General features: G+C 25.0%; 2 protein-coding genes across 3 annotated transcripts; both read left to right on the forward strand.

Moving 5' to 3' along the window:
- Nucleotides 1-18366: 18366 nt before the first annotated feature.
- On the forward strand, nucleotides 18367-50497 carry LOC114131756 (uncharacterized). Of its 2 annotated transcripts, none has more exons than XM_050201317.1 (9): nucleotides 18367-18557; nucleotides 31916-32018; nucleotides 36979-37111; nucleotides 37238-37368; nucleotides 39423-39532; nucleotides 40636-40781; nucleotides 45435-45651; nucleotides 50094-50210; nucleotides 50293-50497. In XM_050201317.1, exons 2-9 carry the CDS (start codon nucleotides 31953-31955, stop codon nucleotides 50408-50410), a joined length of 1038 nt encoding a protein of 345 aa, XP_050057274.1. In that variant the 5' UTR covers nucleotides 18367-18557; nucleotides 31916-31952; the 3' UTR covers nucleotides 50411-50497. The 2 variants fall into 2 exon arrangements, with proteins under 2 accessions (XP_050057274.1, XP_027852856.2); XM_027997055.2 differs by lacking the exon at nucleotides 18367-18557 and adding an exon at nucleotides 31623-31777.
- A 28723-nt stretch (nucleotides 50498-79220) lies between these two features.
- LOC114131751 (uncharacterized) lies at nucleotides 79221-98605 on the forward strand. Its single transcript, XM_027997052.2, has 3 exons — nucleotides 79221-80067; nucleotides 87239-87688; nucleotides 97499-98605. Exons 1-3 carry the CDS (start codon nucleotides 79879-79881, stop codon nucleotides 98213-98215), a joined length of 1356 nt encoding a protein of 451 aa, XP_027852853.2. The 5' UTR covers nucleotides 79221-79878; the 3' UTR covers nucleotides 98216-98605.
- Nucleotides 98606-144179: the final 45574 nt, after the last annotated feature.

The raw sequence follows: 144179 nt of genomic DNA on the forward strand, positions 1-144179 counted from the left end.
ACATTACGCATAGGTAGTCAATAACAATAATATTATAGGCTATAATAATAGTCGGTACGTAAATTAGAATTATCCATTTCTTGTATAGTATTACATTTTTAGTGGAGCCGATGAAGAATGAAGTATTTTTTTATATTGATGTGTGTGTTTTTTATGTAAATATGTATACATCATAGGTTATAACAGGATAACATGTTTAAATGTTCAACTATAAGGGTGACTTTTGGATAGAAAATTGTATCTAGTAGAGTACTTTGAAGAAGTAAAAATAAAACATTTTCCAATATTTTTTTTATGATCCAGGGGGAGATTAAAAAAAAATAATTTTTAAGTAAATTCATTTTGTAATAAAATCGATTTTGTTTTTGTGATGTAACTCGATAAATTGTAGATACTTGAAATTTTCATCAAATACATTTTCTGTTAATAAAAATATTTTCAATTTTTTTAGATTTTGCTTTATAACTAATGTTAGTTAAAAATTATTTGTTGATAAATGCTTGAAAAATACAAAGCTCCTTGCAAGTCGTTAATTTCTTTAATTAAAAATATCGAAAATCTATAACCACAGTATTTTTTTTATAGGCGTTTAAAATTAAAATTTTGACAAGATTTATAAAAATTGCAAAAATTGGTGAATTATTCATCTTTAGTTAGAAATTCATAACATTTTTGTTTTCATATCTATAAGATTTAAAAATGTACAGTAAAAGATTCTTTATAAATTGTTCGAATGTTTGACCTATATAAAAAAAATTCGACTGGAAAATAAAATTAATTTTTATAAGTATTAAAATTTCTAAAATATTGGATAATCACCCATAAAATAAATAGTTCCCCTCAAACAAATTTTCATATTTTATTTTATTTCAAAAAAAAAAAAAAAAACAACAACAACAATAGTTTCTTAAAATTTTCACCAGTGTTTATATTATACTTTGATAAAATTGTCTATATTTTTAAACTTTTGAGTTATTTATAAGCATGAAAAGTTTTCATTTTTTTTCTTTAAATGTCGACAAAAATTCTTGAAAATTTGATAGAAAAGCCTATAAAAGTTGTTCTTATATCTTTAAAAAAAAATATTAAAAAAATATTCACACATTTTTTAAAATATACATTCAAAGTTAGAACTTGATAAAAATCTCAAAATTGCAAAAAATTACAAGCCATTTTATAGTTCAAAATTTATAAAACCTTTTTTTTAAGTAATTAAGTTTTGAAAATTTAATATAAGATTCCTCATAATTAGTTAGGTTAATACTTCATACTTAAACCATTAAATATAAATAATACATAAAGCCAATTATTTTTTATTAACATTTTATGTTAAAATTTTGACGAAATGACTAATACGAGTTTAAAGATAAAAAAACGATATTATATTATTATTTTTTTTATAATTTTTAAATATTTTTCATGGGAATTTAAAACTTTTACGTATCTAAATATTATATTATATTAAGTAATGGCATTTTTGATTTATTTTTATACATTATTATGAAATTATGAGTATACTTTTCTGGTTTACGATATTATTTACAGAAAGATGTTATTTAATTTTGAGTTGTATAAGTTGATAAAATATGGTACAGGTAACTACATACCTATTATTATTGTTATAATAATTAAATACTAATAATATATTAAACTATTTTCTGGAAAAACTATTAATAAATTATTTCAACCTACCGCAATACTAAAAGTAAAATAAATAACTTAAAATATAACTATAACAAAAAAAAAAAACATATTACAAATTTTTTAATATAGTAATATTTATATACATTACTAATGATTATGAGTAGGAATGAGAAGTTATAGGAGGAAAAAATTGGAAAAATATGGATGCAAATATGCACATAAAAAAACGAAAATATGGATAAAAAACAATGAAAATGCATACCTACAATTTTTTATTATGATACTCATACTCACTATACATATTTAAATAATTTAATATTTTTGTTTATAATAACATCATATAATATAAATCACGTCAAAATTTGATAAGTCAAATTGTCTTGATAATAAGTATTATATTTCAATTTGACGAACACATGAAATAACGATAACTATACCTATACGGCGGTGCATTAAATCAAAATACATTTTATTTATGACGGTTCTGAAGGGAAAAATAATCGCCTTATACTCAAATAAGAAAAAAATTATTAGTGTTTTGGTACTTAAGTATTATTCTATTCTATTATATTACAATTTAAGTATAATTTTCGATGATAAACTAATTATACGATACGTATTACAAAAATTGACTAACTATGCATTTTAATGCACAAAAAAACATTAAATACCTATGATATTCTTAAAAAATGTATCCAAATATATTAAAAAAAAAACAACAAAAATGAACTCGCTAGGTTATGAAATCGATGTATAGCTCACCTAGCTATAAATAGAAGGCGTAGACAAAAATATGCAACTCCTAGAACTTCTCATCCCTATATATTAGTATATTTAAAAATTGATATACTTGATGTTAAATGCAGAAAGACCGTCTCCGTTTAAAATCTTTTTACGTATATCATGATGTATGAGTATGATGTACTAGTATAATTAAATTCAAATTTAATATACTCATATAATAGTGACCCTCTTAATACCAAAAGTATAACAGCACGATACCATTGATACCCACTTACTTACTTTTTTTATTATTCATTACACATTTACACACTTTGTATTTTTTATACTATATTATCTATTTGTTCTATTATTACCCATAATGTTGAACTTAAAAGTATACATAAAATAGCCCTTCAAGTTACAATATTATTTTTATTTAGAATATGCTATATGCCACTTAGTGTCCTAGTATCTAAAATATAATTATTTCCGCTTTCCACGATTTTCTTGTTCGACGTCTCTGTCGCTAGATCCGAAATGTTGATATGTATAATATATTAATATATTATTTTTTATGTCGTGATGATTAATATTTAATATTATCGATAATATCCACGTAGGAGATTTTACGCAATAATTGGGGCACTCAGAACAACGCCATAATATGCGTTTTCCTAATTGCATGTAGAGTGTCTAAGTACCTATGTATAGGTACTTGCTTACTGTCATAGGCTCATAGCGCTATTTTAAACTTGATTGATGACTGTGCCTTTGTTTAATGTTAAACGATAACACTCTTGGTAATGCAACGATTGCTGTTTAATGTGGACGATGATCACATACCTAATAATAATATTTTTGGTCATTGTTGATGGCGATCAGTTGACCGACAGGTGTATTACGTAACTTAATCTAACTCGACCGTGGTTACAAAACACTTAATAAGTCATTAAATTACTCTACGGCCAACCACTAGTTTTAACAAGCTATTACTTCGTAATTAGAATAATAGGTACACACAATCCGATGGTCAGCTGTTCAGCCTGTACGAAAGCTTACTAAACGTTACAAATCGAAACGAGTTACCGACAAAATTATCAATTAGCGGTAGGTAAGACATGTAAGTGTTTACAAAAACTGTTGTGGAGGAACAGGAAAACCATGAACGTAATTCATCAATAATTTAGTTTCCTCACTCGTCATCGAGTCAGGAAAATAATTGTAAAATAACTCGACTGTTTTATTATTTGTCGAAACAATATTGTTTTTCTACCAGAAATGCATTGTTAAAGACAAAATGTTTACACAAATCATTATTGAAGTTTGATTCCGGGACGGTTGGTCGACCAGAACATTTTTATATTTAGGAACCACTACGGGACGTTACTGTGTACAGATTCAAGTCCGAGACGTTAAGTAACCGATAAAACTTACCTATCTATTTTCTATGTGGAAGCATACACATACGGGGCCATACGATCGTAGGAAAACGATGCGAATGCAATTGATGACAATATTGAGAATGGTTACGTAAAGTTCGTAAAAACCACGGGAAGTACTATTATACCTATTTCACTTTCGCAAAAGCGTATTTATTAATTTCGCTACTCTGACCTAGATGTGTGGATGGCGGATGTCAAATAGACGTATGCGCACTATTATATGGTTTACGTTGTGTTCTATATACCCATTTATAACGCACATTCGATTGTTAAAAACGTTTTGGTATTTATTATTGTAATAATATCGTCAGTCATCAGTATATATATATAGGTACCATTGTGCAGGTTAACGCCGAGCGTCGGTATAGGTTACACTATATCGATGTAAAGTTCAAGGTACCTACCTACAATTTATATAGGAGCATTATAGGATCTTTTATTCCAAATATTATACTATCCTTGTTGAAAACTGTGACCATTTCTATTCACAATTGTGTGAACGCTGTGAACTATGAATACAAAAGTTAAATAAACAATAACTCCAAAGTCCAATGTAGACGTCATAAGATCGTGACAATATCATAGTCATTCATTTTTTATTTTTAAACGACTACGTTCGTTATTTTTAAACATCAATGTAATGTTATGGTATACATAGGCGTACTAAGGGAGGGAGTTTTAGGGTTCAACCTAATAGACGAAATTTTGTTCTGTGTATGGCAACAATAACAACAATAATGCGTTCATATTTTTCTTATAAAACGCAAACTAATTTAATATTAATATAATTGATAATGTACTTAATAGTTAATATTAATTGTAAAGTGTGCAGATAACATATAATTATGTAGCAGATATATAATTATTTTTACAATTGCAGTTGTGTTAAATTTTATATTATATAAAATAATAGGTAGGTTTATTAATTATACTATCCGGTTTTGTTATTTTTAATAAAAATTAAATTACAATTCTATAATATAGTTTATGTAGTACTGTGAATTCAATCCTCTAGATATTTTTAAGCCCATATAATATGCACTTGTTCAATATGAATAAAAACTTATTTTGAATAATATGCATTTAATTGTAATGACAAATGACATTTTAATAACTAGGAAATTTGATCGAGTATAGGTATAAAAAAGTAAAAATATGCATTTTTTTTTAAATAAAATAAGGTAGGTAATTCAATACCTTAAAAATGTATTCAATGTTTAGTATAACAATCATTGGAATGCATTATCTTACAAATTAAAACTAATATCCAATCAAAGTTTCAATATATTACAATATACTCGTATAATAAATGTCTTATAAAAATATTATATACATTTTTTTTTTGTGAAAACATTATAAAATACGTTTTATATCAATTGCATATTAGGAAAACAATTTAATTGGCTTCATAGTTATTTACTAGGAAATATATAAATATTTATTTAATTATTAATTATTTTATATATTTATTGAATACAGCTTTTTCTAGAATAATTATTAAAATGTTGTGACTGTTGTGTTGTGTTGAATAATTGTAATTATTAACTGTAGAAGTTACAGTAATGTAATACTAACAACATCTGATATAGGTAATAATATATATCAGATAATATATAATATTATATTTAATAATAATAATAATATTATATACGTATACAGTATTATTATTTTAATTATTATAATATTATTTTTTATTCCTACATATTATTATATATTGTTTTTACAATATATTAAACGATACTTATTAATAGGTAACCATTAACGACCAAAATCATTAGTTATTTTCCAAATGATTACATTGAAGACTTAAGTGTATTTTTATTTTTGAATAGGTAGTTCCTACTTAGGTTTAATTTATTTGAGGTTAAATACGGGATGTTAAATGAGTCGATTCAGTATAACATGTACATCATATTGTACCAAGTCAACTAATTATTTTTTTGCTGTGTGAAATTAGTATGATAGTATGAAAATAAATTATCTATACCTAAGTATATTAATATGTACAGTAGGTAGTAAAAATTATTTTATCAGCATACTTTAATAATTTATTATTTTCTCATTATCAACAATATATCAATATATCATATAGGTACAATAGATACATGGAAATTAATACAATATAAGATCAAACTATTTATTTTTACGAGTAATGAAATATTAATTTAAAATTTATAAATTTTCTAAATGGAATTTTTATGAATTATGTTACTTCTGTTGTAAAAATGTACCTGGAGTTTATTTTGCTTCCAGACAAGTATTTTGTTCTTTGAAAACAGTATTCCAATAAACTCAATATTTACATCAACATAAAATTATCTAGGTGAAATTGTGAAAGTTTATTTTCCGCGATAAATTATATAAAATCAAAACAGAAGAATATTACTCTGTTGGATGAAGCTAATGCTGTTTACGTTACATTAAAAAAATTAAGACTAACATAATACAGAACTATTATTAAAAATTATAGGTCATTTTTGAAATCTACTCATCACTCTGAGAATAACTTGCATGTAACGCATCGGGTTCAGAACTTGATGCATTTGAATTTTTTTATTTTGTTCTAACGCGTTACTCGTTTCTACAGAGATATTTTATTTATGGAAATAAAATCTAACAGTATAATTTATATTAAGTATTTTTTGTATTTTTATAGAGAGTCTTATGCTTTATAGACATTTTGTAGTATTTTGATAGATTTTATTCGTTTTTAATTTTTTTTTACATATATCTGCATTTTTTCTTGTCAAAAGTTATACTTAATTGTTACGTGTTATTAAATAATTAGATTAAGTATTCAAAAAAAGTAATATGATATAATATCGTTTAGCGTTTAGCCTTAAATTATTTGTATAAATATATTTATTTATTTATTTACGACAATAGGAGAAATTTTACTAAACAGTAGTGTGTATTACTTTTTAAAGTTAAACAAAAAAATATAGTTGATAAGTGTGTCTATAAACCTAATTTTATATGAGTAATTTTTAGATTTGAATCATAAAACATCGTTTGTAATTAAAAATATGTTTTTTTAAACATTTTTTTCGTGTATTTTTTTTATATAATATATATTTTTAGATCATTAAGTTTCGGCCCTATACTGTATATATGTATTTAGTATTTACCAATATACTTATTACTGATGTAAACATTAAAAAAAAAATTGAATCACAAAATTTTGAAACGTGACCCCTGATCTAGACATTATCAATATTATATTAAAACCATATAAAATGTTTATCTAAATAAAATGATTAAATAATAGATACTTTTAAATACATATCATCATAAGCGGCTTATTAACACTTCTTTTTAAATTGATTATAAATATATAATATTATATAATATACATTCAGAAATAATTAAATATAATAATATTACAATATTGAAAGTCTTCCGTAAGTATTATCAGGCGCCATAGGATGCAACTTAACATATATTACTGTAAAATAGTTTTCAAGAATTTTTGTTTTTTTTTTTTATTTATATGTAGTTTTTCTTATTTGTACCTTTTTAAAATTAATACATGAATATTAAACGAAATTAAAAAATATAGTTCAACGTTGTTTATAAGTATGGTTTGTATACCTGTAATTATTGTCTAGCTAAAAAAAAAATAAATTTCACTATATAATATATGTATACATATATGTCGTAGGCATAATGTCAAATCAGGCATTTTATTAAATGCCTAGGCATATAGTCAAAGAATTTATTTTTTATGTAATTTTACTATCCACCTAAACATTTAACTAAATGCCTATTTTAAATCAGGTTAATAATAAAAAATTTAAAACATTTTGTATTATTTAAAAATGTAAGTATATTTTCTTTTAATTATTTATTGTTATTTAATATATATATATATATAAAAAATAACTATGTATTATTTATTAATATGTAAAACAAGTAGGTATATGATAAATATATTTAATGGATACGATCATCGGTACTTTTGTTTTAAAATTTAAAATATAGGTGATTACTAATTAGATGTGATAGTACGAGTATAAAAATGAATAAAAAGGTTATATTATTATTACAAAGTTTTGTTAATTTTTAGTTTTTATTCATTGTTACATGTTATTGTTTGGTGTCATTTGTTGGAAAATTTATTATTTTTTTTAAAACATTGCTTACAACTCAATATAGATAAGGTTCTTATACAATTAAGTACCTACATTAATTTTCCAAGGTAAAAACTAATGGAACTTTTATTTTTATTTAATAAGAATATATAGTACTCACTATAGATTATAAGGTATATTATATACTCGTACTATCGTCTACGTCTATCACATCTAATTACTAATTAGTATTTACCTATATATATTTATGATTTAAGTTTTAAAACAATTGTACCGATGAACACAAAATTAAACATATTTCATATACCTACGTGTTTTGATGAATAATACATAGTTTTTTTTTAAATATAAAATAGCAAAAAATAATTAATAGAAAATATATTTATATATATTATATATTATAATTTAATATACTTAAATTTTTAAAATAACACAACATGTTTCATTTTTATTATTCGCCTTAACTAATAGTGAAATTGTATAAACTTAAATTTTGTGACCATATGTCTAGGCATTTAGTAAAATGTTTGATTTGACTAATGCCTACAACATACATAGGTACATAACGAAAATGTAATATATAAAAATATAAAGTAGTACCTGAAGTTTGTTTTAAACTGCAAGCTTAGAATTAAATTTTAAAAATCAGATATAACTTCCTAATTTCCTAAGTCATCTAAGGGGTGATTTTATTTATCAATATAAAGTAAATAGTGAATAGTGACGTATTATTATTATTATTATTATTTTTACTAATAAGTTGTACTAGGAATGTTTTATCTATTCAATTTTAGGTTCTCTTAATTTTTATAAAATAATGTGAAGACTGATGGAATTTGATTTTTATATGCTCATAAATGATATATTGTTTAATTCAATATAGGTAAGGTTAGTTTTTATATTTTACGTTTTTAATGACTCATATAATTATATACCTAATTATAAAAAATTAAAACACTAAACTGAAATGGCTCTATCAGAATTAGCTATCTCTGTTCTAATTATTAAAAAACTCTCAATAGGATCAACAGAATACCACTCTCACTATTTTATCTGAATCTATTATTAAAAATGAGTATAATTTGAACTCATTTAAGCTGACATAATTTTTAACTTAATTTTTCGTTTGAAAACCCAGAAAAGGTCGAAAATAGCATTTAAAGATATTGTTGCTCAATATGTTTTGTCGAGCATCTCGCCAACTGTAACGTCTTATAAAAAGTTATAAAATTAATTCACAGAAAATAATATACGTATATATTTTTTTATAGTTCAAATAAAAAAACAATCTCATTAGGTTTCAGATGATCATATTCACCCAGGATAAAAAACATATTATGCACAAGTTGTGTCAATCAAAAATTTTTTATTTCAGAAATCATCTTATTATGTTATTTAAATTTAAATTCAATTAACTTAAATTAACTTAATAAATAAATTAGTATTATATCTTCTTAGTGTCTATAGTCTTTTCATGTTTAGTATTGTTATACTTGTACAGTCGTGTACCTATAATTATTTATATTATAAACTCTTATTATTTTTTCAATAGTTAAACTTTCATTGAAAAAGCAGTATATTAATAGCTATAATTGTATATAATTGTAATTGTTTACAATTATTTATTGTTTAATTTACTTTAATAATTATTGAGTTATAATAGTAATAACTAATAAGTATGAACTAATTGTAAAAAAAAATACTTCCTGTGTAGCACATGGTTCTAATCCTAAATGAAATGTACTTAAATATTTTTACGGCTTTACCTTCTAAGTTACAATATTTCTTTCTTTTAAATTTTTGATAGTTTTTAGATGTAAACAATATTTGTAATTAGTAATTACTAATTACATATTTTATTTAAATGTATATAGTTAGATAATATTAAATTATTAATAATTCATACGTCACGTTATGTCATTAATTAATAAAAATTTGGAATGACTTTAAACTACCATGTATAATTCATTAGATACTTCTTAAAAATAAAATAATTTAAATTGTACAAAATGTAGGTATAATATAGCATATTATATAATATATATTTTGTACTCAATTTTTATTTTTACATTTTAATTTTTAATAATAGGTAAATTGAAAAATGTATAATTTAAGACATAAAAAATTGTAATTAGAGAAAATATATTTTTTAATTGATTTAATATTTAGATTAATAGAGCCAATTGAGTGAAGTAACAGAAATCGGCATGCAATTATTTAATCACCATTGTCATTTAATTTCACTCATTAAAAATGATCAATGAATATAAGTAATTATTAGTAAACTGATTAAATACTAAAATTGATTTAAATATATTCTATTATAACGTAGTATTTTGCAATTCAGTATTAAGATTAATAACCAATAAATATCAAGGCTTCGAGGGTATATTAAAATAAAACATTGACTTCATTTAACTTATGAGTTTGGGTTTAATTAATTAATGAAGATATTTTTTTTAACTGTAAATTTCCTATATGCTAATACGTTTGCCTTAAATTATTTACTATATAGTCTACACAGCTGTAATATAATTATACACATGTTAATACGTTTTATATGCGTCTATTAGAAAAATTGATGGTTTAGAATTACCATAGTACGTAATATAATATTCTGGCATAATTATTTCAGATAGGGTATTCGGAAAAATTGTGAATGTAAAAACCCTGAACACAGCAAAAATAAAAATATGACGTTTTAATATAAGCTAAAAAACATAATGGTACTCGTAACATTGTTTAACTTATTTTATAACGAGGTTCATCTGTTGTAGTCCATCGTAATTCTTAAAACATTAAAAAAAAAAAAAATGTTCGCATAATAATATCACTATAAATTAAATGCAATATTTTTTCTAGATTAAATATAATTTCATTATTGGTTTATAATTACATTAAACGAACAAAAAAACATTTTTTTTATATAAAAATGTATATTAATTTAGTCATATCCAGTTTTTTAATTAAAATCATTACCTATTATTTATTGCTTGTCATACAAATATCAAACGATAAATTGAAGTTGAAAACACAATAGTATTTTGTATTGTATATTTTCGATTAAATCTGTAAATCAAATGCCTTCGGCTGGAAGTTCAATAGGTACTTAAACCAGTGGTCATAATTATTCGAAACAGTAATCAAGCAGTGGAATATTTCTGTATAAGAACACATTGAAAATCGAAATAGAAAGAGTTCAATTACGGCGTTGAATTATCATGTGTGTTAAACCTAGATGTCTTAATTAGTGTATTATCTATTCTTTTCTTTAGTACTATGGCCAAGGAGCTGGAGTTGGCTGAATTAATAAGGTTATCTGATTATCGAGTCAACTATTGAAATCATTCGTAACTAATTCGATTCTATTTTATCAAATATATAATATACAAACGTTTTCCTAACATTACATTTTTTTGTATTGTACGCTTTAAATTCTGAATTTTAATATTTAAATATTTAAAGATTATAACTTATCCAGTAATTTATTATCGAGTTCAAATAAACAAATCCATTACAGTGTTTTTCTTATTTACAATTATAAGTACACTTGTAACCAACTGCACAACAGATCGACTTACCTGGTTTTTTTATTATAACAAACTTATCTTGTCAGAGGTATGTTTAATGTTATACGAGTACATAGTCGAAATAACCCATACTTATATAAGTAGTATGTAAATTATTTGAATATATAATGATATTTATACTTCTCTATATGACCTTCAAAGATATTTCAATAAAGTAGATCTGTGGTTTAATATTAGCAAAATCGTTCAAATATAACTTTCAAAACATCCATTATTATCACGTGTGTTATTTTATACATATTCTGGTCTTATGCATACTATAGTTAAAGTTTATGTCTTCATGGTCACTTTGAATAGAATTATAAGGTATTATTTATATAAGTTATTAAGAACTTTTTATTTTTGTTATATTTTTGGAATTATTGTAAAATACTAGTTTCTTAAGTCAATTTACTTAATTTCTTAATTTTTTCCATTGACAAATATGATTTAGTTTGATGATTTGTTCACTTCTTAATTCAGTAAAATATTATGGTTAATATTTTATCTAAATTTATGTACAGATCCTCAATGGGAAATGTTTATAGAGTACAGAAATATCAAATATGTACATAGTTTTTATAAATAATTTTAAAAGGGTGTCATTATTTAAGTCAATATATGATCTTTCATATGAAAACAGCTTATATAACAGTTAAATATTTGACGGTAAGCTTTCTTTTATCTTGTATAATATTTATTACATCGAGACGATTTTGTTTTGTTTAATGATTCTAAGTGTTAAGTTGAAACTTTGTATCAGTTGGATACATCATTTCGGTACCATTTAATTTGTGTGAGTAGTGTGTATTTTTTTCTGGACCCATTTTAATTTCATTTTACTGCAGTATTATTACTTCCACAGCTTATTATTTTTAAGAAAGCTAATTAAATAAAGTACAGTGGAGGTAAATACTTTGTCTGAAACATTGAAAACTGAATTATTATGAAGTTAATATTTAAAATAACATTATATACATATAGGGTGATTCTTTTATCGAACACTTATTATCTTATTTTTTTCATATATTTTTAAATATATTTACTATAATTTTTTTTTTTACTTTTTGATTGAAAATAAAGATTTTTTTTTTCATATTTTGAAACAGCATATTTTTTTTTATATGTATTTCGATCCATAAAAAATGGAATTCAGACGAGTAGTTTATGAGTTCATAATATAAAATTAAAACTGTATTAAATATTTTCAAAAATATTAATAATTTACGAAATATTGAGTGTTGGATAAAGGAATCAATCAGTAAATAGCACTTATTATGGAAAATTGAGCTTTCTGATAAATGCATAATCACTGACTGTTAAATACTCAAGATCAGATATATCATAGGATATCTTATTATCTTATAACTTAAAAATGATAATTGGACCTTATCATGAACACAATCTTGGTTTAATATATTTTCTCAAAAAAATAATTTGTAATTAAATTTTAATTTAAGTGTTAAAAATTATATCTATTATTTGTTGTTGTTTCAAAAAAATTCTTACGAAATTACGTAGAGTATCAATTAATATAATAATACTTTTGTTACGTTATTACTTTATAAGATATTACCAGTTATCATTGTAGAATACAATATTTATATTTTTTTTTATATATTTCTCAAAAATATAATGTCCTGTCATAAACTGTTGCTTATAACTTATGTTATACATTTTTTGATCTTAATTTAAATTAATTAAAATTATTGTATAGCTTTTAATTAAATTTGTATAATAACTATTATATTATGTAGTACCTATATTATATTACTAGTTAAAATAAGTTAAGTTAACTAACGCATGTGTAGGTATGTAAGTATGTTTATTAACTAAGAACTAAATAAAAATCTCAATAATTAATTCAAATATTGTGTATATTATAAATAGGTATTTAGTTAATAATAATTACGTACTTGTCAAACTAATAACCAAATATTGTAATTTGAAATTGTTATTAACTTTCATAATTATCTATTAAAGAGTCTAATGTTTATGTTTATATTATTATTTTTTTTTATTATTTTTTTTTTTTATTTAAAATATATTACAATCTGTTTACACATAAAACAATAAGTAACAATGATGAGTGATTTAAGAAGACATGTAGCACATGAAGAGGAGACTGTCCAGTGACAGAACCTCAGAAAGTTTATATTATTATGATATTAACTGAACTAAAAATCAAAAATACAATATAATTATTTATTATTATAAATTTATAACAATTACAAATTAAAAATTGAATAATAGTTATAAAATATATTTCGTGTATGAATGGTATTATGAACGATTATTTTTTATAAATAATGTTTAGTTAAATCTTTTCAAATTCAAATTCGCTACAATAGCTTAATATCATGGAAATTAAACTAATTTATTGTTAAAAGTATGAAGTGAAAAATAATAAAGATAGGCATATTTTAGTTATTAATTTTATTATTTAAAAAATTAAATATACAATACACCTATTCAATTTTGTTTGTACAATAATATTGAGTATGGCTATTAGAATATTATAGCTTAAATAAATAAACGTTTATAATTGACAATGAATTATTTTAAAATTTTTTAAATTAAAAAAATATGTAAATTTTAATGATAAATGCTGTATTGTGTTAACGTAGATAAGGTATTTAATTTATTACATTGGTGAATTTTTTTAGGTTTAAACTAGTAAACAGTACTTTATATTATGACTGTTATAGTGTTATGTCTATACGACATAACTGTACATTATCTTTAAAACATTTTAATCAATTGTCTATTAACATATAGTAGGAATAACATGACGATTTACCGATTATTTGGTTTACAGCAAAAACAAATTGGTACTAAAAATAACTGATTACATAACTAAATAAAAATGATTTGTTTTACGGGAAAAATAATTTCAATGATAGCTATCAGGTAATATTTATTCATTTGAATAAACTCCATTAACATGCCACTATATAGGTAGTATTATATTTGTAAGTATTAAGTTTGTGTTAGAAATCATTATTACGCCACTCAAACATTATCATAAGGTTCACATTTTAAAATTTTTAGATGGTGCATTATTATCATATTCCGGTATTTTAACTTCAAGTTAATATTACGCTTATACAAAATGACTGGAAAATATTAAATACGTTATTAAAGTATTACTTAAATATTTTACATACCACATAGCTGGTACTTATCAACAGTATACAATGTATATAATTTATTAATATTACTTGCATGTAAAAATTATATTGCATTTTGATTTAAAATCCATTAGTTTCTTTGAGCCAAAGATGTCAAACTCAATATTAATCAGAAGTACTAAAAGTTGATCGATAGCTTAGCAAGAACTAAATATTTATAATAAAATGGATTTTATTTGTAAGAAAAAAACTAACCGTATAGGTTAGTGTACTTAGAGTTATTTATTTTAAATTAACACTCTCAATGGCCTTTAAATATTACAATACACAATTTTATGATTTATTTTAATATTAAATGTAATAATTTTAGTGTTTTTATTTTTTTCTAACTCCTTTATACCGTAATACTCTTATTTTTATTGTTTATTTATATAATATGCCAAACGGCAATTTTAAAGAATACAATAGGTAATTACAGACTGCTACAAATACAAAATAACAGTTATATTACCTTATTTTTTTTTCATTTTATAAATAATAGCTTATTTGAAAATTGAAATTATTATGTAACATTGAATATTTAATATTAGTACATTATCTAATGACATTGAATACAATAATATTCTATTAAGAAATATATGGAACTATCATGATTCACAATATTATTTGTTTGTGGTTAAAAGTAGCTTCATTCCTTAGAATTATTTAAAATAAAAAAAAAACCCATTTGTTGAACATTGAATATTGAAAATACCATATTGCATTAATGAAACTATTAAGTATTTTCCTATATGATTTATTGGCTTTTTTTTTTTGAAAGTACTATAGTTCAACTAATGGGACCACTCTTAGACACCATAGATATATAGATGAGTTCTGAGGTTGTTTTATCGCTTGTGTTAACATAGCAATAATCAATATAGTTAATTATAATTGTGTATCATAAAATATATATTTAAAAAGCTTTTCATGCTAAAAACTTGTATTTTTGTTTTAGATGTTGTACATGAATTATAAATTTGCAATATATACTTGTCGTAATTTTCCATTAACAAATCCATTAGCATCACCGTCTCAATTTATGTGCACATAATAATTTGGTATTAAAAGAAAAAATATATAACAAAGTTATAACACAAATTATTAGTACTGTTAAATATACCTTACTTATAATATTAATATGTATTATCGTCTATCAATACTAAATATTAATTCTAAGTTATAGTAATCGAATAAACTTTTTATTTTAATTAAGCTACATACAAAAATACAAAGCTTGCATAAATTAATACTCTAATAAAAAGTTTTAGAACACGAGCAAAGAGAAATAATATGTATTAATTGATGGGTTATATATTCTTATTCTTTTTTTGGGAAAAATGCAGAAAGAGTGTTACAATAATCGTTTTAAACAATTATAATGCTCCTTATAAAATGGTTGGTTAGGTTTTTTGATTGAAAGTAACTATTTTTTAATTTTCTTTGTACCTATACAATCGTATACCTAGTAAATAGTTTCTTTTGAAAAATGAATGTATTGAAATTAAAATTAATTGTTAAAAAATAATTAATGCATTTAATCAAACGTGGTTTTAACCAAATTGTATTTAAAAAACTGAGCTAAAAAAAATTATGACTATTTATTTTAGAAATTTTTTATTTTCAATAAAAAAAAATTATGAGGAACCTTGTATAAATTATCAAGTTTTTGTAACTCATAATCAAAAATTGTATAAAACAGAAATAAAGACAATCAACAATTTAAAATGTCTTCAATAACCACAAGGAGAGCTAAAATATTTTGAAAATTATAAGAAGTTTAGAAAATACTATTTTAAAAATTTGGTTAATAATTCATATACCTATATATACAGTTGTACATTATCGAATTACAACAAAAAAACAAAATCGATTTTTTCAAAAACTGGGTTTGTGTCAAAATGTGTAATTCACTAATTTTTTTTTTTGTTGGGGTTTTCCAATTAGTTAAAACAATATTTTCAGAAAATTATTTACTTTTGACCCTCTAGTATACCAATCAGGTCAGTTTAAAACCAAAAACTATTACAATGCATGTGATAATATTAATAAATAATATAATAACAATTTTTAAGTAATAAATTAAAACATTTTATTTTATTTCATATTTGTTTTAATTTTAAATGCATTTTTATAGATGCATTAAGTTTTCCATAAATATCTCTGGTCCTTTATTAATATTTGTTATTGATGTTTTTATTAATCTTTTAACGTGACCGTGTTTGTTATGTGCCGATGACTTGAAAGACTACTATTGTTTGCATAATTTCGTATGGATGATTTTAGCCTTTAGGTATGAAAATTATCCTTATTCGTAAATAGGTACGAGGTCAATGGTCTTTCTTTATGGTCCATCTTAAAATTCGTCTTTTAGTTGTGTACACTATATAAACTTTGATGTTGATCACGAAGACGGTGAATGATCCAAACGTGAGTCCGAAGAAGTTTCCATCATTAATATTTGTTTGACTATAATTATTAATTTAATAATATTTCATATTAAAATTACAGTGATTAACTTTTAATTTATTGCTTCAAATATATATTAATTCAGATCTCAAATTTAATCTCAAGAGATTTTAAAGTTAAAACTACGGTACTTACGTTTAATAAATTTTAATTAAAGATAAATATATATATATTATTCAACAAGGAAGACTTTTAAAACTTTGTAATTTAGTTTCAAATTAAATCACATACAATATACTTTTTAATTTTTAACTTTATAACAGTATATGACATGAGACTAAGTGGTTTATTTAATTACCATAAATTGTTTAAAATATCCTTAGAAGTAGAACTTTTTTTTACAAATGTTTGATACAATTCATAAACAAGTATACAAACGTTAAGTTCACATAAACATCATGATTAAAATTATAATATAATATAATGTAATTAAATATGATAATTTATTTTCGTTTTTCTTTTATAGTTATAAATAGATATACTTAAAATTTATGTATCAACTTACAATTAACTGTAATTGTAATACTTAAATAATTAACAAATAATAACATTTATAAAAAAAACCTGTACAAGAGTATTTTATAATTTTTATAATAAATATATGTTTTAATTTCTATGATGTTTAAATATGTTTATGAATTATTAGTATTTTTTTATAATAATTTAAATGTACGTATTTATAGATTGCTATGTTTTTATGTTTAATACAATGTTAATTAGATATTTTTAAAATAAATTATAACAATTTAAAATTGAAATATTTTACTTAAAATAAGATATTTTTGTGTTATTTGAGTTTTAAAGTTTTTAAATGTATAAATAAATTATAAACCTATAATGTATACGAGTATTCTCAATTTTGTAAAAAAATATGATAGTAATTTGATTTATTATAATGTAATCAGCAATTATTTTTATTTTTAAACTGTTTAAATAGTAAATATTAGGTAAGTAGTAAATAATATTTGTATTAATTCAGTCAAGATTCTAATAATATGAGTTTTTATTATGAATTTAAATTAATAATTATTACCGTTTAAAAAAGTTAAAAATCGACTAATTTATATTTACTCACGTCTATGTATAATAAACAATATAAATTATACACGCAAAAAAAAATGTATTTGCTAAATATTCATACATTTTACGAGTAGAAAATTTCTGAGACGCACGGGGGGTATCGGATATTTCTACCTATAGTAGAAGAGATGAATGTGACTAGTGAACCACAATATAAATACGTTGGAGACCTCAACGAGCTGGATCAGTATAGTGGGCACGTTAACTTTATGATGTTATTGTCACCTTCGGTATTCATTACGCATTGTTGTATCCTATAGTTCAACACCGGCAAAATTTATATTATTATTCTATTTTGTTTATCATTTGTTCCTGAATATTGTTGTAGCACAACATTACTGTTTTTGATTTTCATCACTCGTTGAAAAGGTAAGAAGAATGTTGAAATAGTACATTTATTTAGCTTAAAAAGTTTTTGAAAATATTTTTAGTATAGATTTATCAATGTATATTTCTTAATAAAATATGAGATTACTTTTTATAATTTATTTTTACTAAGTAAAAGTATTAATTCGTATTAATCAATATTATGGGTACATTAATATTAATATTATAATTTCATATTGAATTTGTTTGTTTATTATAAATTTTTCAAAAGTATTATTAAGTCGATGTATTTCACTAGAATTTGAAAAGGTTTTTGTAACTTAAGAATAAGTTTTACATTTATTTTTAATTTTTCAATAGGAGTAAATTTTTGTTTACACGAATTGTTAATTTCCTTTTATAAGATTAAAAATTAAACAAAAAGTAATGTTTCTCTACTTCTTTTTAAAGAATAATATAAGCTATTCAAAACCTTTTTTTCGTTTTCGCGATAAGTCAATGAAAATCGCTGAAATATTCGCTTTAAGTATAAAACGAGCAATTTCGTTAGGTTAGGTCAACAACCATATACCTAAGTAAAACTATGTTGTTAATTTATAGTGTGTATAAAAATCAACCAATATATAAGGCACCTTATAGATTGATTTTTATATATACCTTAGATATAATTTTTTCATCAGTTGTAATCTATGAGTTACACGCAGATAACCATTCATTATATTAGACCAAATCAAATGGTAAAATATAAATAAGTATATGGTGCAGTGTTGTGCATTTCCGTGTCGAGTGTTTTTCGTATAATATTTATGCCATATTGTCATTATAATACAAACAAAATGACCCTGTAATAAATCGTTTTTCTAAACTAACCTAACCAAACGGTACGAATTATGACCTAAAGCAAAAAAATAATAGATAATATGCCAGCAGATTTTAGAAGCTTCGATATTCCTGTCACATAAACTTGCGCGAGGCGCACGACCTCGAGCGGTATTTTTCATTTTATTGTAGCAGTTGCCGGTTCATTAACTGCCAGTTTGATAATCGTGAGTGCTACTGACACGTCTATTGAACGCGTGAGACGAAATTCATATCGCAAGCAATGACATCATTAAGGGCATTTATAAATATAATGAAAATCTTAAGTATCGAGTAATGATAAATTTGAAACATTGAGCTCGTTGAAATATTAAAATTCGTTGAACGATTTCACAACAATTGAAGTTCAATCGGTAGGTGTTTATCGTTTATTGGCATAATATGTCACATCGAATCATCCCGACTTCGTGTTGCACTCGTAACGTTGTTTTATCGAAATATCTGCCACTAAGTTCAGTAAAATCGATCGGATTGCATTATAACAGTGTAGTATTGTTTACGATTGTTATTCAAAATTTCGTATAGGTAAGTATCAAAGGGATGACAGGACCATTGGATATTGTATACAAGATATACTATTGTACACACACGCACGGTTGTAGCGTACATTTATTTACGAATGATAAATTTAAGGATTTTATTAATTCCAAGTTGTGAGTATTTTTTGGTCAAGGTCGGAGTGTGAACTAGAATATTAAACAGTTTTTGTGATTTTGTTTTAATTTCACTGTTTGAATGAGATGGAATAAATAACAATTGATATTCTCAATGTCTTATACTTTCTATGTCATCAGATAAATTTCATTATAACGCGTCACCCATAAGTTGATGAGTCAAGTCATAAGTCGGTTCATTTTGACCGACATTTGAAATCTTATTACGATTATTATACAATTTGATTTTTGGTTTTATTTCATAATTTTTAATGAGGATATTATTACAATACAATGATTACTTAATATTATTATTTAAATGAACGGTATTTCCATAATATTAATACAAAAAATATTTTAATTTCGAAAAAAAAAAAATTGGAATTAATTTATCAAATTAAGTAAATGTATGGCGGTTCTAAAATATAATTAAAACTTTAATAGAATTTCCAGTTACTCTCACAAAAAAATTTAATCAATCTCAATTAGTTTTTAAACTAAATTGTTACCATAAATATACTTAAAAAAAGAATATTGTTATGCATGAATAATTTTATACATTTATTTTTGTTAATAATGTACCTATTGATTTTTATTTATTAAAATAAGTAATTGTGTTTTATAAATATTTTTAATTTTGTGTACGGCATAATTAAATTAATAAAACGAAACTTTATGTTTCAACTACACTCAAGGACGGGCATTACTCATTAAATTTAATTAATTGTAGCATCATAATTCATAAGTAAATACCTAATAAATGTGCATACACTTTAATGTATAGGAAACGTATATTATGTAAAATATTACATGTCTACCATTAACTTGCATTGTTTTGTCAAATTATTAATACGCGTAGCATGAAATATCATATTATAATTTTGATTCGATTTATAATATTATAATATAACATGAATAAATTAATCTTGTGGTATAAGTATTTTAAACATCTTTTTGTTCTAGCGAGACTGGTTGTTTGTAATTAAAAAAACGTATTATTTTTATTAGATCATAAAGGTTGTTTTACACGTATCTTGTCTACGAAGGCTTCTTACTTTGGATTCGACTATGCATCAAAATACAAATTGAAGGTCAGATTTGTTGGCATTTCAAATTCTGGATTAAATAGATTGTAATTGATATCACGTTTACATTATTCGATCAGCTCTGATGTTTAATATAAATGAACCTATAATATTTAAATCGAATAAATTATATAAAACGTACAGCTTATCATTTGTCTCGATGTATAATATAATAAATTATACAAGAAATATTCATCGTTTGTAATCTTTTAAAATTATTCACGTAATTATAGAGAAGGTATTGTCAAAGTAAATTATACGAGTTGTTGAATTTTTAATGTCAAACGTTAATTTTTTGCTGTTATTATTTTCCATTAACATTAATAATCCGACATTTGATTTAGTTTAGATAATAAATATACCTCCCACGAATTAAAATATATAATAATATAATATTATAATGTTATTTTTGTAACTCAATTCCACAGTGCGCCTTCTATGTGTAGTGCATAATATTATGCTGTATACGATATTTGACAACTCCATTACCCGAGTTTGTCAAAATGCCAAACACGAATTACACAACATTTATAAATCAGTACGATGTATGCCATTATAGTATTACATTAAAGTGTGCCTATGTAGCCAATAATATTAATAATAATATTGTTTGTTAAAGGAAAAAAATAATTTACAAACAATAATGCATTGGCAGTTAGGTATATAAAACTCAATCCTTTTGATAATCTCGAAACACTCATTGTATATATACGTTCAGCTAGTGTATCAGTTTATTCGACTCAAAACGCTTTGCGAGCTGAATAATCCTTATAAGTTATTTCTGAGCTTTGCGGATTAGAACAAGTTGGCTAAACGACGATTGGGTTTTATATCGTATAAAATGTAGAATCTACACAAAATTACAATACAGGGTGTTTTCCATAACGAGCAAAGGTGGTTTCCGCTAGAAATACACTATTATATAATAACAGACACTTTTGATTAAAACAATAGTATAAAAACGACGTCATAAGTCTAAGGAATATTACTTGCGCCATACAGACATAATATTATAGACCAATTTATTCTTTTAATACTATATGTTAAATTTCGTGAACACCGAAATAACATTTGTGTAATGTGGCTATTAAAATTATAAATATAAATAGGTATGATTACTTTTGATTATATGCGGTAGAATGAGTATTAAAAAAAAAAAAAAAACAGTTTGAATTAATAAATAAAGTTCAGTTTGTCTTACTCTTTTTCGTGCATATTATAGTTTTAGATTTTTTTTTAAAGTTTAAACGTTATTATTTATTATACTAATCGAGTCTATTAGGATTATATTATTATCTAATATATGTACATAATTATAGTCATTACGTATATTGTATAATATATGATATAAATCTACAGATGTTGATCTTGACCTTGAGAACATGATCGTATTGATAGACCATAGCGTTTTAACGGTTACCGTAATTTTGTATACTAGTAAATAGTAGGGTGATTTTTTTTTTGTTTTTATATAATAGACAAGGCACGTGATAAAATTTTGTCATCTCAACGAACTGTACAGTGAGGTCAAAGTGTACACCTATTAATCAAACCGATTTGTCTCGGGGGGATCATTGGAGACGAAATCAATGAACCATTTGCCATGTGGCCATACATAATTCGGCTTGGTTCCTACGGGTTCCGAACCACAGGTTTTCGTTTCCCGCCTAGACTTAACCTCGTCGTCGTATTTAAAGCATTATTCGACAGGACAAGAAGATTTTCTTTAAAACAACAATAATTATCATATAAATATATCAATCGCAAACAATGGATCGTGTCGCTCGCCAATTGGATAAAGGAACGACGTAGGTGCAAATATTTATAAACTACATGATTGCGATTTCCTAACATAAAACTTCGAGTCATATTTTTCAATATGTCAATCATATACTTAGTTTAAAATCACATGATCTGAATTATTTGAAAAACTAATAATACTTACTCATGATAATTTAAACTTGATTCATAATATTATATTAAGAAGTTTTCACGTTATCTATTTTTATAATAAATTAGAAAAGTCCTTAGTAAGAGATACAGTAATGTACGTTTAAGACTCATAAGATATTTAAAAGATGTTTTGTTAGTATAGTTAAGTTTATAAAACTAAAATGAATAAATTAAATTCACAATTATTTTTAATAAAAAAAGACTAAAGCTTATTTTAAAGAAATTGTTTAAAAGTGTTTATTTATCTAATGAAATACATAAATAATATGATATGCAATAAATAATGGTTAATGGATATAGGTACCATTTAGGGGAAATATTAAACATATTTCGTTTTAAACAAAATTATTATCATTTGTTCACATTAAACAATATATATATATATATATTATATACACAATATTATGACATAATATACAACTATCTAAGTATCTATTATAAGTATTAAACTTTTTTTCGTGCTTAAATCGCTACGCTACCAAGGGTATTTCACCTCGCGGCCAGTTTTATTTTATTATACCTGTATAAAATTATGATATTATGTCAGTATAATGTTCAATGAACTTAATTGAAGTCTTAAATATTAATGTTTTGTATATTAATCTTAGTTTAATGTAAAATATATGGAAGAAACAAATTTTATTAAAAGCTTAAGACATAATTTAATTTATTGTTTCTTTTTTAAGTATAATGCTATTTTTAAAAATATAGTTTTTTAAGTATAGTACTAATATTATACATATTTTATTTTTTTAAACTTAACAATTATTTTTTATAATTATTGCACCATAAATATAAAAATAGTTTTATATCATTCACATTTGATTAATTTATGGATTATGTTAATTCTATTTTAATTGCTGAACGTATATTATTTTCATTATTATGTACACATAATTTATAAAGCAAACGCGGATATACTATTTATTTCATATAATACACAAACAAATACAAAAATATACCTACACACAAATAAATAATATAATTTTCATTAGAACAAAATACATAACGATTAGTGATGATTAAATTTAAATATCAAGACAAGATATAGTGACCGAATGTGTGCACTCACCACTTAGCATCGGTTCAATGGCCTTTATTTATGATAGTGGATCATTACTATAATACTTCAATTTGCTATATGTTAACTGAAATTTCTTCAGTAATTATTGAGAGTTGTCGGTGATTTATGTTTGTAAATCGTGTGCAAGGAAATTACTGAGAAAAATGAAAATCGAAAACTACGTTTTCAGAAAATAAAGTAGATGTTATACTCAGTCAATAGATAGGGCTACAGGAAGCGTTTTGAGCTTTTTAATTTTATCAGCAATAAGTGCTGACAATATTTTTTCAAAAGATCATCTATAATTTCTCGCTTAATCTAAAATTAAATAAAAAAAAATGTAAACATACTATTTAACCGTAGGTGAATTTAAAATATAATTACATTTTTTATATTAAAAGTTATATTACAAGAATATCTAATAAAAAAATAATATTGGTATCGCGTAATATGTTTTATTCATATATTTATACATTTTTTATACCTATTTGTATGTGAATATTGAATAATAATGGAGAAATATGTTTTGAAGTTTGAAATAATGCATAATATTATTATCTTTGATTTTTAAAATAGTTATATATTAAAAAACTTTGTTTAATATTAATTTCAAATCAGGATAGAGTTAATAAATATTCGTTTTAAACTATAATATTACACAGCTATTATGTGTGTATGCTTATAAAAGATATTTTTTTCTAAAATGTATTTTATTTTTTTATTACAAGTATTTAATAGGGTATTCAAAAGTACAAAGATAGTTTAAAGACACTATTCATAAAAATAATGTACAAAGAAATTAATTTATTACTTTATAACACAGTATGTCCTTCCCTCTATAATTTTAGTTTATTTTTATGGACAGGCGTCAGGCAATCTACTACAGTAACATGTTATTGTTTGTCTTAAGTTAATTATGTTCTTTTTTTATGTACTGCTGGGAGAGTTGAAAACATAAATAACAATTTTAATTTTTTGTAAAAATAAAATATAACAATTAATAACAACACCACCACTTCTTAATTAAAGTCGTTGTTTATAATATTTAAACAAACTATTGTTATGATTAAGAAATATCTGGTTGAAAATATGAGTGTATTCAATACGTCATATATTTATAATAGTATTAAGTAGTAGTTATGAGTTAACAGAATATTATTTACACGATTTTTATCACTTAGCCTTTCCTCTATAGTTGTAGTCCTGCTATGTATATAGGTACTTACAATGAATCTATTTACACGTACATTCATAACGCACAAGTACACTGCTCTAAGAAGTTTCGACCACGTATTACAACCTCTTTACGATAGACGGTTGTCTGACCGTGTACCTATATAAATATTATGTATATGCATATTTGAGTTAAAACCTTTGAAGACAAAACGTGCGATAGTGTCCCTCGAAGTGTAAGCGCACGTACGCAGAATTCGAACGGCTTATGTTTGTTGACGTTTATAAGACATAAAAAACATGAAAGAAGCAAGAGAAAAAAAAATTATAAATAAATCATAAACAGCGTGGAAAATTATTGCGAAATGACGTCAACACATGACCAGGACTCGTTTGGTCAACGAGATGGGATTAAGAGTCACGCGATAAGGATTCGCGGTGATTTGGATTAACGACCAGCATCATTCCTCGTCTCTCGCATCGACAGATTACCTACCTAGTATGATAATTGTTTTCCGACCCAATGACTCATAATAATTATATTGCTCGCACGCATTACCGTCCGGCGACGACACTTTCGTACACGTTATAACCGTCGTGTTCTCCGGATAGGTCAAGTTTGTCTTGCATGTACGAGCAGTGATCAACTGTATTACAATAATATGCCCCGTCAGCCGAATCCGGCCGGCGGTGACTAATCCACTTATTGAAAATGGTTACTGACCTCTGACGTGATTTCGAAGAAGGCGCAAATACACGTGTACTTACACACACATACGCGGGGCGCGCGCAGGACGTTCGCGGGAAAGGATAAGGATAGAATGTGCGTGTGTGTGCATACATGTTATGCGGACGGAGAGATAAAAACGAATATCCCGAGAGAAGTGTAAACACAACGCATAACGGGCAACTGTGCTGCTGTTTACCGACTTTTGAAAAACCTTCTTGGGTTACCCTAATTGAAAATACTAGTCTGGTTATTGTGTAGAAAAAAAAAAAAACAACACATAAATACACTTCAATCTACTGGTTTACCACGTCTGGGCAAAAAATAAATATAAAAATGTACGCACGACATATATTATATTGTATTTTGTGTATTATAAAATATTATAAATATTATTTATTATTATTACGAAGCGAACGCCTTGCGAGAATATCGCGTACAACGTATTATTAATAATATATAATATTGTGTATACGAAATAGGTTTATCTGCCGCATAAAATATTAGCGTGTCATTCATTTCGTTAAAATATTAATGCTCGCGGAGCCATGGCGAAACAAGTTCGGTAAACGCGAATGCACATTGTTAACGAAAACGTCAAATATAATATAGTACAGTATACCTGCACGTTCCTTATAGGTATGCTTACGCGATATTTTACGTTTGAAGTACGATTTATCATGTAAACATTTTATTTTATTTCAATGTATTATTTCTATTACGATTGTAAGTTTTTACTTTTATTTATCTTCCAGGAATCGGTCACATAAACACTTATTTTATATATTTTATAAATGTTCATAATAATTATTAATTATTATCATTGTTAATATTTGAACAGTCGATTTCCAATTGTTTTAAAAATATTTTATACTTAATATTTTAAGGAGTGATAACACTCCTTTCCCGTACTTAATAATTGTATAGATGAGTTAAAATATGATGTAAACATAAAAAACATAAGTACTCTTTATGAACATGACGTTGTGTAGTCAAAAACAAAATATATTCACATTACATATTATTATTATCTTAACATTTTATTTCGTTCGTTTTTGTGTTGGAGATGGCTATTGTTAAGTTACTGAAAATATGTATTAACTGAAAGATGTTCTCAATATTATATGTGAAACGTTTTTATGTTTATCTAGTTTTATTTTCTCTGAATTTATTTCTCTTATTTTCTTTTGTGTATCGTTGTTTGCATTACCATCCTTTGAATATTATTTAAAATGAAGATTCAAAACTCGTTATCTTCTTCATGTTGGGTACACCTACTTATAGAATAGATATCGCGATTAAACAAACATAATATCTCAATATTACTAATTATTAATTTCAATTTGCAGTTTAAATTCATTATATTATGTTTGAAAGTTTAAATATTATGTAGTATTAATATGATTTTCGATTATCATTATGCATAGTATTAAATAATTATTTTTAAAACTTTTTAATTATTTTTAAAACAAAATTTAATTATTTTTCTGATTATAAAAATAACAATGGTACTTAAGTACAGTTTTATTTCTATGCGCTTATTAAAATAAAAAATGAAATGATAAAATATTTTGACGTATGCAATATTATATTAAAAAATTTAAACATAATTAAGTACAAATATTGTTTTTTAATTTTAATTCCTAATTATTAAACGTTGAGTACTTATTCAATTATTTATTTTGTTTACATAATATTATATTGTGTGCACGTGTATTTAATGTTTATAGACATTGGGTAGATCAAAGAAAATTAATAAATAATTAATAAATTAGATAAATTAAGTATTAATGGATTTATTGTACTTCAAATAACGACTGATAATAATAGAACGGTTCTATTTAATAATATAGTTGACGGTATAATAAAATTATGTTATCTTTAGGGCCAGTTGTACCATATACGGTACAACCAGGCCTTAATTTCATAATGTACTTATATGATGTTATATTTTATTAGTATAAAGATAATTTAAAGATAATTATTGATTTAAATGATTAAAATGAAAAAAAAAATTATACAACTTCAAACACGTATCAGTGTTTGAAACACCTGTTTATAATTTATAAGGTAAACCATCTCTATATATTCTTTATAAAGGGTGTCTCACCTTGTTGTTTTTGTATATTCTCGCCAACCACCACTTACTGACTATATTAAACTCATAAATTCTGTATTTTTATCCTGCTTAAACTATAGAACTTACACAAATATAAATAAATAAATAAATAATTGATGAAAATTAATATTTATAGATATTATATTACTTTAAAATAGGTATGTATTTTAATATACTATTTTTAAATTATACGGAAATATTTTATTTTTTTTTTCATTATGAGTTTAGGTAACTCAAAAAATAATTAAAATCATAGTGAACGCAGCTATTTAACACTAAAGTTTTAATTTTAAAGTCATATTACATAAATATCTATAAAACTTATTGATTAGGAATTAGAACAAACTTAATGATATATTAAAATTAAATTTTAGTGCTTATGACATATTATATAGTTGTATAGGTACTTGTATGACTATTATAAATCGTTATGAAAACTGAAAATATTTATTTTTTGATATTTAAAATAATAATAATATTGCGTACTAGTATTTTTTGCATAATATTATAATAAGTTTAATAAGAGGAATGCAATAGAATCAATACAAGTATCGCGAATCAGCAGTTATAAAATTGCGACAAAATGTGATTGCCCATCCAGTAGGTATAATTGGTCTTTGGAATTTTAATATAACCATGATTCATGATTCATGGTAGTTCGTAGAACCTAAATGAGATTTTTATTTAAAGTTCTTATTTTATAAACTAAATATATTATGGGATGAGAAATCTTTTAACGAAATACTCGCTAGTTAATAGTTTTTAAATGCTCAATTGTAATTTAATAGATTTAAAAATGATTAATGCAAAATAGATTCTTTCTTAATTTAAATTAATATAGCGTAGATAAAATACAAATGAAAAACAATATTAAAATAACATTTATTGTTTTTATGTAAACGTTTTATTCTTCTTACCTAATATAGTAATATATTGATTTCACATTTTAACAAATGTTAAAAAACTTTCTATATGCGTAAGTTTTCCATATCTTAAATGGAATTTATGTGTTAGTAATTTGGCTATTTTAGGTGTACAGAATACATCTAAAAAAAAAAAGAACATTATTATAATCCTAAAATTTATTTATCAATTATCAATATGTAGTCATTTCTATTCTTGAATCTGATGATATATTTAAAATTCAATTCAATTGAATAATTTTGTGTAAGAAAAGTAGAAACTTACAACAAATGTGAATATTAATTATTGTTTATCTAAAATGATTCGTAAATAGAACTAAGAAGTATGTGACGAGAAGTTAGGTGTTTAAAAATAATTTATAATTTTTGAATAATTTTAATTTTTAAGTATATTTTTTTAATTAAATGATAATATTCTAGTATTTTCACTAAACACTGATGATTAATTCAATTATTACAACTACGTTAGCTTCTCCAAAAATTATGATTTTGTAAGTAGGTAGGTACTTAATATTTTATAGCTCTAGTTATGATCACGTTCTAAAGGTAACTATACTTGATATTGTTAAGTAAACAATTTAATTGTTATAGTTTTAATAATTGCTAATAATATTGATATGTAATACAAAATGACTATTCTAGAATAGTAGTAACGCAATGTTATGACGTACATAAATGTATAACACACCTCATAAATTATTAATTAATATTTAATTATTGATTTAAACATAAACATTATTTGATTTTTATTTACAGGAAATACAAAAACATATACGTATATAAATTCATGTTTGAAGTATAATAAATTTGATTTCATAAGACATAATTCGTTTAAGACATAGATTTTGTCTCAGAGGATTTGTTTCTACTGTTTCTAGGTACCTAATTTATAATTTGTATTGCTAACTCTCGTACCCGCTTGTAATATTTGGAATTCGACTCCTCTAAATAGTATAGTAACATAAATTGACTCAGATATTAAACCATTTAAAAATTTACTATCAGAATCTTCTCTATGACTTTCAAGTGTTGGTATTCTAAGTACGTATATAAATATAGACTAAGACAGTATAATACTCGTATGTAACAATTTTAAAATAAATGCTAGAGAATCTCAATAATCTGAAACTCAAGGAATAAATCAACAGAATATTCATGATTCTTGGTATATAATATATAGTATACATATTAATGGACGTATAACAAATTCCATTAGAATACATGATTTTCTAGGAATCGTATTCAAATTGTGTAAATCGAAAAATGTATTTACTCAAACTAGGTATATATTTTGATAGTATACCATAATACTTGGAGCCATATTCGTTGTAAAAATAATTTATGTTCACACATCTCGTTTATGTGTTATCTAAAGAAATTAATTTTGTTTTTTGTAAGCTGTATAATACGAACAAATAAAATGGTTCTTATTGTTTTAGAACTCGCTATTAAAAAAAAAAAAAAAAAACATAGCATAACAAATAACGAGAAAATACCTATAATAATTAGGTATTGAATTGAAAAATTTAGTCATCGTAACACAGTAAGGTACCACAGTATGGTTTAATATTTTACTCATATTTTATCCAAACTAGATTTGACCGATCGCGGCTGACACTATAAACCCTAAACTAGGTATAACTCGTCTTATGGTTTAAACGTTATCCGAAGTGCCTACGGATTTCGAAATTATAATGTACCTATCTACTAGGTATATATTTCATGGTCGGGATCCGCGGACTGTATAGTGTTTATGGGATTGACGGTCTGCACATCGCATATAGGTGTACATATTCTACCTAAAGGGCACTCACAATCGAATAATGATAATATATTCAAACTATAGACATTATAATATTGCACACATTTCGCGTGTCGCGATCGCTCCGTGAATTGCCGCCATTAGCCACAATCGAAGGTCGTCGTTCCCCGAGAATTGCGACCTGAGAGTACCTATACATTGTAATGTATGTATGTCCTATGTACATTGCCGACGACTGTCTGGATATGTCTCGATCGTATGAGCGGTTGGGGTTGGAGCTGGTGGTGGGGGGGATGGTGATTGCGATTGGAAGTAGACGAAGAACAAGAAGACATAAAACACTGGAAATAATATATATATAATATAAAATAACCGAACGACATTTATTTTTCCCTTGCCGTGGTCGACAAAGTTTTGAGAACAAGACGTACCCAATAGTACCTATCTAACCATAAACAAACGTGGTACATGACCTTTTCGACGTGGTCGCCGTTCTTGTAGTCGTCGTCGATATTGTACAATTGAAGCGCGCAAATTCCGATCATATTCACATTGTGTTAGATCTGTGTGCGTTTTTTTTTTTTTTTATAGTCTTTTATTTTATATTTTTTATGATATTTTTGTTTTGTTTTTGTTTTGGACTATTGTATTTTAGTCCGTTTCCCTCTCTTCGTTTTTCCCGAGGGTTTGGCCTTGTCGAACGACCAATTTCCATGTTTTTTCATACTCATAAAAACGTAGCGCGCAGCCCCTCGAGGGTCAATTAACGACTGGTTTACTCCACTTTGCAAAGTAATACGATCGTTTAATACTACTGTTCCTGATCTAAATGTGTTAAAGATTTCGTATTGCTTTAATCAAAACGTAATAAACAAAAAATATAATTTAATTCCCGAATGGATCTGTCGCGATCGAAGGTTAAAAGGTACGAAACATGGTATCTAATTGTCCGATGATCATTATATGTTTGGGGGACCCCGCTAAACGATTTAAACAATTTTTAAAGATCACTCGCTGCAGTACAGTAGTCGGTATTTTTGCTTATAGTTCTATTTTTTTTCAGTTTGAATGCAGTCGTTTTGAAGTGTAATAGCGCAAAAATGAAAAAATGTTTGACATCTACTCAATGGACTATGCAAATCTTCATTCCTGTCTGCTTACTATGGGTGAGTACATTGAACAATAAATAAAAGCGTATTATTTATGATTTCATTATTATTAGGTGTAAACTATAGCAACAATAGGTATACATAAAATAGTGTCGGCCAGCTACACTTATAGAGCAGAATAGATAAGAATGTTCAATCGCTTTATATAAACAGATTGTATGCGTACTATACCTATATTATATTATAATATTAATTATAGGCATTTAGGCATAATAAATTATTAAATCACGGTTTATACACTTAGGAAGAGCGCAAAGCACATTTTAATTATGCTGAAATAAAATATGTAATTAAAGTAACAAATAATTGTGAAATAAATACATTTTCTACCTTGTATGAATATTTGTCTCCATTTATAATGATAAAAGCATTATTATTTTCCGCGGATTCTTTTAGAATAATAATTATTAGAAACAAAAACTCATTCAAAGAAGTCAAGTATAGTTTTTGAATACTATGTCTTAAGTATTTATTTTAATATTTCACATAATATAAAATATACATAGTGTATGTTTCTTCAACCGAGTTTTAAATTTTATTAAAAAAAAATATGACAACAGAACATCAGGACGTAAATTATTGTGTTATAAAAGAATGTTAAAAGTTAAAAAAAAATATTTAATTACAATTTATTTCTTACTAATTGCAGGGTGTTAATAAATAGTATATTTTGTAAGAAACATTTTATTTTATTATCTATAGAGAGTAGAGACTAGAGACTATACAAAATATAGCTTTTTTAGATAATAATAAATTTTCATTGTTTTAATTTTACATACTGTGTACATATAAAATATAAAATGACTAAAAAATATATTAAATATTTTATCAAAAATTTAATAATAAATACTAAAGACCTAAGTGCTATAAAACAGGTTATTATTAGTGAACGTTATTTATGAATTATACATTCATTTTAATGAAATTATTTTTTTTTAAACTATAACACACGAATTTAGATGGATAGTAATTATATTGTGGCAAATAACACGATAAAATGTGACCAAATAATAAATCAATCTGTTTAAAACATGTTATTAGTGTATAATAACATTAATTATTGCTTATAGTTTTTGAAGACAAAGTGTATTATTAACTGTTATAGTAGTAAAAAAATAAAAATACCTTTAGAAAAAATAATGAACTCATTATATATTTACTTAAATGGATATTTTTTGTTATAAGTGTTTTTTATTTTTTATTTCTCGATTAAATAAATGTAAGAACTAAAAAATACTGCTACTACAGTTAGGTCATGACACATTACATTAAAAATTAATTTCTGTTCGATTTATACAAAAATGAGTTGTTTGAGTTAAAGTATGTAGGTAAACCAGCAATCAGAAGCTTATAGGTACTAAGTGTATTAGTTTAGTTAGTTAATATTATTTGATTGTTACTACTATGGAAAAAATATGATTTTAATGTATTGTATAAAACCGGTTCAGATAAAAATTAAGTTGGTCGAATATTGTCACCGTTTTGGAATATTTAATTTCATCACATATAAAATATATAATGGAATTTATGCAACACTAACGAACTTTTATAATATCATTTTTGGCACCTACGCAGACCATTGTTAAAACGACATAAATAACATTATCAGATCGTGGAACTTCGCCTTCAGTAAACTCATACATTTAAAATCCGTTTCCATCGCAACGCCCTTTTTGTACTAATAAATATACAAATTGAATAACTTACAACGACAACAAAAGTATTCGGTCGTGTGTTCAAATAAAAATTATGATTCAAGATTTAAAGAATTTATTAAATTGTATGATAAACTATATTTTCGTTTAAAAATAAATCATATTTATGTTCATTGAATGAATATATATATATTCATACATATATATGTAAACTATATACTATGTAAATATATATATATGTATACTATATATACTAAATATGTATACTACGTCTGTTAACTATAATTTATAACTATTATTACTATATATCTATATAATAATGAATGTAGGTTATAAACATTTTAAAAATTGTATTGAAACGTATTTACTACAATTTGATAATCTCATACTGGGTTAAAAATATAAAAACTCATTTTTATTTAATTTAAAATATTAAACAAGTCAGGAAATATCTATCAATTTTATAAAATGTTTACTTTTTTGTATCTATATAATATTATATCCATTTTCGTTGTATTTTCCAAATTCATGTTTTATATGAGATTAAGTAATAATAATGAAGTAATTATTATGCAAATGTTAATAATGAATTTTCAATTTGAAATACCTATATAATATAATAAAATGATCATATGATCTAATATGAATGTAGCTTGAAATTACATATTTAAAAGTTTATAATTCGTGCCATATTGTAGATGATATTTTGTTAGATTGTAAGTTATGTTCTAAGAATATAGGGAGATATTATTGATTTTATAATCATATTTATTTTTTTTAAAATATACAATTTTTGTATAAATATTGAGATAATATCTATCTAATATCCATATTATAAAACATTTACATTTATTAAATTATCATAAATTAATAATAATAATAACTATTAATATTACTATAATTTGATATTTATTGTATGCATTGATGAATTTTAAACATAATTTAATATTATATTAATAAAAAAAATCTACTAATTTTGATGTTTGTAAAACGCTCTAAAAAAACTAAAATGTATATTATTTTGTTAAGAATTTAGAATAGAATATAATAATTATATTGTTTTAAAAATGTACTTTTTTAACGCACTTATTGTGTTCCTATAAATTTATTTTTTAGCACAATGGTTGTCGATATAATAATTGGTTAAAAACAGTATATTATGCAAGTTTAAGGAACTATAGTTAAATTTTCATTAATTTTAGATTGAAAATTTTATTGATGGACAGTAGTTTAGTGTTTATATATGACCACAAACCATTTTCCAAAGCGAAAGCTTAGGAAATATAAATATCAGTACAATTATTTATTACCATAATAAAGTTTTAGGTTTTTGAATTTTTCATGTAGATCAATACTTATTGTATAATATTCTGAAGAAAAATATTTTTCTGAAAAAATATGTATTTTAATAACAAATACCTACATTTAAAACAAATATTTACTTATTCTGCTTATAACTCTAAAATATAAATTACATTTAATATTTAAGTTAAAATATGTAAAATTATATTATACTGATGAAATAGTTAAAATATGGGATAAAAAATTAAAAAATATTATGTAATATAAACAACTAAATATAGCTTACAAATTCAATTAACTTTTTTTTAGGGATTTGAATGATAAAACACTACTTTTTAACTTAATATTTAACTACATTGACTTTTTTATAAGATTTAGATGAAATATAACTGTCTTTATAGTTTCATCTTTCCAAAGTAAAACAATAATATAATAGAAAGTATTTTAAATTATCGTTAAATTAAATACAGTGCACAGCGCACACTCAAAAAGTCAAAAGTATTATGACTATCTACTACCAACAATGATTACCGCTGACCATAAAGCACACGTTTGTTCAAATTTTGTTGATAGAAATCGACAAATTATTTAAACTTTGAGTATTATAAACGAAATGTTTGATACACGAAGGAAAATAAGGAAATATTATAATTGATGTAAAAATATGTATTTATGATGAAATATGTAAAATAAAATATGACTTTTATAATATATATTTTACTACAAATTCGTTTCTCAAGGAATTTATCATTTTCCAGTAAAAAATATGCATTTACATTCAAATATCAGCCCTATTTATAATCATTTCATTCTAAGATCAGTGAACACGGAGTATAGAGCATACTGTTTCCTCTGTTGCACCATATCCTCGTAGATTAAAATTCAATCGTTTAAAAATAATACAATATCAAAAACAACTCTCTACTTAAAAATATAAAATACAGTATATAGAATGTTTTTACTTTTAAATAAATTAAAATCTTATAATCATGAAAAATATTAAGTAATTCGAAAATTGTATTCATTTAAAGTATAAAAAATTCCATAAAATAACTAAAAATACTGAAATCAAATTAACTTACAAATTATTACAATAATCACTGATAATAGCTTCACGATAACACAATCATCGTTATATTAGTAGTGTATTATTATTTATTATAATATTCTTACATTTATTTTTAAATTTATGTTATTATTTAGTGTTAGGTAACGATATTATTTTTATTATCGGAATAATCTTTATTTTTCCCCAAATAAACATCGAATTTTGATAAATTGACATGTAAAAGTTATGCAATAATATAAAAACAATTAACAATAGTAAGTTAGTTAATTGAAGTTAAGATATTATTATGAATTAAAATTGTAAAATACATTAAATATTGTATGCTGGTGTTTAAATGTTTTTTTTTTTTTTTAATATTTTGCTCAGTTCTTAATTCATAATATTCATTATAAGTACCTATGTCTTGTACCTACTCTTTATTAAAGTTTCAATGTATAAAATATTATTTTATGAAACATAAATTAAAAGCAAACATTAATACTTATAATTGTATTTGTACATGTATAATTTCTATAAATAATGAAAGTATTCACCATCACGTTTCAGAATTTATATTTATAAATACTATGTTATTTCTTTGTTTTTATATGACTGCTACAACTTCAATAAAATATATAATATGTGATTATGACAAACATAAGTAAATACTTGATAGTATAGCTACTAAACATAAGTACTTTTTGGCGTCTAAAATACATTTGTAAAGTGTTAAGTATTTTTCTTAATTGATATTACAATAGGTATCTCTTATAATTTTTTTTGAATATCATATTGAAGTACCGATAAAATGCAGGACAACAACGCTATTGTTATTGTCGTATAGATAAGGTACCTATATTATATTATTGGTATATTTGATGGGCATTTATCAACATATATTTTCTACTTACACTCACTCGTATTAAATTTAGCGATTTTTCGTTTTCAATAGGTCTATCAATTCGATTCTGTGGCCGGACACGGGAGACTTATGGAGCCACCGTCCAGAAACAGTATGTGGCGGTTCGGATATCCCAATCCGGTCGATTACAACGATAACGAACTGTTCTGTGGAGGTTATTCTGGTACGATCCAGATCGAGAAAATCCGTTGATTATTTTTTTTTTTTTTACTTTACGAGCTCGAATTGCTAATATTGAAACGTAGAGTCAAGAAAAAACAAGTAAGACAGTAATAATGTATGTTTTTAGTTCAATGGAGCGTTAACGACGGGAAATGCGGAGTGTGCGGGGATGCGTACGATCAAGCTCAGCCTAGGCGACACGAAGCGGGGGGTGAATACGGCAGAGGGATAATCAGCAGGCATTATTTTGCAGGTCAGGTAAGGTCAATTGAAACAATTATGAGTGTTTTGTCATTATACTCGAATAAATGATGCGCATAATATAACACCGTGCCATTAGGTATTGTGATAGTTTCGAGCACGTTTATCGTGATTATTATTCTTCAATCATAAATTAATATTATTATTATTGTCCGTAATTTATACCTAAATATCATTGCAATGATTGTGTTCGATGAACTGCTTTCTTGTTTGATTGTTGAATAAAGTTTGGTTACAAAGTATAAAAAGGAAAAACTCCTAATACGAAATCTATGTGGAAGTAATTACCATTTATACTTTAACTTTTCTTAAGAACTTTTATGGCCTCGTGAAATATTAATAATACACAATGTGGGAAAAAGTTTTGACGAAAGTTTTACTCAGTATATATCATTTAGTATTGAAGTCCTTTAATGAGCTAAAGCTTTATGAAAATCGTAAAAATTTTAAGTTAACTAATATGAATTAGTGTCATAGAAATTGTATGTTTACAATAGTAATTATGAACATAAAATAACATTTTTAAAATTTACGATAATGATATCGTATAATATACAGTAAATTTTGATTTTTAAAGAAATTCGATGATCATAAAATGTTGAAACGTAGTTATGTTTATGCACACAGTATACTTTAATTAAAACGAAAATTGGATTTGCATCTAAAAAGTAATTTAAGTTTGTTTTAGCTGTTCATAAATTTAGCTCTTTATGTAGCTTAAATAAATAATACGTTTATTTTTAATTACATTGGTTTACTAATAAACTTAAAATATTACAATTTTTAAACTGATAATAAACGTACCATATTATATAAAGTAGGTCGTAAAGTTTTGACATTTCTATAAGTAGAATAATTTTTTATTGTTTAATTCTATATAATTGTTAAAACCTTATTTTATCGGCTTACCTATGTCGCTAACGATTGGGGCGATCGTAATATTACTGCTCAAATTTTTCATTACAAAATAAAAATTAATATTGTGATATTTTAATTTATATATATATATACGAGTATAAACCAACTAATAGTATTATATTTATAATAAGTAAAAACTATTAGTTGATCTTATTTTTTTTTTTAATTTGACATTAGAATAGTAAAGAAAACATTTTAAATTACCAACTGATTTTTATTTGATTTTGATTAAATTGACAATTATTTTTAAAGGGTTTTTATATTCACCGCGGTATTTATAATTTGTGCATTTGTAAACCATGTACATTGTACATCAATATTAAAAAAAAATATATAAATATCAGTTACTAGAAAAAAAAAATTGTTATTCGGAAATTTTTAGTATGGATGTATTTTTAATTTTTTAATGTTTGATTTAATTATGATAACAACCAACCTCTTTTCTAATTTATTTTTAATAAAATGTATATAGGTACATAAATACATATAAAAAAATTTAAATTAGTTGGTACTGGCGATCTAAATTAAAATTTGATGAATTTATTTCTTTATCATAATTTGTCGTATAGGTACTTAAACTGTTCATGTTTTTTATATTTTATTTTTTGTATAACATTTTTTACATTAATTAATAATAAATTATATAATATGATGAATAACATTCACAAAGTTACATGTAGCGTGGTCATACGGAATATATATTTAATACATACATGGGAAATTTTAGTTAAAAAAAAAAGGTATATCAATTCGATTATTGAATCAAATTATATAATATTTTGAAGACATTATTTAGTTATTACTCTTATCATTATTTTGTTTCTAAATGCAATAAATTAATTGTATTCATCCTGAATTCTTATCCGGTAATGATGTTATGAATTATGTTCATGTATGTTCAGATAACTCGAGTTATAAGACTGTCTTTATATTATTATATAATATAAAATTCTATAAAAAAACGCTATAAAAAAATTATTTTTACTAGTGGTAATGTAGAAAAGTTATGTGAAACTTTGCTTCAAAATAATAAATAAATGTTTGATGTTACGTCACAAAAAACTAATATAAAATTAAATTATTTTTCATTATAATATTATAGTAAAAATAATAAATGGTTCATTGGATTTCAGACGATTGATGTTGAAATTGAATTAACTGCTAACCACAAAGGAAGATTTGAAATGTATCTCTGTCCAAATAATAATCCTAAATACGAAGCGACACAGTCCTGTATAGAAAGGTAAGCAAATAAGTGTACGTTAAAGTTATACAAATTATCTAAGCATTATTATATAAGGCGTTTATCAATTGGGCACGTAAATATTAATTTCAATTGAAATGATTTAATATTTTCTTTATAAATAGCACAAGACCATTTATATATTTTTATTTGATATATTTTTTTGTTATAATTTGATAACATTTGTAATAAATAATGTTGTAAATTATACTATAATATTAATTCATTAGGGGATGGATAAAAACTACAAGGGGATTTCGATCATTTTAAAGTCTGGAGTGATAATTATAAGTTAACATTAATAACTTTAATTATATTTAATTTTAACAAGATAAATTTCTGATCAATATTGATTATTACTCCGATGATTATCATCTACCTAAAGTCAAATGGATAAAATAGATCTTGGAATTAATTTTTTTTTTGTTCACTCTCATTTTCAACGCACATTCAATTAATAATAACAAAAACACACGGTCACTTGGCTTTATTATTAGAAGCAATCGCAAATTTTTAAAAATGAAAAAAGTTCAAAATACATTTCTAAGCTTTATTTATTTGAGAATTTCTTATAATTACATAATTTCTGATAATTTGTATGAATCCTTTAGGAGACTAGTAAATATGAACTTTCTAAGTTCAAGACATAGATATTTTAATGTCACACTTATTTACAAAATCTTAAACGGCTCAATTAAGGACAGCTTTTCTTAGTTTAATTAATATATCAGTTCCTGCATTTAATTCTAAAAACCAGCTGACATTTCATGTTTTTAAGCACAAAACACCTTTTTTTATCTTATTAACAGAGTAATATTTTCTTGTAATAACCTACACTATTTATTTTGATATTTTATTCCTTTCAAAGAGCGATACAAATTAGTATTTTATACTTACTTATTAAATTAGTACGCTAACAGACTTGTTGTATATTTCTGCTATCTATGTTTTTTTTACTGTCAAATTAGTTTAAGTATTTTTAATTTACTGTACTGAATGCCTTCGGACGTGTATTTAAAATAAATTAGTAAAAATATTAATTAATTTAAAAAAAGAGATAACTATAAAAATTTATAATCAAACATTTTTCTTGTTTTCTTAAGGTATCCATTGTATATATCTGGTACACGACAGGTTCGATATCTTATCCCGGAAAATTCAAAGAAGAAAGATATTTTTAGGTACAAAGTGAGATTACCACCTTATCTCACGTGTTCTCAGTGTGTTCTTCAATGGACTTATTATACGGGTGAGTAGGATAACGATTAAGTTATATTTTTTAAGAGTTTGTCAATAATTTATTGTGCCTATAAAAACTTAAGAGTGTTTCTGTTATTTATTAGAGTAACTAGACTCGTTAGTCGTTATATACATTTTATACTTATTACATTTACTACTTAAGTATATTTAGTATGAAATATTTAAATTGTATTTCATAGTAATGTAAAGTGTTAAAGTAATTATTTATTTATTGACTTTCTAATAAGTTGTTCTTACTAAAATTAAAAAAAAAATTTAGGGTTAAGTCACATTAATTTCTTATGATAATTTTAATCTATTGTCATGATTACTCATAAAACAATTTTTTTAATTTAGCATTAGTTTAAAAAATATTAGTTATAGAAATTAATTTAGCATTCCTTAAATCAATATTTTTCATATTACATTCATTTTTCAAAATATTTGGACTAATTTTAAACTATTTTTAGGCGTTCATTCAAAATGTTCAAATATTTTAAATTAATAATAAATATTATGATTGATGGAAAAGCTTGAAAAACATTTGATATAAGATTCCACTGAAATTTGTCCAACAGTAATTTTAAAATTTAAAAAAATACATTACAAAGCATAATTATTACTTTGATAAATGTTTTAATTTGAAGTGTTAATACATTTGATATATTATTTTAAACACTATTTTAAATATTTAATTATTTATAGTAGGTTATAGTAAATATATATATTTTAAAAATTGATAATACTTTTAAACATATACTATAGATTACGTCATCACTATTGTTAAACTTATATTTCTAATTTGAATTAAAATCAAATGTAAATTTGAAAGATTTGAACAATTTCTTAGAAAATCACAATGCGCTGTCAGTTTCTATGACAAAAAGTTTATCTCAGTCAGTACTTGCTTAAGAACTGAGAATAATACCTAACCTTAATTAAACTAACTTTATTAATAACGCTTTTATAATATTATTTGTAATTATTAAACTAATTGATTATATATACTATGATGTATAGTTCTCAGTATATAGTAATATTAGTATCACGTTTACAGATGTATATTATTTAAATTGATATAATATAACAACTGCAATTGAAATAATTTTCATAATTTTAGTATAAAATTCTAGATTAAAATTTGTTAAATGAATTGCTTTTATTGGACATAAAATTGAATGTATATTTAATTAAATCCAAAACATTTTAGTTTTATTTTCTATAGCATTCTAAAATTAATATATTCACGTTCGATAACTTTTACAGATAAAGCAATAAGTATAAATATAATATTAGTATGTGTTGCACATGCGGTTTTAAGTAAATAATCTTGATAATCAGAAAAACTTAAATTATTCTAAAACTTTCTTTTTACTTATTTAAAAATAAAAGTAAACCGTTTTTGAGTTACTATTTTAAGTTTATAAAGAAATGTATTTTTTCTTGATTATTGCAACTATATTCAAAATTCTGAGTCACAACTTTGGTATATTCTATATACTATACTTACAATCATATTTCCTCTGAAAATATTTTTAGCACGTTAATATTTGAAATTTTGAATCATTAAATTTTGTATGCACATATATTAGTTTATATAATAATTGAGTAGATAGATTTCTTAAATAGATTTTTTAATTAAAAATGTTTCTGTTAAAAAAAAAAACTAAGTTAACTAATGAGCATATAATATTAAATTTCTTGCCTTATACATAAAATCAAGTTCATGCAAATTTATTGTTATTTTAAAATTAACTTAGAATATTTCTTTTTTTTTTTATACAAGAAACTTGAAATTAAAATTATTGCAATAAATCAATTCCTGAAAATAAAATGAAATATTTAAACAATAAATATTTATCTGATATAAAATTATTTCATGATAATTTATTCCTGGAAAATTGAATTTACTCTCGAAAAATACTCGACTATATTGAAATAATAATTTTTATTGTATTGTAAATTAATTATTTATGAATTGAAGTGCAATTGGTTTTTTTTTTTATACGAATATGATTTGAAACAATTTAGGTAATAAGAATATTTTACTAATAGAAATTATTCTGTTTTATAAAAAATGTTTATACTGTATGCATGAAATTAATTGATCTAGTAAAAAAAAGATTTATCCATCGTTAAAGTAATATGCCTATATTATCTTTTATTTGAATTCGAACTTTGATCTAAGTACTTCAATATAATAAATACGATTACGATATTGATGACAGGTAATCTAGTACACCGTTCTTGTGCGAATGTATTTTTCCATGTATTTTACAAAATATATGATAATGTTTTATTAAAACACTGTAAATTAATTTTTATAATATTTTGTCAATACGTTATAAAAAGAAAGACAGTATTATAATATTATTAATAATAATATACTAACAATCAATAAAAATTAATAACATAATTATACTAACACGGGATATTGGATAGATAATTTAGCTACACCATTGCAATGGGTGTTTTTCAATGAAGTAATAAGTAATAATTTTCATTTTTTTTTTATATGATTTAAAATGTAACAGTTAATAAAATTAGTAATTCCTTTTAGGGATCATTAAAATTATGAAATAATTCCTAAATCATTATTCACGGGACGAAATTTGATTTTTCTTTAAAAATAACTATATAATAATGCACATCACGTAGATAGTATTTTGTTACTTTATGTAGTTTGTGTAATATATTGTTTTCCTCATTATTCAAGCCTTTATTATATTATAATCAATATAAATTGTATTTACACACAAAAGTACATATGAGTAGTATTTATAGTATTAAAAATATTTTTCCATTTATTTTACTAATCAGCTGTGTACACAATAGATTATTATTGCGTTTTCACGTATATTGGTGTATTTTCTCGAGTATACAAATTAGATGACACCTTGAAATCCAAAACCAAATACTAGTCTTGCGTACATTAAAACAAAAGTAGACAACATAATTATGTGTACCTAAATGTAAAATAAACTACATCCGTGTCATTTGCAGTATAAAATTATTAATGTTATGTAACAAATTATTATTATTATTTATTACAATATTACTTATTGTATTTACCATTTATATTTAAATTTTCATTTTCATGAATCTGATAAAATATAATATACATCTTTAATAATATTAATGAAACACGATTTTATGCGATTTTGAAAGTTGTATCGGAACTGCAATGGCCACCATCTGCGGCTACTATCGTTTTATGTTGAGCGGAAGAGACGATGTGGTTCCGAGAGGGATTTACTCGAGTACTGTATACGTTTTGCCATAGAATAAATTAACAATAGATATTAGTCACTATTGTTATGTTTCTATACTATTATTTTGTGTTTTGTTATTTTGTCATATTATTATGTCATTAGCAGCAAAGTGCTTTATAAACTTATTTTAATACAACTGTGGTCATACCGCTCAAGCAAACAGAGTACTCGTCTACATGATTTTGTACTATACCACATATACTGTTAAATAATAATTCACGAGTTTGTATTGTATTTTATTTATTTTAAACAGTTTTAGAATAACTGTAAGTAAATTATGTTACATTTTTGTGATTAGTTATACACTGTATTTCTTTAAAAAATTGTTCTCGTTTAATGTTACACATACTATAGAAGTCATACATAATTAGTTAGAATTTCGATAATTTACATTATACATTATTACTACTTATTAAATAATAATATGATCGTAAAACAATTGAAGTACACAAAATCTTTAGTACCAATAATATGGTGAATAATAATACTAAATTAATATTTAAATTTAAATCAAATATATTTCAAAATTATATTAATTATTTATCTATGTAATAGTATTTTTATTACAACGTAGCCAACTTTTTTATGTTTTTTTTTTTAAATAAATCAAAATGTACATTTATAATACTTACACATATTACGAGTATTGTACTAATACCAATTAATAAAAATTAACTTTTAATCTTGAAGAAATTACAGTTGTAAAATAATATTATATGGGCCAAAAACTTTTTATTTATGATTTTGAACACCGGAGAGAAGTGTGTAAATAAATTTGCTGTAATTGACATTGTATATTCAAAGAATTGTTATAATTATAAAAAGTGCAATTTTTTTTTGAATGTGATAACTCGTGGACTATTTGTTTATTTATGTTTATATAAAATGGAACGTTAATATTTGAGTTTGATACGACGCATATTTTTTATTTCACAGTAAAATTTTCTAAATTGATTCCGCGTAAAAATATTATTTCCTTTGGTACTTACTCTAATCGAACTTGAACAGATATTATTATCAATTGTATTTATTATTGTAGCAGTGTACTTGAGCATATATACGATAGAATATGACACATAGTTAAGACCAGCAGGTAATGGCGCACGAAATAATTTTATCAGAAAAGCCACGGTGAAATACTATGCGATCCTTGTCTCCTTGAAAATAAAAATCTTAAGCAAATTTCGCCAAACTTTCCAAAAATGTATGCCCAAATTATCTCTCGCCACAATGGAATCATAATAATACAGTTAGATTATTATTTAACGTTGTTTTAACGCCATTAAAAAAATGTTATTGTTTTTGAAACGTACTTAATGTACGTAATGTATAAATTCTATAAGCTCGCGATGTCTCGGCAGTCGTCGTAATCGTAATGCGTTTGTTCACAGGTAACATGTGGGGAAAATGCGACAACGGGACAGAAGGACTGGGTTGCGGGCGACCGGAAACGTTCCGGAACTGTGCGGACGTCCGAATTGTGACCAGCACGTCGGGTCTACCACCGCAGTTCATACACAACAGGCCGCAGCAACTCTACTTTAGTTCGGCTCTCCGGGGTGGTGACTTGAGGATAGCGCCGCAGATTTATTACCCACTTGTGGTCAAGTATGTCGCACGCGTGCCGTCGATTTGCCTATCGCGCTTATCCTCTTTTACACTCTAATACACACACACACTCACACAGGTTTATTATAATATGCCAAAAACATGGGCAATAATAATATTATGACCCTATCCCACATTTAGGGGTTGGTGTTATGTACAATATACTGTGTGAGGGGATTTGAATTTGTGTTAACAATAAAAATACCAAATTTATTAATTGAAACAATTTTTAGAAAAACGTTTATATAGGTTTTGCAAAAAATACAGTTTACTCGAAATCGGGGGTGTTATGATAGTTAGAATAAGTATTAACTATTTGTTTTCTTTTTTCATATCGTTATTGTCTAAATAATTAAATATATATATTACCAATATATACATTATACATAGTGGATAGGTTAGTGTAATTAAATATACTTGTTCTATAGCTATTAGGTCAATAACTTAGAACTATATTAATAACTTATTATATAACTCAAGTTATATAACTTCTTTGCATAAAAATAACAACCTTTAAAATGTATTATACATATACAATTCAGCCATAGTAATAGGTTGTTAAAATATTTTAGAAGTTAAATGTGTGTGCATTTATGTAGATGAACAAAATTAGATCATTGAAAATTTCTCAGTGAATTTACACTACTTTTACTGAGTATAATGGAAAAATCAATATAGAATTTCAATTTTAAATATTTCTTCTATAAAAACAAAATAAAACAATACATATTGCATAGCACAGAATATGTATATTTAAATTCTAGAATAATTGTCCTTTTAAAACACTTATAATACAAAATATATATTTATTCGGTTAACTGGTGAACTAAATTGGCCAAGAATTTACCGACTGCAATGACGATAGCAAGACTCGGTGTTTCCGATTTGTTAGTATTGTTACCTACCGGTTTCGAGCGTTAAACGTTTTATTTGTTTGAGTGTCTGCAGGCTCTCAAAACACGACTGGAAAATAATGGAGTATGGCTAAAACGGTCGTGTTTCGATCTGAAGATCTTTTCCCCTTGTGTCTTATACCACATATAGAATAATAATGTGAGTTTTTCTCCGTTACGCCGATATGGTATAAGGCACGACATAATAATATGACTGTTTTTTTTTTCGAAATCGTTAATTTTTTCACGCGTCCCATTCGTCCTATGTAACAGTACGGTCGTGATTATCTACGGACGATGGCGACGTTCATAATTTTATGGTTATACACGATCGTTGACATTTTTATGGTATTTAATTCTGTTAAATATAACGAAAAAATGCGTTATATAGCTTTTTATTCTGTACTGCTTAGTGTATATAAACCAACGCTGTTAGAGAATTTTTTCTTTTAACAATCGATACGGAAAATAGTATATCCGTAAAATAGTTAATACAAACATTACAAACATCCAAGGTATATCTGTTTATTTTGTTATACTATTAATATTTCAATTAATTATTAATGATATCCATAATTTAGTCTATAAGTATAACCATATAACAAGCTAGCCTATTATATTATTCGACTGAAAAATTTGAATAAGTATTTTCTTCCCATTATAGTTTATAAATACGCATTTAATTTCATCAATATTAATTATAAAATACTTAAACATGTCTTATAAATTATTAAAATTTAATAAAACTCATTTAAATTCTTCATTTATAAACATTTTCAAAGGAAAGTTTCAAAATTTAAGTAGGAAATTACTTTATATTTAATTAATTTCATGTACAAGTGAAAACAGTGGCTCAAGTTATAAGTTTCCACTCTGAAAAAGCTTTTTGTGGTTATATATATTAATATATTTGTCACTTTCCAGCTTTCAGTAACAGCCATACATTTTCACTAAGTAGCAATTCGAAAATCTTTATTTTAATGGAATAATTAAATATTAATAAACCATTTTACAAAATAGAGTTGGGTTTTCTTTTTATACAAATATTAAAAATGTAAATCATTTTTCATAAAATATTAATTTTAAATTAATTGTATGATTTATTATTCAAACATATTTTCAATTGAATATCGTATACTAAAATAAAATATTTATTATGTTTGACTTAATTTTAATTTTAAAAATGTTCTACTTACCTACTTACTTAGTATTTTTTCATTGTCATGGATAATCAGTATTTAGTTTTATGAAAATAAGAACGAAATATATTTTTAAAACAATTTTTGATGATAATAATATTTCATTTAATTTTAGAATTATCAACTAAGGTTTTTAGTACCTAACTGATAATTGTTGTTTTTGCAATTTGCGTATTTTTAAAAATATTTATTTTTTTTTTTGCATAATTGGTTTTTTGCAACCATAATATGCTTTGTAAGTATTTGTCAATTTATTTAATTATTATTAAAGTTATATACTAGTAGGTAATATTAATCGTTGCAAGTCCAGTACAAAAATAATTTTTCTTTTGACAATATGAATTAATTCTGATTCAGTTAAAATAAAAAACTAACAATGTTACATACACCATTTCTAAATAATCAACATAGAAATATTTATTTAGTAGGTAAAATGTTAAAGTAATAATTCAGAGTAAAATGTTTTAAAAGTACGCAAAGATAATTCAAAATGTCAACTTACAAATGCTAAGAATACATGACTGTATTTTAATATATTCAGAGTTTCTCCACTTTTGTTGGTCTTAATAAAGTTTACAATACATAAAAATATGCATAAATAAATAAAATCATATTTTAACGAATAATAATTCATTTTTGTTAGTGACTCGAGACTCAGGTAAATTGTTAATGCCGGAAACTTTTTTAATACTATGGAAATGAATGCTATTCAAAAGTTTTTTAAACTTATAATAAAGTCAGTATTAACTAATATGGCCTTCTGGTGATTTATTGGTTTTATTTCTAGAACAAGTTTTTGAAAAATTCTATTTCTTGTCATGATAAAAACAATAACATTTTTAATTATTAATGGATATCAATTGGTCTTAATCGAGTATAATAAAGCGTATAAATTCCTTGAATTTTTTTTATCATAATGAAATAAAATATATAATCGAGAACAATTACATTACAAAATGCATATACGTAATCACATTATTTATGTTCATTCAATTTTATTTTCGTGGTGAAGCATTACCAATATTAACGCACCTGCTAAAATGTCAATATTATACAGTTCTCGTATAATATTATATTATTATTTTCTTAAATATATTCCTGATAAAAACAAGATTAATAATACAAGATTATTTTATACATTTCAGAATTTGGTTAAACATTAAAGAATTTTAATTTATATTTCAATTTCAATCCTTCGGGGTTTTTTTTTATTTCTATGAAATAATAATAAACTTTCTGATTTTATATTTATGTAATATTAAAATTGTTTGAATATTATTGCTGAAAAATGTTTTGCATACTTTCATATATTTTGTCAAAACCAAACAGTTATGTAGTTTTTCATATAATGCGTAATATTATATAAATTTGAATTAAACCATACAGTAAGAAAACAAATTAATGTATACATATTATGTATATATAAATATTTTTATATTTTAGCTTTAAAAACTATAATAACAATAATAAAAATATGTATAATACCATAATTGTCTTATATCCGAAAAGAACTATACGTTTCGAATTTTGTCTGTTAAAAATGGGATTTGTTACAAATTCATAATAAGTGTAATATGTGAACTTAAGCAATTAAACCTTATGAAATTTGAAAATACAAAGTTAAGTTAACCCGACTTATTAGTTATTACACACAAAGCATTTTAAGTGGTTACAGAGTAAAGACAACATATTATTATCTTTTTGGATCATAAAACTTAATGCTATTGTGAACAACTGTCCTTATAAACAAAATGAAAATATTTTAGATAACATCACTTGACCCATTTTACACAAAATAACCTAGAGATATAATATTAATATCATTATATTATAAGTTCCTACTTAAATACGCAAGTAGAAATTATTATTGACTGCTGTATACTATATAATATTATTTAGGTGTCGTTTGTAATTTACGGTCGTAAAACAAATTGAAAACAACACATATTGACATTTTATGAAATATATGTTTTATTATATTTGTTTTTTAATTAAATAATGTAATACTATAATTTAACGATGATTAGATAGTATTCTATATAATATCATAATGTTCAAAGTATTTCTACATAGATTCAATTTTCTTTTTAAATTTCAATATTTTATTAAATATTGAAAACCACTTTTCATGATGTTTTATAATTTTCATTATGTATAATTTAGCTTATTTTTAACCAATTTCGTCGTACATTAGGATAAACTCCATATTTACTTATTTATTTATTAAAATTAACTTGTAGGATAAAGAAGAATTATTTTAATTTTATTTAAACAAATTTCATATTTACAAATAAACAGCGTAGATATGTTTATTCATTGTATATAATATAAATGTTTACTTTTAATTTAGGGCCCAAGTATGTGTTGCAACGCAGAAGTATCGCATTGTTCCCGGCATGGACAAATGGTGTGAAAACAATTGTGTAAACTTTCCGTCAAATTGCCCCGAAGAATTCTGTACTTGCCCGTAAGTTTCATTATGGCATCATGCGTCATTTTTTTTCTTCAAATAATCGAGCCAATTAAATATCGGTTGGTTATATTTTTAGTGAACAATGTACTGGAATCGGTGAAATAAAAGGATTACCCGGAGCTGACGAATATTGCCAGGACCAATGTATTGTCTATGGAGCGAAGTGCCCGAAAAAGCGGTGTGTCTGCTATTAATAACCTGATTAGACTTTTGATTTGTACAGTTCTTGAACAAAAAATATATATACATAATAAGCTTTTTTGCTCTATTTGCCAAAATAATGTTTTTTGTTTTATTTATTTCCGTTATCCAAATGATCCATGTCTTTTCAAGACTCTTCAAAATAACAATAATTTATTGTTCTTAAAGTACAACTAAAGCGTTTAGACTGTTTAGGAGTTTTTAAGATCTTTATAACAATACTTTTTTACTTTATTTTGTTCGTTAACTAAAAACCGAATTATACATCATCATGAATTCTCGTCCATTGTGTCGTACTTACCTTGAAATGTGTATTAATGTCAACTCGTAAAATAATGATAATAATATGACTGAACTGTGTGTATTGTACTTATACTTCAAAAATGTATATTAAGAACCATCAGTACCTTTAACGTTATCTACAAAGGTGAATGTAATCCACATATTATATTATATACATATTTAAATATTAAAGCGTCATTGAGTTTCTAAAATAAATAATGTTTAAAAATGTAATATAGTCATATCAAGTCGCGATTGAAAATATTATTACAAAATAAAAATCACTATAGTATAATTGTTAAGTTTAATGAATTGTATATTTTCATATAGGTACCTATTCTTATTATATTTTAATATGTACGATTATTAATATTTCTCTTAGTATTCCAAATAATAGATAACCATGTCGTACTTGTAAACTGATATTAGCAGTTCTGTTTATCAAGTTAATATTTCGTCAAAGTTTCACACAACAAACAATTACATCACAAAGTTTTTGTATTCTTTTTAATTATTTTACGCTTTTACCTACCTAGTATGCTCGTTGTTTCATTTATCAGTATGATGTTTATAGAGTACATTATGTGTAACGGAAAATCATTTATTTACTTGTCAGTAACAACTGTCAAAATTAGTTAATGATGTATTATGTACTCTAGTTTTGTAACATATATTTTTACTTTCATATATTAAATCGGAGATTCTTACTACTACTAATTTAGAATTTACAGAGTTGCGATTAATTATTCTGTGATTTATCGAAGAAATTAAAGTTACTGGACGAAGTTTCCACTTTAAAACCCCTTTTAATCTGACAGTTTTAAATTCAATAAATCTTTAAAAGTTTATTTTTTGAACAATTTGTCAATTCATTTCAAATAACACATTTCTATAATTATTAATTATTTTTAACACAGTCAAACTGAAACCATTACACAGTGAAAACTTTAAACATTATTATAACCAAAACTGTAATGGTTATTTTAAATAAATAATAATAATAAAAAAAAATATATGGTTCTAAATGATGGTTGTTTTGTAAATTGTATCTATTCTGTGTAATTTATTTTTATATTTTTATATCATGGATAAAGTTAAAAACATTAAAATGTAGTTTAAACACGTTCCAAAATCATAAATGCTTTACTCACTACTTTATTTCATCATGAATGGGTTAAGCTACCATGTTTATTGTAACAAAACACCTGTACAAAAATAACAAAAAGTCTAGAGAAAACTTCAATAAATGGACCATTGTGTTTCAGAAACATAATATTGAAATATAAGTTGTAACTTCAAATAGTATATTTTTATTATTGTATTTATAAAATAGAATTGTTTATGATTTTTCACAAAACGTTAATAAAACGAGCTTAACAATACTAAGAAAGTAGTAGTTTATAAGGATTCATATCTATAAAAATTAATTTTTAAATTTAAATTTCTTGAAAGTAATAGATAATTGACGATTTTGGCTAATATCCAATTTTGGTAAAACGTATCTTATCATTTAGTGTTTATGATTGAGTAAAAATGGTGTCATTCATATTTAGTATCTAGCAGGTTAATTTTTCAAGAAAAAAAAATTAAATTTGTATTTTTTTATTTTATTTGATAGGTACTTTATAACAATATACAGTGTATTTCTATAGTAAAACAATTTCATCTTAAATAACGAAAATTGTCTGAAAAGATTATTGTAATACATTAAATTAATTACTCCGATTAATATATTTTTAAAACTAAAAATAATTTAAATTTTAATAATTTTAGGTTTTAATTATTTTTTTTTTTTAGAATTATTTTAACAATATTGAATAGGTATTTGAATATTGATTTGTCAGGGATTGAAAAATTAATATAATGGATAAAAACTTGATTGAAATAATATAAAATACCTATCAACTATTATTTATTCTGTAGGCAATTCTTGAGAATCTTTTTTTATTTAAAAATAATTTGTGGACGTGTATTAATAACTTGATCTATTTCAATAGTAAAAAATAAGTGAATTTAAAAACTAAAGACCTAAGTTGATGTTTTGTTTTTTTTATTGATCTATTACGTTATTCTGTTATTTACGCGTTTTATGGTATTACTTTTTTTTTTATTATAATGAATATAAAACTTTACAGTGCAGTGTAGCTATATATTTACTGTTTTTATACTATAATGAAATTGTATAAAACAAAATAGTTTTCATTTTATATATTTTTGTGTGTATATTGTTATAATATTATGCATTCATTTATTATTCTATAAGCTGTTATAATAAAACCCGTTTGTAGAATAAAATTATATCAATACAGCGTGTAGATGAATTCAGTATGTACAAACAGTAATTGTTTCGTTTATGAGTCGTTGTGCAAAATTTTTAAGATATTTGCATTTAAATATATAATTAGCCATAACTTACAGTAAGTTAGAACTTAAATGGTAATATATTGTGGCTTAATCACGATAGTGAAGTTATAGCTCTGATAAATCCATAATGGTGTGATTAATATTTGTAGATTAATATAGCGAATTAAGTTTTATAATTTGTAGATTTCCAAACCTTTAGCAAAAATGCTTTTTTCCTCTGCAGAGTCTATTAACTATCATGACTGTATCTTTTAAGAATTTTTTTAAATAGATTTAAATCCCTTGAATAAAGCTTATAATTTTAGACCATAGTTGTTGCCATTTTCTTTTAATACATATAAAGTATTAAAAAGCTTAAAGAGGAGTATTCATTTAAATAATCATATCAAATACGAAATGATACCAAAGAGTTTTTTTTTAATTTTTTACATTCATGTGTATGCTAATGGGTACATTATTTCCCTTATAGTAATTACTTATTGCAAATGGTAGTAAAAATTGTAAAAAATAATTATAAAAAATAAAAATTGTTTTTTAATAACTATTTTTAAAGATCAGACAGTATTAAAATTTGTATATTTTAATTTTTAGTTAACATTTAAAACGGTTAAATTTAACATTGTTTTATTAGCATAAAGAGTTCAATTAAAAAAACGGGTCAAGAAATATTTTAAAAATGTTTGCATTGAGTTGATATATCAAGATTATAATGGGATAAGAATTTATTTCATTAATCAAATGATTTACTAGTTTGCTAACACAGTTTGAATCTAATCATATTTCTTTAATAAAAATAATCTGACAAATAAATGCAATAAATTTTACTATCCAACCCAATAACTATAAAATAGATTTTATAAAAATGAGAAATATGAAATGTAAATAGTATACATAGGGATATTGATTGAAGTATTACTTTGTATTTGTCATAATAATAAAAGATTCAATATAAAATATTGTTAACATCGTATTAATAATAAAACTATTTTATGACTTTTTTTAAGTTCTTTATTGTTAATTTGAATAGATATAACGTATAATTGGATTAGAGTTGTACACAATTTAGCACTCGTTTATTATATGCTTTTAGTTATGTCAATAACTTTAACGAGAAAATCGCAAACAGCTTTTAGCAAAATTAAAACTGAAAATAGTTTCTGTCTATATTATTTATGGTATGAGTGACGTCCTAAGGAGCATAATAAATTGTATAATACAACTTCTTAATAAATAACATTGAATTCGTTGAGTTGTCCCGACAAAGTGTCATACATTTATTTTAATAATATTTTTAAAAATAATAAATGAAATTAATGTTTGTTTACCTAATGCACATCCATCAATGTCACTAATATTATTACTCTGGTTTTTTTTTAATATTATTTTTTATAATTATTCTTAGATTAATTTTCAGTCTCTTTTGATACTTGTAAATATTAAATTATTTATTTTCATTAAATATTACTGTTGATATTTTTTTTAATAAAATATAAATACATTTTTTACTTGTACCAATACCTATTATCTATGTTAAATGTTTCAAAACTTCTAAATTATTGTATATTCTAATATTATATTATAGAAAATAACTATTTGTTGACTAATTCATTATTTTAATTATTTAACAAAAATTTATAAAAAAATAAAAATATTAGATTATATTTGACTAATTCAATAATTTTTAGTTTTTATTTTGTAATAATTAATTACACCGTTAAACTAATAACACAACATATTATTAATTTTTGAAATTCTCAATTCTTCTATTAGAATCTAAATTATTATGTGTAAGTACTTTATTTTCTTCGCCAAACTTTAAACCATTATTTTCGGATACCAACTGGCAACTTCATTAATTAAGTTTACCATTATACGTTAGGTGTTATCATCAATCAATGAAACGTCAACTGCAAATATTAACCAACTTTTCTTTCAATTGCCAAATGTATTATTAATTTTATAATTTTTAGTTGTACAACAATATAAAAAGTATAATAGCGTTTTTAACCTGTGAAACACGGTGGCATAAAATATAAGTATACGCATTTAACTATTTAAATTTTCGAGAGGAAAAAATATTTTCTTTTTTATAACATAACTATAAAATCGTTAAATTCTCATAGCTTTTTAAACATATAATAAATCAATTAAATGAAAATAAATGATATAATATTAATACCTATTTAAATGATAATTTATATAATTTTATATATTTGTTTCATTTTTGAAATAAAGTTCAGGTAATTAAAATCAAAATAACTTAAAAGGAATCTAAAAGAAAGACTCGGCATATTATAACATCAAAATATAAAATTATTTAATTCTCAGTTACATAAGTGGAAACAATTATTTTAAATAATTGGCTGTATATAAATATTGAAAAAATTAAAAATTAAAAATTATTATGACTATTAATTAATAATTATTATTTACGTTTAGTTGCATATTATATATTTTTATTATTTTATAACCTTTCTTTTGTTTTTTATATTTAATATATTATATATTTTTTTCTCTTCCTCACTGTATATATTGTATAATATTATAATAATTTATTCCTATAAATATATACTATTATCATGTCCATTGTCCTTATAATATAGGTATTTTATTTTGTATGTAAGAATTTATTATACAAATTTGTTTATTTTTCATAACTCCTATCTCTAATACAAGTATTACTTACAGGACATAGATAAATCATTTATATTGTAAATATTATTTTCATCATTTATTTTTATTCAATTAAAATGAAACATTTTATTTTGATGATATTAAATGCATTATAAATAATCAAATTAAATTAATTATATATTTTTTTTTAAATAAAATTGTTTTTGGAAAATATTCAGTGAAAGTTTATAAGAGAAAACTATTTAACAAAAACGTTAAAAGTAATTTCACTGCATTTAATAGTTCAAAATATACATAAATTGTGTGTTCTCATAAATTTCTCAAAATTGAATACATTTTTTAATTAAGTAATATAAGAGAATAAAATAACACGGGTAAAATGTAATTTAGAAAACAAATAAAATAATTTAAAGAGTACAATGTAATGTTCAATTAAATAACCTATTTTGAGAACAATATACTTTTAAACTTTACAAACTCGGGTCTTATAAAATAAATTTAAATTATTTTACGTCGAACATAGTAAAATATATATTATTTTTTTTAACCGATGTGCAATTTCTTATTTCTAACAGAAAATACAATGTTTATTCCATTAGCTTTTATTGTTTAGCAAGGATAAAATGCGAATACTAATTCTTTGAAAATTAAATTATCATTCATTACGAAGATATATTTCACATAGTCATTATAATATATAGGTACAGTTAATTGTTATTTCATACAAAAAAAGTAATGAGCTTTATTGATTCAAGCGTAACTGATTTAAGTTATTATTTTTCATAAAATTAAATTACATAATAAATAATAATAAATTTATTTTCCATTTATATCTTTAATAAAATTTTATATACAGAAATTATAATTACTAATCATTGAAAATAAAATCAATTTTACTTTAATTGTTCATACAATGAATCCAACTCATATAGACATACGAGTATACGTATGGTACCCGCCATTTTTCCTGAATCGAAATTTTCGATTCGTATTTTTCCCGAAAGTCTAAAAACTCAAAACCTTTATTCCAAGCGCCCTTTTTCCGACGGTTGTTGTTCCCGAAATACAAATTTTAAAAATTAAAAAATTTTGTTATTACGAAGAGCTACAGTGGCATATTTTTTATATACTATATTTTATACCTATAATTAAAATGCAACTATTGTTATACATATATTCCAAATTTTAATCTATCAATAATAATTTATTAATATAAAGATAATATTTACGAAAAAGTACGGGTATCTTACCTTTATCGAAATTTACCGTCGTTACAACGACATGTCTTTTTAATATTTAATTAATATTATACTACATAATTTATGTTATTATTAATTTTTATATTTTATACGTATAATAATTTATTGACTTTAATATCGATTTGATGTTCAGGAAAAATCGTTACGGGCTTATGGATTTTCGGGTAAAATACTGTTAACCTATACATATAGTGTCGTATGTATTTATTTTATACACATCATTGATTAAAAATATTTATGGTGCGATTTTTATGTGTAGATAATTATGTCAAAGTTGTATATAATAATAATAATATATGAAAATGTCGTTAATACAATATTACGTCTATAACAATATAGTTTATAATTATTTATTATTATAAACAACTATAGATGACAAAAAGCAGAAGGATATTACCAAAATTCTTCTGGTAAATCGATTATTCAAAACATTTGTTGCACCATCTGGGTTTTATATTTCCGTAAAGTATGAAAAATAAAATTCTTTCTCAAACATTGTAAAATATGTTAATAAAATATAAATCTTTTTTAATGGTCGGGTTGGTTTAGTCACCACTTTTGAATCCACCTATAGTACCGTTACTAGCAAAATTAATTAATTTATTAGACTGTTCTAATTTGTAAATGGGCTGTAATGTGTCGGCCAGCAATGTTGTCCTCTTATGGTTGGAGGCGATGGTTTTCGTTCACGTAAACTTGATCTGATTTTTTCTAGTCCAATGGAAAAATACAATGCTTTAATATTACTTTTTTAATAGTTTATGGTTAGTGCACGATAAGAAAATGGTGATTAATAGACGAATCTTTAAAATATTAACAAAAAAGATTTTAATCAAAGTCAAACGAATACCTTATTAATTAATGGATGAAGTAAGTTATAAAAAATGCAAAATGTAATTAGAAATAAATAAATAATACTTTTTAGATTGTGTTTGGATCAAAGACTATTGATTAGGTATTTTATAATGTTTTAATTTTTAGTAAATATATATACGTCGAAGCTACTGCTCAAGATGACCAGTAAACGTTTTTAAAAATGTATATTCACTAACATAAAATACCATATTAACATAATTAATATATATCGTGCTAATGCGTTTTATATTGACTAGTTTTAATTATATACAGTTTAAATGATTTAAAAAAAATAGTTAAATATATTACTTTAAATCAATATTTTATCAATACGGAGTTATCCTTTATTTAAATATTTGATTGTGCAATTTAAAGATTTTAAACATTATTATATCATGTAACAAAAATCTGTGTAATATTGTTCGTTATATTATTGAATTGAATTTATTAAAAATATATATAGTAAGTACGTACTTTACATTATTTTAATCAGGTTGGGTAAGTTAGTTAGTGTTTCCCATATTATTTGTTTAACCCTAACTATGATTCACTTGTTATTTTACAAATTCAAATAAAATAAAATTGCTTATATTTCATAAAATTTCCATACGTTTATACTGTATGATAAACCTAATCTTGTATATTAACATAATATATTTGTATAATATCATATAATTAAAGATATTATATTTTTTATTAGATATTTTAAATCATGGCGTACAACCAAAGTATTTATAAGAATATCAAATAATAATAATAATAATAGTAATAATAGTGTAATTTATTTTTAATATTCTTCTATAATTTATGATTTTATGATTTGACAAATGAAATGTATGGAACATAATTAAGGTTTATAATTTAGTTAAGATTCTTATGGTAATTGAAAAACAAAATTGTCTCTCAAGAAAAAATCTTAGCCATCACTAACTACTAAAATATTCAATTTAATCTAAACAATATTTGAAACTAGATAATACTTATGTAGATAATTGTTTCAGAAATGTTACACTTAGTTAGATTTACACTTTGTTAATTAACACTAATAACTTCTATAGTTCCATACAAATTTTTTTTAGTTTATTTTATGTAAAAATAAAAATAAATTATGTAAGACTATTTACGTTACCCATTAAGGTAAACATATATTTTTTAAAGAAGGAAATGATGCCATTTTAAACATTAATTTTATACTTCATTTAAAAAAAATACTTTTGTAGTATCAATTAATTAAATTGAATTAATTTTCATTATTTATATATATATGTTTTATATGTGTATGTACAAATACTACAATTAATATTAATCATACTACACAAATATAAATCGATAATTTAAAATAATTGTCTCTGAAAGATATTTTACTATGCTTGTTAAGGAATTATTATTATTTCTTAATATTTACTCATATTATTAATTTATTAGGTAGTAATGATTGCATAATTATAACAAAATAGGTTATTAATGCATTATGAATATCCCATTCAAGAATAAATCACAAAAATTTTAATTGTTTAAGATAATAAGTTTACTTTATTTTATAAAATCCAATATTTGTGAACAAATATCAACATAAATATTTAATACCATTGACAACTTAGTGTTAGTATTGTCAAGGTTTAGTTTTTCGAATTCTGTTTTATATTTAGTAATGAAATACAATATTATATTAGTTTATTTTACCCTAATAGTAGTTATATAGAAATTAAAATGTATCTACCTGTATAAAAAGACATATCATATCATGTATAGGTAAGGTTTGTTTTAAAATACCTATTACAATTTTGAATTTCATAGTTAATATTTTGTTGCAATTTATGGTTAACTTACATTGTAATACTTCGCCTTATTAAATGAAAAAATAAGTACAATTACACTCAAACACTCGAGATCACTATTATTATCACCGAGTATACTTGTAGTCAACATGGTACAATCAAAGATCAGTATGATAGAACTTAAGAATGCTATTTTCATTATGCGATGATACATTTTATAAAGTTAATAATGCAAGTTTTGAACTCATTTCTCAAAGATTATCATTAAACAAGATTTTGATAATAATTTATACATAAGTAGATTTATTATATGTTATTTTTATTCATATCATCAATAATAATTTGTTGTGTCATCACTCATCAGCAAATTTTATTTATTCATTTATCTAGTACACTTTATTTTAAATAAGTCGTTAATAAACACAATAAACGGAAGATGACCCAATACTGTACTTAGGTATTTCGTGATTTGAAATAAGATAATCGCTCAATTACTTTTTATTCATATATATTGATTAGGATTTTCTATGAAACTGCGTATTAGATAATTTGAAATGATCTTGATACGTATTTATCGAGTTTGGCAAGTAATATTAAATGGTGGACAGAATAAAAACCTTTTATTACGTCACAAGAATTTTATTATAGGGATGGAATAAAATAATATTATGTGAAATGGATTTAAAATTAATTAAATAATTTGTAGTAAATAATCAAGGTAAAGAAATTAATGTGACTTATCCCTGTTGTGTGGAATTTTATATCTCTTCACAAATGTACTTATGTTAATGAAATATCACATTAAAGATGTTTAAAATAATAATAATAATATTATTGCAACTAAAAAATGCATAATAAAGAAATAGCATTTCAAATAAAATTATGTGTTTGAATTTGGATTAGCCGAAATCTTAGTAAAACATAAGTTATATAGAAAATATTTTATGACACCAGAATTCAATATATAAAAATTATTACTAATTAAAAGTATGAAAGAATATTTTTAACATATATAATAATTATGTGTAATATTATATTATAGTTATTTAAATTATCAAAGTTAATGTTTTATTTAAGTAATAAAAATATCTCTAGTTAAACTTTGAGTTAAAAATTAGTATGATTTAATGGTATAATTAAAATTATCTTTAATTCTTGTATTAAAATAAAATTGATATTGATTTAAATTAACACTAAGCATATTATAAGTATTATAATAAAACCTGTAGGTAATTCATATGTTCAGATAAAAGTTTGAAATTTTAAATCAGAATAAATTCAATCAATCGAATGTAATTTTAATTTAAAACTAATAGTTGTAAATAAAACATATACATAAAATATTATGTAGGTATAGCCTCACACGGCCCACACAGAGATACCAGTTATTTCAATTATAATATTAATTACATAATACGTTCAACAGATTTTAGCGTGTAGTCAAAATTGTCACCTAGATATTTAATATAAACAATATAGGTAGTCAGCTCCTTCCAGAGAAAATAATACGATTAAATAAGGATGCTTTAAATATAATATACAATTAAAAGAGTATACACACGAATATATTATATACGTAAGTCAAGGCTATTAAAATCTGAACCTTTCGTCTTATTAAAAATTATATACTTAGATTTAACTAAATTTAATTGTTACCTAATCATTATTATTAATTATGATTATCATCATTCATAATTATTGGAGCTAAAAATTATTAGTTATTTAATATAAATGATTATTGAGAATTTAAAGTAGAATAATTGTTATTATCATAGATTTAATCATAATCTTTAAAATGTAGTTCTGGCAGTTGTTTAATGATTTTTACAAAAAGTCAATTCATGTTCACTTCATACAAAAGCTCTCAATAATGGTAAAAAATATTTATATTTTTATTTACTTATAGAAATATAAAATGCGAAAAAAAATGATCTTTTCATTTCTTAAATTAAATTATGACTCAGTAATCATTACTTCATTACTGTATAGATATAAAGATGAAAATTAAATTGTTTAAGAATAAAAGAAAATTTAAAATCATATAATTTACAAATTATGATTGTAGAGGTATGATAAAACTGAATGAATATTTTTATTTTTGACTTACGATTTATGTTTTATGCAATTATAAATAATTTTGTATAATTATGACGTATGATCGAAATATACGTATTCCAACGCCGACAATGAAATATTATTAAAATGTCATACATTTAGTTAATATACTTCTATATATTTTATTTAAATTTATGTCTTGATGTTGGAATGATTACTTAAAAAGGTCAACTACGTTTTAGAAGATAATAATAAGTATATTTCGTTATACTTATGTACTATAAATTATATTTTCATATTAAATACTAATCACAAACAGTGTTATCATAGCTAGTCTATCTTGACATCGTTAAATAAATCATTTTACGTACATAAAATTATTCGAAGAGGAAATTTTTTTAATAATAATGTGTTTTCATTATTTTTACTTAAATAAAAATGAAGTCCTTAGTATTGTATGATTGAAATAATTCTAAAGATAAAAGATGATTTTTATCTTTTTTCATAAAAAGTTTAAAATAAAAAAGTGTGTTTTTTTAACTTAAATGGTATTACACAAATTATGTTTTGACATTAACATTATCATATTTTTAATTAAATACAAGATCATAAGAACTGTGTTTGTTTTACTCATATAGGATAAATTTAAATAGTCATGTGTAAAACAAACATACGTATTAGGTAACCATAAAATAAATAATGTTAGAATTGTAATGATGAGAAGAATAATCAAAAACCAATTTTTATTGATATTTAAGTATTAAATAAATGTATAACAATCATATAGAAAGAACTTTATTACTTAGAGTACAATTTAATTTTAATTTTACATATACTCGTATATATATTATATAATTAATAAGTTTACTATGTATCTTAAATTGACATAAGTAACGTGACAACGATATGGATTTTATTTTTACATACTACTAATAATTACTGAACTTTGTTATGTTAATAAAATTTGATATAATTTTTATTGTGTTTCGTTTATTTTATTATAACTTGTAAAATCGTACAATAATATTTAACATAATATTATTCAGTGAACTAAGAAATTATTTAAAGTTAAATTATGAGTTTATTTGTATAGTACTTAATAAATAATTAAAAGATTTTGACTAAATGAGTAAGTGTATAACTATTGCATATTACATGATTTAGGTACCTATAAATTATAATATGTATTTTTTAGTCATATTCGTATTATAATTATGTGTTTATTATTAGATACAATACACAACAGAAAAAAGTGTAACAAAGGAGTCGGGTTGGCTATTACTTTTATTTGTATTATTGTATTGAGTTCGAAATCAAAGTTAATACATCGCAGTCAAAAATGATTTTGAACAAAACTAAGATTAATAGTATTATATATATATATATTGTATATTATATATTGAGTATAAAATATACTTACATTGCTGTAATATTTTTTGGTATGGAAAACTACTAAGAAATTCGAAAAATGAGTACAGTAACAAAATGCAATTTCCAATCTATAGATTGAATTACTTCAAACTTTTGGGATTTTTTTTATTACATGAAAAATGATTATGGGAAAAAAAATAATATTACCACTGTAAATCTAATACATTCTATGCATATCTTGAAGTCTGAAAATTCTTAAATATGAGTGAAAATAACACAATTGTTGTTGGTTCTCACTTATTATCAAATAGTCATTATATTATAGTACTAAGTATAATAAATATAAATTGTAGTTGTACGATATATTAAACAAATAAAAAACAAATTAAATTTCTTAATTATTTTTTATTTAGAAAATTTGATCGTGCTGAAGATTTAAATTCAAGGATATCATCAATAGTAATTAATTAAGGCCATCAATGGATCAAACCGTAACAGGTAATTTGTAAATTAATGTCCTTATTTTGATCCGATTAAAGCCTTGAATGAGAAATACGTTTAAAGTTATTAGTATTGTACGGTAATTACATATTATATCTTAAAATAAATCAGTTATGTTTTTTATGAAAAAATATGTAGGTACCTACCCACATTCGTTTTGATAAACCGCCAATATGCGCACACCAAGAGGGCCAATTCAACCATTTTACGTTTATTTTTAATCCTTTCATCCTGCGGACTAATTATAATTTCAGAAATAACTATAAATCCTCAACCATACGTTGTAAGTACATGCAATATTGCATATACTTATCTTTTTCAGTTGTCAACTTATTTCATTAATACCTCACGCAGAATAAATTATTATAATGTTATCTTGACCAAAGGTTAGAAAGGAAAAATTTCACTGCAGGTACTTTACAAAATATCTTTTTTATTATAATTTAAAGTTTTACAATCTTTGAAATATGTCCGTACAAAAGAATAATCGGTTTTTTTAAGTAATTTAAAAGTTGTTTTAAAGTTGCGTCTAAACTTAAAGTAAAATGTTATTGACAATTATTATGTGTACAGTTTAATTTTAATTAAAATAAACAAAGAAAAGCAATTTAAAAACTTGGTATGAATAAAATGTTTCACTTCAATGGTTCTAATATTTGAATAATTTATTTTTATGAAAATAATAATAATAATAAATTATGATGTTGTTTTAGAAAAATTAGATTCAACTATATTTAACCATTCTAAAGCTCCTAAAATATTTACGGCGAGTTCTATAATAACTATAAGAGCGAAAACTTTATGGTTGAACATTGTATAAATTATAATTATCACAGATAATTATATGCGAATTCTATTTCCAGTATTTTTCACTAGGTATTAAATTATTTTCTTATTTTGTTTGTATTAATACTATTATGCACTAAAATAAATATAAAAATAAAAAGGAAAAAGATATTAAGATGGAAACTATTGATATCATACGCAAATATACAATATTGCTTCTAAAAATACATTTAGAATAATGCTTGTACACCGTTCGTGAGATTTTGAATGTATGCTTTCAGTTCATACTCAAACAAACTACAACTTTGTTCAAACATTACTTAAATCTCTCTACAAGATGTTTGTTTTGTGTTTCATTAGTGATTTGTTCGTGATTCTGTAATTCGTTGTTAGAAATTAATTGTACCCTAAAGACATATAATAAATTAGTAATAGTAATAAAATATATAACATAAATACTATGTTATTTACCATATAAATTGTATCAAATTAATTATATAAAAATAATTAGCTAAAAAAATATTTATTTTAACTAAATTTATTAAGGCATTGGAATTGTATACATGAAATTATACAGAAAATTCCATATAAAATATCGATATATGTATATTAATACCTATATTATAATATCTATGCAACAAAAATATCAATAATCAATTTTTTTCAACTTTTCAGGAAAATCAGTAAAAAGATAGATCTCAAATTCTATTATTAAATCGATTGTAAATGAAAATTAGATTATTTACTTGAGTTAAAAAAAAAATAGTATATTTGTTTTGTGAATTTTCTTTGTGTTAGGTTTGTGTATACATACAACTGTTATTCAAGTTACGATTATTTTTGATGGAAAAAATAAATAAAAATTTGATAATATAGCTCAAGTTACATAAAAGAACAAAGAAAAAGAATGTAGTAATGGTTGTGCTTATTTAATATCGTATATTCAACAATATAACGTACTTACAAATTTCAATATTGCATTATTATTATTTATTTATTTTTTTATTGATCTTTAATAATTTATATTTTATTTAAAACATCAACGTCAAAGGTTATTAATTTTAAAATGTTTAATGGTAGAGACAGTTTTACAACCATATTATATTATTGTTTGTTAACGATTGAATACGAATTTCAATTGAAGATACAAAACATTATATTATTGTATAACAATATCAACAATTTTTTAACCGAATTAATATTACGTTCAGTAAATAAACATAATTTTATGTATTTTATACTATTACAATATTATTAATAAGTCGAATGTATTTATTATTGTAATAAAAGTTATGTTTTTTATACACACACACTCTAATTAATGATCTATTTATCATTATTGGTTTGGTTGATCATTGAATTTTATATAAACTAAGTGTCTGGCGTCTAACATATATATATATATATATATATATATTTTATATCTAACCTATACAACCTCAGAAGATCAATAATTTTGAAATGGTTTTATTTTTATATTAAGTGTCTTCCGGTGAGACAGCAAACAGACAAACACCGTCTTGACAATATTGGCAGTCAACACATATCTCGAGGCTCGGGGAGACACCTTGTTAATGATGCTAACCATGTGCGTACTGGGAAGACTCGATGTGTTCTTATGAATTCAGTCATCGCAAATTACGAGAAAAAAAATGAGAAAAAAGTCGGTTTATTACATGTGTCTAGTATTAAATTTTAAATTAACGCACGCAAAATAACGTTTCGTTGTAATATTTATAATCATATATTTTTTTTTTATTTAGCGAATACATCACGTGCACATATTACGACAACAATGGTTAATTTTTCAAACAAAGAAATTCCATCGTTAAATCCAAATGATTTCATTCAAACATAATTCCGTTGGTATATATATTTATAAAATAAAAAAGAAACACCGCTTATTGAATAAATAACAACCTTAAAAATATTCAGAACATAATTATTTTAAACTACCAAAGTAATAAATATACATATTTAATACAATGCGTTTTATGTTAATAATTTTATTATTCAATTCAGTATATACATAATAATATTATAATATAACATCACATAGTGTAATATAACTCGAGTTATATATATATATATATATATATTATATATATATATATATATATATATATATATATATATATTATGAGTTATGACTATTATTATTATTATTTAACACTCGTATTACGAAATTATCTGTTTATTTTGGACGGTTTGTTCGTAAAAACGTTTGTTATATTGAATTTTCAATCACACGAATCACTGTAAAGAGAAAATATACTCTTCATGCTTGTGCGCGGGAAACTCTGCAATTTTATAATTTTTAAGACGTACAACATGTATATACATATAGCAGGTACCTATCTATCGGTGTTTGTCTACTATATCTCTGTTGATCTATATAAACATAATATTGACTCTGTAGTAACGAAGCCGTTTCGTAAGTCACACACTCCGCACATGCCGCTTGTGTTTGATAACAATTGGTAACAGTCGCAACGATCGGGTCGTTTTGAATTGGATATCACGGTGATCCGTAAAGTGTCACGGGGCTTGCGTGCAAATCAATTGTCAACGGTGCGTTTTTAAACAATGCGCCATCTTAGCATATGAAATGAGACGGCGAAACTATATGTTAATCTTTTAATTTTCTAGCGGTCCGGCGGCGTGCTGGCGAAACTCCGCGATAGCGGAAAAAGGAAACGTCGTCATAATACGGTCATACAGGTTGCGGTATACTTGTATGTGAGTGTACCGCATTAGGTAAGCAAATACGCGTTTCGATTCGATTTCCAAAAAAAATAAAAAACAAAACAAAAGAAAAAACATGACACTTCCCTTGAGAAGTGTGCACGTGCATGATATAGTAATCAGTAGGTTTAAATATATGCGCTCGTGTGTAGACAGATCGAATATAAACATACAAATCTGCAGCGTTCTATCGCGTGAATGAAAATTCGAGAAAACATCGATAGGATTTTTGTGGAAAATCAATTTTATTGTTTTTTATATAATCATAGGTAAAACGCTAATTAACGACTATTATTAATAACTTTGTGCGTGGCTTACAAAATAATGCATTTTTTTTTTTAATTTTTAGTAACTAAGCTGCTAAGATAGACGGCAATGGGTTTCATTGATAAGATTTTTTAAAAACTTAGCAACGCTATTGCAGATTCACCACGTCTTTAAATCTTAGTAAAATCCACTTTCACAACAGTTTATAGAGCGTATTACGTTCGTTATGATTGAGCGCGTCAAACATAAGATTTTATTCGTTTATAAAACACGCGACATGTGTCCAACAAATTTAGCGTTGCCCCTCATCCTCCCCACAACGATTATGACCCCCATTTCTAACATCGTGTAAGTTTGGACACATAGGTTAATCGTAGGTGGACTTTATTAGACCAACGTTTCTTGAAAAACTATATTGCACACTGCAGACATAACGTCAACCCCTCTTTATTGGCTGCAGATATTAACTTTGGTATGGTCTCTGTGTATCACATTAAAGCACCGTTTTTCATGTACCATTGTATACCTACTGCAATTCTATTAATAGTTGTTTTTCTCTTAATACCTATTTACTATACTCACGTAATATATATATAACCCACAGAGTAAGAATATAAACATACATACAACCACTGTTGACAAGGTGTGTTATATTTCCTCGTGTTTTGCCGTTTTTGGACTACCAGCTGTTCGATATATTTATGTTTATTTATCAAACTAAATGTATAAATTATAAATCTTGTTAAATTATGAATTTAAAAAAACAATTTTTTTTAAACATCCAAACATAAATACGTCATATTCAATAAACATAATTTCATACAAAATATATTCAACTTGACATGATAGTTAAAAACAATACTAGTATTTATTTCACTTTTAGAGTTTCACAAAAACATTGAAAATTTAAAGGTTCTTCGTAAGTTAGGTATTCTTGTATAAATTTAAAAATATTGATAGTACATTACTATTTTTCACAATTTTTTTTTTTTTTTTGTGATCCTTTGATGTTCGAATTTCGAGGAAATTGGATATTTATCAATTTTATCTAATTATTTTACCTTGTTATTTTGTTATAATTTAAATGATATTTAACATGGTGATTTGAAAATTGTCGACATATGCATATCATTATTTCCTGTGAAAAATTTAATGTTTAATAAATTTAGACTACTTTTAGACTACTTATACATAGGATCTATTCACACCATTCTATTCGAACCATCAGTAATCCCTTATACATATAATATTAAGTTAAAAACAATATTATATTATAAAACATGCAATAATTCAATCGAAAATTACTTCAAGACTTATCTACAGTACTACTCTTAGAAAAATAAATCATAGTAGGTAATATATATATATATATTAATTATAATTAAAATAGCCTTAGAAATAGAGCCTGACACATATTCACTCAGAATTGTTTTTTCGTATTCAATTATTTATCATTAAATTCAAAACTAACACGTCCGTAATGCTCATCATTGTGTAGGTATATCACTATTACAGTGACCTAATCAATGATCAAATATATTTAAAATCTACTATAAAGGACAGTATACTACCAATTTTTTTACAATATTACCTGACTACTGTTTATGCTTTAATCAATAGTCTTATGGTATAGACTTTATGTTTCTAGGTATTGTGTATGCACTGCATGAGATTATGATAGCCAATTGGCCACTAATAATAGTTATATAAAATAATGCAAGCTGTGCATTTAGGCTTCAAGTTGGGCCTAAGCAGATGCTCCTATATCGTCCTGGGTCTATTTATGTACTAACTATATTTTAACTTATTATAGGAAAAATAATATCATTTTAATTTTTAATTATTATTCATAGTCATATTATGGTTATTTCAATCGATGCGGTATTGCAATAGCGTAATAAATAATAATTAATCAATTATGTATTTGTGTCATTACCATGGTATCTATTGTTCTTTTATTATTCATTAATTCATATTCTAACTCAATTAAGAAATTGTTTTATTTTTTCTGTTAAACATTAATTGATTGAAATCATGTTTTATTACAGTATAATTATCCTGATATGTAAAATTAATATTTAAATTCAAAACTGGTTAAATTACAATATTATTTTTTTATTGGCTTTTCTGTCTAATATCAGAAAAGTTTAATCTTCTCAACTGTTGTGTCATTATTCACTACAGATATTAACTTATTCAGTCACCTGCGCTTTAATTATAAATAAGTATATTTTTATGGATATTTTATATCTACTTAAAAAAATGAGATCTTACATTTATCAAAAATTTACATACCTACATACATACGTTATACATACTTCAAATTAATTGTAATTATTGTTCTGTTAAATATTTAATACAAAATTACATTACTGGTTTATACATTTATATTAAATTGTCATGAATTAGTTCAAACGCCATGTGTGATAATTGCATACATTATTCATGTAAATAATGTAGTTTTTCGTAGCTAAACCGGAAATATATAACGTAGGTACTTACAAAATATATGACTATGATTAAATAAAATACACTCATTTGACATGAAATGTGAATATTGTAAGGTAATTGGTATTAAAAATTAGTTATTTTAATTATTATATTTTTAAAATATGTGCTTTATTAATGGTTTCCGCCATTACTTATATTTAATAACTTTACAGTGAAAAGTATAATAATACAGCGTATAATTCTATAATACAATTAGATTCAAACAAAAATAAAATAATTTTTAATTTTAATAATAATAAAATACTTTATTATTACTATTTAGGATACCTGGTATAGGGGACCACTATTATGGAAAAATAAAATTTTGGTTAAATATATATATATATTAAATATTTAACAAATAATTTTTTTAAATAAACTGTCATTGATCCGGGATTAATCATTAATGGTCCCAAATACTTTGCTTTATTACCTAGTCCCTTTCCTATAGATTTTTCGTTAAAAATATAAAATACAATTAGTTGTATAGTATAATAATTTAACTTTATTAGTGACATAAAAATAATAACAGAATCCTATAAGTTATATATTATATTCATTTCTTTTTTAAATTTAATGAAAATTGTATTTCAATAGACTTTTATAAAATTCGAAAATGTCACATTATAATATTATAATAACAGCTCTCATATTTTCGTATTTTGTAGGTACCTATAGATGATGAATAAATCCAATGCATGAACTTTCTACATTATTTTAAAATAAAACGAATACATTAATAATTATGAAAAACTTAATAATTTTCAATTGTAATATTTAAAATTTAGATCTAACTTTCAATATGACTGAAATTACATTTTAAATCTCTAAAGTATTAAAAAGATAATAATAATAATCTCATTCGCACGTAGTAATAAAAACAAAATGTAATCTTCTGAGTTATAAAAGTTGAAATCAAAATATTTAATATTCGTTTTTCAAATATAATATAATAATATAATGGGAAATGTAAATTTATGATACTATACTATATTATTTAGTCCGAATGATGGAAGAGAACAATAATATTCATAGAAACAGGAAATTTGATTTGAAAAAAATTTACATTTTATAATGAAATTGACCGGGCAATCGTTTATTATTACTTTTGTAATATATTTTCTTATATAGTTTATTCGATAAAAATAAAAATGTATCTATAGTGAGATATACTTGAAATGTGTCCATATTAATTGCAAATCTTAACTACTTTATCCTAAGTGACATCGGAGTTTACAAAATGTACTATGACAACCACCATGGATGAATATCCAGTAATAGGATTCGGCGCCATTTCTATGTGTATGTATGGTATTGAACCTCTCAACAGAAATGTAATAATATATAACAAGAATTAGTAACGCTAATAGTATAAAGTAAAACCGTCTGTGGAAGAAACTTTTTAAGTAAATAATCAATCAATGTTTTTCAATAATTTGTTTTCAGTAAAATGCGTGTTTCAGCATTTGGATATTATTTTCCGCGAACAACAGGCCAGTGAATAATGTCTACAGCACAGAGATCGGAATAATACAATCTTAAAACAATATATCTCGTGCTCCCATTTTGACTTATACCCTATCAGAGTTCGACTTATCAAAGCTCTATACACTAATCCAAATGTTTTATTACTGAAATTGAAAGTTCAATAGTATGGCGTATGTAAATAATATTATATTTGATTACTAATTAATTAAGTTAATTATTAATAAAAGAATATTTTTGGTGCATATTGCATAGTTTTCAGTGAATCTCTTGCACTCCATAATTATATGCATAATATTTAATAAATTTTAGTATTGTGAATCTACAGCCCTGTAAATTAGATATGCCCGTGGAGTGAGTATGGAAATCATCGTGATCCTATTATCATATATGAATTAAAATAATATTACAATTTGAAATTGATGCGATAGTAAATAATAAAAGGTAATAAAAGTGGATTTATAATATTTTTGGTAATGGTCTATATTGGTAAATAGATAATTTATACAATTTATTTGTATCTATTAAATAATAGATAATATACATATAAATAAAAGTTACAGTTGATTTATATTATTTATTCTTAGGAACGCAACTTGATGAATGATCTAAACTCACATTTAAAGAGTCGTTAGAATATATAAATTGAAATAAAATTCATACAATGAAAGTTACAGTAAACAAGCGTTTTAGTAGGCAGTAAAATGAAAGCAGAATGATAGGTATAAAGGTTAACTTATTTCGGTGGACCCATTGATGGTAAAAACATCAAAGATCGATATTAGGGAGGGGGACCTTAAGTTAAACATTACACACGCAATAATAACAATATGTGTGTAAAATGCAGAGCTAGATTAATAAAATTTCGATTGGCAATAAAATGAATCATTAAAAAAATTATTTAGTATGCATATCGTATATGACTACAACAAATAGTGATGAAGACGCTATTAGGTATAATGTTATAGGATAGATTTTATGATATAGTTAACAAAAAGGTAACCACTATGCAATTTGATGATATAACAGTTGATAAACTTCAAAATATTATACATTTAAATAATATATTTTTTAAACGGATATTATAACAGCCATAATTGTATATGAGAAAGAGAATTATTGTCAAAAAATATTTATTCATCATTAGATTTTTGAAAATTAAAAAATTCCTAGATAATGAGACTACGAGTGAAAATAATATTTATAATATTGATATTATAGAACAATAATTATTATAATGACAATAATACAAATAGTAATAATCATGGTTTAAAGTCCTAAAGTCTAGACCATAGAAATAATTATAATAAGTTATGTTAATCACGCGAGATAATAGAAGGTGTGAACATGTCGCGAACACTCAGTTCAGAAAAATATCTTATTTTCTTTAGAATTTTTTATGCTCAGAAAGGTTAGGTAGAAATAACCATAAGTCAATGTTAATATGTATAAAAAATATTTTATGTAAGTTTATATCGATAAAATTTATTTGGATAATAACTAATAATATGATACGTATTTTATCTAAGTATAAATAAAAAAAGATGTAAAATCTTATAACACTTTTAATTTTTTTTTATAACACAAACACAGCTTTTATTAAAAATAAAAAAGTTTCTATTATGTAATATTTGTTTTTTCTTAAATTGTTACATTTGCAGTTTTATAGTTTTATTTTACTGCGAATAAAAATTGTTTTATGTGTAAGAATTATAAAATGTAAAAAAACTTTTTTTAGGGTACTAAAAAGAATAATATATATTGCACAAACATTGACTCTTGAATATTAAATTGATATATAATATAAGCTTTATTAATCATGTATAATTTGAAAGTTGATTGGACCAAAAGCGTATTAATTACGAATGTTTTGCATTGGTAGATTAATTGTTTACACAATTAAAATTATATTTGTACACCATACCTACGTTTGGCTATTTATTACTACAATATGAGTCAACAGAAGCATAAACTGATTAACTAAACTAACAAGAAAACGTACATTTTCGTAAACGTTTCGTATTTTACTTAAGTATTTGAGTAAATAACTTTATAAATTTACAATTGTATTTCATGTACAATATAATAATAATAATAATAAAAAACATTATGTAGTCAATTTGAATTATGGAAAAATATTTACAATATAGTTCTTATACGTACATTATTAATAATAAATGAGCATTCGTGAATAGCGTTGATCATTTACATTGTTTGATGGAAAATGTTTTGTACACAAACGTAATGCATTTACCTCTGGGATTTTATTAGTGCTTTTTACATGGCTATTAAATAATAAAAACCTTAATTTATGGTATATTACTTTTATTATTGTGTTTTTTGCTTTTAGAAATATTTGAACAAACATGTAAAAATATGATACGGTTCTTAGAAAAGTTCAGAAGATTAAACCTGTATTACAATCAGTATTTTGAAATTAATGTATATTATAAATTGTTTGAATTATTTGTGAATAGCAACCCTAATTTTTATTAAACTTCTAAAATCAATAAAGAATAATGGACTTTTCAGTTTTCAGTTTTTTTCTAAAGCATACAGAAAACTGTAATATAATATTATATATCAAACAGACAATAGTTTTTTTTAGCATAATGTTTATCAGTGTAGAAAAGAATTTATGTATTTTTTTTATTTTTTTTTTATTGATCCAAAGTACATATATTTTGCTTCAATAGTCATTAATTACAATAAAGCCATTTTAATAATATAAAGGTTGATTATTATTGTACTTATATTATTATGCTATTTTAATTTAGATCATTAAATGTATTCATTATTTCTCTAAAAATAAATTTTATGTTTATTTAGGAAGTATTATTATATGTTTTGGATTTAGTCTCGTGATTTATTGATTTTATTTAATTATGTTCTATACGAATACACTCTATGTATACAAATCATAAAATATCTCTCGACAAAATATTGTCAATTTCCGGCCTATTCATATACATACAAGGCAAGAATTTATCCTCATTCCTAATTAGATATGATTAAGATGATCAAATTTTTATTTGTACAATATTCATCTTGTTCCACCATCTAAAAAAAAAAAATGATCATTTTTAAATGTTAAAATTGGTAAATAACGTACTTATAAGGTATTTTTTAGTATATCTTAACACAAAAAAAAAATAGTTAGGTGATCAAATAGCATATATAGGAAGTGTACTAGCGAGTATAGATATAATTACATAGTATACCTAGTTGAATATGTTTTTATGTTTACAAATTCACAATATATATAACATTAATGTTTTGTAAGTATGTAATAGGTTTGTAATAATGTATGACACAGTTGAAACTCATTTATCGATACATGGTGCAATACACATTTTAAATTCTTAGCGACACGATGAAAATGTACGGGTTTTGCAATGATGCGTCTATGTGTGTATGTGTGTGTGTGTGTGTGTGTATGTGTGTTTTTGTGTCTAATGACTACTATTTATAGAAGAAAAATATTTGAAAATGTAATTCAAGATTCCGCATAAGTTTTAAGTTTTCTTTCGGAAATTTAATATTTATACATAATTTTTTTTTTTTATATAAGGATTTGAATTTATAATGTTTACAAAATTTGTCAAAACCACATACATTTGAATAGATTTGAGGAAAAACGCTTGATAATTTAATAAAAAGTAATTTATAAGTTTTTTTTTATTGAACCAAAAAAAATATGAAAACAACTTATCCACTATTATTTTTACACATATTTAAACTTTAAATTTTGACGAAATTGGACGTTTAAAAAATTTTTCATTTTGTTGTAATATAAAAAAATATTTTTCGTAGGAACTTGATATTTTTTATAGTTTCGTATATAATTTTTTTTACTGAAAAAAAAAGAAATTTCTAAAATGTTGTGATTAATTTTAAGCTATTTATACCACGAACCTATTTACTCCCGGTCTACGGTATTGACTTATAAATTATAATAGCGAATAAAAACTAGAATTGTTATGTGAAACTATAAATAAATAATTAATATAATATATTATTATATTATTATAACACGATTTATTTAGCGATAAAATATATAGTAAACAAGTAGATCGATAGACGGTCTCCGCTCGAGACGGTTTTTGAAATACGTTGATTAATTATTGAATTAGAATTCAACACATCCGCGTGAGTGTTTTTCTAAATAACTAAGTGCACTCAACTGTGCTAGTATAATTTAGTAATATAGCACATTTAGTTTAAGATACTGAAATACTTGTTCCCGTTTATAATATTATATTTGTACTGCATGTTTATTATTTTCGCACTGAAATGGTGTACCATCGCATACTGTACGCTAAAATATTATAATAATACGCTCTCGTCCCGGATGGGTTGTTTTTAAAATATGTTTAAACGATGGTCAACAGTGGAGCCCTTTTCAAAAGAATCGCGTTCAAATTCTACATGTGTCTGCACGACAGATGATCGCCAACAATATCACGACTCGACATTATTACATCGTCGGCCGGATGATCCGAGTACACGATCTCGGCTTGTTTTTAAAATAATAACGTGCTCCGGGCGAGGAACGTGCCGTCGCGTGGAGTCTAAATGGTTAGCCGGCGGAACCCTTCACGCTGCGCCGCCAAACTGCGTTTTTACCGAACATCTGTGTCGGATTTCGTTGTTCGCTTACAGTCGTCTTCAATGGCACACATTTGAAGAGGAGACGTTGCTGTTTGTGTCGCTAAACGACCGGAAAACGACCGTTTTGTTAATTCCGTACGGTGCGATAATACCTATATAATATTTCGGAAATCGGGTAAGACTAATCGCACGTTAATTTTTGTGCTCTTGTCCCGTTTTTCAGGGACTGCACGCGGAAGTCATTATCGTCATAGCTTCGGAATTAATCCATAGCGATATTTCTGTCGAGCTTTTATATTTGCACCCACCCCGTCTGCGTCGATGCAACAATATATACGTATATATATACGACTCGTACATACACGCTCACACATCATATATTATAATATATACACACCGTGTATATATAATATATAGTTTATAGTCCAACCATTCATTAATTGCATTACCATATTTTATATCACACTCTTTAGTGCTCGAGTTAATAGGGTTTCGGATTCGAATTGAATTAAATATGCGCTTCAAAATTCGAGTAAAAAAGTTAATTTACACCAGTATAATATATCCATTGAATTTAATTGTGAGTCTGAGAGCATGCTCACTACTATAAGTACTTGTTCTGTGTACATTTGTCACATATAAACACACAGTCTATTTTTATGACGTTTGTTTGTCGAACACTTGGCTGTGCAAACCGTTGATTGAACTATAGGTACCACCCAACCACCCACTGTTTATTTTCTTTGGAAAAACATGGCTCGTAATAAGTATACATTTTTAAATGCGGAATTTAAAGTATATTAGTTAAAAAATAATAAACCAAATTACATGTCCTACAAAAAAAAAAAAAAAAAAGATTATATAAAATAAATATAAGTTATTTGAAAGCGTAAATAAATTATTCTTAGTACATGGCATTTCATTAAAAAAAAAAAAAAAGGTCAAACAAAATACATTAATTCGGCTTAAGTAAATAATAACACGATAAAAATAAATTAATACGTTTTTTTTTTATCGCATTTGCATTTGATAATATAAAAAGCGATTCATTGAAACTCTATCAAATAAAAAAAATACATGTATACACTATATATACAATCACTTTAATATTATTTTAAATATTGGCAGTTAATTGAAAATTATTAGAAATACAACATAATATAGTTTATTGATGATAAAATATTACACGTTCGAGTTGTCGATTTTTCAGTATTGCGAATAGCCATTATTTTAATCAAAGAAAATATCGTTATAAAAAAGCTATGAATTAATAATATTAAAATTGATACTTTGATAAAATATTTCAACATTATTTATTTTGAAATGTCGAATTAAAAATAGACAAAATAATAATAATTAATATACGTCTTATTTAAATTCTAAATATTATGAATGTTATAAACAATATCATACTATAATCAATAACGCGTTTTAGAATATTAATGATAATTATTTCTCTGTTGAATTAATTTTCAAAGAAAATTGTGTACGTACTATTTGTATTATGTTAAATATGTTTATATTGATAAGTGTATGTATACATTTTTTAATTGAATGATTAATTTCATTTTAGTATTTCATTATTATTTGAATAAATTAAATTAAATCGTAAAACTAAGCTTACTATATAATAATATATTTGCACCAAATAACCTTTTTGCAACCTACTGACGGGTATTTTATTAGTTTTTTGCAACAATACTACTTTTTATGGCATGAGTAATGTAAATTGTGAAAAATAATTCAATCACATTAATGTATAAATTTAAGTAATAACTTATATAATAATAAACTTGAAATGATTTAACAAAACAGTACCTATATGATATATGAATATACTTCAAATCCATTAATCATCAACGTCATTCTCATGATTTTTTACTGAGTAAAAAAAAAACCCTTAAAATAATCTCAAACGTAGATTATGAAAAGAATAAATTGATTGTTATAAGAAACACCTGGACTAAAATTGACAACCAGACTAATTACATACAATTGATAAGATTCTTATCTGAAATTACAGTAAAGTTTTTGCTGCATTTATAAAGCTTTGAAAGTAATCAAAACAAATAAGTACACAAGAGTAATTAACTTATAAGTTATAACTTAGTTTTCAAAGTAAACTTAAAAAAATTACCGTCCACAATTTAATAAATTACGACACAATGTTCTAAAAATGTCTAGTAATAATTAACAACAAAAAAATAAATAAATAAAAAAATAAAAACAAATAATCTACAGCATTGCTGTGTTTGTATCATTGTAGTATTATAATTCATTGCGTATATATATATAAATGTACAGAACGTCTAATGTTGTAAAATTTATGACTTAAAATTATTGAGCTAAAAAAGAGAGGGATATAATATTTGTTGGAACTCTGAGTAATAATTAATCAGTAAGTTAATTTCAAATATTATGCAATTCAAACTACTCTATCTTTGTTTAGGTACCTAATTTTAATTTATGATATTCAGTTAATTATAACTTGTAACTTATAAGTTTACACTGCAATAACTGTACATTTTGTTCACTTAGTTAAACGAAAATATCGGGTTTTACGCATATTGCAAGTACCGTATACCTCACAATATCCAATTTAAATATCATAATTTACTATAATGCACGAATATTTATGTTCAGAAAATGTATGATTTGAATTTTTGTTTTTTTTTTTAAAATATTTTAGGAGAAAAAACTTCTCGTTGAAATGATTTTTCAAGTGTATCGTAGAACTCCATACTACCTATGATGAATTTTCATTAAATATTTTACTCTAGAAGGCAGAAGCGTTTAACCGAAATAACGGTGGTGAACCTGACAAACGAGAATATCGTTATTTTAAAATACCGTATAGCACCGCGTGAATATAATACATATTATCATATTATTATGAGCATGAAATATATCATATATCGCATTGTCGTATCGAATTCGTAGTTAAAAACGTTGTTCGATCTCCGTCCGCGTTGCAGGTAGGTACCGACTCGCGACCGTTTTCACGTAATAATATTATTATAGTCATATAATATTATAATAGATCGGAGATTAAACTCACGACATACACACACACACACACGCTTTCTCGTCCCCTACGACTCAAGACGACGAGAAAATATGCGGCTTATTATTATTATTATTATTATTATATTATTATGATGGCCGGGTAGTCGGGGCCACATTATTCGGTCGTCGTGAACCCTCATACCGGTTTTTCGGGTAATAGAAAACGACGGAAGAAAAGGAGAGAAAAAAATAAACGAAACGAAAACCAACACGAACCGATGATAATCGGGGCCCAGTGGACGTGGACGAGCAGGTACCCTGCTGCTAAACGGTGCGGGGCGCGGGTGGGAGTCGCTCTCGGTAGCGGCGGACTTAGCCGAAACGGCTGCGGCTAGAGAGACCCATCTCTGTGGAGGAGTAGGAGACCCGACGGAAGGGGACGCGTGTACCTCAACTGCCGGTGGTGATAAGCCTCCGGCATCTCAGCACATGTACGCGAGCACCGTGTTCGGTCGGCACACAACGCACTCGAACGCACTATTTATATATACATATACGCACGTGAAATAGACGGTACTTTTTTTTTTCCTCTTCGTTTCGGTCGCGTCATTATAATAATCCCGAAAAGTGTCGCGAGCTCGACCCGAGTACCACACATCCGCTCGGCACATTCGTATATTACAGTCGTATAGTCGCGGTGCGCAGAGCAGTCCTCCTGCAGTCGCTCCGTCCGAAACGCGTCCTCTCGTCACACGTCGCGGTGAATCGAAAAACGGATCGTCCGTCGAATTTTTGTTTTTACCGATTTTTTCTGTTTACGCGCCCGCAAATGTGTTCGTCTCTCCCGTGACTAGAGCCGATTGTTTTACTTATACGATTCCCGATCCCGTCGATCGACGCCTATATACCTAAATCCCGTACAGCATTAGCGAATCTTCCGCCGCATCGCCGTATAGTCGTGCCGAGTCCACAATGACGACGCGTCGTAAGCTTTTGCTGTTGACGGTGACGTTTTTGGCCTTTTACGGTACCGCCGGAGCGCAACCGCGCGGCTCCGCCGGGTCGTCCGGTCCGGCCGTCCGGAGCATTTGCGACATTTGCGCGTGCGCTCCCGACAACGTCCGGCCCGTGACGGTCAACTGCACGTGCACGAAGACAAAAGTAAGGAAACACTACTGTTTTGGTAGTATTGTTGTTATTATTTTATTATTACTGTGTAATGAGTTTTTCCAAAAAAAAAAAAATCGAACGTGATTAAAATTTAAAAAAAAAAACGACCCCGTCGTCCGTTTGACGGGGTGGCTTCTAAACAACCTGTTTTACGACGACGGTGACTATAAAGAAAATATATAGAATATTATAATCTTTACATCGCCGTTTCCAACGTTTTTGACGTACAGACGTCGCGTTATGAGAGGAGACGGTTGTATTTCGTCCTTTTCCTCCCCGACATTCCACGCACGTTTCTCACGAGTCTCCCGGTAAGTCGTCGGAATGTTCTGACTAGGACGACGAATCGGTGGTCCGTGTCGTACAGGATCGGTATTACCCGCGCATTAATCAGTCCGACCGTTTACATTTAACGACCACAAGAGTTTTTCGATCGTCCTCGACGATTGTTTTATTGAGTTGTTTCTCCATTTTCGAGTTGAGGAATTCGGGCGGCGACCTTTTTTTTTTATATATCTATTATAAATTAACATGGAAATTAATCGTTTACTCGCCGAGTAAATAATATACGGCTAGAGTCGTTAAACTTGTTAAATTGTATTTTATAAGCTCATATTATTTTATAGATTTTACCATACCTACCAACAATTCAACTAGAGTCATGATGGTGTTTTTCTTGGTAAATTAAATAGGACTTATGGGAGTTTTAAAGTTTTCAGTAGTATTTCTCCCCGGGGGAACATTATAGTAGGTACGTAAAAGTACCGGCCTAACTATTATGATGTATAACACTTTTGTAATTTCATTTCAAAAATCACCTGCCCATTACTTATTCAAAGTTTTTATCCATTAGCGTTATCGTTAATATTTTTCATAGTGACATATTTTTTAGGCATGAAACTCTCAGTTATTATTTAACGACCTTTTTATATAGTTATAAGTATGTATTATGTAATTAATAAACTTCGTTATATATTGTTATATTGCCACTGATACGGTCATACGGTCAATATTGATGTAAAACAAATTATAATTACATAATATAATGAATTTTATCCATTAATGTGCACTTTGGTTGTATTTAAATGGATAGATAGTTTAATGTTAATTTCCACGAACTGATTTTTAAACTTTATCCATATTTTAGCATGGTTTTATAGCAATAGACATAATATTATACACATACTTAAACCTAATATATTGATTACCTACATATTATTATTGTCATTCCTACTTACTTTTTTTTTTAATTTTAGAAGTCGCTTACAAACCAATTTTTATTATTTGTTCAAAGCAAATAGGTACATTTTATTGATAAATAATTAAAACTGAGGTCATTGATGTTATATTTATATTTTTTATATCCAATATAGATAATAATATTTAATCAGTACAAAAAAAAAATTATTATATTCTACATTTTAAAAGTATTTCAAAGCTAATAAACTTGTATTTATAATTGAGTACAGATTAGAAAAAAAGATGTGGACTATGATTGTATTGACTAATCAATAAACTCCCGAAAGCTGAAAATAAATATTGTGAATAATATGTAAAATATAATACCATTGTGATTAAAAGTAACACTCTTATATTCAATAGAATTATAAGACAGAGGTAATCTCGTGCATCTTCGCAATTCGTATTAGATGTAAATATCATTAGTAAAACATAATTAAGCCACTCTATCTCTTTTCCTGATATATTTAAATATAAATAGAATATTTTAATATACATGAAATATCTAGATTGGGCTGGATTTTCATTAAATAATAATATATAACAAATTTTATATAGAATAATAGTTTGATTCCGTAAATGAATCAATAAATAACTTTGCTTATAATTGTAACTCCATACATTTTTATGTCATGGTCATGATAACCAAACATTTTGAACACACTAAAATATATACTAAGTACATATAGTAAATCCAAAACCGCAATTTCAGTAAATTAGTTGTTATAATTAAATTTTAAAAATACAATAGAGTAGATTTAATCTTGATTTTTTTTTTTTAGAGCTTTGATACAGTATATTTTTAATAATAAACGAGCCTTTTATATTAACAACTATACTTAGAACTTACTAAATTACTTTATTTCAATTTTAAACTATAACGAGAAGGGTTCAGGATTATTCGAATGGTTTTAATTATTTATTTTGACATTTATGTTTTCGGTACATTTAGTAAAAATAAAACACGCAGTATTCGGCCGTATAATATCTAAATAGGTACATTTAATTTACTGAGCAAAATTAAACATTAAACGTATTATTTGCAAATTATATTATATTCAAAACTATTAATTAGTTTAAATTTAATTCATACATACTTTATATTACAATTATTTTAACACATTTTTTTTTAAAAAAATTTGTTTTACATAATAAACCTAATAATAATTTAGGTTAGATAACTAAAACTCAAATTTTATACATAGGTATACAATTAAATATATTCAATATTTATGTATTATACATTTTATATATATCATTTTTTAAACAATCACTTTTTATAAAAAAAATAAATGTATAGTTCTGTATACTTCTGATTACAATTATTCATGTCATAGTTTTATATTTTCTGCGACTTCAGCGTTGTATAATATGTATTTAAAATGTGTATTATACTTTGAATATCGTTCTACAATACAAATATCAAAGAGTTTAATAAATACAAGTTTATCTTGAATTTCCTTATCAAAAATAAGCATATAAGGAAAATCAAACTCGACAAGTATGTAAACATCCTGGTTTCTAATCATAATATATTTAAGAGCATATTTTATAAATTTAATGTTAAATAAATTATAAAATAAAATATTACGTGACCGATTTAAATAAAATTAAAAGTGAATAAAATATGAAAGATAATAAAAATCATGATACACCATTAGCAGATATAATAGCAGCCAAAACGTAATAAATATTTTAAAAATAATTTATATAAAACAAACAATCTAGAGACCGAGATGACGAAAGTCAGGACAATTATGCAGACACCATGGTAAGGTTAAAGTTATAATCAGTATTTATTAAAATTTAAAATAGGCAGTATCTAAAGAACTACCTACAGTACGTAAAATTTAATGAAATATTTATAATATTCTGAAAAGTTATGATACAGTAATTATTTTAAATGATCAGCAATCTATAATATACCAACATATTGATACTTGTGCATTTTTATTTGCTCATAATCTAGTTTATTATCACCATTCTATAAAGTTCTATTGACTTCCGAATGCATATAATCTGTCTTCCGGTCTGCAGTTATCTACATTAACAATACGCGTTTTACGAACTTGTGTATATTCGTCACTATACACACTCTAGTTAATAATATACTATTGTATTATTGATCGATCTCTGTACATTAGTAATATTAATTTATATGAATTATAATAATATCATTTGTTATGTGAAAACCGAAATATGATGTCTGATTCGAGATTCAAAATATATATAATAGGATAAAATATATAGGATGATAAAAGCCTTGGTGCATAACTTCGGAACCGTACTATTTCGTTTGTCACTTTTTGTTGCACTATTAATTTTACGTCTATAATTTTTATTTATTTGAAGTGTTATGTCAATGGTCCTTGATTTAGTGTGATATTGGTACCAGTTTTAATCACTTAAAAAATATAAAAATATTATATAATCTACAAAGGAAAGATTAATGAAAACAGTTATTTGAAAATATTTAAAGACAAAATATATTCGGCCTTATAGTTAAAACAATTTATTTAGATAAATAATAATATTAATAATACAAATTAAAAATCCATTTGAAGTATTATCATCTGAAGTTAATTTGTTCTAATAATATATTAAACTATAAAAGATATTCATTAATAAATCAATTAGGTAATAACTTTTAATGTGGTTATAATTATTTTTTTTTTAAGTTTTAATTAAATAGATATAGGTACTAGGTATAGAATACAGTATTAATGTTTGAAAAAAAACATTAAACTATACCGTATTAATTGCCAAAACACCGAAAAGGAAAATAATAAACCTAAAATACACTTTGAAAAGTACCTATATAAAATCGTATTTAAGTTTGAAGATGCAAAATTTATCACTAATAAGTTATAATATGTAGGTAGGTAACTTCCTACTTAACTAAATTTACTTTGTTATCTTCTATCGTACAGTCAGTAACAATTTAAACATTTATTTTTGTTAAAAAATAAAATGTTTTATTTACCTATGATATAGTATCTTCAAGGTATAATACTATGTAGGATCTACGATTATTATGTTTGTTTCAGCAAATTATTAATTTAATTTTTATAAAACATTTCAAACTTATTATTATTATTATATTTATAATTTATTCTAAAGCAATTGGATACGCAAAACATATATTTTATAATATTTTAATAAATATTATTGAATAAATAATTTTTGATTATATGAATAAATATTTAAAAAATAATAATAAGTCTTATGTAATAACGAATTCAGTCATTCTTCAATAGTTCAAATAATCTAACAATTTAAATGCAATTTACAACATTCATTCATTTGTATATTATTATAATTAATGACTTTGCTAACACGTAAAATTATATACTAATTCACAGAACAAACTATGAATATATTAATATTCATTAGATCAATGTTTTCCTAAAGATTTGAATCTAATCTAAATTAATGTTGTTACAAAATTTGTTTGGGTTCTTTGAATTTGATAACAGCATATATACCCTCGTCTCGTATATCCATGTAATTGTTTTAGGTTCTTCAACAGAAACCGTCTTATCTTTAAGAGTTAACAACATTAAAGTTTATGACCTTTTATAATGAAAAGTTACTAATTATTTCCATTAAAATAACGTAAGATTTAATTAGAAACGAACAGAATACTTCTAAACAAAGTTTTAGTTTAATTTGAGCTTTACAATATTTTTTTATTTAGTTTGACTATTGTTTAATATGTCAAGTTGAATACACTATTTGCACGTAAACAAGCAATTTCGAGGAATTGTTGATTTAATGTATTAAACGAATTATAAAATAACGATCATAATAATATGTTACTGCAAATATTATAGGACGTGTGTATTTTTACCAAAGTCCTTCATCACATTTTTATATCCAACTTACATGATTAATAGATTACACTAACACAAAATGTCGCTCGAATTTTATGATAGATAATCAACTTTGATTGTCAGGAATAATAATGAAAATAACTCTAGATCTTTAAACCGTTAATCATTTTAGTCTCTCATACCGTTTAGTATTTTTTTTTTTTTTTATTATTATTCATTTGATATATTGTTATTAAAAAACGGTTTTGTCCGTTACCTACCATTGTACACAGACAAATCACCATACTCTTGTGTGCTTAATGTATTGAGTAAAGAACCGGATTGCAGGCAACAAATACATTAAAATATTAAAAGAAACATTTTTCTTCAAACATGAAGGGTGTAGATAAAAACCGTTTCTTTGTGAACAACTGTCTAGATAAAAATGATAAGCATAAAAATTAGCCTTGAAATGACGATTGCAGTATTTGAAAGAGACTTTGTATGTAAATAATATAATTGTAATAAAAACAAGCATTTCAAATTATTGATTTAGTTACAATCATTTAATATTTTAGTGATAACATTTTAAAAATGAGTTTAAGTAAAAAAGTTTAATAATATAAATATATATTTGTCAAACAGTTATGAATTAGTTCTAAAATATAATTTACATATTATAATAAATATATTAGATTTAAAAAAGTAAAGATAAAGTTTACATAGATTCGACTTTATGTAACAATATTTCCAGCTTTATTATAACAATTTTTTTGATTTTTTGGTATTATTGTATATTGTGTGTGTTTTTGACTTAGAATTTGAATTGAAATACAATTAATATTGTTATAACATAAGGTTACTGTAGGTATGTCTTTAACTACAATTTATTAAATTATACACATTAAAAATAAAAAAACTACGATAATTTCATGAAATTTTAACTTGGGTTAGGTTAGAAACCTATATTATTATGTACTAATACACGTTACGATTTGTATTAATCAGAACTCGAAAACTATGGTTTTTATTTATCAGTCACTGAAATCTGAAAAATCCATTCCCGAAGCCTAAACCAAAATCAAAAATACGCAAAATCTGATCTTTAATGCTACAACGAAATTTGATAATGTCAAAAACTATAAACAGAACCGTTAATATTTGAAACGGTTTCGAGACACGTTAAATCGGTATCCACAGTAAATAATATCGATAAAAGTCATTTAAGGAATAAACTGTCTGCTCCTACAAGGAATAAAATGAAAATATTAAAGGTGGCGTATGATGCGTGGCTTACCTTGACGCAACGTCCTCAGGGAACAGGTGATTCGTTCCGTTGATCCGGAAGATATTATATAATATTATTATCTATATTATAGATGTTTGGCAAAAATTTCGTCACACTGACAGTGCCGGATTTAGAGAGAATATAAAGGGGATGCGATTGACTGGTGGGGGAGAGGGTTCAAGGCTGAGTTTGTTTTCGGGGGATAATGAAGATTTTCCAACTTCGCAAAAAATTATTAAAGATATTGACGAATGGCCAAGATAAAAAGTACCATTTAAAAAACAAAAAATGACCGCGACTTAATAAAATTAAACCGATTTGATCGAATTATTATGCAGCTGACTTGTGTTTGGCGTCGAATGACAATATTTTTATTGTAATATTTATATTTTATTTATTTTTATTTGCTATCGAAAGATTGCTGAGCCTCACCGAGAAAAACTCGTGTGGAGGTTCAGAGTTATCTTAGTTTACAAATAATTCTTATCGATATTACATTTTTGCGTGCAGATAAATAAGCCTGCAGTTTTTCATAATACTTCACATTGATAATTTCGTCGACAGCGTTAATTCGTATGTTATATTATACAAAATTAAGTTTAAGTCGCATCACACTCGTATTGGAGCCAGTAGGTTTTTTTTTTTTTTTTTTGAAAAAGGATAGCGGCATATTAGTCGTATCACTAGGCAAGGTTAAACTCTAAGTATCTGCGTGTCCCCAGGAAATAGAAAACTATTCGGAAGCTATTTTTTTTTTTTTTTTTTATAACGTTATTAACACCGATCGTCTGTAACTGATTGTGTTTTTTTTTTCTGCCCACAGTTGCTCATCGTCCGGGACGAGGACGCCGCTCTGCTGTCGTCCGTCCAGGACCTGACGCTGGCCAGTTGCGGTTTCGTGTCGCTGCCGTCGTCCGGGCTGTCCGCCTCGACGTCGCTGGCCCGCGTCACCGTGCGCGACATGAAACTGTTCCACTACACGGCCGGCCTGTTCCCGGCGCTGGAGAGCTTGACCGTCGAGAACGTCGACGAGCTGGTGCTGGACGGCTTCGGGACGGCCAACCGGACGCTCCGCCATCTGACGCTCCGCCGCACCGCCGTGGTCAAGCTGGTCAAGGGCACGGTGACGACGGCCGCGCCGCTGCGCCGGGTCCTGTTCGACCGGGTGGACGTGGACGAGATCGAGTCCGGTGCGCTGGACATGTCGTTCGTCGGCGACGGCGACAGCGGACAGCTGGCGGCCGCCGACGGATTCACGGTCGTCAATTCTACGGTAATTATCGTATAATATTATTGTTAAATTCTACGCCGCCGCCATCGTATTATTACCGTTCGAATCGTCGTCGTCGGCACTCGTCAAAAACATTATTTTTTTTTTTATCGCGACGGAATCACATCGACGACGAATGGGAATCAGACGACTGCGGTAGACGCGTCGTCGCCGCTCGTCTTTAGATCTCACTCGTCGTACAACAGAGAGTAACAAGTCGTCGGCCGTCGAGAGATTGATGACGAACGCCTATTTTATAAAAAGAAAAAAAAATCCGAGAAGACGCTATAACAGTTTCAACAGCTCGTTTCAGAACGTTTTCTCATAACTTATCATATATATATATATATTACGACGTTAATAGTATATATACGTATTTAGACGTAGTATTACGACGTGTGATTATGATAACGTTTTGATGGGGAAAAAAAAATCGTATCAATTATTTCTTCCGAATGCGATACTGAAACGAGACCGTTGTGCGTATAAATATAGGTCAAAATATTTATACTAACGTCAATGTACTTTGGTATGATAAAAAATAATGTGTCGACGCGCTAAAACCGATTTCTAGGTAAACGCAACTCTTTGAATATCACTATACGATCATTTACTATAATCGTAATTATTATTATTAGCAAGAGAGCTGAAAACACCACGAGTGGTTTTTTTTTTTTATTATTATTGTTTTTACGTACTAAAAAACACTTTTTGTACAGTCTTTAATGTATAAAACTAAACCAGCAAAAGCTATATCGATCTAAAATCGATAACTGATAACTTGTAAAATTTAGATGACCCTTATTCGATAGTAGATGCCTATTTGTTATCGATCAGGTATCGTGGATTCGCGATACTTATACATCATTTTTTTATACAGATACCGAGGCACAAAATGTTCGGTGTCAAGCAAGTGTAAGTGACATGTTTTGTGCCAACAATTGAAATAACTGTTCTTAAATTGTTGTTTTTGTGTTTAGACTATTTTACATTTTGTTCTAATAACTTTGTGACAATCGATCAAAAACGTTATAAGTTTCTATTTAAATAGATAATAATAAAAATAATACATCGATATTAAATTTTTACTTGTCTTATGGAATTACGTAAGGTGCCATAAAAGTTACATATTATACACTAATAAGTTAAAAATTTAATTTTAGTTGGTACCTACAATTTTATTTTTTTATTAATTTAGATAATAATTATTATACAACTATATAAGTATATTTTTTGCGTATATAATGACGTGTTTTAATAATTATTACCACAGTCTATCAGAGTCCAGCAATTTAATTAAAAAAAATATATATTTAAGCACGTAGTTAGGTATGCCCGTTATGGGTATGGTAAAATATTATCTAAAATAAAAAAGTATACTTATACATAACAACCATTATTGATAGTTTCTGCGATAAATTTTAAATTATTGGTTAATGTGTTACTTAATATGAAATTATGGGTTTTTATATTTGTAATTTTTATTAGTTTTTAGATTTTTTGTTGTACATTTATTTATTTATATATCATATTTTAGTAATTTTCCACTTTTTTGTTTCGTTGAAAAAGTTTTATCTTCTGAAAATTACAATAGTAATTTATATTGCTAAATTTAATTAATATTAAAACATGTAATATAAACTATGCATATTTATTCTCTATATCACTATATTTTGAAAGCCTAAAAATGAGTAAATTTTGTTTGACTTATTTATCTTCAAGCGTTGAGAATACTCTTTCGAATTTATGTTTTATTAATTTAAACTTTATGGAATATTGATTTTATGGTGAAAACAGTTTTCAAAACAACATCATTTTATAATTTATTTGTGTTTTAGTAATAAATATTAATTATAGTTTACAACATTCATAAAACATTTTAAAATAATTGAAACGAGTTTTATATTTTAGAATAATAATAATGAAAAAAAAAAAATAACACAACACAAACTTTACTGATATTGAAAAAATAACAATAAAAATAAATTAAAAATATTGTATAGAGAAGAAAATGGAATACTAAAATTCAGTTATTATCGTACATGGTGAATATTAATATTCCGTTTTTCTCAATAACCCACGAAACATATTTTATTTGCATTTGAAACACGTCGTATTTCCGATATTTACTTACTTTTCTGTTAAATTGTAACCAAAACTCGTACCTACACGAACATCACATATATATTATATGTATAAGCAGATATATATATTATACATTATATTGTCGGCGGAAGTAATACGTAATTTTCATGATATTTGATAAAAAAAAAAATATTCTAACTAATTGCATCGAAAAACTGCACTGCGTACTGTAGTGATTATATTATAATCATTTATTTTTTTATTTTTAAACCAGTCAACGACAATAAATATCAGCTTGACTGAACTTAAAAATCATAATATTTCAAGAACTAATATTCGTGTACAATGCTCTTAAAGAGTACAATATCAATTGAACGCGAAAACCTCATCTGAAGTATTGCACTGTGTTTGCGATATTTTACAATAATATCATCATTATTTAATTACCGATGTTAATAATTATTTTACCAACGTATGACGCTCATTATTACTTACCGAGTTTCGTGTAATTAAAATGTTCCTAAACCATGAAATATATCCAACAGGGCAACAGCTATAATAACACATCGATGATTATTAATTACATAATTTGTGTTGTGTTTGCATTATTTAATTACAATTATAATAAGAGACTTGCTTTATTAAAGTGGAAGAGGAATTCAAAACACTTTTTTTGTTTTTATTTATTGAAAACACTTTTTATTTGTTTTTGAACATTTCGCTTTAATTCAGTTTTTGTTATTGATTCAATATGGTATTATAAACAAAATGTAAATTTAATTAATAAATCCATCCAAGATAAAAGAAAAAAAAAACCAGTAGTTATTAATTTAATTTCCTTCTGCAGTATGATATTGATAGTTTTTAAATTAATGAATTTTATCGAAAAGTTTAAATATTGAAATATATGAGTTCAGATATTAAATTAAGCGCCAAATTTAATTTGCAATGTATTTTGACATAAGTAATCAAACTTCCAAGAAAAATGATGCATGACTCATTGGTTGTATTGATTTGTTTGCCTCTCGTTTTATTTTATTTGTGAGTTTCCTCTTTATAAATATCTTAGGATTTTGTTTAAATTTGCTTTAATAGAATTATGCCAATATACGTAGACGCAAACAAATCGTAATAATTAATTTTATCATAATCACAATGACGATGACGAATGTTTCATTTTCGTAGTAATTTTAATCTTTGGAATATATTTGAGTTTAAAAAATAATCTCAAAAATAATATTCTTTAAGAATAACCAATTTAAAATGATATATAAAGAACGATACAGAAAAACTTACCAACAAGTATAAGTTTCTAAGTATTTCTTTTATTTTTTAAACAATGTTATATATATATAAAGATTTATGAATTATTTATGCAATATAAATTGAATCTCATTTAAAAATGTATTTAAGAAAGCTGAAATTTATCGCATGTTGGGTAACTTTAGGGAAGTCATTGTATATGTTTAATGTTTATTTAGGGTGTAGTGGTCATAAAAACTAGTGTGTTTTCAATTTATAATATTATATAAAAATATGAAAAATCGAATTATTAATTTCATAATATGATTCTGAGTTTTATTCGTTAATTATATTTTAAAATATAATTATGATTTAGAAATTAATATTTAATTATCTAATTAACTAAAAATTAACAATACTTATATGAAATATAAATTCAAATATGTTAACATAAAAAAAAAAAACCTAAAATAAAATATACATTAGGCAGTTTACATTCAATTGTGTTTTCAATGTTATCTTACAAATACAATTTTGAAATCGTGTATTATTGATTAATGTAGTAGTATTCTATAATTGGTACCTAAAATCTATAAACAGAAATCTTTGATAGTCATTCTTAAAAACATTAGCATTCATCCATTATCATCATATAGTATAGAAAATAGACATTTGAATATAGGGGTACTCTATCGCTTGTTGTAAAATATGAATAATTTTAGAATAATATTATTATGATAAAAAACACTTAAGTGCATTATTGTATAAAATATGTGTGTACAGTACTCACATACAGTACATTTGATGAATAATGCATCGATATAGGTAAGGCCGAATTAGACCACACACATTGACATTGACAATGTAAAGACGACTGTTAAAAAAGATAACGCAACATTAAAATAATATATAAAAGCGTTTGTTGTTAAGATGTTATACCCCCTTTGTTTTTTTCTGCTAACAAACGCGTTATAATAAAATATCTTAGCCTAAGTAGGTAATATATTTTAACAAGAAGTTTTCAACAGAGAAGTTCACAAGAAAAGGGTAGAAAGTTTGACGAACAAAACAATCTTAATAAAATGCAAAATTTAAGAAGTAAAAAGTTTTTTTTTCTTTTAACTAAAAAATTGAATGTCAAACTTATAACGTTAAATGCAACTATACTAGATGAATTTTCTCAAAATCCATCAAATAAAAAGTATAAAAATAATAATTTAATAGAAAAATAATGTTTTGTTAACTTCACTAGAAATATATGCGCTGTAAGTGCAGTAGTAAAGTTCAGAATAAATTAGAGAACTGAGATGGACAAATGATTAAATCCATAATTGAAGTACACTAGTATTGTTTAACGCGAAGCGGCTTTTACAAAATATTAAAGTATAAATTACCGCGATCTTTGTCAAGTTATGATTTAGTTATTATATAGTTATTGCATTTGTGTATTGGAATTCAAGAATAGTATTCAAACGAATTTGAGAGAAAATGGGTTTCATAATATTTTTTGCGGATACTCCACAAAAGTGAAAAAAAAACATATATAGATATTTTCTCAAGAAAATAATGATTATAATAATATATCGAGTGCGGCGTGGGTGTATGCGTTGTCATATTAAACAGTTTTTTCTCCAATACAAGAATGCATTGTAACTGAATTGTTCACAATGACCTAAAATTTTTTAATAATGACTATTCACTGCGACACATAAATGGGTCTCGTTGCTGGACAATCCATTGTTTAAAAGACGGCACACACACACAATACTATATATTTTTTCCACCTTATTTTTACCTTTATGTCTATTATATGACAGAGAGGTCAACGAATTCTAATATAGGACACGATCAAACTGCAAGTTTTGCATGTATTGTTTTAATTACCAACGATTTAAGCGCGTGACGTTTGATGTTATATATATCGAACACTATTGTTTTCGAAATGTCATTGGTCTGCGTTATTTTTTTCAACCGGTACTGTGGTAAGGTAATATAATAATGATAAAAATAGTAAAACGACTATCTTATGTAGCGACCCGTAGAACATGGCAATATTAATAAAAAAAAATAAATAAAAAATATAAAATTGATAAAATTAATAGTAATATTTATGTACTCAAAACAGACTTAGTGATTAGAATACGATTATAAGTCGTAAAAATCATTGGAATTTGAAATAGTTGGACCAAAATGAAACAACCTTCGTTAAGCGGATTCCGGTATAACGCATAACGTGTTATCTAAAATAATATTAGTCAGAAATAGTAAAAAAAAAATCATTAGTATACCGACATTTGAGAGAAAGAACCTATTACAATTTACAACATACATATTATTATATTATTATTATGTGCATCGTGAAATGAGAGTACACGCGCTTATTTCTGCGTCAGTGGGTCTTTTAAAGCTCGAATGCATTATACATGCATGGGGGTCTACCAAGAAACTTATGAAGATGAAAGAAAATTATATTATTACTACCGAAGTAAACGGCAGATTTTATTTTATTTTTTTTTTACTTTCTTTTTTGTCGAATTCAATAGCACACCAAAGGAAATAAACTCCCTAAACAAACTTTTAATACTTTCCTATAAATTACTACGACGTGTATTGTTTAATTTCATTTTTATGTCTGTACACGAGATATATTTAGTTGAATAAAAACCTTTTAATATTCTGGATAAGGTCTCGGTTCGTGTAACTTACTTTGTATACTGATTTAAATATGGTTTCAAACAGTGTTTCTTCTTTTTTTTTTTTTTTTATATATAATGCATTTTCTTTTGGGATGCTTTGAATAACCATTAGGTATCTCATACTCACAAATAATGTATTATTAATATTACATTACTCTACTTTATATAGTAATAATGTTATTAATAATGTATGATGCAAAAATAATTCCTATACGTTGTATTAAATTCTAAACCAATTACTTAAAACGCTTCAGACACGATTATTTATTTTGAAATTCAATTTATTAAAATATTATAAACAGTACCTATTTGTATTATCGTATTCAGTTAACTTCAGTGTGACTATATTATAGAGTATTACAACTCAACATATAGCTAATATTATGTAATATTTTTTTTTTTAAACTGATAACCGTAAAATCGTTGTAAGGTTAGGTATCAGATCATAATATTAAAATGATAGTTTTTCGTTGTCTCGGAGTTAATAAATAATGTTACATTAGAAAAAAATATATGTATTAGGTTACTATTCAGTATGCATCGCTATTGTCACAATTCGTGATTAATAATCAACATATTTTACATGTCGTTATGCATTTTGTGACATTGTCGTAGCAAATGTATTTATACTATTGTATTGTGTATAGTGTACACCTACCCATAACGAAGCGAAGTATAGACATAGGTAGGTTAGGTATTCAAAATACCTTTGGAATACATAATTTTGTAGTATAATAATTAAACTATAGTATCGAATGTATTCAAATAACACGTCGTGAATGTAAAATTTCTAACGTTTATGGGCAAAACGTGAGAATATCCGTTCGTGTATAGATTCATTGATTTCCGTTGAAAATAAAGGAAAAATCAGCTTCGGGAAAAAAGTAATTACGGAAAATAGTGACGATAAGAACAAAATATTTACTTCGAAATGATCGTAGCGTTTAATCTCGCGATGGTTGATAATGTTAAACACAATTATTACCAATTGGTCGAATGAATTAATATTCTTGTAAGCATAACGATTAGTATCCGATTGAGCTATTTTACATACAATATTATTGAATGAACATTTTTGTAACATCAGTGCATAACACCGATTGTTCAAAGCTATGTCTCAAATGTTACTCTAGTTTGATGTTTTTTATTTCACTATTATAAAAGAATCATTATAAGACATGAACAATGACCTATCTTTAGATATTTGTATTCTATCTTCTTGAGTTTAATTTTTGTGTCATTTTATTATAATAACATTTAACAACAACATAATGTACTTATTGTGCACCGATTAGAAAAAACAGTTTTTGTAAGAGAAAACAATATCTTAATCTCAAATCAATCAATTTTCGATCCAGCCTTAGAAGGCCATTTTCTATAGATACCTTCAAAAATATTTTTATCTATATTATCCCCGATATTTTGTATTCATCGACATCGTGTTGTTAAAAAGTTTTGTAAACTGGCTCTCCTCTATAATAATAAATTTAAAGAATGAAACCTTCATTGTACAAGCCTAATGTAATCACCGGAAAATCATTCATCCGGCTAATGTTTTTTGTGTAAAAGAAAAATACAAGCAATAAGATGTGCAGTTGGAATGTGTGATATATACACCAGTATATAATATAATGAAATAACTGTAAAATACTATTTTAAAAGCATTTTATTTTATAATCTGATTTTATTGGATATTAATAATACACAACAATAGACACTAAGAATGACTTTTGATGTGTGATAGGTAATTACTTATTTATTTTAAATAGGTGATTTCATAGTAATATTTTTGTAGGTAAGTATTATTATAACATTAGAAACATCGTTACTTTAATTTCATGGTGTGTCTATAGTTATGTGTTTTTAATTGTAAACAATATATTATTGTATGCCTAAAATATATTATGCTTATAAAAAACATAATACATTTTATGAATGATTATTATTTTACATAATTTAGATATTTATGCTGATATATTTTGAGAAATTAAATATCTACATTTTTGTTAAATATACTATACAATTTGTAACTTTTAAGTCGGTCTTCAAAAAAATTTACCAAACTATTATAGTATTATGATTATAACGTTCTTAACATTTTTAAGCGTCATAAATACTTTCATCTCGTTTTCTAAAATAATTTGAAATTCTTCGGGGTTTTCAATTTGCCTAATGGAATTTCACTTATTTTAAATGATGCGTTTAGACGTAGAAAATGTTTTACATTAAAACGTAAAAGTGATTTTCTTTGAGCCAATAAAGTTAAATTGTTAGTAAGAACAATATGAATAAGACACGATCGTATAACATTTTGCTTCAAGGAGTTTTTGAAATGGCTAAAATCATTTAGTCTTACGGAATGAAATTATCTTATTTGATAATTTACTTTATAATAAATTCACCCTTACACTCGTTTAGATAAAGTTGAGAAGTATTACGTTTTCAAACTCCATACAAACAATAATGGAAATAAACTTTCTGCGGAAGAGTGAAATGAGTTATCAGTAATAATGTTACGAAATATATCTCCTGTTATATCTATGTCACGCGATAACAACATTATACTTTTTAGAACATTTGTATTAATAATAATACAAAGGTATATTCGTTTAAAACTCATGTTGCCTATCTCTGTTAAGAATCGCTAAAACGCAAAACAAATTTCGTAGTAGAAGTAGCAAATATAAAATGATACGAATTCGTGTTTTATTGTCTAGTTTTCGGTAGTAAAATCTATGAATTAAGTCCATTTAGAGTTGACTATTTTGTAAAGAAAATCCCAAATAAATCGTATTTTGCCTTTAATTTTCGCAAAACTATATAAATTTCATTTAGGCAACTTATTTATATCACACTCAAAGTAGCTCAATATTTCGCTGTAGAATACAACTACAAAACTATATTTTATGTTAACATTTCATTACGAAATATCCATCAATTACTCGTTATTACTTATTAATAACGACTTCGTCAATTAAGTTTGTTTGAAAAATAATAACACAAATATCCGTCGATGTCCTTTAGTTTAAAATACATTAATATAAAAATAATAAGTTACGATCTCAAGCTTAAATAAGATTAAAATGCTATTTGATAATTCATTAATTAAGTGTAGTTATTTTAATCTTGATCTCTTTATGAAGTTCATTATAAAATGAAATTTAAATTAAGAAGGTTTAAGGATATAAACATCCCTTCACCTGAGTTTATAAAATACCATTAATGAACTTTTTAAATTAAAATATTACGTTTGGAAAACATAAAAAAAAAATTAAATCAAACTTTCTAGCACATTATTATACGAAGTAATCTAAGAACTGTAATAGAGAATAAATAAAATATTATTAAAACAGAAAAAGTATCGACCGCCTACTATACCTGCTATGTATAACATAATAATATTATAGTCGGGTATAATCTCGTACACAAAGTACAAAAGACAATAACAATTTTTATACTTTTTTTTTTAACAGTAGATTGTTAATTATTATTCTAAACGAGAGTTGACTTTTGCGTTTATCACAATATTAATATTACACTACACACACAAATCGATTTGCAAATAAACTTTTTCGAAAATATATTAGAAAACAAGCGAACTGGCACAAACCATGAAAAATTTCCCAAGTCTGCCGTTCAGTCGAAACGACTTTCGTTCGAATCGTTCCGACACGATAAACGACCATACAACTGACGACCGACGACTAACAGAGACTTGTCGTCGGTCTAAAACAATTATATAAAATAAGATAATAGATAAGTCGAATTAATAATATGATTTCGTTCGCAGATCAAGTCGGTGCAGTCGAGCGGCGTGGCCGTCCGGTCCGGCGCCGTCAGGATACTGAACAGCACGCTGGACAATTTGGCGTCGGGCGCGGTGGTGGTGGACGACGCGCGTAGAGGCGTCAGGCTGTCCGGCAACCGTCTGGGCTTGATGGTCGGCGACAGCCTGTCGGCCATGCAGTGGGACGGCGGCGACGCGTCCGTGCGCGTGGACGGAAACGAGTTCCGCGCGCTTCCGGCCGACATGCAGCTGCTCCGGTCCGAGCGGCCGGCCGACTTCGTGGCCAACTACGTGGACAACGTGGACCTGGGCCCGTTCCTGTTCGGGCTGGGGCCCGCCGTCCGGGCGGCCGGCAACCTGTTCACGTGCGACTGCGACCCGCGGCGCATCAGCGTGCTCAAGCTCAACAAGGTGTTCCCGGGCCTGCTGCAGCCGGACGTGGACACCCGGTTCGCCGGTCTGCTGGCCGACAACTACTGCCGGCAACCGGCCAACACCACGCTGGCCGGTTACAGGGACCTGCTGGTCAGGGAGATCGTGTGCGAGGGCGCCAACGTGACCGCGGTCCAGCCGTCGCCGGAATCGCCGACGGGCCATCCGCAACCGTCCGGCGGCGACACCGCTGCCCAGAACCGCGGTAACGCGGTCGCCACTGCCGCCGCGTACGCGAGCGCGGCCGCCGTCGTCACTTCGTTCCTGTTGCGTACCGTCATCTGCTAAGCGCACCCAAAACGACTTCAGAATTCGTTTTTTTTTTTTTTTTTAAAAACAATTTTTTATTTCAAATATATTTTTCATATTTTTTTTTTTTACGCAATACCGAACTGAAACTTTATATACATAATTATAATATTATATTTTAATCGATTTTATTGGTACTTAATACTTAAAACGTGTTTATACGACGTTTTAATATCTACACTTTGAAACTGTACAACGGACGCGATGCTCCTCCACTTATAATAATAATTATAAATTATAATACTACCTATACTATTAAATAATTTGTAAATATTACAATATATTATTATGTATTAAGATAAATTTTGTATTTTGTAATTGTATTTTTTTTTTTTTTTTAGACATTAAAACGTTTTGTAAATCTTTTCATTTGCGCCGTATTATTTGACAGCACGCCACAATACTAATTCTCATGACAAAAATATTATTATCATTATTATAGTCAGTTATCGGAGCAGGAACAGTTTTCATTTTACATTCCTGCTCATTGTGTTGCATAAACGTTCGCTCCTCGCAATCAAGGCAACCTTCAACTTTCGTGGATAATAAATTAATATTATCTTTTCATTTTACTAGAAAACCGAAGGTCATTAGGTTGTTATAAAGCAAAATAAAAATTGTATTAATAATTTTAATGTCAGAGAGATGTAATATAATTATTATATTTATTTATTTTATCGAAACAGGAGTAAAATTAAAATTAAAAAACATTCAAATAATTGGATGGGTACTGGGTAGTATTATTATTATTACTATCCAATTACGTAACGTAATGAAAACTGGAATGACCCCTTAGAGTCCATTGAACATTGACAAACAAGTCATTAAATATTTAATAGAATAACTAAAAATGTTAATGTAATATACAATTTTAGTTACGCAGTAATTTAAATCATAATATACAACTACACTATACCAATGTCATTTTAATCAATAAACTTTTCAAACGTTAATAATATTATATTGTAAAGCAAATTTCCTCATTAAAATAAATCTGAAATTGTAGGTACTGTAAAATTAATTCTGTAAAATAAAGTAAAATAGTAATAATATAATGTACGATATTACAATGGAAAACTTTCTCATGGCCCGTTGTGTTAGTCCATCGTAATTTGTGATTGACTAAATTTTGTGAATTCCCTCTAATAACATTATTCAGTTTTATTGACATTGAACATCATTAAATCCATTTTTAAGGGGTTTTAGTTAGGCAATTTCAATGAAAATTTTATGAAATGAAAAATACATTATAAATATAATATTATTTTAAACACATTTATGTTTTAATATACATTAATGGCCTCTTGTAAAATACCAATGGCTTTGTACTTATTTTTCGTAGAATAATTTTATGGACATAATAAAAAAAAAAAAACTTTTTTTACAAAAACCATTGAATATCATCCGTTAAATTAATTCATTTAAAAAAAAAAACAACTCAATTTATAAATATTGTAGAACTGTATAATCTGATGTGTATTTTTATGTTTTCTGTAGCTGAATACTCAATAATTTTACATTATTAAACAAAAGACAATGAATATTTTCTTATAGATTCATTATTATCAAGAGAGAAAATAATTTTTTTATGTCGAGGAAAAAATAAAAAGACGAGTAGACTTATAATTTTTGTATAGAGCTAACAATTTCGCCATACGACTATAAGAATGTGTAGGTACCGAGTGGGGTGTTTTTCCGCATAAAGTTTTTTTACACTTGAATCACGCACGCATACTGCTCTCTTATTGAAGTGTTTCCGATATTATGTTTTGCATCTGTTGTAGGTACTTCATAATAATAATAATAATAATTTGTAGCCATATTGTAACTATTCATAATGTGTTTTGTCGATTTGACATTATTATGGATTCGATTGGGTTGATAAATTCAATTGCTGCTTACATTTTAGATGTTTGAAGTATTACAATATAGGTAAACGTTTTAGTATTATATCAAATCAGTTAACACTATTAAATCGAAAACGGCCACCACATAATTCGTGAAACGTATAATATAATACGTTTGTTTGAGTTGAACGGCGTGATAAAATTCCAAAAACATTACATCTGGTTTTAAAATAACGTATAATATATTACTATTCCATACAATTTAAACAAAAACGAATAAAGCACTTCAAAAAAATAGCAAATAAACGTATATATTAAAATATTATAGCTAGTCTACTTATCTATCATTATGTAAACAAAAACTACGTGCCGTTAGTATTTATTCGTTTAATTTTATGGTTTGAGAGCAACTGAATTCAACGATTGCGTAAGGGAAAATCAAATTTACCTTGAGAATGATACTCGAGATGCATGTATTATAACTTTGGTTAAACACTCGTCTCTCCGTATATGTTTACTTTGTTGTCTTCAGTTAATAGGGAAAATGGTATTTGATTGTCCGTATCTATAATATTTATTATTCATTTTGAGAAAAATTACTTTTGAAAAATATCTTGTGTTTTGTTAAGACTAATCTAGTAAGTTGTTACTAAAAAAGAAAAAAAAACATCAGATCAAATCAAACCTCTTTTCCATAATAATAATACAATTATGAAAGAGAATAATAATCATTTTTTATTTATTCATAAGATAATAATATTATTATTTTTTATTCATCTCCGGGTAAAACAAATTTAAATTGAATAAAAGTTATTATAATAATAATTACAAAATATATGTTTTTGTTTTATTTTAATAAACAATTACTTTATCCTTGAGTTTTTAATTTCTTTTTAGTTGTTTGTTATTATTATCTATTTAATTTTATATATAAGACAGTTTGAATTGTATTTTTTTACGTTTTAAAATTAAAATATTATGTTTTATTTTTCTCAAAAGGTTTTAATAACAATAATATTATATCATTGTAATTTGAAGTATCTACAGAAATACCCATAACTCTATTTATAATCCTAACTGAGCGGCCATAAATTATGCAGATCTCTTGGGAGTAGGGTCACCGGGAAATGTACCTAATTATATTTTTAGGAAAATGAAAATATATCAATGACACATAAAGAAATTATTAAACTTGTAAAATGGATTTAATATTATGCTAGTTATTGTTAACTTTGAGTACAATTTTGGTATACATATTTAATAAATAATAAATGAAATCAAAATGTAAGTGTTAACAGAGAATAGAGATTTAGTCCAAATTATTAGGTTCAAATTTATTGATGTTAGAGTATCTAAGTGTTAAATATGTCTATAATATCTCATATGTTACGCATTGAACTTTGAACACAAGTCGAATTTTCATTTCTATGGATAAATTATTATCATAAAAATATATTTTTTTTGTTCTATACCTATGACACTTATAATTATAGGTATTTAATGTTTGTTATTATAACAACATATAATATTCTGTACGTGGTTTTCTTGTAATGTTTTTATAGTCTGTTATTCATTTTCTGTAATCAATACTTTTTATTGAAGGATATTAATTGTCCGTTAAATTTATAACAAATTAATAAATAAATAATATTGTAGTTTAAAAAAAAAAAAAAACCAAAAACCTAATTATTTGTTTTAATTTAATTTAATGAATTTAAAAACAATTCCATAAAAGGAAGACCATTATCATTACTACTCAAAAAATATTTATATCAGTGCCATGGTTTTTATAAATCATTTAACAGCATCAGATACATTGTATCGGGTGAAATTTATTTTTGACAAAATATGATGTTGAAAAAAATTGTACTTTATACTTAAGCATTATAGGTATTGGAACACAGTTGTGTGAAATAATTCTTGTAAGTTATAACTAAATATGGAGTTTTTATCGTAAATGTATACACATTTTTTGTTAGTAGTAGTATATAATATTATTATCGTCAAATGAAGAGAATGGCGATTATTATGATAAAAATAAAATACTAATCGTAATTTCTAATCGTTTTTTTCGTAGTATCGTAAACATTGTAGTGAAAGTGGATATATTTAAAAATATTAACACACATGTAATTCTAATATATCTTCCAGTATACGAGTTTACCTAGTTTATAATAATATAATGTTACACTCTACTTTTACTCGTGTACTTGATATTATTAAAATAATATTGAGATACATATAAAAATAGTTCAAATGAGTGATCACTCAATACTATGGACAATCAAAAAAAAAAAAAAAAAAATACCAAGTAAATAAATATCGAAAATCTTCACTTTAATTTGCCTTACTGGTAAAAATTAAAGGATAAATTTACTGAGCTCCCATATTTAGTTGTTAGTTCTGTAAACAACTTTACTGATATCATCCTTGTGACTGCATAGTAACATGGTCATGCTTAATCTCAATTCTCACCACATCAAAATATCCTTCCAGTCTGAAATATATACGTGGAATAATAGTCGAAAAACACAGATCCAGAGCTCTTTACCAACGCACTTGTGACACGTCGCATAAACAAAAATAAAATAAATTAGTTAATATTCTAATAAAAAAATATAACCTAACACGAAGCTATGACTTTCAAAAGTTGTATTACGTCTCTTATTGAAAGATGTGCTGTGTATAAAAAACGACAAAAAATACCAATATAAAACGGTAAACTTTACAAATAAACACTCCTATGACAGTTTATGTTATCTCGGACTTTGATAAAGCAAAATTATTTGAAAAATCATACGGTCTGTTACAATATTTCAACTCCATCCTGATTAATTTCTACTGATAACATAAATGCTGTTGAAAACTTTCTTAATTCTCCACGTCCAGTTGCTCGTTCAATAAATACTTTACATTTAATAAGTTTCTTTCTTTATTTTAATTGAACTGTATAAAAACTTGGACAAAAGAAACCATTATTTGACATTGTTGATATGTAATAACTAATAACTTGCAATTATATGAATTAGGTGACTAGAGTTAGTCAAATAAATCGTTTTTTTTTTTTCCATTGACAGCAGTTGACGGTCAAATGGCCTAGTTCATTGGAATAATTCGTTTATTTTAAACTTAAAATAGAAGTGTTCGTTTAGAATTTTAAATATTTTCTCATTTACGCTTGGGATTATATCTACTTTATTTGGTGAGGACGTTATTTATTTAACAAAACAAAAATTTTAAAATTAAAAATGTTTAAGAATATAAACCGTAGTTACAAGTGACTAGTATATAAGGAATATTTATTTTGTACCGCTTAATTTTAGGTGGCAGGTAGGAATATGATTATTATTATGTTTATCATTTTACATTTTAATGGTATAATAACTGTTCGCATTCATTATTATACTGTTATTTAAAAGCAAAGGGGATTACGCAAGAGTCTCGTGTAACCCCTATCCCCTCTCATGCCGCAATATGTCTCCTACGTATAAACTTCAGATGACCCAGTATAGTATTATAATTTATAATGTCATATTGCTGCATATGATATTAATATGAGTAAACGAGTAATAAACAGTTGAGTTTAGCCCGACAAAATTCTTAATATTAAAATCTCGCGGCCATATTAAACGTTTTTTGGAGCACCGCGTTTGAGTGCACTCATTTACCCCAAAATCATACCTCTTCTGGGCACTTATACGATAATACATTGGGTAGGCAGTGGAGATAGAGAGATGGTAAATATTTTGACAATAAATGACATAGTTTTCAGCCTTTTAGTCGTTGAAATTAACGGTGTACCTACTATTGATAAGTAGATAGTTAGTAGATAGATACAACCTAAGGCTATTATGGTCTCTGAAAGCGGTAGACGAATGTTTTTGATTTTTAAAGCGGATCTACTGTTTCGATGATTAAAAACGGCCTATTTGTGTCAATCACTTAAAATAGAATAAGAGGATTTTAAATATAATATAGAAACTTTCTGCTTTTTTTTAAGACGATATTTTAAAACATGAATCATAGATAAAACCAGTAAAAATAATTTCGTTTTGCTATTAGACTTAGATTAGTTCTCATTAATATACAAATTGAATCCTCCATGGCTTACAATAATAATTATAATATAGTTACCTTCTACATGTATCTAAATACTTGTTATGGTCGGATGGTCCTATGTATGAAATATACTCGTATTTGTATTAAATGTATTTTGTATAACCCTTTTCAAATAAAGTTTAATTTATTCATATATACTGATTGTTAACGAATGCAAAAAAATAAAAAATATTAATTGAAAAAATTAAAAATATTAGAAAACAATAAGTTTGATTGATAAATCAAATATTAAAACCATAAATACTTGAAAAAAATAACAATATACATAAATAATATCATCTCATAATGCAGAATATTTTAAAATATGCATTTGGCTATCAGCGTAATTAAACGTTTGTATCTGATTAAAAATTCAAAATTATTGTACAGAAAACAACTGGGTCAGCATTATATAGTCCGTGTAACGTGCAACTGTAATTATTATCATTTGAAACCAAAGATATTCGTTAGCATAAAACCGGCATAATAGCAAATACGGTATTGATTTTATAAACACAAATGGAATGTAAATAAACCAACAATATAGGAAACTGTGGTAGTTTTGCTTATATTATCTTTGTTTATCTCATCGTAAATGGAAGGTATTTTATTGATAGGTATATGCAATAGTATCGTTACAATCAGAAAATTACAAAACAAATTAACAATTTCCAAATAAATAATAATAATAATAATAAAACGCACGTAGGCACAAAATTAATAATATTATTACACTTTTAAACTATGAGTTCCGTTTAAATAATCTATAATGGCTGAAAACATGTAAATTAATATTTTCTTCTCCCTTATTCCACCGGTCGAAAAAAATTTTCATTTTTATTTTGTTTCAAGTGTTGGGGCATAAATGAGCGGTGGGTACATAAAACACTCGATGAACATTTGATTGACACCAAAGTGGTTGTTCGTTACGGGTTTAAAAAAAGGTCTATGTCACTCACCCCAGACATTGTTTACGTTCGTATACAAAAGATCATTCTTGTGGCATTAGCAATGTGTACAAAATATAAATAGAATAATGAATAATAATAATAATAATAATAAAAATGAAAAATCTAAAACATTGCATAGGTACTACTGTGAGAGATATTTCGGTTAAGTACTCTTGGCTACCACCGAACAAAAAAAAAATCCATGGGGCTGGCACTGGAGTGGCCCGTGAAATCTATCAGTTGTCAATCAAGTTTATAAGAGTCCAACAGCATGTCTTTCAGCAATGTTTTATGAAAATAATTGAGTGTCCCTATCCCTCCCCCCACAAAAAAAAAAAAAAAAACGAAAAATAGTAAAAGTGAAAAAAATAAAAAGTATTACAGAACGTGTCGATCCACCTCATTTGTAGAGTCATTCTCTACAACACAATAGTGCATTATACATTTATACCAAATGGCCAATATTATAATATATACTTATTACGCACAAAAAAAAAAAAAAAAATTAAAACACTTGTCAGTAAAATTGTATTTTTATCATGCCTAAACTGTGGATATTAAACATAACGTAAACGTAAATATTTCACTCAAAATTGAAAAAAATTCAAAAATTCTAAATTTTTTAATGAATGCTGTTTGGTTTTTTCTGTTTTTACAACTATGGTCATTGAAATGCAAGTTTTCTAAGATCGTTTATTTTTATTTTTAAGGTTTACGTAGAAACAATTTAATGCAGTAATAACAACGTTTATTGAGGAACAAAAAAAAAAAAAAACAATAAAAATAAAATAAATTATAATAATAAACAACAAGGAATAAAAGTTAAAAGCCACGGTTTAGAGAGTTTTATTTGTTCCGTAACAGAAATAAATTCTAATGAAACAAACACATTTTGTTAGCAATTCGTAATCACAAACTGTGTTGCTTTTACGATACTCAAGTCCACGATTATGACGTGTTTATTATAAAGAGTGTGAAATAATCCTGAACAGGATTTTTCCGCTTCGAAAAATAATAAGACAATGGCACTACTTAATGTTATTTATTTTCTGAATGTTTGTATTGGAATAAAATATTACATTATACACAATATTATATTTTATTTTGAGGTTTTAATAATAAAATATGATGTCTTAAAAATATTTTCTCGTTTTATTTTGTTAAAATGAATACAGTACTATTATTAATGAAAAAACATATTTCAATGAATTCGGGTTTTTATCATTGATATAATAAATTATATTTTAAAGAAGACAAAAAAAAAAATATATATAGCTAATACTTTTTAATTTTCTTTTGTACTCGTGATTGTAGCAATTAAGTGTATAAATTGGTATGATGGTTGTTTTTTTACATGGTTACAGTTTAATCATTGTGCTATATTTATTAATTAATAAGCATGGAATTTTTGAAATAAAAATAAAAACTTTTCTAAGAGTTAGTGATTATTTGCGTGTTTAAATGAATTTCAAATATTTCATTTACCTACTCGTGTGCAGTGCACTCGAGAATAACATATCATAGTATTTCAATGTACTAGGAAATAAAAAAAATAAATAAATAAATATATTTCTGTTTGAATGCGCTTTTAATTAACACAAGCGAGCAATCTGCAAATACAATTATTCTTAGTTCTTAACATTTGAATTCATTCAGCGTCTGTTTAATTAAATTCGATAAACCATTAAGTAACTTGGTCATGGATAAATATAATTTGCAAAATAACTGAAAATCTTGAAAAAGAAAAAATATTATTTATCTCAAAATTATCGACTGTATTTATTTCTCTTAAATAGTTTTTTTTAAGGTGGAATAAATAATTAATACTGTTTACATGGAAAGTGTTATGAATTTATCAACGGACGTATCTATAATAATATGATCAAACATTATACTAATAACTAATGTCTAATAAGATTACACAAATTTAATATTACACGAAAATAAAAATTTGGCTATACTTGTTTATGATTCATTAAAAACTAAAGACGGGTATATTAGATAAGTGTATTATATTACATTTTTATATTTTAGCTGTATATATTTCTAAATGTATAAATACTCGATGAATTTCGAAAAAACAACTTTCATATCTAATGAACGATAATAATTAAGAATAATGTTATATAATATATTTTGAATTAATATTTATTTATTAACTATTAAGTAAATTTACTAAACAAACAAAGTTTGAATTCTTCTTTATATTAATCTTAGAAAGTTTTTGCAATTTCTCGAAAACGTTTTGAAATGTTTTTTCTTTTCAAGTTTTAATAATTTTCATTAATGAAAGTTATATTATTTGCAATGTTATTTCTGCTTGTACAAAGTAAATAAAATTAATCAGATAAAATTATTGTTATAGAAGTTTTGTGCAATGAGTATAAAATATTTCTTAGAAAAGAATTTATACTAAATAAAAATGTTACTTAAATATAAAAATTAAAAAATAGATTATGTTCAAGGTAATATTATATGGATAATTTAAATAGTTAAAAATATATTAATATAAATTCGTTAAAAAAAATAGCTTTACTATTATTTAAAATATAATTATTATAGTAGGTATTTAGTATTTTATAATCTAAAATTATACAGGAAAAATAGGAAAACATTGTGGCCTTGACCCACACTATGTTTATTATAAATTATTCAAAAATATAAAAAAAAATCAAAATTATTTAAATGCTAAGAGGTTAAAGACTAATTTATTGATTGAATATTAACCAAGTTAGTGTAGATGAGTGAGATTAAGATGTCTTGGATAGATATATTATATATTAATCCTGTCTCATTAATAATATTATTAAATCTGTGAATTAGCGATATTGCTTATCCAAAATTAGTATCAATTTTATCATAAGCCTTTTTCAGTGTTTTTTTTTTTAAATTTAGGTAGAAATTATATTATATTGTTTAGTTGGTATTTTATTCTCATTAATGTTTGCACATTTTTTTACAAAAAATTGTTACGAGTAATTTCATACATTTTTATCCTTGTAAAATTAGTTTCTCGGGATTTTAGTGCTTCTTACACCGCTGTTGAAGTAGCTAAAAATAATAAAAATAAATTGACAATTTACACTTACGTCATGAATAGTATTTCAAAGCTTGAGTACGTGTTGAAATGAAGTCCCGATAAAGAAGGGGCAATAATAATTTTAGGAAAAAGCAATTGTCTAGGCTATTATAAAATTAATTTAAAATCCTTTAAAACTATTTTTTTAACCTACTGTATGACCTTGAATGAACGTTAATGGTTTTCTCTGTAAATGGAAATCAAAATAATAATAACAAAAACAAAATAATTTTGTTTTATTCTGTGACATTTAATAAAAATAATAATTAATAATTATAAAACGTTATAGGTACTGCTATTTAAGCAATTTTTTTCATAGGTATATAAAAAATTTAACATAAATCGAGCGGACACAGAGTAAGCAGACAAGTACCTTCCGTTGTTAATTATTACAAAAGTATACTTTTGATTTTTTAAATATTTTTCTTAATGTAAAATAAAAATGTAAGTATTTCAAATATAATATTTGAACCGTAAAAACCGATTAAATATTCGGCAACTGTACACTGTAATGCGTATTATAGTATATACAGATAATATTGTATATTTATTATTATTACAATGTGATATATTATTATTAGGTACGAGATAATGGCATCAAAAGCTCTATGTTTGTAACCGGGAGTAAAATATTGTACTACTTTTGCAATTTTGCAATCGGTGCCGATAGCAGCAGCCGCCGTTTGCTGCGAAACCGTTTCCCCCTAGCCCACTAAAGCCAAGACGAAGTGAAACCTCGCGCGCCGTTTTCCATTTAGTTCAATTCGAAATTAGTTTTGGAATAATTAATTGTAAACTACTGTTTCATTTTCCCTGAATAGTTGCACTGGAATCCCTAACCAATTAAAGTGTTTATTATGGTATTTATTGTTTTGTTGTTCTACCTACCTATAGCCCGGTATTGTGGTGCAGTTGTATTTGACATCTCGCATTAAGGATTTTGCTAATAGCATAATCTGGACGGACGTTTCGAAATTACTATGTATATTTTGTATGAATGTTTAATTGCCTCCAACTCGAGTTTAACGGTTTGTAACATCAATAGATTTTGGCGTGTACACCTAACCGAGGCGTCGTCGTACGACGGTTTTCCTGATTAGCTGTTGACAAGCATGTATTACTACAGCACTGTTATTAGGTACTGAGACAGGTAAGGTGTGCGCACTTAGACCGCCGCCACTGCCGTCTGTCGAGAGAACACGAGGTAGCGATGTGATCTTTAAAAGAGATCCTGCCATAATAATATAATACACTTTTAATATTATATAATTTCACTTGGTCATAATTGATTTTGGTTTTTCGTCTTTCCGTTCGAGCCCCACCTATATCCCAATCCCTCCATTAATCCAAAACGTATTTCTGTCCAATAAAAGTGATACCTACTCCATTTACATTAATGTCATATTATATATTATATGTTCGTGTATAGATATATTATAGACTATATAGTTGTTCGATTTGATCTATTAAAGACCACGTTTCGACATCATAAACAAAACCGATCGATAACTAATACTATAATGAATGTATACTTCTACCGTATAGTCGAGCACAACCTCTCTGCTAGTTTTTAATTTACTAAAACATACTGTAGATGTCAAAAAATAACGGATAGATCGTATTCAATAAAAAATAGATGTTTCCATTTATCAAACAGGTCTAAGAAATTAGACGAAAATATCATAATATGATATTATAAATTATTACTAACAGACATATCTATCCATTAATTTTAAATATTTAAATAGTAGTTACTCGAATGTAATACGTTTTGAAAACGAGTTGAGTAGGTATTGATATATATTGCGACTAATATTTCTATATGACGTGTTACGTCCAACAATCATTAGTGTACCAATACCTTTTAGTTTAATTAACGTATACAGTACATAATTTATTTTGTATATTAAAGTTTTTATTTTCAACGCGGTGCTTTTAAGAACAAATTATTTTAGTAAATATTAAAAATAAAATTAAAAATAATAATGCCTTTTCTTCCCATCGGGTTAAATTATACCTTGAGGGTTTTTATTTTTTTGATAGTAATAAATTATTGTTTTTAGGTATATTTTATGGCGTAATTATTTTTTGTTCCTACAGGGTTTTTTGTTGTTTTTTCACCGACCAACAGTATAGGTTGACTATTTTATTATTCTTGAATTAAATATTATACTTAAAATATATAATTTAGATCACTTAAATATATGCGTTGACAATGTTAAATGAATACTAGGTATATGTATTAAGTCAATTGTCTAGACGTAATATAACACATTTTGTTATCGTCAGCGCATAAAATTAAAAAATATGTATATTGTAATATTTATATCACATAATAACAAAAAAGGACATACTAGATAAATATTAAATACATATGGTTATATTTTTTTATGTTGAAGAAAATGTCGTGTTTATCTAACATATTTTACTATTAATTTAATTTTAAATTAACTGCAACAGATATATTAGATTTCAATAGCCCGATAAAGTAAATACAAGTATCTTATATGTTTTTTAGACCAAGTTTGAAAGATAAAATGTCGTAAAATAAGTTACACTATATACGATCAGATAAGAATAATAATGTTTACTAAAATATAAATCCCTTTCATAATATATGTAATATATGTAAACAGTCAAGATTTTCTAATTTGTAAATGTATGCTAGATTGAATGGATAAGTTATGCAAAGGAGATTGATTGTTATTAAAGAATTTTCAAACTCGAGTAACGAACTTACGGAAATTAAATATTTTAATGAATAATATTAAGATTTACATCAAATCAACTATGTTCTATCATACACGTATTAAGTATGAAAAGAAATTATTTAGTATTGATTATTTTTTATTGTAGACATCATTAAATTCCTTTTAAGTTATATACTAATATCTTTGACTATAAAGAACAAAGATGCATCGTAATATAATTTTATAAAATCCATTGAAAAATATTGTTTATGAAGGATTATTGATAAAAATGTTTAAAATGTGTATAACCTTAATTCACCCATGGTTATTTGTGTAATATATTTTTATTAAAATTCAAAAAGTGGAAGAATGAAATACAGCATTAGTAATTGATTTTTGTTTAAAACACACAGGTTTCTTAATAATTTAACAAATAATCGTCAAATAAAGTACAACTGATGTATTTCACATATTTTTTTTATAAGAAAAAGAATATAATATTACTTAAATGTATACAGGTTTTTTTATTATAAAAGCTATTAATAATATCGTGTATAAATAAAAAAAAAAAAATAATGTATTCTTATCAAAAAACTTAATCAAAATTGTGTGATTATAATAAATATAATAATATGGTTTGCGTGTGTATTTATGTATGCATAAGTAATAAGTATAATACATAAATATTGTTTGTAATTATTAATTTCAATAATAAGAGTGCTATAAGCTATTAAGATTTATTTAACGATACGGCCATTTAAATATATTATAAAATATTGAAACGACTGAAATTTTTACCTAAAGTTGGTCAAATCTACCTTCAACATTAATTTATAGTTATTTTGTTTTTACAGACATGAAGTATTAGTTACTAATATACCGATATTTGAACCGAAAAAAATTTCAACAGTACAGAAATAAATTATTATTCAATACAAAACACGGTAGGATGTATTTTACGTTAAAAAAAAATAAATTAATAAATAAAAGAGAGTAAATTAAAAAGTAATAAAAATTGAAGTTTCAAATTAATGTTATATTAGTTATAATGTGATACATAAAATTAAAAATAATGGTCAAATTCATTTTGAATACGAGTATTCGATTATAATAGAGTTTTTATTTTGCCAAAAAAAAAAAACTGATTGAACGGGTATTCAATGAATTGTATATAATTGTGGATATAAATGGTTGAAATATGAAAGAAATTGATAATAATATTATAGATACCATATAATCAAAATAATTATACGAACGTAATAATAATAACTTATCATAAACTGATATTGCATATTCGCCATACATAATTTGTAATAGGTAGTTTGTTTATAATTTTGGATAATATGTCGATATTTTTTTATACATTGGTAATTATTTGTTTGCTTATAACGAAGATTTTGATGTGAACAATTATTATGTACTGCATATTAATCCACTATATCGAGAGCTTTGTTAATAAATTCACCATCGTTATGTTTTTATCGTTTCTACATGAATAAAACGGTTTATAAATTAATTGAAATTTATAGTTGAGAATCGATTTCTCTACGGTAGCATTGTTTTATTCGGTATTTTTTCCAGTGAATAGTACATAAAATATGTTAAACCTATTATAATAATATGTTGAATTCTATTATGGATGTAGATAAAAAAAAAAAAAAAAAACTAATATAGAAACAATCAAACGGCCTGCCAAGCATAATAATGCCTTTAAAATCGCATTAATAATAAGGCTAGGACTTGATGTATAAAATCGTTTGTAGATTTCAGCATCATAATGCTGCCCTACCACTCTCCCGGTGGCTGTAATCGGGGAATAGGTACCCGATAAACTTCACTCGTTAGTGCGGCTTATTGCGGTAATAAACAACCATGGTGTAGGGGGGGGGGGTAAATCGAAAGGTCGCAAAACAAGTCGACGATCGTAAAGGCCGGGCGCACTGGATATTCGTCATAATTCCTATTAGTGTACACCGATTTACTTTTTACACCACCCACGTAATTTACCGCCAATACAGCAGGTATATAATAATATTGGTGTAATCCGACGTTTTCGAAACGTTTGCTTCCGTTTTCCAGGAAGCGCATAGCGGTTGTAAAAATATTAAACATTATTATATATCGGACACCGTTATATTGACGTCGATCAGAACTTTTCGACTTTTAAACGTTTTGCGTGGAATAACTCCGTATCACGGAGGCGTCGGGTCAGTGTTATGATAATAATATTATGATTATATTTACGAATCATAATTATACGATTTTAACGTAGAGAACGTTGGTTAACTAATCGGTACACCGTACGGTTTTAATTACGATTACGACTTAGATAAATAATAATAATAGTATGATATATAGTTTTGATTGCTAAGTTATGACGTTCGAGATGTACTCGTATATAATATTTCACCGTTTTCGAAGAAGAAAATAGTAATACATAACGTCGTGTTACAGAGTATACGGCTCAAATTTTTTGACGATATCGATGTCATTTCAGAAAACGTCGACTTGATTAAACACGAGTTACTAAAAAAATTGTCCATACTTTACGATTTCGTACACTAATTGATGAAAGCTGAAATTATTTTCGATTTAAATTATTTTTGTTCTGGTCAATACCGTTAAGTATGTCCTCTGATATATTCTAAAGTAGCTCAAATATATAATATTAATTATTACGAAATCAAAGTTTTTCGCTCATCAGTTAACAATATTTTTATTCGTGAATTCTACAGGAACCCAATAAAACAATTTTCGATATCGACATCAGCGGTCAGTACTCACATAATCATTTTATACAAATATACAACAACTCAACACGCACAGTATTCAACGCCTTTGTTACTAACGTACGACGTATGAATATGTCCTACCGTTTTCACTTGTTTGTATTCTGTACGTTCGGTGGATAACTCTGCTACTATTATTTTTATGGCCTGTAGTTGTCCGATCACGTCGTCGTGTTTAGTACACTACTTCTGCGAATATTACAATTATTATTGTTTTCTTTGATAGCAATTTATTTTTGCGGCGTTTTATACCATTTCCGCGAGTCTGATAATGCTTTACATGCATTTTTTTTGCCTACTCACAAATGACGTTAAATTCAACAGAAATTTAAACGTTTTTTTATGCGTTACATAATATTATTATTAAAACTTCTCGTGAGCTTAAACAGTCATATTATAATGCCGTTGTTACAACGTAAGCATTTGTCTCGGGAACCAACATAAACAAATTTTTAGCTTACGCCTTCGTGACGGAAATCAACATGTTAAAACCATGGGACCAACTTCATATAGGGCCTCGAGTCACGACTTTGTTACTAACTTTAAACTTGTGTCAATATTTAACAACTAATTGTTCGTGAGGTGACATTTTTTTTTTTTTTTTTTTACTTCAGCTTATTCTGTATCGTCTATATTTGTACTTGAATAAAAATGACAGCGTACTTCTTTACTTCTATCGATTAATACCAGTTATTGATACGTCCATCGAGTTGGAACTGGACAATTTTATTAGCAAAATACAATTAAAATTCAAAGTATATCACTTCGCAGGTTATAAGTAAATACAAAATATAGTCCGAAATAGGTAGGGAAAATTCTACAGGTTACGTGAAATTTGTTCTATGCACTGGTTTTAAAATGCTGATTTTAGACCGTAAGGCGTTGACTATAATTTTCTTATGTTGCTTGTTAAAAGTTACAAAAAGTTTCTAAATATTGATGTAAGTTTGAAGTATCTTATAGTTTCTTATATTTGCAGAAGATATCTTGTATATATTCAAATTTGTTAATTTTATTAAGGATTTTGCATCTAGATTTATTTTAAATTTATATCGTGTCTCATTTTTATGAGAATAAATTTTATTATTTATGATATTTCGGATTTACTAGACAAATTAGTACACTGAAATGGTGTGAGAGATTACTGTTCATCTCGTGTTTGGTCATATACCTACCACCTAACTTGAAGCCGCTCATCCCTACTTCAAAAGTGAAAACATTTAACTATTAAGACCGAATTAGATGAATGAAACACTAACGTTATTATTATGAATAATCATAGTAGGTACTATATTATGAGCGAAAAGTGAAAAAAGAATTAAACGATATACATTTTCTTTTGAAACTATTTAACGTTATGATTTATGTTTTATTTTATTCCTGCTACAATTCAACAGCATCAACAGTAAATTTAAATAATGAATGCCCAGAGCTAATATTTTACGCAACTAAAAACATTTCGTAGAATTAAAAGAAAAACCAGAATTTATATTTAAAATAGGTTTATTCGTCCATGTGCAGCTTAGTCAAATGGAGCCAGAGTTAATGGCGTATAGACTAATATACCATATTATCTTATTCAATAATAGCATAAATTGGTATCTTATGCCTTCTAAGTTTTATATTTTTATTGTATATTTAATAAAAATATTTCATTATTATTTATTTAACTATTATATTAACTGAACAATTAAAATAAAACAAATTTTCAATTATATATCATTTTTAATATTCTGGTGTTTTTTATTTAATTTAATATGATCAATTTTATCATTAGACCGCATGAAGAATGTTGGACATTCCATATAAACTCATATCCATAGAATAAATTGTTATAAATTATTCATACTGACTTAATATCATGCTTATTTATAAACCTAGTTACTTTATAAAACTAAATAATACGCTTAACTATATAATATCTATTATGAGTTCACAAATATGCATCATAAAACGGAATTATAATATTTCCCTATTTCCGTATTATAATTCACTAGTTTATTATTATAAAACGATATTATCAAGAGTTTTGTGAAATAAAATTATAGATAGGTATTAAAGTCATAAGTTATTACTCATAACTATTCAAGCAAAATTATATGCACTATATATTAGTCATTATAATGGAAAAATGTATACAAATGTAATACAACTTTTGTTAGTGTTATAGTACAATAAAACAAATTTATACTTACCTATGTAAATTATATGAATTTTTCAGACGAATAAATTAAGTAAATACATTTTTATCGTTTTAAATTTAAATTTATTAGCATTAGAATATTATACTATGATGTCCAAGATTTTATTCTAGATAACGTTTATAATAAGTTTATATTTTTATTTTCTCATATCGTAGAAAAAATATATATTTTATTTTATCATCTTAAAATAATCAATAAAAATATTCTTGATATCGATATCTTATATTTTTATTTTATTATAGAAACCGTCAACATACATTCAGAAACTTAGAAACGTAACTCACCTAATTGGTTTTGAATTTTTATTGGGAAATTATGGAATCAGTTCCAGTTATAACCACATTGATATAATAAATAAAAATAACATACAAGACGAGTTTAATAATGAAATCACTTTATAAAGTTTGTAAAATCTACGGGTCAACGTACATGTAACCTTCATTACATTTATTGAGGGTTATTGAATTGTACATAAAAAAAAATAAAACGTTTTGTTGTTTTATTACTATGACCATAGTGTTATAGTATTTATGTGCTTTTTTCTATCTATAACTAAAACAGTTTATTTTTTTTTTATATACAATAAATTAATACAACCAGCTATTTTTGTTAATATTATGCCAAATAACATATTTTATATTTTATATACATTTACGGATGGTTAGAATGATAAACAAGAGATTCATTTTATTTTTACAATAGACCTTTTTTTGACATTTAATATTTGACTAAGAGCCAAACATTTTTTAATAAAAGTGCTTTATAGTTAAACATAAAAGTCATGTCTCATACATGAAAAACATGAAAATGTAGGCTTTTGAAAAACAGCAGCTGTATTTGTTTAATTTATATTTTCACGATTATTCATTAAAAAATATTACTATATAGATAAAATGAAAAAAAAAAATTCCGCTAACATGAAATTAAAATAATTTTAATTAAATTTATTAGATATTAGTGTATTACCTTAAATATATTTTTCTATTCATACTTTTGATTTATTTATGCATACTTCAAGGTTATTTTGTGTCAGCCATGGTTATATAATATAATAGAAACTTAATGATTCTTACGTTGCAATTGAGTTCTTACTACGAAATTATAGTTGTTTAACAACAGTCAACAGACGATAGAATTACGGACGATGCTTCTTTGTCCGACCCTCTATAACCTCTGTGATTGATGAAGAATGGCTGAACATAATATTAGATTGTCATCGTAGCAAACGTAAATATATAATTTGTAGAGTTTAATATAACTTGGTACATGCTACTATACAGACCATGAACCAGACCAGAACATTCGTCATTGGCGTAAGCCGTAAACTAATATAATTGTGTAAGTAAATGTCTAAGAATTCCTTTGATTGGTTACTTTTTTATTTCTAAATTTAAAACCTAATATTATAATACCTATGTGTACCTATTATTTTTAAATAATTGAAAGTAATAAATCACTTTGTGATTTTAAATTAACCATGCCTAAATTTTATCCCCCTTATTCCATTATATATTTTATTGAAGTGCATATATTATATCCGGGGAATTGAATACGTTTTGAAAAAAAATAGAAAAATATTATAATTTCTTGTTTTCCTATTGTTAAATACGTAGATTTATAGTTATATATTCGACATTAATAATATGGTTAGCGTGTTGCGTTTGCTTTTAATCCCGGGTGGTCAATGGTTACCTATCTAATAACATATAACGAAGAACACAGTTTATAGTACCCACACCGATCATGGTGATTTGTCTTTGTATATTAAAAATATAGTTATATGGATATGCGTGGGCTATATCTATACAAAAATATTATTATATAAAATTATATTATAAAGTTATGTTTGTATATTAAAAACTCCATTAGGTCAAAACATATTATTTTTAATAATTATTATTGTGGAAGAAAATTTTGTTTTCATACTGATTCAGTACTGTTTTAAATAAAATAAGTCTAATATAGTAATATTTAAAAACAAACGTACTACAATATTTCAAAGGTGAATCGATAGTAAAAGAAAAAATTTGTTTGAAATTTTTGCTCAATTTATACCACTATAATTCACTTTAAATACTGTTGTAATATGCATTTTTTTAGTTCAATATAATAAATAAAATAAGCTACGTACCAATGATTTTATACAAAATAATAATAATACGACATAATAATATTATACAGCATTAAATTAAAAACATATTATTATAGTTCAGTATTATATTGATATTGTTAAACTTTATATTTTTTAGTATTAAAGTGCAATAATAATAGTATTTTGTATAAGTATTTTTTTTTCGTCCTAAAAATACAATTTACTGTTTTCATGATTTTAAAAGCTTTAAGTACATAAATAACTTTTAAATTAAAACACACACACGCACGCACATTACATGTATACAACGTATTCAAAAAGTTTTGAAACATTTAAAGGGGGTAAGCCGTTTAAATAGAGTTACTAAACTTTTTGAACATGCTGTGTGTATAATATTATTATTACAATAAAATATTAAAAGCTGATTTTTCCAAGAATGTTTAGCGGACGAAATTTAATATGCTGAACACACGGTCATATTATTATACTCGATGACTCAGTTAATAGTTGTGCAACGTATTATTCAATTCTTAGCACAATACGTTGAATATAATGTACAATGAGTTAAACATCAAATAAATATTTTAACTTTCTTAATTATAATAATATTATTTCACAAAGCTAAAGACTTTCATAATAATATTATCCTGGAAAATAAACCTTTTGCATTTGTTTTAGACATAAAAGCAAGTGTAATTAATATAATATCATACACCTTGAATAATTTATCAATATTGTACAAGTGAGTATAATAATATATATTTTGATATGCATAGTTTGGAACATATTATCATAAATACATTTAGTTTAAATTAAATTTCTCGTAAATTTTCAACTCATAAATATATTATGCATGTTCTTATGTTGAACTGTTGTGTACCTATAAAGAAAAAAAATAATAATAATAGTATAAGTAAAAATGAAATATCAATACATAAATTGCAGTTTACTAAACTTTAAGTAGAAGTAATGTAGGTACAACCAAAAAACAATATATATATAAATATATAAATATCTTTACTCCCTTGTGTTTCATAATACATGATATTAATATAAAAATGTATGCATAATTCATACTATTATGGCGGCATAACTCGTATTTCTTTAATGTATACAAAATGTTTGCGAGAATAATTTTTGAAAAAAAAATCAATTCTAATTTATTATTGTCATGGTAATAATTTATATTGCAACAAAAAGGGTTTTCAAGACTTTCAGCTACTATATATGACATGAATTAGTAGGTATTTATAGAAACTATTTTTATTGCGCTTATAATTTTACATTTTTTAAATACACGCAACTGGCTCACTGCAATAACTCACTGTAAAACATAGGTAGAACAGCTTAAACTATCTCTGTGTGAAGTTTTTATTTCTGCTATGGTCAAATCTTAGTGATAAAGATGAAGAAGCAGAAAAATAATTTTGCATAAAGGTTTATATTATACACACATAGGATGAAATTAATTTCTTAATAATATGAATTTATGTAAATATTAATCATTATATTATGAAAATAATTAAAGTTTTTAATCCATTAATAAATACTTAATGTTATTACTTTACATTGGTTTTAATTCTAAAACCAATGTATTTTAATTTTAATTTGTTATGGTTTTTAGTAGGTATCTATATTGTTGATAATATTTATTTATATATTTTAAGTGATTTTTAATGATTCTACACCTTAGACCTTTTAGTTAAAAAAATCTTGGATCCTCAGTCTTACACAATATGATCATTTTAAGGAATGCATATAAAATATTTTTTTTTTTTTATAAGACTTTGGAGTTTTACTTTTCAACTATGTAAATCAAGTTTGGTCATCAGTTGTTGTTGTATCTATATAGTGTATACTGCTAACATCGAAAATCGCTGTTCGGAATATTTATTTTTTATTATCTTTAAGTTTCAACTGAGTCGTATAAAACAATAATAAACTACTCAGATATGCATTTCATGAACGATAATACTAAATGATTTATATTATGTACTATGACGTTAAATGATAATACTGACTTAGATTGCCATGAAATTAGCCGCGAGACGTGAGTCAAACACCCAATATCTGCATAGCTTAATATGTACCAATGTACCATAGCTTCTTTCGTACTTTTACGAAAATGAAAATTTCATTAATTGTTAATATTTAGTGTTAAAATAGTATAAATATAATATTTTATATTAATTTCGATACCGTTTTTATTGACTAATTAATGTTCCACTAATATAATAATAATATTATAAGATATTGAATCTACTTTTTCGATATTGAAACAAAAAACTAGTAGTAAACGTTTTAAGCATTTAATCAAAAAATTGATTAAATATTTTATTCAACTATATACTCACTTTTAAACACTGATCGAGTTTCTTTTGCAATTATTTACTTCAATAAACTGTCGATTTACTAAGAAATGGCTAATTGTGTCTGGCACATGCCCAATTTCTGAATGTAATAAATGAGGTTTTCAACATTTTGTATGGAGGTCTAAAGAATAAATAACTATTTTGGTATAAAATAAAAAATAAAAATTATATAATCCAATTAGTGTAATTGCGTAATATATATTATGCTAGAGTTTGAAGAATTGTATAAGAAATAAAAATAAACTTATTTGAATAGGATATTTCATCATTTTTAAAATTAATAATTTTCAGTTAAATACAAAATTAAATTAATATTATTCAAAAATTATTATACAATTAAGAATTTTAATATGCTATTATTTTTTAATACAACAAAGTATAATTAAATATAACTTCAGTTTTTGTAACATCGGTTATAATGATGTATTTTTAATGATCCTTTGAAACGTCGTTAAAGAAAATATAAACCATATTTTATTATTTTCAATTAAAAAAAAAAAAAAGAATATGCAAATGATACCATAAGCTTTGTTTTATTTATGTATCAATTATAGTTTGGGATGCTCGGATAACTGAATGTTTTTAGACTTTTGTATAATAATTTTAAAATGAAACTTCTTTAAGTAAATTTAACAATAGTAGACATTTCAATATATTTTTTATTTTTACATTTATATAATTTATATTTGTTGTATACTAATGTAATAAATTTTAATTATAATACAAATACTATTTATGACTCACTTTTGTTGATATTACATCAATGTTTTGAATAGACCAAATTGTAAAAAATTCAAAGACCCCTATTATTATTTTATTAGCGTTATATGCATTGATGTAACCCTCCATGAAAATATGAAAAGGGTCTGAAATATAAAAATATCAATATAAACAATTCTATATGCTTAATATATACATATTATATTATTGAAACAATTTAAGTCTTACATACTATAATAGTACGTATAGTTACGTTATCAACAATTTATATAATATTCATTATAAATATATATATTATTATATAACCAATAATAATTTAATAATTATTAGTTATTAATAATAACGACGTCATATATATTTTTCATCATTAATGATATTGTTATTATTCAAACAATAAAACGTGGAAATATTATATTTATTTATGATATTACTATTTCACTGTTATTAAAATATTTTACCTTTGGGTTTAATTTTAAAACACGCTTCTTTCAAACAACAAATTGTAGAATTAATTATAAATAACAAAAAATAAAAATAAAAATAAATAACATTTGGTAGAATTAGCGTTCTCATTTTAATTATTAAAAAATTATTTTTTGAATAATTAGTGGAGAAGAAATATATTTTAGATTTTAATTCAAGTTTGGCAACATATATTACATGAATAATCACAGACTACATTTGAGCGAGTTCCTAATTGAATTTCAGAATGAAACTCGTAAAATTGTCAACAATCATTCATACTTGTGAAGTTTTAATTGAAATTTTCATTTTAGAAGTTGTGCTAATTGAAACTGGAACAGACATCACAACACTAATTGGATTTTATTTTCCAGTGAAATATTCTTCGATTGGTGTTGGCCATTCCCTTATTGCTAAAGTTCACTTTAGAATCGGTTTTTATTTTTAATTTACTATCGATTATTATAAAAGTTTTATTCAATGAAAATGAACATTAAATTTAGTTTTCGATAATCATTTTCGTACGTAATCTTATTTCTCAATCTCTATATACACACGATTGTACATAAAAGAGGACATTAAAAAGGGGAATCATTTTGCATTCAAACGAGGCCTTTTAAAAGGAAAAAGACAGAAAGAAAGCCATTTCAGTTGCTTGTTGTAATAATGAGGGAGGGTGAGGTTCGGTAGAATGTGTATGTGTGGAGGGCGAGAGGCAGTTTTCATCTTAGTGCATTGGGTAGGGCAAAGAATAAGAACTCTAAAGTAATATGATTCGTCGCCATAGCAACCCTCTTGTGTTATATATTATCCAAACACATATAAATGTATATACATGTACACTAAAACTCACACACACAGAACTGTCAGACATTCGCCATAATATATCCAACACACACACGCAAACTCTTAGATAGGGTGAGGGGAGGTTGTGCTGTGAGAGAGTTTGTGATAGAGTGGGTGTGAGGAGAGAAAGAGAGACTTAGCATTTACTTTACTGGAGGAACCGATCGTTAATGTGTCAGAAAACATTCCACATTCTGAAGTTATACACAACTTTCAACTCCCCCTTGATAATATTAAGGGACCAAAGGACGAAACACTGTTTCTTGAATGTATTTAAGGTATTTCAATTTGTACAGCACAAATCGTTTTCGGGATTGTGACGAAAGTTTTCAGCCGTTCGACTGAAGCTTTACAAAACAATAATATTACAACATTTAAATTTGCATAGAACACAATGGTGACTATTTTTAAAATAATTGAGTTTTTTAAATTTTGAAAGTTACAAACTGCTGTTAGACTCAAAAACCATAATAAAGTACTCGTATTAAATACTATACCTATGATTTGTCACATCATAAAAAATTATATGGTCACGTGTCTTTAATAGATAATATTTTACATACAATATTATTCTCTTATAGCACTATTGACAATTATATTACTATAATATGATAAACAATGTATTTTATTATAATATAATTATTAAATTTATTTATATGTTTTATTAATTCTTATAATGTTTAAGAGTGTAAAAAAAGCTTAGTTTTAATTGTCAATTTCAATTTATAAGTTTTAAAGGAACGATTATTAACTTATTTACATACATTGAGATGGTAACATAAAAATAAAATAAAAAATAATAATATGGCCCGCGGTGTGCTAAAATATCTAGTCAACCGTGTTGCATTACAGTAAATCTATGTTGAATGTCACAAGATGGGTGACCATCTGTGACTATAGCATTCCTTTGACACAGGCTATATCCTTAGGGAGAAAACAAAAAATAAAAATTACACATAAATATTTGTTGCCATTAATAGTGTAAGAACTCAGTTAGGATGATTAATCTGGGGCATGTGATTAGAAGTGTAAATTTATATTTGAAAATTAAGATGAACCATTCGATTGGAAAATTGATTTTTTTTAATAATGATTGATATGAATAAAAGTAATTTAGATTTAAACCCTTTACATATTTGTGTACTGTAAATCGTAATTACCAATACTATATATTATAATTAATTGTATTTGAACATCAAAACGTAGTTATTGTGGTCGAATCATCAGAAAATGGGTAACTATCTATGGGTATTTCGTAATGAAATATAAAATTTATGGGGCAACTGGCACATTTATTTACATAAAATATTAAAATATACATGCAGAATATTTTCGAAACAAATAGTATAGAATATGTATATACTTGAAATTTAGATTTTTAATTAAAAACAACTTCCTAGCATAAATTCTAATTTAAAATAACTCAAAAGTGGTTTTACAGTAGGTACCTATAAAGTATAAGTGTATTTTATATGGTTATAATTATGAATGCGCTAATTACTACATTATCGGATTTTCAGATAAATATAAAATTGTTTGTGCTATTGAAACAATGATAAAAAATTAAATAAACATATATTAATAAAATACAAAGACATAATATAAGAAACCCGTAATAATAAGGCATACTAGAATAACTTAACGAAACGACTTATTTGGCCCTGAAGAAGAAACTATTATAAAAAATGATATTATTTTCAAAATATGTGAAAATAAGTTTAATTTAAATACATATAATATATAATTATATCAATAATTATAAAACATGTAGAAAAAATAAATAAATAATAAGCTACAAGTCAAAAATCATAGTGTCCAGCTACCAAGGCTTCAATATAAATAAAACATTTTCATTCAATATTCTATTGAATATTAAAATAGAAGTCTAAAAACAAATATATTATAATTATTAAAAAAGTGAATCTATAAAATATTAACTATTTAAGTTTAATATAACTCATAATATTACTTAAAATATAAATTTTATATGAAACTATTCTAAAAACATTATTTAAAAATATATTAAAATCTATTTTTGTGAGTTAATGTTATTTTGTTATTAATATTTTTAGAACACATATTTTATATTAAATTAAATTTTAGTATGTGACATTCTACGCATTTCTCTTTAATAATAGCTATCAAAAAATACAAAAATCAATATTATAAAATTGAGAATGTTAATTGTCTATAGTTTAATACAATCAATTTTCGCTCTTAATAATTTAGAAATGCAATATCGTTAAAAAGTCTGCTATTTAATAATATTTATGGTGATAAAGTTAGTTTTGCTTAAAGTTGAATAGATACATATTATTATATTTTAAATTTATTGACAATATTTTTACAGCTTATGCAATCACGTCTAAAGGTAAAAAATATTTAAGTGATTGACAGACCCAAAACTTTATAACACCAAGCCGATTGTTTTAGTGATATAATTTATTATATTTGTATAGTAGGTATCGATTTGCTTAAAAAACTTTAACCGGAAAAGCTCACTTCATAACTAATACTGACAACCATCTATTTCCTTTTTAAATAATCAGTTTATGTACATATTAGTATATTAAATATCTATTTTATAAATAGTTAATAATGTAAAATTATAATTTGTTTGATATAGGTAATACGTTTCAACGGCATGCCAATTATATTATATTTGTCTAGAAATAATGTAATTTCTTTTTCATGGTTGACTATTTTCATGTTGCAAGTATAAAAAAAAAAGTGTATTAAGAAAACATAACAATATAAACAAGAAATGAAAAATTATACACAATATTATTATTATAAGTTAGGTCGTCGTCACTTGACAGTTAACATTTTAGAAGCCCAATACGACGATTAAAAGAATACAACAAATAAAATAAAATATATTTTTTATCAAAGTCTGTCATATTATTTATGCATTATAATTTATTAGTTATAAAAATATTAATATTGTTCACAGTTATATTATTATGTTTGACAATTATTTTTTATAAATTATTTATGATTTTTGGACTCTTTCATGACACTGTTATTTATTTGTATCCCATATAAACAAGAATAATATATGTTTTTTTCTTATTTTTTTTTAGTAACCCTAAATACAGCTTTAGATACCATAATATGGTCATTAGTTATATTTTTAATTTACACTTTTTTTAAACATTTATTTCAAAGAGATTAATTTGTTTTATAAAATTTAATATTTTGGTATTGTTCATTTGTCTGGTCTAAGCGAGGCATCTAGGTAGTGTCCTTTTTCGAATGACAAATCGAGGAAGTGGTGTGAATTATAAATTTGGCATTTGTTTACATTTTTTTTTAAATTTAATAATACATTAAGAATTTATAAAGTATATGGCATACCTTATAAATTATAATATAAGAACTTTTTATTAATCAATGGTTGAATTGTATAAAATATCATGATATTTGTTTGCATAATTTTACAATCTCTAAATAAGTTATATTGTTTGTACTATTAATCCATTTCCCCCCTTTTTCGGTTGAGTTGATTACAATTTTTATTTCAAGACTGATTTGAAAATTCAATATTCTTTCAATTTAAAAATATGAACTACATTAATAATATTTATTTAATGATATTATTGTTGTTTGGATTTTATAGAAAAAACAAATGAAAAAAGTTATTAATTTGTTTTCGTAATAAAATAACATACTGAGTAAACATTATTTTTAAAAATACTTTAACGTTAGTGTTTTGTTTTTATATAAATATATATAATCCATATTTTATGCATAGTTTTAAATTTAAATCGAATATGTTTTTTTGCAGCTTTGATAATAACTATAAAATATAATTTAATTTAACTTAGTTTATTATAGATGTAATTGTATATTTTAGTCAGTTCTATGTGCTTTTACTACTTTACTAAAAATTTACATAACAATTTAAAATTATTGAAATAACCTATAGTGAGTTGTAGTCACTTACACCAGTCATCAATACAATCATAACTTAATAGACAGATGGTAAACCAATTTATTAACAAAACGTCAGACTAAACTAAAAAACTAACAGACAGCAACATATTATAATAGTAATTGTGAACTATTAATTTAAATTGCATCTAAAAATAATTACATTAAAATAATAATTATAAGCGAAGCCCAGTTATTTAAAAAATCATAAGCTGATTTTTTTTAACTTTTCAATGCAAATTTCATCGTTATTTATCGTGTCTTTCTCAATTTAAATTTTAAATAATTAAAAAAAAAAAAAAAACTGTAAAATAGAATTTATAAATTTTTTTACAGCATCAAAAAGTTTCTTTGAAAAACTATTTTATTTTAAGTCCAACTATTAATTACAAACATTAACATTCACACACGTTATCTAAAGTAAAAACAGGGTTTTAAGATAATTGTAGTTTCCAACCCTATAATATATTATATACTGTATATGAATAGTATGATATTACAAAAACATACAGTTATGCTCAGTTTTCACAGCACAATAAATTTATTTATACATATATATCAGCATTCAACATACTTTCCATTGGGAAATTCGTTAATTATTTACAAAAAATATTATTTGGCGATACTTTTTAGCTTACAATCTTAAAAGCAAAATCAATCACAGTATTATTACATTATATATGTAATTAAATTAAACTTATCGAACACGAACACGAACTATAGTTTGAAGCATGTATGTTGAATGTGACAACAGTTTTAGTACTATCAATTTGAAGATATTGCACTGTCTTAGACCTCATTGGATCTATTATTAATAATTCGTAAAATTATTTAATTTTGGATCATAATCATTTTCAAGTTCTATATACGTATTCTGTATACTATGTCTGTACATCATAATGTTGACTTGTTTTAGAATATTTTTTTTTTTAGTTTTACATTTTGTTATTGTGATGATAATGCAAGCAACTGAATCAAATGCTTTTTTTTTTATAGAAAATATTTCCATAATATTTTCATAGTAGGTATTTGATTTTTAAATTTATCATTCATGTAAGCATTTGACAATTCATTACTTAATACATATTTTATTTTATATATTCAAATCGTATAATAATAATATCAACTGTACTGGTTATAATAAATATATAGATTAAATGTTATCAAATACTAGTGTTTTTAATATTAATTATTATTATGAACTACCAAATTTTTTTTCAAATTAACTTTTCATAAAATTTTAATGATTATTATACATAATCGTTTAATTTTAATTATAAACAATGAACTATTTTTGTAACGAAAGATCTCCTTTGGAGAAGGTACCATTATAATATTCCAATGTTAAGTAGTTACTGTTGAGTGCTTTCTGAAGTGCTTGTTTAAGTCTTTATGTATTGTGAAAGCGAGACAAGTATAATTTATAGTTTGTCAAACATCAACTCACGTTATTCTTTTTAACTTTTTAATTATATTATAATTAAATAAAAAAAAAAAAAAAATCTACAACCGAATGAAAAATGGAACTATTAATTAGTTTTAAATAAATACGTTTGGCAATGGGGGTGACATTTCACAACAAATACAGTATTCATAAACTAGTACCTATGATCAATACAAAACAAAACGTTATGAATAATTCATTTTCGATAAAAAAAAAAATAACGATGATTTATGCAAATCGCATATATTATTATAGGTATGTATTATAATAAATGTACAATGTAATAATGCAATAATAATTAGTGATAAATATATTAGGAATAACGCGATGCGATTTACTATAAATTAAAATTTTAAATCGTAAACCATATAGCTTATTGTAGAAAAGTACCGATATTAATTTGTGTTGTCATTTTAGATAATAATATATCGTAGGTCACATACGCGTAAAGGATATATTATTATACATATACAATTTATCATATAATATGACGTGCATTATAATTTGTAATGCCATGTACTGTACGATTTATCTAATCAACCTTTTGACACGTTCGGTGTTTTTGCGTGACAACAGTCCGTGCGACCGTCTGGTGGTTAACCAATTACTTTCAACCCCGTTACCGAGCTCGCGATTAAATACCGTCTGCGAACTATATACCTCTGTACAACACGTACAGGTATATAATAAATATAAGTCGACGCTACGGAAACAACTCTATAAGACCAGCCGTCTCGGCTCCAGACCACCGAGATTGAAAACCGTACGGGAACACGTCATTACCTACTAATATCGTTTCTTATTCGTCGTCGTTATTGAAATAAACGAATGGGGCTAAAATCGTGAGTCGTATATTATTATTTGAATCGACGATGTGTACCTGTTTTATTTATAACACCATCAACCGTGGGAATGATTATACTGCTGCAGTTACGATTGACTACAATTTTTCAATAGTATTTTTGCACTGTTGATGCGTTGACGTCATGAAATTTTATTGTTATGCCAATCGCGCCATAATCAATAATAATAATTTATTTATTTTATTATAATATTTTAACGCTACTCGATAGTTAAAAACTCGTATAGGTACCTAATGGTTTTTTGTGTTAATTACATTATTTTTATGTTCCCGACTTTTTTTTTTTTTTTTTTTTTGTTCTGATATCGTTATAATTGGCCAGTCTTCACTCCTCTGCAACGTTTGAATAATAAATTGACATTATTTCTACATATTATATTTTATATTCACTACAGTAATAATTATTATCTATTATATGCATAAATCCAAAATTAAAAATAAAAATATCTTTTTTATTTTACAGTAATACAAACGAGTATAATTATAGTAATTATTATTCAAAAAGTTCCGTCTATAATTTGGATTAGAGAAACCCCTCGTTAACCCTTTTGTACAACATGTAAGTAATTATTCAATGCCCTTCCGCCATTGAACTGTTTTGCTCGATTGACAAAAGAAATCATTACGCTTATCTGCAAACACTATGTACCGAGGGGTCGCGTTTTAGAAACGGGAACGGCTCCATTTTATATCATCATAGTGCATCCCTATTATTGAATTCATTGTTCGTTTAGTTTAGCAGATGTATAAATAACAGTTATTACCATGAAGACTTTGAAAAAAAATCCACTTATAGAATGCCAAATAATAAATGATGTTTGTTGTGTACATTAATAATCGAAATTCGATTATTTATATCACGTGCTGCAGATAATTTAAATTAATAGAGAAGAGGTAGTGGTGAATACATACATTATTTTAATACCGTTTCTTATAAAACTATGCAATTGATTTCAGTGAATCCGAATATCTCTATAAAAGTTATACTTAAATTTTGTATTCAAGTTTACAAAATTGTAATAATTAATCTAGGTACTTACCCACAGTTTATTGGTAATCGAATTTTTGGATAATTTGAAATTTAAAGTGTTTCATCATCAACAAGATATTTTTAAATTGCAGAACATGATATAGTAGTTATTTACCTTATTAATGAATTTTTTTGGTTAGAATTTAAATTAGGAATTCGAATATCGTTTTGTTTAACAACCATTAAAATGTTTTTGTTTATTGTTTTTATGTTTCCAAAAATATTCTTAAATTAATTTCATGGTCTACACAACTCGCCTACTAATTCATATATATATTATATATACCTACTATTATTATAGTCCATATCGTCAAAACGTTTTTATGTTATTTTGAGAATGCACTATTTATATCTTTAAATCCGTATTTATTAGAATTTCTCAATGACAACTGTAAAATAATTTAGTAATAATTGGAGTAAAAAGTCTTTGAAATTTTCACATATTTTGTCGACATGGTATTTGTTTTATTTTGGGATTGTAAAATAATATAATATAGTATTATAACTATTAGTTTTACTAATCAATTATAAAGTTGTTTCAAAATTAAGTCTGCGTAAAACTATTTTATAATTAGCTGATATTAGTAAACAACGTATATATATAATATTTGTATATGGTTTTCATGATAACATATTAAAATGTTGGGCTACAATCATAAATCAATAATAGAGTTACACTATTTTTAAAAACAAATTTTCATTTAAAACCCTTTTAAGTGTATAATTTTATGATTCATGTTTTAATCCAACATTAAAATGGTTTCACCATAGTACTAAAACATGTGCAATAAATAATTTGAGTAGGTACCTAGAACCCTTACTCAAAGAAAACGTGGTGAATAAAATTTACTGATAGCATTATATTAAATTATAATGTTCACTCATTTTTTCGTGATATTAGAATTTTCTATTTATAGGTTTAGCCATTTCGTGAATTTTCTGTGAGACTTTCATGTTATTTTTTAATAATTAGTATCAGGTCACCATACGTCATGTTCAGGGTTCCTAGCAAAACTAATAATTTTGTGTCAATTTCGACACGAATATTATTACATACATTTACGTTTTTATTTTATGTTTAATTTGTAAAATATATACGAGTACACAAAAAAGGACGGGTACTTTGCACTAAACGGTCCCCCATAATTTGTGTTGAACTAAAATTAACTGTTGTGGCTCAATTTAATATCTATCCAACGGTCAAAAGCATATACGATAGAAATCTGGAAATGTCGTAAAAGGTCGGCCGAAATTGTCATTTCCTGTAAACTTGTACGACCGTATTTACATCGTTTACTTTCCATCGTTTTCTAACAAACATTCCAAGACATTTTTAAATTATATACTTGTAGGACTACTATAAAACGTTTAAGTATTGGAATCTTTTTTTTTTACTAAATAACACACGATAAAGAGTTTGATTAGGCTTTGTATTTCTTAATCTTTTTAAAATACCGGATACCTATTTATCGTAAACATTAAATATTTATATATATATATATCTAATAATTTCTTATTTTATAAAGGTTAATAATCTTAAATTCAATATTTTAATGGTTTACAATATTCCTGGTATTTAAGTTATATATCAAGTGTATTTTATTATACACTAAAAATAAAATCACATATAAACCCTCTTCTAATAAAATAATTTCTGTATTAAATTATTTTTAATTTCCTCAGTCATAAAAATGCTGAGATAAAATGTTTTATAGATAGATTAATAACTACATATTATATTAATCGACAGATATTAATTAATACTTTACTTTAATAATAAGTCTACAGTGGCAAGTTAGAAGTAGTTTAGCTACTACGTTTTTTTTCATACGACCCTGTTTTCTAGGAATTCTTATAAAAACAAGTTAACTTAAGTAAATGTTAAAATTTATAGGTTTTCTACATTCAATTTTTTTTTATCTTCGTTACCCAGATATTATTTTGCATATGGTTCTTGGGAGAGTTAGTAATAGCTTGAATTGTCATTTAGTATTATTTAAACGCGTGCTTGTTGTGGAATCTGATTTTTTAGTTTGTTTTTGTTTTAAAACCGACTAGAAAAAACAAACTGGTTTAAACGTGAAACTAAAAAATTCAAACGTCCTCAATTATTAAAAAAAATAAAAGAATAATAATAAACATCCCTGTTTCATAAAAGAGTAATTAAAATTAATTATAGAAATCGTTTATGCATAGGTACATAGAATAAAATTTATTATATTTTATATTTATTTAATCGAAAAATGTTTTCATAAAAATAAATCTGTTTTGTTTTTATTGTAAAAAAAAAAAAAACAATGGCAATAATCATAGTGGAGCATAATATTTTTAGCTCGAGTTAACAATCAATACATATGTATTTACATTGTGTAAATAAATTAAACAAAATAAAACATTCATGATTACTCGAGTTGGCATTTTCATATAAATTACTTAGATTAAAATGTTATTAGAAAATATTGTATGCGTCAAAGGCACTGTATCATTTGTCTTTTATGAGAATTAGTTGTTACGAGTTACAACTCTACAAAGGGAATAATAAATATAATTTGAGGTACAACATTTTGATTTAATACAATATTACTAGAAACTTAAATCTTATTTTCACATACAGCAAACTATTTCCCGAGAATTTCAAACAAACATATTTATCGACCCGTTCGGCCGACCAAACTCGTTAACCATAAAATTCTTCGAAATAATAACAAGGAATTTTTATTACTTTTTTGTCTTTTTCATTTTTAAAGAATTTTGATCACATTTGCGGAAAACTTAAAACGAAAAATGGTTATTATATAACTTAGTAAGTATAGTTAAACAAAGAATGAATACAATAATTATTTTTTTACAATTTATTGTTTGTCCTTGTTTTAATTCAACATTTCTATACCGAAAATATTATCACTATGACTATATAGAATACAATAAATTAAACAATTTATTAGTTAATATTTTGACAATGAACTTAAACAAAATATTAATCGATTATTTTAAAATATAATTTAAGTTTGGAAATTAATTATTATAGAGCTTGTGATAAACATTTGTCATTTGTACCATTATAATGGAAAATGTATTTTAAGTTTTTGAATTATGTTTTATAAGTTATACCATTAACAGTAATATATTAGGGAAAGAGAAGGATTATAAAAATGGCAAATATAATTTATTGTGTGACATAAAAAATAATTATCATTTATTATTTCATGTTAAAAGATTAAAAAAGTTTTAAATAATTCAGCAACTATTATGATTCTTGCATCCTTTGATCAATGTTGATGTTTTTGTTACAATAATATATCTTGACGGAAAAGTTTTTCAAAATAAATAACAAAACACGATGCTAGCCTAAAATCTATTAATAAATTAAAAACTGTATTTATATTTTCTTTAAAAGACAAACATGTGAATAACTTTGTATTTAATTATTTATACTACCTAGTAATTTGTAAAGACTATAATTAATTAATAATTTATCCAACTATAATATACGTCTTTGTTTGTAATATGAAAATGGTGGTCTGAAATAATATTCTACATTTTATTGATCGTTAAAGAAACAGATGGGTGTGCCGTATTATAATTTGATTAAAAACGTAATTAATATAACGCTTGCAGAGAAGGAAGAATTTCAATTAAATACACAGTAGAATATATTCAGAATATTCGTTGCCTATCCCCAACACAGTGATTATGTAAAACATCAATTTACCTTTAACTAGTTTGCCGAAAAATGATTTCCTGCTCACAGAACGAATATATTATTGTAATTTTAATTAAAGTAAAAATGTCTTCTTAACATAGTCGAAATCGAAATTTGTTCGACACTCACGGACGACGACACGTAAAACGTTTTAAATTAGAAAACAGTGTTTACGATGTTTATGATGTTATAGTAGTGGAATAATACAATTTTAATAATTTATCTTGCATTATGTAAACAGTTATATTTTATACGCTTTGTCCTGTTCATTAGAGTAACGATGAATGTACTCAAATGGACGAATATATTTCATTTTAATATTGTAAGGCATTTTCAATTTACATTTTTATTTGAATATACACTTTTTATGATTTAATACGAGTAGGGACTATCAATAATATTAACGTAAGGTCAAAAGGTCATGTTTTATATTTTATAGAGGTAAGAAAAGGAATGATTAAAATTTAAATTGTTCTCTTTCTCATATATTATATGTTTTATATTAAAAATACATAAAAATTATTAATTCTATGTATTTTTAAAATAAAAAAAGAACGAAAAATCCAATGTTTTTATTATTAAATAATACAATAATGTGTTATACAATTGTAAATCGTATTAATAAATATTTAAGGTAAACTGAATTCGTTGTCGATACCGTAGCTTTATATCATTTGTTCTTTAAGTAACACTGCACTTCCCAGAATGATATTTATCACTTGGAATTGGATTCTATAAAAAGGGTTGAATTTTATAATATATTATGTGAACGCATATGACCCTTTTATCAAACAAAACCTCTTATATCGATATGTTACACACACTAATCCCACTTGATCCAGCCATATGCCCATTCTTGTCAGTATTAATAATATCAAAAAGCCCTTGGATTTTTCATTTGCAGATCACTCTCATTGATTGAAAACACGTCGTATCTGCATCTGTTGCCGGACGCAAATAATACTTTATTATATATTGTATGATTTCTTACGTTTATTATTATTATTTTTTTTTCATTTCTTTATCGAATTTAAAACGTTGCCGTTGTTAAATAAAGAATTTCATATTATGCACAAATGAAATTTGTTTAAAAAGGTCGAACTCTTTTCAACCCGAACAATTATTATTAGTTCCAACCGTTTTAGAGGGAAAGAGCTTTGCCCGACAACTTTGGTTATTATACCAAACTTTAGTTCGAATTATATTATCGCGAAAACTTTAAAATATCATGAATAAAAATTATAAATTGTATGAATATATATGCAACAGAAAATACCAAGCCACTCTGCCTGTCGCATCCCTTTCTATCCTTTCTCCCCTTATTCTACAATAATACAATCATCTTTCTTTTGCCAGCCCCTCCCCTTAACCCCTACCAACACCACGTCCTTTTTCTTATTTTTTTATTATTAATGCAGACTTGTAATGGAATTTTACTTGTACACACAAGCTCTCTTCAGATGAAGAATTTCAATATTTCCCCTCTTCAAACAGAACCATTCAACAACCGCAGACCATGCGGACAAACTAAAACCATCATTTATTAAAATCACTCCACCGCTTCTTCTTTCTTTCTCCACCGTCTTGTTTCCAGATGGGATTAAAACCTTTTCCATCGTCATGTTATTATCTTAATGGACTTTTTTGACCCCCCTTCCCCACCCCATATTTTATGCCCATAAGCTACAAATCAAAACTATTTACTGTATCCAATAATATATCTATATTACAGTTGTTGCCTTTACTAATTATTTTCCCATGTGTGCTTGATTCCTGTAGTAATGTAAGATAAAAGTGATATACCACAATTTACTGTTGATACGAAAAATAATATTTCAAGCTACAAGTCCAATATATATTTTTGAAAAAAGCAAACGAATATAATATGCATATAACAAAATAATATACATAATATTATACATTAATTATTAATGTAGATGGAGTAGGCAGGATTGAAAATCCTTTTCAAATATAAGGCATTACGTGTTTTATGTCAGGAAAATTTAAATTTGAATATGCATAACTGCCATTATAAATAATAATGAATATGATAACTCGGCGAAATTATTCTATAATTTATTTTGTGTAATCGAATTTATTTGTTTTTATTTTTTTTAAATCGATGTAGGTACATATTTTTAATAATTTAGTCAACACAAAATAACGAACCGATAAAATCGACTTTTGTTTATTAATGAGTTTAACAAAATTAAAATTATGATGATTATTGTAATTTACAACTTTACAAACTCGAAAGTGGGTTTCAAACTTGATGCCAAATTTTATTTTACATTTTTATTATAGTTTATATTTATTCATGTTTGAATAAATATTTCAATATCTATAATCTCAAAATGTTTAACTTTGATATAGTTTATAATATTATATTTATTCATTTGTCATTTTTTTTTTTAAACTAAAAGTATAGAAGTTTCAATACATTAAAAATGTCATGGATGTTTAAATTTTTTTTGCTTAGTCAATTATTTGTAATTTTGTTTTGACATTTGAAATAAATTAAATATTATTATTTACAAAATATCTTTACAGAGAAAATTAAAAAGGTAAATTAAATAATATGAATACTAATTTCATTAAAAGTAGGTATGTATGTTTCATATTTGTATATAAATTACTGATTGTTGATGGTCGATAATTCAAAAATTTAAAAAAAAAACATGAAATTATAAATAATATATTCTTACATAATACTGAAAATAAAAGGTTTAAAATAGTAAAATCATATTATAAATATTCGTGTCAGCAAACATTTAAAGTGAACATAATTTTGTATTGTTAATGCAATAAATAAGTACGATTTTATATTAAAATTTAAATTGAATTCTAATACAATTTTGTACACATGACAACATCATGTCAAGAAAACTGTACGCAAAATTATTTGTACTGAAAATTTAATTTTAGCAATATTATAAACTTTACATTAATTCTATCATTTGACATTATTGAATTAGGTACTTTTTCCTCATATACAATGATAATTGAATTTGAACAAATTATGTAAAATAAAATTTATGATGCGTAGAAATGTTAAATATTATAATTTTGAGGAATTGTTATAATAATTATAATTCCTGTTATCGAAACGGAAAGGTAGCAATCATAGTAATTATCGTGTGATTCGCGTACCGAGCAGGTGTAAAATAATCGCTTTAAAAAAAATGTTTTTATACGTATATTTTATGTACACCTTATATCTTATAAGTATTAAATAACCTTAGAAATATGGCTGAACATAATTTCAAGGTTATAAACCTAAAAGTCTACTACGATAGCTTTCCGAAATTGGAATCATTAAAAATAACACCCTATATTATGAACCTTTTGTATCCCTCAGACTCGATCAACTCTGCGTACTCTCCACACCCCTTTATTCACATAGCCACGTAGGTAAGTACACTATATCATTAGCGCGAGGATATTTTTATTACTTTAAATCCTCCTACCTTAATATATGAGTAAATAGAGGACTTATATTATAATGTAATATCTTTCGAAAAAAATTATGCTATTTTATGTTAACCGAAAACTCGTAAATGTTAAGTGAAAACCATTAGATTGTTATCTGAAACGGATAGGTTTAGATCATCAGTTTTTTCTCTTTTTTTTCACGTAGTACGAAAATCGATTTATTTTTATGAGGTAGTTTATTTTTTTTTTTTTTGAGAAGGTGGGTATTGAATAAATATTTAGATGTATCACGTTGAAAGAAAACACTTATATCTCATAATTTCACAGTAAAGATACAATATATCTATATGACATTATATCATTTGATCGTAGAAATTATATAGGTATTGTGTTCACCTTAACAATATATTGTCAACGTGTCCATTCTTGAGTGGAGTATGTTTATAATAAAATGTATTGTATATAAGATTATGGTGATACAAACGATAAGGTAAATAAGTAAATAATCATAATATTCATTTTTAATTATTATTACTTATACCTAATGTATATACATATACATTTACAACACTAAAATATTATTTTACAGTTATTTTTCTTATTATTATTATTTTTTGTAGATAATTGCATTTCTTGCTATATACTATACCCAATTGTATAGTTTTTTTTTTTAAATATATGAAACTAATACTCATTAGGAAGGCATCGCGTCAGCTATAATCTGACGAGCAACTTCGTTATTCTTAAGTATGTTGACTCATAGAATTATGTATGGAATTTGTCATAATTAAACGTAAAAATAAACAAAATAATAAATTATAAATTTAATTTTTGAATTTGAATAAAATATGTATTAATCAATACTGTACGCTTTCGTTTGGGTGGTATATTGTTCATGATTTATTAAATAACGTTTTATCTATGTTGATAATATTATTTCATTAATAACATTGTAATTTAGCGATGTCAACTTTAATAAAATGTACACTAGTTTAATACATCAATTTGATAAAACTTGTTTTGTAATTTAATGTTTTTTAAATGCAAATGACAAATTTATATACAAACACCGAAGAACTTACTTATTCAATTTTTAATAAACTAATAAATAACAAACGTTTTAATGAACAATATCTTTTAATACAATCAACATAAAGTACTATTTCGAATGTTTTAATTGAATTTTTAATTTAAAATTTTATTATTCCTTTTCCCTTTAATGAAATATTCATTCTCTTCTCAGAATGTTTAGCGTATGAATTAAAATAAAACAATATTAGTTGTTGTTTGACTCAGTTAACCTAAAAGTAACATAGGTACACATTTATAATTTATCAGATTAATTAGTCGCTTTGTTTTATACGAACTAGGTTATGTACCTCCTGGCTCCTACTCATACTATTGAAATCAATTTATGAATTTATTTACCACTTTTCATATGAGTTATTTGTACAATCGTGCTGTTAAATTTTACATTTCAAAAGTGTATTTATGTTTTTGTTTTGGGTTTTATTCTTTTATTCGTTTGTTTATAAATTTATATAAAATGGATTGATTTATATTTTTCAGTTAGAAATGTTATAAATATTCCAAATTGTAATTAAACTAAAACAATAGCTTCAAATCTGATTAAAATGTAAAATGCATGGAATAGTTAGCTGTACGGAATTCCTTTATAGGGATCCGAGCTTGAAATATAATTTTTGTCTTTCAAAACTATTTGTATTTACTAAACAAAAGGTCTGAAAACAAAACGTTTCAACATTTCTTATATATAGGAATTTAAATACGTATTGAAAATTATCTACGTGTAGTATAATATGAAATGGATAAAACTATTTAATATAACAAACTACAAAAATTAATAGATATTTTTATTTTATTCAGCATTACTGCTGCCGTTGGTGACGTTATATTGCTTCCAGTTAAATAAAATATTACGTCTACATGATAAATTGATAAATCAATACTTATTATTTTATAACTTATTACTTATTAGATAGTTGGTACTTCGCGAGTTGTATTGTTATGGAACAGTAATTCATAATCAACAGTAGACAATGCATATTCAGCAATCTAAATAATTAAAAACTGTAAATGGCCGCTGCCATACCTACAAAACAAATAAACACATTTTCTGACTCATAGATATATTATTGTCTTAACTTTGAAAACGATGAAACATAAAATATGTAATTAGTAAGTAGTGCGTACAGTGTTTTAACCGAGACAAATTATAGCAAATAGAAAATTAAAGTCTTGTGTAATAACAATGCATATGTATATTTAATAGATATACTGTTTTAATTCATTAACGTTCTACAATGACTCATTTAGGGCACGAATTATGTGATAGGTGAAAAACAATGCGATATTAAAATATTACTATATAATGTCGCGTTATAATATTATATAATAATGGTTATTAGGCACACGACAAATAACTGGTACAACTATTTTAGGGTTACAACTATTCGGTCACAGAATTTTTCACACATTTTCTAGGCGATTCACCCGAAGATAAAATAATCATATTAATAATACTAATATTAATTCTATTCGTAATGGTTTTCGAATAAAACCTCTCGTGAAAATAATGATAACCGGAAGAATTAGGATTACAATATTCGTTTTGTTAGTCTTTGGTCGGTGATAAAATACCTCTAGTTAAAAAAAAAAAAAAAAAACGTATCTCATATTTTCATTCATATGACTATCATTCTGTTTTTAATAATTGTCAAATCATCCGTAGTCCTGCGCAGATAATCATCGAGTTTTTTGCATTGTGGTCGAAGCTTCGTTCATCTCCCTTGATCCACATAATAATGTTACATGTATTGCATTATATTATTATGTTTATACCGTTTGCAGCGTGTAAATAAAAAGGCGGAACGCTTATGGCGGCGGCGGGTCGACTTGGCCGTGAAACGCAGACGAAAATCAGGGGAGAAACGACATGTGGCCGGTAATGTCCGGATGATGCACCTGGTGCGAAATGTCAACACCTGTTCGGCCCGGGGGGGTTGTTCTATTGTTTTATTATAAACGACTTTTTCTTAAATATTTTCTTTACTGACGCGTTCCCGTGAGAGTTTTTACCTATACCTATACCTAAAACAACAATATCTAATAATAATAAAATAATGTGATACAAGACGTATACGTACAACCATCACTTGCAGTATTTTTTTTTTTTTTTTTGTTTCAAGCAATAACGTATAAAATTGATACAACGACATAGTTTTGTGTTGTTTGCACAAGTATATTATTGTACAATAATGATCAACGCTTAGACAATAATTGTTAAGTATTGTTAACACAGTGGAACAAACAACATATCGTATTTCACTGAGCAATACTAATGTTTTGTTCTAAAATAGTTTCAGAGTAAGAAAATTGTATTTCGCTCCTTTATTTTATTTTTTTATATTCATCCAATAATGCCATAGTCGCTAATTGAAATAAACATACCTATCGAATATATTGACAGAAGTTGAAATATTATAAATCGAAATTCTGTACAATGCATTATTATTATCATTGTTCGCGCTCTCTATACCGTGGATACAATTCAGGTTCACATTATTATTTCTAATAATACACGACACTATCGTTTTCAATTTTCATTTAATGACGTGTATCTAAAACGATTCTATATGATATTCGGATCATTTAATTTAAAATCATATTGTAGTAATGCCCAACAACGAAAGCATACAATTTTATAACACGCGACTTTAATAAACCCCGATTGTCAATTTAATGTATCTAATGTATTGTATTAATTCTATGTATTATACCTTATTTAGATTTTAAAATTCTTCCCAAATTATTAACATATGTCAACAAAAATATGTAACAAGTAAAATAATTAATATAGAAACAGTATATTGCGTGTTTACGTGACATTGTTTACTATTTTCAAAAACCGAGCCGAATTTCGATTAGAATGTATTTACTTAAAAACGATGATATGACAAAATTGTTCTCATTTAAAAGGTTTTCGTTTGCATTAGTCGGTATAACGCTACATCGCCCCTTTTAGTATGCATGTATGACCATTAGAGGTATACAGTATGTAACCGGCAATTAAATTTAAACATATTATTAATTGCCGTGTACCTAGTTTTAATAAATAACTATCGATTTGTATTTCTGGTTTGATTGCTTATTACTTTTTATACAGATGCAATTTGCAACGGTACTATTACGATAAGAAATCAAAAGACGATTGAGAAATTATTGTTTCAGTCAGTATTATTGGAAATGTTTAATACAAATATGAAAATCGTTTCTTATCTTCTGCAACGAACGAATGTAATTTTATCAGAGATGCTGTTCCCGACCGGGCGGCGCCTTAAGCAAATATCTTGCCAATAACGTTAATAATATTCTGGCCTAAATAACATTCAACATTTGAATACACATTATTATATCTTATAACAATACACTCGAACGAATTAAATACACGCTTAGAATACGTTAATATAATGCAGTAAAATATACATAATAATTTTTATATCGGGTACGGTCTATTCAATGCACTCTAAACAGTCTAAACACTATATTTATCTCGATACAACATACACGTGAAATATAATCGAATATTCGATACTGCGCCACAGCCCACAACTAGGTACTTAACCTCTAGTAGTTATGCATATTGTATTGCATAGTTTTTTTTTTTTTTTTGTTAAGTACCAATCGTCAATACAATATTTGATTTTACATGCGACTTTTGAAACGTATGGCGAAATAATTCGTCTTTCACAAGAGTTTACTTTCCTTTTTAGATCTAACACTCTAGGCCATTGTGTAATCTAAACACAACTATATTATATACATATAGATAGATAGATATTATGTGCACGGTATGTCTATAACAACAATTTTAGATTTTAAATCGTTACAATAATACATTAAGTGTCTCAAAGTTAATTGTCGAATAACATAAATAAAAATAATAACTCACACTTAATGTTTCCTATATTTGCCTCACATTAGTATCTACTCGTATTATTCTTACAAGTTGCGTTCAGAATTTTATAACGTACTTAAGGAATTAGTGCGATGACAATACGAATGAACTATTCGAGTTCCGAATCAGTACTAGCCGAATTCTTATTTACTCGGCACACATTTCTAATAATTTTTTGTACATATTATTTTGTTTCGTAATATTTGTGACTTAACAGCCGTTTGGGACTCTCCCCTATTATTTTCATTTTTTTTTTAACATTCACAATAATAGTAATAATAAAACGCTCCCTCCTGTATTGGCACGGTTTCTTCACCTGTCTCCACTAAACGAAAAAAAAAATTGGTTCCATTGCTGATTTATGCGCGTACATTGATTCGCCGCTTTTATGTTATATAATAGTCTCGTATCTTATTTGTACATAAAACATTTTCTATAATAAAAAAGTTATATTATATAGAAATATACATGTTATTTAAATAACAAAAATAGTTTATTTTCTGTCGTAAAATATTGCATGAATAGAAAATAAACACAATTTACATTTTACAATATCCACCTTTTTCATACTTAAGCAGTTTTTTTTTTTTTTTTAGTAATTTTTCTCATGTTTTTAATATTTTCACAATTACCATAATATTCTTATATGAATACTTTGTCTTGATATATTATGAACATTTGTGTGAGCGATCTTTATTTAAAATGTTAAGAAATGTTTTATTTTTTTTTTTATAATTACTATTTAAATGGAATTTTAAATGCAATATTTAAAATGAAATGAGATAATTAATTTTTTATGTAAATATGACACCTGCATATTTACTTTTTTTGTGATTAATACATATTTTTATGATACTCAATTTATTAACTTATGTTAAAATAATGCAAAAATACCCCTTTTTACATTGGCAAACCTGCTCTTGTATTGAGGTACATCATCCCCTTTTGAATAAGAGTAATTTTGGGGACTATAACGCTCCCCTATTTAGTTAACAGTGGAGTTCAATGGCCTTTAAAAGAGATATTTCAACATGTCAAATCACAATTACCTTTATATTAATATATTATACTTTATTAGGCTTTAAATAAAAAATATAGACCAACAAGACAGTATAAGACTAATCAAATAATTAATATTCTGCATACTAAAAATAATTTTAATAAATTATATTTTCAATAATATATACAATATAATGTATAGTTGTGTTATTTATAGATGTTTTAAACTTTAATATTTTTAATTTTAGTATTTTTATTGACTTTGGATATAGATTTAAAATTCAATATTTATGCAGCTGTTTACTTACTTATAATACAAAATTAAAACAAACCAAATTAATTTAACGAAATAATATAATTCAGATACATTATTTTACAATGGTTTATGGAATGCTTAAAAAAAATAATGATTATAAATATATATACATAAGTCCATATTTTTAATTAATATTGATCACAATATATTGAATATTTTTTGAGTATGTTAATTTATTATGAGATTAATTAATTATTTAATAAATTGATTGAATAAACCATGAACCAAAAATAACTTATATTAATTAAATTTAACAAATTATAGAAATGTTACGCTATTTTGATAAAAGACATTCTATGATATAAAATTATTAAAAGTATAATATAAGATATGAATTTTTTAGTAGTTTATATTATAATCATTTTAAATTAAATTTTTTAGTATACAATTATAAAATAGTTAATGTTTAATGTTAATTTATATATATTTATATTTATTTTATTGAAATTTATTTACATATTATTGATTGTAAGAAAACAAATTTGTTTTGAAACCAATTAAAATCGTTGTAAATATAGTGCTCAACAAACAAATGTATTATTTTTGGCGCAAACTTTGTTGGGCGACAAACAAAAGGGCATTTATGTCGGATAATTGCTCTAGAGTTTTGTTAAATCGCATAATAAATATATTGTTGAAAGTTGAATGGGAGCCAGGAAAAGGAAAAACATATTCGTTTTTGGCTTTTGAATAAATAATAACGCGAGAGCAAGCCTGTTATTTCCTAAGGGAATGCCAAAATAAAACGTAATTTTCGATACACAAAAGTAACAGGGGAAGTGTCAAGTACCGACGATAACACGAGTATAATAATATAAAAAGAATTATTTTCAAACATCAATAAAATAAAATGGTATACATATTCTATACCAATGAAGGGAAAACAATTATTCACTTCAATTTTATCGTAAATTCACGCTATTTTATTCCAGCAATACTTATATTAGCTTACATTTTATAAATTACTAAGTATATTAGCATACAAAATGTTTCTTGACTTCGAAGAAGGAGTTTAGTTATTTAAAATCTTATGTTTAAATTCATATCAACTAGTTTGCATTTTAATGAAATATTCACTAGGTATATATTATGTATGA

The sequence above is a fragment of the Aphis gossypii genome, chromosome 2 (assembly GCF_020184175.1).
Source record: "Aphis gossypii isolate Hap1 chromosome 2, ASM2018417v2, whole genome shotgun sequence".
Lineage (NCBI taxonomy): Eukaryota > Metazoa > Arthropoda > Insecta > Hemiptera > Aphididae > Aphis > Aphis gossypii.

Bases quoted from the DNA above. Each gene is read 5' to 3' on its own strand.
- LOC114131756 (XM_027997055.2), top strand. From the start codon at position 31,749: ATGGATCTGTCGCGATCGAAGGTTAAAAG. The intron at 32,019-36,978 runs GTGAGTACATTG...CGTTTTCAATAG, and splicing joins TTCCTGTCTGCTTACTATGG to GTCTATCAATTCGATTCTGT. The intron at 45,652-50,093 runs GTATGTCGCACG...CTTTTAATTTAG, and splicing joins TATTACCCACTTGTGGTCAA to GGCCCAAGTATGTGTTGCAA.
- LOC114131751 (XM_027997052.2), top strand. From the start codon at position 79,879: ATGACGACGCGTCGTAAGCTTTTGCTGTTGACGGTGACGTTTTTGGCC. The intron at 80,068-87,238 runs GTAAGGAAACAC...TTCTGCCCACAG, and splicing joins GCACGTGCACGAAGACAAAA to TTGCTCATCGTCCGGGACGA. The intron at 87,689-97,498 runs GTAATTATCGTA...TTTCGTTCGCAG, and splicing joins TCACGGTCGTCAATTCTACG to ATCAAGTCGGTGCAGTCGAG.